This window comes from Gopherus flavomarginatus, chromosome 9, assembly GCF_025201925.1.
Source record: "Gopherus flavomarginatus isolate rGopFla2 chromosome 9, rGopFla2.mat.asm, whole genome shotgun sequence".
Lineage (NCBI taxonomy): Eukaryota > Metazoa > Chordata > Testudines > Testudinidae > Gopherus > Gopherus flavomarginatus.
This window is the reverse complement of record NC_066625.1, coordinates 1,711,029-1,853,960: the sequence shown is the minus strand read 5'-3', so window position 1 is coordinate 1,853,960 and position 142,932 is coordinate 1,711,029. Positions and strand designations below refer to the sequence as shown.

Below are 142,932 nucleotides of genomic sequence, written 5' to 3'. Positions count from 1 at the left end.
AAATAAGAAGAAATGGCTTTCGTTCTTGTTAGAGATACACTGTTCTTCTTCATTGCTGTGTAAGCTTCTCTGCATGGTCCTGTAATTTACTAAGAGTGGGGAAGTTCTGTTGGGCCTAGTGTCCCCCGCTGTAACATGAAGACTAATGACTATAGTAGCTTTTGTCTTAACTAGTGTCACTGTCGATGCATGTGTGCAGATGTGCTGCAGAACTAATAGACTGCACAGCAAGGAAATTCCATAGGCACAGTGCTGGAAGACCAGGCAGATCATTTGTTACTGGTGTGATTTTTCAACAGCTTTTCACAGTACTACAGACAGACAGCGCTGGAAAATAGTTTTGCACGTTAATTTTTCTTCAAAAGTAGTTTTACTACAAAAATAAACAGCTTGGTGTTACATTGTCTTTCTCTAAATACTCATGGCTCAAATCATGTCCTTGGTTACAGATACCTAGGGTTGCACTGGGATAACTGAGGACAAAGTTAGTAGTATGTGCTCTTGGAGGAATAGGTATCTCAGTGGTCCCCAATGCGGTGCCCACAGGCGCCGGGGTCATCTTAATGCGCCCACGTCCTAGCCCCCGAGAGAGCACCCGCCGAAATGCTGCCGAATTTCAGCGGCATTTTGGCGGGGACGGCTCTTGCTGACGCCGCTTGCCATCGAGAAATGACGTCGCTCCCGAATTTTGGCGGGGATGCCTCTCGATGATGTCGCTTGTCGACAGAAAGTGGCGTCATCGAGAGGCATCGCTGTCAAAATTTGGTGGCATTTCGGCGGGTGCTCCACCGCTGCAGTCAAAAAGGTTGGGGACCACTGAGGTATCTGAAAATCTCCCATAGCCAGAACTTTATGGGTTCCTTCCCGTCCTCTGAGGAGTGAAGTCAGACACTTCTTGTGGCTGCTGAATTTTTCAGCATGAGGAAGAATTTGAAGGATCACTGATTGTGGCTGTCCTAATGACAGGAACACACTGTATTATTTGCATTAGTTATATAAGCTTTGTTGAGAAGGTTTTTATTTTTGAGCAAGATATCATAGCATTGTTGCATATGAAAGATGGCATGATTCATTATGACTCAGTGACCTGTAGCTTAATCAGGCTTTGGCTGTGATGTTGGAAAAACCAAGGTGAGGCCACTGGTATATCTTCTGGGATGACAACAGCTTCCAGTGAAACCAGAATGTCTTTTGAGTATTCTCTGAAGGGAACGTGTGAGGGGAGACATCTATTTTGGGAGAAAAAAAAGAGACACCAGAAACGTCAGTATGTGGCAGCACAGCCATGTGGAGCTGCCAAGTGGCAACTCTACTTCCTGGGGCTTGGGGAAACTTTCTGGAGTTTAATTTTGGGTGGGTTCCCACTCCTTGAGATTTGTTCTGAGTCTTTTCAAATACCAAGTTCAAAGCAATACTCAACTAAGGAAGGAAGGATGGACACTTCAGCACATCTCAGTGGATCTGTGTTCAGTCCCTGATTCTGGCACAGACTTCTCACAAGGGACTTTTTCTCTCGGTGACTCATTTCCCCATCTGTAAAATGGGGAAAATAATACTTCCCTACTTCTCAGAACTGTTGGGAAAATACATTTGAGTATACTGGGCAGGTTCCCTGAGACTTTGTTGATGTAAAGCCATCTATCTTTGATAGATATTTTGCCTTTTTTTCAAAAATAATAAATTCATGATATTTGATCAAAATTCAGCCCAAGTTTATTTGAATGGTCCAGGAATACTGATGACCTTTTAGAAGATCCTGTGCCAAATTTTTTTTGTCACGAACCCTTTGCACAGTTCAGCGTAGCAGCCTGAGCCACTAAATCAGAAACTGACAAACACAAGGGATACTGTCTTGCTCCCTTTTCAAGTTAATGAGGGTTTTGCCATTGCTTCACTGAGAGTAGGAGCAGGACCAGGGACAACAAAACCCAAGGTGCTGCACCACGACTGTGAAACCAGCCCAGCACCCCAAGGTGCCCGCAAGACATTGTCACGCCAGTAATGGTACTGAAATTGGAGCAGTAGGAAGTATTGAGAATTGTGAAATTCAGGGCTGTGTGTATCAATATAATGAGTAATTGGACAGGTGTGGAAATTGCTACACAGTCAAACATAAAATGACAGCAATAGTTGATCTGAACTCCTTTAAGGGCAGCAAAACCAAACAAACAAAACTTGGTATGTTTGACCTAAAGCCCAGAAACATATTTTGCTAGTATAAATAATTATGTATCTGTATTGCAGTGTTTTTGTAGCCATGTTGGCCCAGGAGATGAGAGAGATAAGGTGAGGAAGGGAATGTCTTTTATTGCACCAACGTCTGTCAGTGGAAGGCACAGGCTTTCAAGCTATTCGGTGTAGCTCGAAAGCTGGTGTCTCTCACTGGCAGGAGTTGGTCCAATCAAAGAGATTCCCTCCCCCACCTTGTCTCTCATTTTTTATATATATATATATAAAAAATCCCAAATGGGCTTTCTTTCTTATTTCTTGAAAAAGTGCCCTTCACTGTTTTCAAAGTCTTTGTTGTTTGTGGCATGCAATGCACTCCTGGTGATTTTGGCTACTATCTAATATCTTCTTGAAGGTCCTATGCTATGGATATTAGGTGTTTTAAATGCTCTTCGTTATGTAATGTCATAAGTCTCTGAGAAGCAGATTTGGTCCCTATTCAGCAAAACAATTAAACATTTGCTTAGTGTCAAGCAAATGCCTAAGTGTTTGTAGGATCAGGGCCTTAGTGCAGGGTCTGGTTCTCAGAATGATGTGGCACATGTTACTGAAGGCTGGTAAATGAAAGCTTCACAGGAAGGTTCCTTACAGATTTTTCTTGTAAAGTAAGGGGTCCAGGTGTAACTGATTTGGAAATGCAGCCAGGGAGGGAGTTTGCATTCTGTTTTCTTTTTATCTGGTATAGTTTCATTGTTGCATAACAAAAGAATGGTGTGTTTCCTTTCTCATGAGCCAGGCTGGTCTAGTTGTCCTAGAATATGCTGTGCAAACACATATGAAGTCATGATCCCTCCTCTGAAAAACCTTACAACCTAAAAAGCACCCCTAGTGTGCTGACCAAGTTCTATTTTATATTCACTCTAATTAAATCAACCTCTGCAATTTCAGCAGGAAAAGATATTCTTCATTTCTCATTCCAAAATCTTGTACGTAGTATGGCTGTGTGCTGTTAAACAGCTGCTTTGTTCCACCTCAGAAAGTGGCTGCATTTCAGTGCTGGATGAGATGATCACTGGGTATAGTTTCTATACCAGGTTAAGTTTATAAAATACTGCAAGATCCCTTGTCATGAAAGATGCTAGTTAAATATGATATTATCATTACACATAAGAGTTCTTCTATTGTATTTTACACCCAAAGGACTTGCTGCTTTACAGCATTAATTTATTAAGCTTTGTGTTACCTTGTCTGAGGTAGAGAAGTATTGATTTCAGTGGGAGCAGGATTTTGCCTATTGTATCAGTTATACAGATGGATAATTTGAGGAAGAGAGAGATGAAGTGATGTGCTCTAGATCACACAATGAATTTGTGGCAGAAACCCATGAATCCAGACTGTCTCTCCTGCATAAGCCATGGTGTTTCCTTGTTTTTATATATTAATTTATTTTGGTAAGTACCCAAAGTTCTCTTGCTGCACAGGTGACATTCATTCTAACCTGCCTGTCAAGGGAAACACTGCTACTGCTGCAGGATAGCTCCTGGAAACTTTTCTCCAGGTCTCTGACAATTCTTCTCTGAAGGGTGAGGAGTCTCACACTGGAGCTAACTGCACCATGGAGTGGGAAACTGTCACGGAGTCCCTGGGCGATGCTCTGGAACAGCTCCCCACCAAGCCAGTCAGGACTTTGGGGAGCCTCCTCTCCCTTGGAGCAGACTTGTTCAGGGCAAGAAGCTCACACGGCTTCACCTCCTGGGTCTCTCCTTGGAGCATTCAGCATCCTCTGCCCCTCCGTGCGCTTCCCACAGTGAGCCTGCCCCAGCGGGGTCCTGGGGAAGCAACAGGGTCCTGCAGCCCCCCACTTTGCAGTCAGATGTGACTCAGCCAGCCAGTAAAACAGAGGTTTATTCAATGACAGGAACAGGGTCTAACACAGAGCTTGTAGATACAGCGAACGGGACCCCTCGGCCGGGTCCATTCTAGGGGGGCAGTGAGCCAGACCCCCACGTCTGCACTTCACTCCTTGACCCCAGCCAGCTCCAGACTAACAACCCCTCCCAGCCCCTCCTCTCTGCTCAGCTCCTTTCCCGGGCCAGGAGGTCACCTGATCCCTTTGTCTCCAACACCTTCAGCTGGCACCTTTGCAGAGAAGGGGCCCAGACCATCAGTTGCTAGGAGGCAGAGTGCCAGGCATTTAGGTGCACTGGCCCTTTGCTGTGCAGCAATCACATGCCCTTATCCCACCACCTAGATACTTAAGAACTGCCATGGGGACACTGAGGCACCAACACAGTATTCAGAGGAAACACCAAGAACATTCCCAGTTCGTCACAGAAACTCTTTGCAGTTTTTTCTCCTCCCTTCGAAAGTAGCTTGCAAAAAACAAACATTTCACAGTCTGGCCTGGTCTACACTATGCATTTAAACCAAATTTAGCAGTGTTAAACCGATTTAACCCTGCACCCGTCCACACAACGAGGCCCTTAATATTGATATAAGGGCTCTTTAAACCGATTTCTGTACTCCTCTCCGACGAGAGGAGTAGTGCTGAAATCAGTATTGCCATGTCGGATTAGGGTTAGTGTGGCCACAAATCAAAGGTATTGGCCTCCGGGCTGTATCCCACAGTGCACCATTGTGACCGCTCTGGAAAGCAATCTGAACTCGGATGCACTGGCCAGGGTAGACAGGAAAAACCCCGCAAACTTTTGAATTGCATTTCCTGTTTGCCCAGCATGGAGCTCTGATCAGCACGGGTGGCGATGCAGTCCCAAATCCAAAAAGAGCTCCAGCATGGACCGTACGGGAGATACTGGATCTGATCGCTGTATGAGGAGACAAATCTGTTCTATCTGAGCTCCGTTACAGAAGACGAAATGCCAAAGCATTTGAAAAAAATCTCCAGGCTATGATACAGAGTCCACAGCACAGTGCTGTGTGACAAGCGTAAAGGAAAGCCAAAGAATCAAATGGACGCTCATGGAGGGAGGGAGGTGGGACTGAGGACTCCAGCTATCCCACAGTCCCCGCAGTCTCCGAAAAGTATTTGCATTCTTGGCTGAGCTCCCAATGCCTATAGGGTCAAACACATTGTCCAGGGTGGTTCAGGGTATTTCTCGTCAATTTATCCCCCCTCTCGCCCCGTGAAAGAAAAGGGAAAAAAATCGTTTCTTGACTTTTTTCAATGTCACCGTATGTCTACTGCATGCTGCTGGTAGACGCGGTGCTGCGGCACTGAACAATAGCATCCTCTCCCCTCCACTCCCCGGTGGCAGACAGTACAGTACAACATGACTGATAGCTGTCCTTGTCATCATCCAGTGAGTGCTCCTGGCTGGCCTCAGGCGAGGTTGGCCGGGGGCGCCTGGGTAAAAATAGGAATGACTCCCGGTCATTCCTGGCAGATGGTACAGAACGGCTGGTAACTGTCCTCATCATAGCAACTGGGGGCTGAGCTCCATCAGCCCCTACTCTTTCATGTCTAAAGAAAAGGTTCTGTACTGCCTGGACTATCATAGCAGCGGGATGCTGGGCTCCTCTCCCCCGCATTGCTTAATGTCCTGCCTGGACTGTCATAGCAGCTGGAGGCTGCCTCCTCCTCATTTTATCTCACTAAAAACTCAGTGTTTCTTATTCCTGCATTCTTTATTACTTCATCACACAAATGGGAGGACACTACCATGGTAGCCCAGGAGGGTTGGGGGAGAAGAGAAACAATGGGTGGGCTTATTGCCGTGGCACCCCCTGTGAATGGCATGCAGCTCATCATTTCTGTGGGATCTGACATGGAGTGGCTGTGCTCTCTGGTTCTCTGATACACTGGCTCTCTAGTACACTTGCCCCCTATTCTAGGCAGGACTGACTCTATTTTTAGATAAAACATAAAGGAGGGAATGACCCAGGGAGTCATTCCCATTTTTGTCTTTGCATCCCCGGCTGACCTCAGTGAAGGCCAGCCAGGAGCACCCATGACAGCAGCAGACAGTACAGAACGACTGATAACCATCATCTCATTGCCAATTTACAATGGCACAGCAGACAGTACAGAATGACTAGCAACCATCTCTGCTACCTTGCAAAGGCAAATGAATGCTGCTGTGTAGCACTGCAGTACCGCCTCTGTCAGTGGCATCCAGTACACATACAGTGACAGTGACAAAAGGTAAAACAGGCTCCATGGTCGCCATGCTATGGCGTCTGCCAGGCAATCCAGGGAAAAAGGGCGAGAAATGATTGTCTGCCATTGCTTTCACGGAGGAAGGAATGAGTGATGACATTTACCCAGAATCACCTGCAACACTGTTTTTGCACCATCATGCATTGGGATCTCAACCCAGAATTCCAATGGGCGGAGGAGACTGCGGGAACTATGGGATACCTACGGGATAGCTACCCACAGAGCAACACTCCAGAAATCAACGCTAGCCTCGGTACATGGACGCACACCACCGAATTATTGTGCTTTGTTTGGCCACATGCACTCGACTTTATACAATCTGTTTTACAAAACCGGTCTATGTAAAATCGGAATAATCCTGTAGTGTAGACGTACTCTCAGTTTCTAAGATATTGCCTGGAGCTCAGGGCTGCCCCCAGTGGGACTTTGAGGCAAATAGTGTAACAAGGTTTCTAAAAGGGCTGGGAGTGGACAATATTATGGGCATTGGTAACATTTACAAGGGTAGAAGCTGTAAGACAGTGAGCCCAATCCCCTCCCCAGGCTGTACATTATGTGCCACAAATCAATACCAAAACTCCCAGTTCTTTCTCCAGGAGCAGGACTGGGCCCAACACGATACAAGTAACATGCACTTCAGAGTGTAAACTCATCACCTGGCAGAGTAGCAAGTCCTGAGGTGTACAACTTGGCTAAGGAGCATTATGGTTTATTTGTTTTATTGGGTATTTTCTTCCTCTGAATCAGCAGGCCTAGGCCACTACCAGAGGGCCAAGAGACTATTGGTCTCATACATTACTGAGCCTACCAGTCCTAGACAGGGCGGTTTTTACTTGTGTGATATTTTATCACTTTAATTGAGTTCTTAAGAGAAATGGGTGGAAGGTGCCCAGAGAGAATTCTTTCTTAGGCAGAGAGCTCTGTGCCACAAGTGGATGGGGCAGTGGTATTTAGCACTTTGCACATTGGGAGCACTACCTGCATAGGAATAAATATTGTAACAAGAAGAAAGTGAGGATCTCACCAGCACAATTAGATGGGTCTGTTAAGGTTCCTCCCCTACTCTGAACTTTAGGGCACAGATGTGGGGACCTGCATGGACACTTCTAAGCTTAACTACTAGCTTAGATCTGGTAACACTGCCACCATCCAGAAATGTCAGTGTCTGGAACACTTCCTGTCCCCCCAAAATCTTCCCCTCCCTGGGCAGCCTTTCAGAGGCTTTTTCACCAAGTTCCTGGTGAACACTGATCCAACCCCTTGGATCTTAACACAAGGAGAATTTAACCATCCCCCCCTCCTTTCCTCCACCAATTCCTGGTGAGTCCAGATCCAATCCCCTTGGATCTTAAAACAAGGAAAAATCAGTCAGGTTCTTAAAAAGAAAGCTTTTAATTAAAGAAAGAAAGGTAAAAATTATCTCTGTAAAACCAGGATGAAAAATACTTTACAGGGTAATCAGATTCATGTAGCCCAGAGGAACCCCCTCTAGCCTTAGGGTCAAAGTTACAGCAAACAGAGATAAAATCCTCTCAGCAAAAAGGAACATTTACAAGTTGAGAAAACAAAAATAAGACTAACACGCCTTGCCTGGCTGTTACAAGTTTGAAACATGAGAGACTGATTCAGAAAGATTTGGAGAGCCTGGATTGATGTCTGGTCCCTCTTAGTCCCAAGAGTGAACAACCCCCAAAAACAAAGAGCACAAACAAAAGACTTCCCTCCACCAAGATTTGAAAGTATCTTGTCTCCCTGTTGGTCCTCTGGTCAGGTGTCAGCCAGGTTTATTGAGCTTCTTAACCCTTTACAGGTAAAAGAGACATTAACCCTTAACTATCTGTTTATGACAGGGTCACAAAGATGTTAACAGAAAGAACTAGCTATTGGCTCCAGGAGTCTATATGGATGTCAGGAGATAGTAAGTTTTGCACATTCTTTCACTTTTAGCTAGACAGTTCCCTGGGCCATGCGGCCTGAGAGGTCCCCTAATGCTAGCAGCTGTTACCTGATCATTAATCCACTGCAGTGCTGAGTTGATGCTTTCTGCTTTTTAAATCACTCAGGTTGTTAGAATGATAGAGGCTGTGCTTAGGGCTCAGTAGATACAAAAAGGATTTTCATTCCATGTAATAACACCTTAGTGCTATCTATAGTAGCAAAGAATGCTTAATTAGAGGTATGGTTTTATAGCAGTCTGAAAAAGTTTCAGATTTCTGTCAGAAGAAAATGTTATCAATTCACAGTCCTTTTGGGAGCAATTAGCATGGTTCTCCGTTCTTCCTAGCAATTCAGAGGCTCCCAACATGCCTAAGAACATATTATGGAAGAGAACATTCATCACAAAATCCTCCAAGACTGCCTCCAAAACTGGACTAAATATTCCCGCAAATATAAAGAAGACAGTCACATGCTAAAATGAAGACACTACGTCTCCAACATTTTGATAGAGCTCCAGCTATCGAAAGAGAGAAAACAAAGCTTGGGCTGCTGATTTCCTTACTCTGGGGCCTAATTTAAAATTCGACTTTCCAGAGGCTCAAACCATTTAATACCTGTAAATGGAATAGACCATCACTAACGTAAGCAGGTCACAAGAAACTGACACGGCAGAGTTGGTCGTGGTTATTCCATTAAACAAGTTAAAAATACCAGAAGCACCAAGTGAGTTAGAGCTGAAGGTCTATTTTAGGTCAGGTGCATCTCTACAGAGATTGCATTATCATACTAGTCTGTGAATAGTTACGTTGCACTGGCACTAAAAGGCAATTGCAGTCACTAAGAAAAAATGCCCATGTTGCAATAATGTGAAAGCCACTGAGGACATCCACTCGGGAATAAGGTCACAAGGCAGCAGCTGCATTTACCAGTTTAAATAAGATTTGGCCATTGAAAATCTACAACTTAAAGGTTCATAGTTTGATCTTCAACTCAACAGTTATTTCCATGTTAACATATGGATGTGAAAGATGGAAGTCCACCAAAGTTATAGGCAGATGTTTAAATGCCTTCAAAAGCAATTGCCTTAGAAATATTCTAGCTATTAAATGAATTACTTTATGACAAATACCACAGTTTGTTGGAGTTCAACAACCCCATATCTATAATGTTATCCAAAAGAGAAGATTAAAATATTTGAGATGTATGAAGAAAGAAGCAAGTGTGTCTTCCATGGCAAGTGCGCCGCTGGGCAGCTGGACAAACGCAAAAGGAACCATCCTCTCCTTCAAGCAGTACTCGGAGAGGGAAAACTTGTGGGACTTAACAACATAGAGGACATGCAAAGAGCAGCCCTGGATAGACCAGAATGATGGAGCCTTTTCCATGCCCTAAGCAATGTCTGATGGCTTGGGAATTACTCAGATTCGGAGGATAAGAAAAGGATTTCCCTTTGGGTTTATTACAGCAATGAAATGGAAAGTGAAAATGCGACTCCCCTTGTTAAAATGTGAGTTCCACACTCACAGGGATACCGGGGACAATGCAGCCAGTACACGGTGCCTAAGGATTCCATTTTATCTGATGCTGGATATATTTTCCTTCCTTGCTGTTTTTCCACATGGAGGAAGAGGAGGAATGAAGGACTAAGTGCAACCTAGCAGGCATGATATCCTTCGGCCAGGGAGGGGGCAGCTGGTTTCCATATCAGCCATAATGACCACCCCACTATTACTTTTGCTGGGTAACGTTCTCCCGTAAGGAGGTGAGGAACATGTGTGCTTACACTCCTTCTTGAAGGAGAGATTGAAAAACTCCCTCACTAGGTTTGAATTTAGATGTCGCTTGCTGTTACTGTTCCCACATACAAATCTGACTCTGAAGGGTTAATGTGAATTGGTCATGCAAGTCCCTCTAGGCCAACGGAAGAATTTTTGTGTTGACCTAGCTACTGCCTCTCAGACAGCTGGATGGAATAACCTCTTTTACAGGTGTAATATGTCTACATACAGTGATCTGCTGCGAGCCCTTGGCCAAATCGCTTCTTTTCTCTAGACCTCTGTTTCCCTCACACTCTTTCTCTATTTTGTCTATTTAGGCTATAGGGTCTTTGGGGAAAGGACTTTTTCTTGTTACATACGTGTACAGAACCTAATAGAATGGGGCCCTTGTCTTGTTGGGCCCTCTAGGAGATTTTATATTATAAATAATAATAATGGCTGATTTTATTTATTTTAGTTTTAAAGTATCTTTAAAATGATTCAGAACCATCTAGTTCTGCCCACTGTAACGCTATGGTCTCAGTATGGCTACCTTCACTTCCCTTCCTAATTGTCACATCCAGTTGTTACAGCTTGTTTCAAAGGATAGGTAAGCTCCCCAGGCCAGTGTCCTGTGTTTGCCCAGCACCTAACTCCAAGGGGCCCTGATCCTGCCAGACAAATAATAAATAAGAACAACAGTCATAATAGAGGGTCTGACCCTCATTTCCTTTACACTGCAATGTCGGTGCCAAGGGACCTTCAAGTGGGAATAAAGGACATTTTACAGTTACATTTCTGTGACCTTTAAGGAGCAGAGAAAAGGGACTTTAGTGTAAATGAGAAAATATTGACAATTAGGTAGTTTCCATGTTTATGCTATAATGTAAAAAGTATCTTTGTTAGCATGACAGCTGATCCCTCCACTCCTGCTTTGCATTCTCGACGTGTCCAGGTGGTGGCTTCCTCTTATTTGATATTTATTTTAATTAGCTTGTTTGAGAAACATTTATTTTTTCCTAGTTGTTTCTTGTATGCAGTTCAGAGTGGTGCATAGAATTTCATTGATATGTCCCTGAGTTTTCCTTTATACATGAGCCAGCAGAATGGGAATAACAGCACCCAGAAAGTCAGCTCCACTATGTTTCTTAGGGCCCAGATAAACATGCACTGCACAGCTAACAAGAGAGGAAACTCACTAGTTTATCCTCCCCTCTCTTTCTCACCGGCTGTGGTTTGCAAGCCGGGCTCCCCCAGGGGGAATGTGTGAGACAGGACAGTAGGAGAGAAAAGAACTGGCAGAGAATTCCAATCAAATACAGGTGGTGACCAGGAATTCTAGAAATCCATTTGCCACAGAAAAATGCACAAAAATGCTGAATTTGCGTTTTTACAGAGAATCTTTCGTTTTTATATTTTGTGAAAAAATAAACATTATATTAATTAAATTTTATGGAAAGTACCAGTGTCACTTATTCAACCTGCTCAACCTCCCCTTCTTGTCATTCTTTTTGAATGCCTGACTGCCCGAGCCCCAGCCACCGGAGCGGCTTAATACGGAGAGCTCGGAGAAATGGGGTTCTACGGGACATAGCTAAACATATTCCAGTAAAGTGCTTCCAGCGTATAGAGGTTCCTCAGTGGCGTATAGGGGTTTGTGTTTAATGCATCTCAAATTTCACTTCAGCCTCCAGGACTAACTAAGCAAGTCTGTAATGTTAATAGAAAAGTAATTTTTGCATTATTTTTTGTGCATTTAATGCCCCCCCCCAATTTTCTGAAAACGAAGAATACAGACATAAGTACTGGGGAAATCTAAACTAGTTGCAATTCTATTAATTTTATTTTATTATAGTGATTGATGACACTGGTAGGCTTTGAACTTGCTTAAATGTAAATATATCAATAAAACATTGTGTTCAACTGATACTTATCTATATTGTGGATGGGGAAACTGAAGTTCGGTGTTTCATGTTAATTGTGGAAAACACGGATTTTTATGTTCTTTTCGTTGGAGAATTTTTGGTTTTTATCACAGAAAACTAGGATCCCTGGCGATGATTTAAAAATAGGAGAACAGTGTAATGTTAGTCCAGACCCTACAATTAAGTACACCTCTACCTCGATACAACGCTGTCCTTGGGAGCCAAAAAATCTTACCGCATTATAGGTGAAACTGCATTATATTGAACTTGATTCGATCTGCTGGAGTGCGCAGCCCCGGCCCCCTGGAGCACTGCTTTACCGCGTTATATCCGAATTTGTGTTATATCGAGTAGCATTATAACGGGGTAGAGATGTATGTTCTCCTTTTGCTCTTTCAAAGTACACTGCAACCATGCTCACAGGCAGGGGGGACTCATGAGACTTCAGTTCCAACTCCTGGGGATCTCTGAAGCCTGCTCACGTTGCAAGCTAAAGGGAAGAACTGCATTAAGTACATTAAGTTATTTTGCAATAACGTTGTAGCCTTGCATTCCAGCGCTCATGCCAACCTGTTTGTCAATCAAGGCTCTGCCCAGGCATTCAGGCTGAGTGGCGAGTGAGCTCAGGAATGGGAATTAGAAACTCCCAAGTTCCAATCCCAGCCCTAACACGGCCTCCTCCTGTGGCTCTGGGCAAGTCCCTTTACCTTGCTTCCTCAATGACCTCACCTGTATAATGGGGACAATGCTTTCTTACCTCACCTGGGTGTCATGGGGTTTGATTAGTGTGTGTTGCGCCCTACCTGTGAACTCCACAATATTACTACTTACTATCTGCCTGTTCCAGCCGGTCTGTTTTCCTAGTTTTCTAGGAGGTTCAGTTCAAGGTGTGGCTGTAGGGAGTGGCTCAGCACAGGGTTTCCTTTGGATGGGGTTTGAAGGCATTTTGTGGCTGTTATTTGTGAGTTATTTGTAAACTCAGGGCTGTGGATGAGTGGATTAACTAAATGTAAAGAAATAGAAGACAGGAACCAGCTTATTGCAGTGTAAAGAAAAGATCTCAGAATTCCACGTACAGAATTCTGGGTACAGATGAGGTATCAGGATTCTGTCTACAGAACTGATAGCAACATACGAGAGAAAGAGGATACGAGTCCCGTGCTTCCATTTTTTAAACTCTTTCATGAACCATGCACTAGATTACCCTCCACTATAGATCCTGGGTCTGATTTCTCAAGGTGCTGAGCATCGGCTGCTCCTATTTATTTTAACTGGAATCGTGAATGCTGAGCACCTCTGAAAATCGGGCCCCATGTTACGGTGATCTCATTTGTGGCTTCTTCTTACTCACATGGGAGGAGCTTTCCCAGCTGGTAAATAAGAAAGCAATGACTGTTGAAAGGGCAGGTATAAGCTTTGTTAATAGGAAGGCTGCCATGGGGAGTCTCAGCCTGGGAAAAGAGTGGCACAAGCTTGATATTAAAATAGGATATTTTCAGTGGAACAGATTGTGATTGGAAGCCAGTTTTCACATAGGTTAAGAACTGTATTCAAATTGTAACCCGCTTCCTCAATGATTGTTCAGGCTTTGGACTGTCATAGGTCCCTAACACAACCTTTGCAAACGGAGTTCTCCTACCTAGGCAGGTGCTGCTCACACAAAGGTTGGGACACAAAGCTACAAGAGGAGGGGGGGACACGAGAAAGAGATTTCTTCAAAGCTCTGCGACAATGAAAGATTCTCCACCAGAAAGTGAGGAATTAAAATTGAGAAAAACTCTGGAAGAAGTTAAATCAATGACAAAAATAGCTTCAGATACAATGTAGCAACCTACCGCATGCACATGAAATGCTCATAAATACCAAATAGCCATGTGGCTTACAAGCCCTCACTCCTGGAATGGGTTCCCTAGGGTGGTGGCGGAATCTCTATCCTTAGCAGTTTTTAAGGCCCGGCTTGACAAAGCCCTGGCTGGGATGATTTAGTTGGGATTGGTCTTGCTTTGAGCAGGGGGTTGGACTAGATACCTCCTGAGGTCCCTTCCAACCCTGATATTCTATGATTCTATGAATGCAAAGCAGGTACTGTTGCAGAAGCAGGAGGGGGTGACTATGCGGACCAGTAGGAAAAGCTTGGGGAGCACACTGGCCCACAGCAAAAAGGGGAAACTCTAAAGAGGTCTACAAAGGGAATGAAGCATATTTTCCATGAGGAGAATTGTCCACTGTGCTCTGTGATTGTGCTGTTTCCTCACACACCATCTGAGCTGGACCCGAACTCCTCTGAATTTTTTTAAAACGTGTGATCAGTTTTTCCTGCCTTAATTTTCCAGTAAATAAGCAATGGTGACTACAAGGACCTGTTTATGCTATGGGTGTGGTGTGGAGATGGCAGGGACTTCACACCTGCCAAGTCTGGCTATCCCGAGGAAGAGCTGAGCCTGCCTCGTGCCAGCTACCCCGAGGATGACTGGCCGAGACTACCCAGCTCCAGCTACCCCAAGGAGGACTGGCCGGGACCACCCCGCTCCAGCTACCCCGAGGAAGAGCTGAGCCTGCCCCGTGCCAGCTACCCCGAGGAGGACTGGCCAAGCCTGCCTCGCGCCAGCTACCCGAAGGAGGACTGGCTGGGACCACCCGGCTCTAGCTACCCCGAGGAGGACTGGCCGGGACCACCCAGCTCTAGCTACCCCGAGGAAGAGCTGAGCCTGCCTCGCGCCAGCTATCCGGAGGAGGACTGGCTGGGACCACCCCACTCCAGCTACTCGAAGGAGGACTGGCTGGGACCACCCAGCTCTAGCTACCCCGAGGAGCCGCTGAGCCCACCCTCGCACACTTACCCAGAGGAGCCGATGGTGTTGGAGACCGCTGGAGACGCTACGAAGACTCAGGTACCCGACAAGGGGGAGAGTGGAAGTAGCCCGGGGGCAGCCGACCCCAGCCTGGCTGCAGCACTGCCAGAGCCAATGTCAGTGTGTTGCGGCCAGGATCCCCACTGACAGCAGCGAGTTTCTGCTGCTGCTACGGCCCCGGGCTGGGATGCAGTGGAGTGGGAGGGCCTGCGTCCCCTCTGCCGCCCCACTCCGGGGTGTCAGACTCCCCCTCTTCCTGGCCTGAGGAGGCCGAAGCCGGTTATTACTGCTCAGCTCTGCCTGAGGGCCTGGGTATTCTGACTCAGTGTTTGTTGCCCCACCCTGACCTAGGGCCTGGGCCGGTTTCGGACTATTGACTCAGCCCCACCCCAGGGTCTGAACCCCCCTAACCGAGTGTGCGTTATTCCCCACCGCAGCAGAGCCACCGGCCGGCGAACTAGAGCAAGGCGGTGGGATACCCCACAGCCCCGCCGAGGGACAAACTGCGGCCGAGCCACACTACAGTCCCTTCTAGTCTCTTGTATCAGTATGTTGGGGAAGGAACTGTCTGAATTGTCTTCTAGGGAGGGGGCATTTTGCAGTCAGGCAGCAATTCAGTAGTTATGACGCTGCCCACAGCAGCTGGTTGATGTTCTCAACACAGTGTTTCCAATGAATGTCTTTCTCTTTTTTCACAGAATCTGGAGTGTGTGTGTGTGTGTGCGTGCACGTGCGTGCGTGTGTGTGTGCACGCATGCATCCAGTTTCTCTTTACTTCCCCGGGCTGTGTGTAGTGGCCCTTCCTCTCGTAACTTGCTGTCATAAGGCAACTATTCGGTACTGGAGGTTGTGGGCGTGGCCTGATCATTCTGGTTTTTAATATTGTTCTGTTCCTTTTGTACTTTGAAGAATATAATCCCCCTACAGACTTCCATGTAATATCTGAGCCCAGTTCACGCAATGGGAAAGAGCACAGATCCACAGCAGAGCAACAAGTGTTCCAAAATCAAAAAGGAGTCAGATACTTAAAAACCATGAGCTTTTAAAGATAATTAATTTTGCATTCTTGTGTATTTGCCTTCTGGTTTTGGAGCCTTTGGAGTTCTTGTTCTCAAGCTTTTCTCCACAAGTCCGAGAGATGGAAATTTACTTGGGGGAGGAAGGGAGGGAAGGAAGCCGAGATTCTCAGGAGCTGGGGCTTTAAGAAAAGCTCTGAATATTGCAAACCTTACAGTAAAACAGCAACATTGCCCAGGGCCTGATTTCAGCATGTGTCTGAATGAGAGCTGCAATGGCTGTGTGAGTTACAGGGAAGCGAATACAATACATTAGAGAATGGTTTTAATCCTGTGTTATTCACTAACCTGAGTTAGGGCTTCAGGTACTTTGAGTTTATAATCTGGTCTTGAATAGGCAGTGCGATCCATGTCCTTTGTCAAACGCCCTAGATAGCAGTGGAGAAATCACCTTTCAAAGCACCAGAATATCATGTGAATGCAGCTGCCCTCTCTGATAGTAAAAGCAACTCTTTTATGACATGATAAATCAAATAGCTGATTCATAGATTCATAGACTCTAGGACTGGAAGGGACCTCGAGAGGTCATCGAGTCCAGTCCCCTGCCCTCATGGCAGGACCAAATACTGTCTAGACCATCCCTAATAGACATTTATCTAACCTACTCTTAAATATCTCCAGAGATGGAGATTCCACAACTTCCCTAGGCAATCTATTCCAGTGTTTAACTACCCTGACAGTTAGGAACTTTTTCCTAATGTCCAACCTAAATCTCCCTTGCTGCAGTTTAAGCCCACTGCTTCTTGTTCTATCATTGGAGGCTAAGGTGAACAAGTTTTCTCCCCCCTCCTGATGACACCCTTTTAGATACCTGAAAACTGCTATCATGTCCCCTCTCAGTCTTCTCTTTTGAAACAAAACAAACCCAATTCCTTCAGCCTTCCTTCATAGGTCATGTTCTCAAGACCTTTAATCATTCTTGTTGCTCTTCTCTGGACCCTCTCCAATTTCTCCACATCTTGCTTTAAATGCCGTGCCCGGAACTGGACACAATACTCCAGCTGAGGCCTGACCAGTGCAGAGTAAAGCGGAAGAATGACTTCTAGTGTCTTGTTTACAACACACCTGTTAATGCATCCCAGAATCATGTTTGCTTTTTTTGCAACAGTATCACACTGTTGACTCATATTAGGCTTGTGGTCCACTATGACCCCTAGATCTCTTTCTGCCATACTCCCTCCTAGACAGTCTCTTCCCATTCTGTATGTGTGAAACTGATTGTTCCTTACTAAGTGGAGCACTTTGCATTTATCTTTATTGAACTTCAACCTGTTTACCTCAGACCATTTCTCCAATTTGTCCAGATCATTTTGAATTTTGACCCTGTCCTCCAAAGCAGTTGCAATCCCTCCCAGTTTTGTATCATCCGCAAACTTAATAAGCGTACTTTCTATGCCAACATCTAAATCGTTGATGAAGATATTGAACAGAACCGGTCCCAAAACAGACCCCTGCGGAACCCCACTTGTTATACCTTTCCAGCAGGATTGGGAGCCATTAACAACTACTCTCTGAGTACGGTTATCCAGCCAGTTATGCACCCACCTTATAGTAGCCCCATCTAAATTGTACTTTCCTAGCTTATCTATAAGAATATCATGCGAGATTGTATCAAATGCCTTACTAAAGTCTAGGTATATCACATCCACCGCTTCTCCCTTATCCACAAGGCTTGTTATCCTATCAAAGAACACTATTAGATTAGTTTGACATGATTTGTTTTTTACAAATCCATGCTGGCTATTCCCTATCACCTTACCACTTTCCAAGTGTTTGCAGATGATTTCTTTAATTACCTGCTCCATTATCTTCCCTGGCACAGAAGTTAAACTAACTGGTCTGTAGTTTCCTGAGTTGTTTTTATTTCCCTTTTTATAGATGGGCACTATATTTGCCCCCTTCCAGTCTTCTGGAATCTCCCCCGTCTCCCATGATTTCCCAAAGATAATAGCTAGAGGCTCAGATACCTCTTCTATTAACTCCTTGAGTATTCTAGGATGCATTTCATCAGGCCCTGGTGACTTGCAGGCATCTAACTTTTCTAAGTGATTTTTTACTTGCTCTTTTTTTATTTTCTCTTCTAAACCTACCCTCTTCCCGTAAGCATTCACTATACTAGACATTCCTTCAGACTTCTCAGTGAAGACCGAAACAAAGAAGTCATTAAGCATCTCTGCCATTTCCAAGTCTCCCGTTACTGTTTCCCCCTCCTTACTAAGCAGTGGACCTACCCTGTCCTTGGTCTTCCTCTTGCTTCTAATGTATTGATAAGAAGTCTTCTTGTTTCCCTTTATTCCCATAGCTAGTTTGAGTTCATTTTGTTCCTTTGCCTTTCTAATCTTGCCTCTGAGTTCCTGTGTTATTTGCCTATATTCATCCTTTGTAATCTGACCTAGTTTCCATTTTTTATATGACGCCTTTTTATTTTGTAGGTCATGCAAGATCTCATGGTTAAGCCAAGGTGGTCTTTTGCCACATTTTCTATCTTTCCTAACCATCGGAATAACTTGCTTTTGGGCCCTTAATAGCGTCCCTTTGAAAAACTGCCAACTTTCCTCAGTTGTTTTTCCCCTCAGTCTTGATTCCTATGGGACCTTACCTATCAGCTCTCTGATTGACAGCCATCGTACCTGAGGTGGGTAAGAGCTGCAGGACTCCGACTCTTCCAGGATTTTGGAGTGGAGGTCGATATAAACGGGTCATATCTGGTTCTTAAGCTCAGCCTTGAGACTAACTAGTCAATTGCTGGGATTTCCCCGCTTTATTCCCTCTGGGAGGCTCTAGGTATCTCTTGCAATCAGAAGGCTGAGAATCCTCTCTGATCCAGAACTTTGTCTTTTATACGATATGTATAAGGTGATGGGGTCTAAATTAGCTGTTACCACTAGAGAGAGATCTTGGAGTCGTTGCCGACAGTTCTCTGAATACATCCGCTCGCTGTGCAGCGGCAGTCAGAACAGCGAACAGAATGTTGGGAATCATTAAGAAAGGGATTGATAATAAGACAGAAAATATCATATTGCCTCTATATAAATCCATGGTACGCCCACACCTTGAATATTGCGTGCGACCAGCCCCATCTCAAAAAAGATATATTGGATGTGGAAAAGGTTCAGAAAAGGGCAACAAAAATGATTAGAGGTATGGAATGGCTGCCGTATGAGGAGAGGTTAATAAGATGGGACTTTTCAGCTTGGAAAAGAGACGGCTAAGGGGAGATATGATTTAGGTCTATAAAATCATGACTGGTATAGAGAAAGTAGATAAGGAAGTGTTATTTATTCCTTCTCATAACAAAAGAACTAGGAGCCACCAAATGAAATTAATAGGCAGCAGGTTTAAAACAAACAAAAGGAAGTATTTCTTCACACAACGCATAGTCAACCTGTGAAACAATTTTCCAGAGGATGTTGTGAAGGCCAAGACTATAACAGAGTTCAAAAAAGAGCTAGATAAGTTCATGGAGGATCGATCCATCAATGGCTATTAGCCAGGCTGGGCAGGGATGGTGTCCCTAGCCTCTGTTTGCCAGAAGCTGGGAATGGGCGACAGGGTGTCACGGAGTGTGGGGGAGTCCGGCCCTGCACCCCTCTTCCTGGGACCCACAGTGACTCTCAGCCAGTCAGTAAAACAGAAGGTTTATTGGACAACAGGAACACAGGTTACAGCAGGGCTTGCAGGCACAGTCAGGACCCCTCCACCGAGTCCTTCTGGGCTTTCAGGGTGCTTGGATCCTAGCTAGGATACCCTGAATTCCGCCCATCCAGCCCCAAGCCCAAACTCAAACTGCTTCCCTCCTGCCACTCCCTTCCTTTGTCCCCTTTTCGGGCAAAGGTGTTGACCTTTTCCCTCCCTTACCTAGCTCAGGTTACAGGCTCTGGCATCGTCCATCTCCTAAAGTTCTCCCCTGCTTTCCCACTCCCCACACAGACAGTCCCTACTGCATTACATCTTTTCCCCCTTCGAGACTGAACTGAGCGGGGTCACTCTGCCCAGTGACCTGGGGAAGTTCAGGGTCCCCTCTCCGGGACAACGCATCCGCTGTCAGGTTGGCACTTCCCTTCACATGGACCACGTCCATGTCATAGTCCTGCAGGAGCAGGCTCCACCTCAGGAGCTTGGCGTTGGCTCCTTTCATCTGGTGCAGCCAGGTCAGGGGAGAGTGGTCGGTGTACACGGTGAAGTGTCGCCCAAAGAGATATGGCTCTAGCTTCTTAAGGGCCCACACCATGGCCAGGCATTCCTTCTCGATGGCCGCGTAGCTTTGTTCCCGGGGTAGCAGCTTTTTACTCAGGTACACGATGGGGTGTCTCTCCCCCTTTTTATCCTCCTGCATTAACACCGCCCCCAGTCCCGTGTCTGAGGCATCGGTGAACACCATAAAGGGTTTGTCAAAATCTGGGTTTGCCAGAACTGGGTCGCTAACCAGAGCCTCCTTCAGCGCCCGGAAAGCCTTCTGGCACTGCTCAGTCCAGATTACCTTGTCTGGCTTCCCCTTTTTTGCACAGTTCAGTGATGGGGCCGGCTATGGCACTGAAGTGGGGCACGAACCTTCGATAGTACCCCGCCATCCCAATAAAGGCCTGGACCTGCTTTTTGGTTTGGGGAGCAGGCCAGTCTCTGATCACCTCCACCTTGGCTGGTTCCGGCTTTAGGCAGCCGCTCCCCACCCGATGGCCCAGGTAAGATACTTCAGCCATCCCCACCTTGCACTTCTTAGCCTTTACTGTTAACCCAGCCTTTTGGAGTCGGTCCAGGACTTGTTTAACCTGGGACACGTGGTCCTCCCAGGTCTGGCTGAAGACGCAGATGTCGTCAATATACGCCACGGCAAAACTTTCCATCCCCCTCAGTAGCTGATCCACCAGGCGCTGGAAGGTGGCCGGCGCTCCCTTGAGGCCGAAGGGCAGGGTCAAAAACTCATAGAGCCCCAGAGGGGTGATAAAGGCCGATTTTAGCCTGGCATCTGCGTCCAGCGGCACTTGCCAGTAGCCTTTGGTAAGATTCATAGTGGTGAGGTACCGTGCACCTCCCAGCTTGTCTAGGAGCTCGTCAGGCCTGGGCATAGGGTAGGCATCAGATACGGTGATGGCATTGAGCTTTCGATAGTCCACACAGAACCGGATTGACCCATCCTTCTTGGGAACCAGCACTACTGGCGAGGCCCAAGGGCTGGAAGACGGCTGGATCACCCCCAAAGCCAGCATGTCCCTGACCTCTCTTTTAAGATCCTGGGCAGTTTTACCAGTGACCCGAAAAGGGGAGCATCTTATAGGGGGGTGTGACCCGGTCTCCACCCGGTGGACAGTCAAATTAGTGCGTCCAGGCTGGTTGGAAAACAGCTGTCTGTACAGATGCAGCACCCCTTTGATCTCAGCGTGCTGGCCCGGGGTCAGCTGATCAGAGAGGGGAATCGCCTTCAGGGGGGAACCAGTTTTTGTTTCAGGGAATAGATCCACTAAGGGGTCATCTCCTTGCCCCTCCCAATGTTCACACACGGCCAACACCACATTTCCCCTGTCATAGTATGGTTTCATCATGTTCACATGGTACACCCGACGGTGATGTGCCCGCTTTGACAGCTCCACCACATAGTTTACCTTATTTAGTTGCTTGATAACCTTGAAGGGCCCTTCCCAGGCGGCCTGGAGTTTGTTTCTCCTCACGGGGATGAGAACCATCACCTGATCCCCGGTGGCGAAGGCACGGGCTCGGGCTGTGCGGTCATACCAGACTTTCTGCCTCCTCTGGGCTCGGGCCAGATTCTTTCTGGCCAGGCCCATGAGCTCGGCCAGTCTTTCCCGGAAGGTCAGGACATACTTCACCACTGACTCTCCCTCGGGAGAGGCCTTTCCCTCCCATTTGTCCCTCATCAGGTCTAGGGGCCCCCTCACCCGCCTTCCATACAACAGTTTGAAAGGTGAAAACCCAGTAGATTCCTGGGGTACCTCCCTGTACGCAAACAGCAGGTGAGGTAAGTACTTGTCCCAATCTTGCGGATGCTGGTTCATAAATGTTTTTAGCATCATCTTCAGCGTCCCGTTGAACCTTTCTACCAGCCCGTTGGACTGGGGGTGATACGCTGAGGCCCAGTTGTGCTGGACCCCACATTTCTGCCATAAGGACCGGAGCAGGGCCGACATGAAGTTGGACCCCTGGTCCGTTAAGACCTCCTTGGGGAACCCCACCCGGCTGAAAATTGTCAGCAGCGCATCTGCCACTGTGTCTGCTTCGATAGAGGACAAGGCCACCGCCTCGGGGTAGCGAGTGGCAAAATCCACCACCACCAGGATGTATTTCTTCCCTGACCGGGTCGTCTTGCTGAGAGGTCCCACTATGTCCATGGCCACCTTCTGGAAAGGTTCTTCTATGATGGGTAAAGGCCTCAAAGCTGCTTTCCCCTTGTCCCGGGCCTTCCCCACCCTCTGGCAGGGATCACAGGATTGGCAGTACTGTCGGACATGGGTAAAGACCCCAGGCCAGTAAAAGTTCTGTAGCAGCCTCTGCCTGGTGCGCCGGATTCCCTGGTGCCCGGCGAGAGGGATGTCATGGGCCAGGTACAACAGCTTGTGACGGAACTTCTGGGGAACCACCAACTGCCTCCTGATCCCCCATGACTCTACTTCCCCTGGGGGAGCCCATTCTCGGTACAGGAACCCCTTCTCCCACAGGAACCTCTCCTTGCAACCTCTCCTCATGGTCTGTACCGCACTAAGGTCAGCCCGGTCCCGGTGCTTCCGCAAGGAGGGATCTTTCTGCAACTCGGCCTGGAACTCAGCAGCTGGGACAGGAATGGGGACCGGCTCTCCCTTGCTGGCTGGGTCTGAGGCCGCAGCCTCTCTGCACCGTGCCCCTGGGCGTTCCCCGCTCCCTGAGTTAGGGTCCTGCACCTCAGGTCGAGTACCTTCCCCGTTTTCGGGGTGCAGTGCCATTTGCCGACTCTGACTACGAGTCACGACCAGGGCACTCTGGGTGTTAGTAGGCCAGTCCTCAAGGTTTCCTCCCATTAACACGTCAGTGGGCAAATATTGGTGTACCCCCACATCCTTGGGGCCCTTCTTGGCCCCCCATTTCAGGTGTACCCTTGCCACGGGTACCTTGAATGGGGTCCCGCCCACGCCCATCAGGGTCAGGTAGGTGTCGGGCACCATCCGATCTGAGGCCACCACCTCGGGCCGGGCCAGCGTCACCTCTGCGCCCGTGTCCCAGTACCCAGTGACCTTCCTCCCATCCACTTCCAGGGAAACAATGCACTCTTTCCGGAGGGGCAGCCCCGCGCCCACCCGGTAAACCAAAAACCCGGAACCGGGAGCATCCATAGGTGGTATGTTGCCAACCCCCCTTTCCTGGGAATGTAGCCCCTCCTCCGATTGGGTTTTTTACCCAGTCCACCCTCTGCGGGTTGGGTCTGCTTGGTCTGTCCCTGAGCTTGGGGCACTGGGCCCGTATGTGACCTCGTTGGCCACAGCGATAGCAGCCCATATCTCGTGGGTCCCCTTGAGTGGGTCGGAGGGACCTGCCGCTGGATGTTCCCCTTTTGGGGGGGTTCTCCATAGGCCCCCTTTGGGAGGTCCCATGTTGACTCTCTCTCTGCGTTGAGGCAGGCCTGCTCCTTCGAGACTCCTCCCTGCCATCCCCTGCCCGACTGTCCACAAATTGGTCGGCCAGCTGGCCTGCATGCTGCGGGTTCTCCGGCTTCTGGTCCATCAACCACAGCCTCAGGTCGGACGGGCACTGCTCGTACAGGTGCTCCAGTATGAATAGGTCAAGCAGGTCCTCTTTAGTTTGGGCCCCAGCTGTCCACTTGCGGGCATACCCCTGCGCCCGGTTGACCAGTTGTAGGTATGTAACCTCACGGGTTTTACGCTGGCTCCGGAACTTTTTCCGGTACATCTCAGGAGTCAGCCCAAACTCGCGGAGCAGGGCCTGTTTGAACAGTTCGTAGTCCCCTGCCTCCGCCCCTTTCAGTCGGCTGTACACCTCCACGGCTGTGGAGTCCAGTAAGGGGGTGAGAACTGTGATCCTGTCTGCAGGGTCAACCCTGTGCAGCTCGCAGGCATTCTCAAAGGCCGTCAGGAAGGTATCTATGTCCTCCCCCTCCTTACGCCGGGGCAGCAAGTGCTTATCAAAGCTCTTTGTAGGCTTGGGTCCCCCCTCACTCACCGCAGCTGGGGCCTCACTGCTCCTCAGCTGGGCCAGGTCCAGCTCATGTTTACGCTGTTTCTCCTTCTCCTCCCGCTCATGTTTACGCTGGTTCTCCTTCTCCTCCTGCTCACGCTGGCGCTGGTTCTCCTCATGTTCACGCTGTTTCGCCTTCTCCTCCAGCTCTCGCCTCTTTAACTCGAGCTCCTCCCGTCTCAGCTCCCTTTTATATTCCAGCCGCATCCGCTCCACGGATGCCGAGCGTTGCCGGGAGGATCCCCTGCTGGGGGGTGGGCTTCGCCGGGCAGATCCCCTGCTGGCCGGGGGTGTCACGGTGCCCTCGGTATACACTGGGCTCCTCCCCGCCCTTCCTCTACGCCTAGGAAGGGGGGGTCTCGGGAAGCCCTCGTCCGCCGGCTGACCACTCCCAGCGGGGACAGACACTGGTGCCTGCGCTGCATCTGCTCGGCTGCTTCCCTCAGCGACAGGGCTCCGTTCATTCATGCGGTCTCCCTCCTCCAGCTGGGCAATCAGCTGGTCCTTGGTGCGTCTCCCTGGGTGCAGCCCCCTCTGCTTGCACAGCTCCACCAGGTCACACTTGCGCCGCTTGGCATACATCTTCCTGCTGGCCACTCACAGGCCGGGGTGCTCGCCGCTCCCCACGGTTTCCAGGGGACCCCTAGTGCACCAGCCCTTCTTGAGGTCACCACCTCTCTGCCAGGGTCGAGCTGCCGACTCCTTCGCCCCTGGGACCGCTCGCTGCAATCCCCCGGGGGACCCTGTTACTGCAAAGTCCTTCTCACTGGGCACACACTCCCAGGGGTTAACCACCCCTTCGTTTTACTGCTCCCCAGTCACTTACTGCAGGAAGCGCCGTCCACGGGGTGCAGTATATCCCACCGCTGCCACCAGTTGTCACGGAGTGTGGGGGAGTCCGGCCCTGCACCCCTCTTCCTGGGACCCACAGTGACTCTCAGCCAGTCAGTAAAACAGAAGGTTTATTGGACAACAGGAACACAGGTTACAGCAGGGCTTGCAGGCACAGTCAGGACCCCTCCACCGAGTCCTTCTGGGCTTTCAGGGTGCTTGGATCCTAGCTAGGATACCCTGAATTCCGCCCATCCAGCCCCAAGCCCAAACTCAAACTGCTTCCCTCCTGCCACTCCCTTCCTTTGTCCCCTTTTCGGGCAAAGGTGTTGACCTTTTCCCTCCCTTACCTAGCTCAGGTTACAGGCTCTGGCATCGTCCATCTCCTAAAGTTCTCCCCTGCTTTCCCACTCCCCACACAGACAGTCCCTACTGCATTACACAGGGATGGATCACTTGATGATTCGCTGTTCTGTTCATTCCCTCTGGGGCACCTGGCATTGGCCACTGTCAGAAGATAGGACACTGGGCTGGATGGACCCTTGGTCTGACCCAGTATGGCGTTGAAATATTCTTATGTCTTGTAGTGTCTTGTCCAGTCCTATAGGGTACAGCTCATTCATCTTGGTTTGCTTCTAGCAAAATTCCTGCCTCTTCTCATATGATACTGCTCTTCCAGGTGTCATCCAAGATCCATTCTGAGAAAACAAGAGCGTTCTATACCAGCTGCTACAGCCCTCAACGCAGGGCACTGGGGGCTGGGCTCAGGTGGCCTGCTGGAGATGGATGGTGTGACTTCCATGTGGTATTCCGATGAGCGGAGCCATCTTTTCTGTATGAGATGTTGAGGAAGCTAGGAAGGATCATTTGAAATAGGAATTAGTGGTTTTAGTGGCTGTCTGTCTCTCCAATATTCCTGCATTGAGTACATCCCATTTCAAAGACTGTAGCAGAGCTACAAGTATATCTCCAGATATTTGGAGCAATTCCGTTGCTGCAATTTTTAGAGGAACAAAACAACAACAAAAAAAGGCAAAACTGTCTTGTCCTTGGCTCTGTGCCAGCTGTGGTGTCTCTCTCCTTCCACCAGGGCTGGGGCTCAGGTCCTGGGGTAGGACTGTCACCCACCTAGAGGACCCTCAATGGCAGGGAGATGATGCAAGGAAACAACTCGTGGCTCTAGAGTAAAGCTGGGCAAAATTATTTGGCTGAAATTGTTTTTCCCTGAAAAGTGCAGATTTGGATTGACCGAAATGTTTTGTGAATTTGCATCAAATTCACCAAATTGCTTTGGTTTGGAAAAAAAAAATCTGAAAAAATCTCAACATTCAGTTTCCACATTTTAAATTGAAATGTTTCAATTATTCAATTTTTAATTTTACTTCAACTAAGAACGGTTTAATGCCCTCAAAAAAAACAAATGTTTCATTTTAGATCAAATCAAACATTTTGTTAAACACTAAATTAATTTTTAGTTTTACTTTTTTGATTTGTGGAAAAATTCATCTTGCGGTTGGAAAACTCAGTTATTTGCTGGGCTTTGCAGCTGAGGATCTGATTGTCCCTGTGTTCTCTGGCACCTGAGCGAAGGTTGTTGTTATTCAGTGAAATTTGGGTGGCTTTCCCCACACAGCCATGCCCTGCTGCTCGTACATCTACCTCAGCCAGACTCAAGCCGGTCAGAGAACAGCAGCTGAAATGTGAATGAACTGGTTGTGATAATTAATCCTCCTTAACACTTACATAGCATTTTCTATTTCAAAGCACATTACAAGCATTCATTGATGCATCTGTTAACCATCTGGGGCCAACTGAAGTTTGGGATTTTTTGGTCAATTCTGCAGGCAGAGGAGGAGTCTGCTTTGTGTAATCCAATCCATCTGCATTTCTCCAGGTCCTGTCGCTCTGGTGTGTAGGCACTGGCTTGGTGGGTGACCTGGTCTACAGATTCAAGTACCAGTTCTTATTGCTAGTGACAAGGAAAGTGAGTCATAAATATTTACAGTTTTAATAAACCAAATGGCCTTTGCTGCAGATCAAGTTTTTAAGAAAACACCTCAGAGTCCAACTCTTTGCACTGAGCTCTGACTGTAAAGGCCACTTTATTGCTCACCATTGAACTGTGTCTGCAGCAGGGTGTTTTTACAACAATGTTCCCGCTCTGCTCCTGGTATATGCAATTTTAGGAGCCTAGTGTAGGCAGCTGTCAGGCTTCAGCAGCTGCTCTCAATGTTGTGCCAATTAGACTTTGTGTCAATTGCGCTGCTATTAGTTAGTATGGATAAAGCCCTTTAGATAGCGGCACCTTAGCTGTGCGAATAATCAAAAGAATATCTGAGAGCAAAATATTCTGTTTGCATGGTCAGATCATGTGGCTTGGTCTTCACAATATGTCCCGTTGGATATGAACAGAACATGAGGAACTATCTTGCCCAACTGGACAAATATTGGCTTGGTGTTTCTGATATTTAAGAGTGTCGGGAATCTAACCTTTAACTATGCTGATATTTAAATAGTGATAATTAAGGTTCAGGTTTAAAACCCCCTTGAGATGAAAGGGAAAAATTCAAATGATGTCCTATTGCTTCATGGCTCGATCTGCAGGCTCCCAGGACTCCTGTCTGTGCTCTGAACAGTCCTCTTTTCCCTAGGCATGTTTCTTAAGATGCTTGGCCCCACTTACCTTAATGAGGCATTTAACTTCAAAACTTGTTTGGGGACCATTGAAATGTAAGTGTTACCTTCTGGAGTGGTGGAGTTTTTAACCCCATTGGTGCTGGTGGAATGTGCTGGATGTGCTTCTTGGGAGCAGCTTTCAATGGAAAGTCCATTCAAACCATTGGGATATCAGGATGACTCCACAAACCTATGTTCTCAGGTGTCCTTGACATGGCTATTCAGTGGAAAAGCCTAGCAAGCCATTGTGTTCACCCCTAATTTACCAGGGGGTTGAGCTCTTCCTCTTCCCTTCAGCCTCCGAGGTGAGGCACTCCTGGTGGGTGGCCTAAGCAGGGAGGAATTTCTGTATCACTTTCCAGTCTGCCTCCAGCTGGAAACATCTTCACTTAACACAAAGGGCCATGGGCCAAACATGGTCCCCAGAGTGTGACAGCCTGGCTCATGGCTTCAGTAGGGAGTTTCCTGGCCTACAGTCTCAGAGGTGTGCCGTGTGTCTGCCCAAGGATGGAACCTCGTGCATTTGGACAGGCAGCGTAGTTGTTTGAGGGGTTAGTGAGTGGGAGTGCTCAGTTGGAAAGGGTGGGAAAGAGGGCAGGATTCATGGACAGTCTGGGCTAAATAGGCCAAGTTTGACATTCCGGGATTGCTGTGTAGCTGCATAGCCCTGGGAGATGTTGGGCAGCAAGCAGCTCAGAATGATAGTGTTGTTAGTGAGACAAAGGGAATAGCTTTTATTGGACCAACTTCTGCTGGTGAGACACAGAAGCTTTGGAGCCAGGGCCGGCGCTACCATTTAGGCAGCCTAGGCAATCGCCTAGGGCGCCAGAATAATTGATGGGCTCCGTTTTGCCGGAGGGGGCAGCAGGCAGCTCCGGTGGAGCCGCCGCAGTGGTGCCTGCGGACGGTCGGCTCCTCGCGCGGCTCCGGTGGACTGCCCGCAGGCACGACTGCGGCAGCTCCACCGGATCCGCGGAGCACCGGACCCTCCGCAGGCACCACTGCGGCAGCTCCACCGGAGCTGCGGGACCAGCGCATGGGGCGCCGAAATTGCCAGCCGCCTAGGGCGCTCAAACCCCTAGCGCCAGTCCTCTTTGGAGCCACAGCAAGCTCTTCTTCAGGACTCTCAGAGTCACAGGAAAGGAACACTCAGCATCACAGCAAAATGCCAGGTGGGACAGATTGTTCAGCATAGGTAGTTAGCACATGATGTAAGGGACCATTGAAGGTAGAGAGACCCATTAACACCTCTGCAGTTATAGGACAAAAATGGGGGTTAGTGGGTTATGGATCCTTGTAATAAGCTGTAAATCCAGTATCTCTAGTCAGTCCATGAGTTTTAGCATCTGGCTGGCAGAGTTATGAGTGTTAGCTCCTGGGCTCGTCTTTTGAAAGTGTTGTGCAGGTTTCCGTGGAGGCTGAGGACTGAAAGGTCAGATACAGAGTGACAGATAGACAGGTGGTTAGTGGCAGCTGGAGCTACACAGGACATGGATGATCTCTGGTTGGCTAATGGCTGTATCGTCAACACTAGGAATTGCATGTGGGGTTGTAGCCGTGTTGGTCCCAGGATATTAGAGAGACAAGAGGGTTGAGGTAATATCTGTTATTGGACCAACTTCTGTATGCGAGAGAGACCAGCTTTCAACACAGAGTCCTTCCTCAGGTCTGGGACACTCACTGTGTCGCTGCTAACTATGGGCTGTGAACAGATTATGTAGCATATGTCGTTAACACACTGTTTCAAAAGACCATTAATGGTGAAGTGGCCCATGAACACCCCTCCTCTCCTAGGGAGGAAATGGGGGGAGGAGCAGCTGAGACAGGTGTGTTAGTGGGTTACAGATTGTAATAAGTCATAAGTCCAGCGTCAATAGGAAGTCACAGCTCAAAAGCCAAATCAAAATAAACCCAGGAGAGTTACTTTCCCCCGAGCAGACATAGAGCCCCATACTCAATGCAGGCCCTTTCTTCTGGAAATGTGCATTACGGCAAGTGAGCAAGAAGATTTGCACATCATCTGCAGAATATGATGATACAATGAACAGGAAAGTGTTTGTGGTTTTTGCCCGAATCCCCGAAGCTCTGAGTTAAATCTTATCCTTATGGCTAAAGGGTTCCTCTGTTAGCGTCTGTTAGTGTCTCCTCTGGGGCTACAAGAAGTGGATGCTGACCGTCATGGATTTTGTGTTCTACTGAATGAAACGCTAAATATGGGTGACTCACGCATACAGGCAGCACCTTTGCCCTGCCCGCTGAGCCTGGATAGAGCAGCGGGAGCTCCCCGGCTGCATCCCTCTGCTCTAGGGGCTGCTTGCCCACATGTAAAAGTTGAGCCACTTTACTTATGCAGGCCTAGACTGACAAGCCTGTCCTATGGAGGAGCAGTTACATACTATACATGTTAAAGGTCCGTATCCCACAATACCTTGTTCCAGGTTAGGAACTGAAATAATCCATCCTGCTCCAAGAGACCTTCAGGCTGCTGTAAATGCCCCTGCTCATGGGCTTGTCCTGGGTTGGAATGTCAGCAAAAATTCACACCCCTCACTGACATACTTATTTCGGTCAGATGTGTAAGTGCAGAGCAGCCTGCAGTGCACGTCTCCCATGCTTAGACCCCTCTCCCACTCCGGCACCCTGAGCCTTCCTGCTCTCCACGGCCTTCCGAAAATCTTACTTCTACTGTGTCTTATGCTGGCAACTTCCAGGCCCCTCTGGCTGCTGCCTGCCAGCACCCAAATGCTCCAGTTCCTTAATATTAAAAATCACAGCAAACAAACCACCAGCAAGAAGCTGCCAAACACAAACTGTCCTAATGCCACCCTCACCTCATGATCTAACTTAGGTCCTGATCCTTCAATCCAGTCTTCTAGCATGGAGCCCTGTGCCCCCAAGAAGGCCAGTTGGGCCTCCTTGCTAGTGGATCCAACTGCAGGATCAGGGTGTGAGACTGTGAACTCTTCTGGACAGGGACGTCTACTGTGTGCGGTAAAGCTCTGGGCAGGACCGGCGCTAGGGGTTTGAGCGCCCTAGGCGCACGGCAATTTTGCCGCCCCGCGCGCTGGTCCCGCGGCGCCGGTGGAGCTGCCACAGTCGTGCCTGCGGAGGGTCCGGTGCTCTGCGACTCCAGTGGAGCTGCCGCAGTGGTGCCTGCAGACGGTCCACCGGAGCCGCGCGAGGAGCCGACCGTCCGCCCGCCCGCAGGCACGACTGCGGCAGCTCCACCGGAGCCGCGGGACCAGCGAACCCTCCGCAGGTGCCACTGTGGCAGCTCCACCGGAGCCACCTGCCGCCCCCTCCGGCAAAACGGAGCTCACCAATTATTCTGGCGCCCTAGGCGATTGCCTAGGCTGCCTAAATGGTAGCGCCGGCCCTGGCTCTGGGCCCTCTTTGCGGTGCTGTAGAAACACTGAGTAAAGGCTGGATGTACAGACCACTTCACACCTTCCTCTGATGTGAACCTTCACAGCTGTTCTGCAGCATTACACAACAGCTTTGACAGGAGGAGAAGAATCCCCTGTGAAACTGAAGCTGCAATGGGGAATTTTTTGTAGGTAGAATGTAATTACCCGAAGTGGAGCACCCAGCCTAAGTCTTGTCCATAGGATCTTTAATTACTGGTTATGGTCAGGACCTCAGTGCCAGGTCTGCCATCCTGGGGCTGCAGGACACCACCCTGGGCCATTAGCTGAGCACTGCTGGCTAACAGGGAAGAGCATGATCATCTATTCCATGTTGCAACACCTGGGTTTTTCTGTCGACGGCCATGTCTGCCAGCAGAGCTATGTCAGTCTGGGGCGTGAAGAGCTGTGATCCATGGCTGTGCCAGCAAGAGCCTGAGTGCACACACCAGCAGAACGTTGCTGTAGCAGTATAGCTTGTTCTGCTGCCGTGTGTGTGTGGAATGAGCTGTACCGTACACTCCTGACCATCCAAGTAGCAGGTGGGTCACAGACTTTATTCAGATAATTGGGAGGTTGGATAATCTACAAGGCAGAAGCCATTCAGCAACAGAGTGGCCTTCCCCATGGCTAAGTGCTCCTCCTCCTCGCAGTCCTGATGGGAGGGAGGTCTCTTCATAGAATATCAGGATTGAAGGGACCTCAGAAGGTATCTAGTCCCACTCCCTGCTCAAAGCAGGACCAATCCCCAGACAGAGATCCCTAAATGGCCCCTCAAGGATTGAACTCACAACCCTGGGTTTAGCAGGCCAATGCTCAAACCACTGAGCTATCCCTCTCTCCTATTATTTGTGCACCACTGCATTATCCAAACCCCTTCCTTGTCTCCAGCGTTTAATTGCTGCACAGGGCATGTGTCTCATGCTGGAGGACAAGAAGGGATTTGGACAATGGGGTTTTGGTTAAACGGGGAGTTAGCTGCCTCCACACTAGGAGTGCTTTGTCTTGAGTGCAGGGGCCTGCCTTAGTTGACCTGTTACAGTCCCTTCCAATCATAAACGTCTATAAGTCTGCAGTACACTGGTATTCGTAAACTGGTAACGTGCTCCTAGTGCAGACTGGGCCAAAGTATTGACCCAGACCCAGTGTTGTGCAGTTGCTGACAGATAAAATCTTGGCCTGAGGTGGTGGCTCCTGGCCAAGCATAGAATGGATGTTATGCAAGTGACCCTTCTCAAGCCAGAAAATTCCTCAGCACCACATGCTGTTTACAGTCTGTTACTGCCAAAAGATGCACCCTCCAAAGATTAATCTCCAAAGGTCCTGTCAGCCGAGATGGCCCCAGAAGCCTTCAGAATCAGGAGCCAGCACAGACTTAAACCTGACATTGGGGAACCACATATTTCCCAGTATCAGAACTCCAGGCCACGTAGGCATTTAATCCAGTGACACAAGCTCAGCAGACTGGCAATACACACCGGTGATGTGATGCTAACAGAGGCTAGCCAGTTGCCTAGGGCGCCAGAGTACCCCAAACTAAATCAGCCACATCCAGTAACTAACTGATGTAGAAGCAACGTAGCACCCTTTCTCTGTCTCCTTAGCCTGGGAGACTTACAAAATCACCCTGAGTCTTCACTAGCTGAGACTGCTTCCCTAGTGGCAAAGAAATTGATTTTAAGATAATTGATATTCTCACCTACTCCACCAGTAAGTGATTGGTGACCAGGAGGAAGAGATGTTGGTGTTACACAGGATGGAGCTGTGTAAGCTAGTACAAAAATTGTCTTGGACTCTTTGAGCACATGAAGGCTGGGGTGTATCGAACAGCTGTTTTCTGCCCCTTTTCTCTGCCTTTCTGGCATTTAAGAGTCTGCATGTATACAGTAACTAAAACTTGAATTAACCCCCCACCCCTATATCCATGCTTGTACAGCCATGCCAGGGTTTTCTGCCCTTCAAGTCACATCAGCAAGGATAGGTGTGATGCAGCTGCATTGATGATGGAGTGCAGCCTTCTAAAGTATGTAACATGTAATGGCTTATTCCCGAGCTGGCTCTCGCTTAGTTACAAAAGTAACTTCTAACTGGGGCAGGTGTGGCAGTTTTCTGATGGGAGTGACTCCTCACTGCTACCAAAAATGTGAAGCACAATTGGTGACCTATCTCAATGGCCACGATGGGCTGAGAACATACCAGCTTCACCATATCCTGCTACACAGTGGCAGTGCCAGGCTCACGGCTTCCGCGGGGAACAATGCCCAGAGGTCATGCAGCATGGCCTGGTGAGAAGCCAAGCTGTGTATATGTACATCACGGCTCTCCAGGTGCCATTGTGCACATGAGGCCTGGCATTCTTCCTCCCTTCTGGACGTTAAACTTCGTCATGGAGCAGAAGGGGGGCTGACTGAGGTCATACTCTTGGTTTCATCCAACTAAATGGAGGAGAGGCTGGGAAAGGCCCCACCTTAAGAGCATGGCAGGTAGTGAGCCGGGGGGGACGGTGGGGACGAATAGTACCACCCTGGCTGCATAGGAAAGTGGGAAAGCCCTTGACATGTTTCATTTAGAATGTCACCCCACAAAAGAAAAGCATGTTTCAGTTCCTGAGTTTTGTTCTGGCACCAGTGGAGAAGCATTGCAGGCAGAACCCCAGAGAGTCCGCTGTCCAAGGAGCCCTACCTTTCTCGCTATAAATCACAGCACATTTACAGTGTTAATGAGGTGTAACTTCTGGGAAATAGTCACCTGATTGCAGCATACACCTTTGGCAAAGCCCCGGAAGGTGGAGGGGAGTTTTTGTTTGGATTTGGCACAGAATTTAATCAGGAAGGTGGAAGAAGGTATGCCTTGTGGGAGAAGGTGCCTCTTCAAATAACAAGACATAGTTATTTATAAAGAGGACCCAGGCAGCCAACCCTTTGCCCTCAGCACTTCATCCCTTCAAAGCAGAGCCTCTACCTTGCACAAGATAAATCAATTCCACGATAGTAGCTTTGGGTTTGTCTGTATGGTGGAGTAATGTGCTCTGGGGGATGTGATTTCTAAAGTGTGTTAATTGGTCCATGTAGACCAGGTGTAGGCAACCTATTGCACGGGTGCCGAAGGCGGCATGCAAACTGATTTTCAGTGGCACTCACACTGCCCAGGTCCTGGCCACCAGTCCGGGGGGCTCTGCATTTTAATTTAATTTTAAATGAAGTTTCTTAAACATTTGTAAAGCCTTATTTACTTTGCATACAACAATAGTTTAGTTATATATTATAGACTTATAGAAAGAGACCTTCTAAAAACATTAAAATGTGTTACTGGCACACGAAACCTTAAATTCGAGTGAATAAATGAAGACTCAGCACACCACTTCTGAAAGGTTGCCAACCCCTGATGTAGACCCTGCTGGTAGTTAAAGCACTCCAGGGAATGTGCAGTACGCACCAGTAGGGACCACATGGACCAATTAATGTGCATCACAACGCGCTTTAGAAATTATAGCCGCATGGTGCACTTTACATTAGCCACCGTGTAGACAAGCCCGAAGAGTCACTCCCAGTTGCTGAGCAGTTTTGAGTTGATCCCTTGTTACAGATGTAACGGGCTGGTATAGAGCAGGCCAGGGAGAGCGAGACACCGCTCCCTTGTTCTCAGCAATGACTTCGGACAGCCAAGCAGAACAACACACACATCCATTAACTAAAAAAAACAGTTTATTAAAAAATATATCTTTCCCTGTTCTTTGTTTCCCAGCCTCTCTGCTGGTAAATAATTCAGTTAAAAAAGAGTCTTGTATTGCACACTTGGAAACATCTTTGTTCTCACTGTTAAAATGCCTGATTCATTTGACAACACAGTACTCTGAAAACCCAGGAGGTGATGCTGGCCCAGCACACATCCCTCCTAATACTCCCACAGCCCACTCTACTCAGCTCCCAGGAGGCCATGGCAGGAACCGACTAGGAAGAGGGAGATTGAGTCATGGCTGGACGCGCACCCTTCCATATAGAATGCACTTGCCAGGAGTGTGCTCACCTGCAATAAACTGGGCACACGAGAGAAGACAATGAGCTGCAGCCTTCACTCTAGGGTCGCAATGAGAGTTTTGCTGTTGACTTCAAGGCGGGCAGAATTGGGCCGTGAATGTTCTCGTTTTATGTTCTCGAGGCAGGGAAATGCCAGTGATTCGGGCTAACCCATTCTGAGAGAACGGGCATGAGCAGTGACCTTTTTAGAACCAATGTTTGAAACCCAGCGACTATTTTCATCTCAATTCAGTGGGTCACAGCTGCAGGTACAGTGCCCCCTGGCCAGGACGGAACTAGTGGTAGGACCCAAGGAGCCTGTGCACAGAGGCTTGGCATCAGAGAGGGCAGTTCCATAGGGAACTCGCTGCATGCTAATGGACAAGGGGAGTTTGAGGGCAACACGCCTGGGGATGGGGTCAGTATATCTTCTGCTCACTATTCCCCACTGAGGCTGGGTCTGGGTACAGGAATTCCAGGGGGCTCTGCTGCCACTGTGCCCGGGAGTGGGATTCCTCTTCCTTCCTGGCTCCTGAGATGCTCCCCAGAGCACAGGCCAGTTCTTCGGGCTGTGTGCGGGCTAAGGGTGCCAGCCTTTGAATGGTACTTCCCAGCAGAAGGGCCCGGCCCATGAGTCAAATGACTGCAGCATGAAGAGGATTCAGTTGCCCTTTGAGTGCTGGAACCTGAGTGTGCCAAGGGCACCTGCACTGTAAGTGGGATACTTTGGGGCTAGTGTAAGAGTGGGTCTGACTGCTGCTTAAGGAGCGCACTAATTGCTGTCTCTGGTCATTATCCTGCTCAAAATTAGACTTCGGGCATTTTAAAGGAAGGGCTGGGCTGAGTCTAGCTCCCTTTTACTCAGGCTGAGTAGTGCCTTACTCCAGGAGGAGTTCGACTGGCTTTCAAGGTTCTCCCCCAGGCTAAGGAATTTCTCTCTTGGGCTGTGGTTGGCAGAATCCTGCCCGCTCCGTGTTTAGCTGAACCGGTTAGAATCTGACCCTACAGTGGCATTTTCCTTTCCTCTCCCCACCATCCAGTACCTGCATGGTTTTAATGCTTTCCCCAGAGCTCCCTCTCTGCCTGCCCCTAGCCAAGTAGCACAAGCCGTCCCAAAGGCCTGGGTTGTTCCCACATATCAGGCCTGGAGCAGCTGTGGGGTTATGCTGGATACGCCCGCTTCTCCTGAGGCGTGATTCCTACCCAGATGAAATGGGGAGGGTGGTGGCTTGTCTCTGTTTGGCAAGGCCCATCACGGCTCAGTTCTACAACCTGCACAAACCAGCGTCAGCAACCTTTCACTGGAAAACACCAGGGACTGGGACCTGGCGTTACCAACCACTGCTCTGTGCTGGGGGGCTGAGTCTTCCTGCCTGCACTCCTCCCAGGGCTCTGAACCCTACCCAAGAGTCCCTCAGTGCTCAACCCCAGACACACACCTCTCGCTCCTGGACACCCGGATTACACGTTTGGTTCATTGCCTACTTTGGCCTCTGGAGGAGGAGATAAATACTGTCAATGGCTCCTGCCGTCCAGCGTGTCGGGCAGCGGGTCTGTGAATGCAGCGTCTAGCTGCAAAGTGCTGTAGTTGGGCGGCGGAGTCCTGGGCCTGTGATTTTCCTGGGGCAGTGGTAAGCGAAGGGCAGTGTTAAAGGTGGGCAGGTCCTCGTCGATGCACGCGGGGTTGTCGTGGCCCTCTTTGGCTGGAGCGTTAACCTGAGGGGGTGCTGCCTTTCGGTCATTCCACCATTTCTTCGCCTTCTGGCAGTAGCGCCGCATGACGATGAAGAATGAGTCGATGAAGAAAACTTCGATGATCTCAATGACACAAACCACGGAACAGCTCATCCAAAGGCCCAGCTGGCCCCCGAAGTTGGAAAGAAGAATGACAATCTGGAGGAGAAGAGAGTGCAAGGTTACGCCGGACCCAGCCAGGCCTCCCTGGGGGCCGGGACAGCAGCAGCCGGGACAGCAGCAGCAAGAGAGGAGACAAGCAATCAGCGTCTGTCACAAGGTGCCCAGGGGCAGGGTAACTAGACACCATTAAAGGGACACAATACAGAGGAGTCTGGGTGCTAAAGTGAAGGTGAACTGTAACGGGCACGTCTCTAAGCTTCCTGCCAGCTCCTCTCTCACTTATGCTTTAGAAATATCACCTAACACAGAAACAGAAAAGTCGCTGACACTTGTCTCAGGGCCGTTCCTAGAGGAGAGGTGCCTACGTGACAGAGGACAAGGACTGAATGGGCCAAGGAACCTGAGCTCCCCGCATGCCTCTGGAGAGGGTAGGGACAGGACAGAACTGGGGCACATTGCAGGGCACTGTTTGGGGAAGCTTGTCCTGCTGCTACCTGCACTGGACCCATTCTGGGTCTAAACAGACGCTTGCAGACGTCAGAGCTTACGTTGTTGGCGGGATTCTCGGAAATAAATCTCTCGTTCAGGTCTTTGTAGAACACCACGAGGTTTGCGAGGTCCGTTCTGGGAAGAGAGCGAGAACAGGTCCTGGCTTTAGTCAGACACCAGTGTGAGGCTCACTGAAGAGTGATTTAAAGAACCAGTTGGACGGGTAGGGCCAGGCCCCTCGAAGGGAGCGTTCTTTTCTATTGCCATTGTTAGGGTTGCAGCAATTGTATCTGAACTCAGGACACAGGCTGGAAATACACAGGGGGAAACTTACTTGTTCAGCATTTTGTTGATTTTCCTGCCCTTTGTCCCAGGAGAGGATTCGAAGCATCCAGTCCTTGGAAAACAAGAAAACAATGCAACTGCCATGAGCACAAGCCCAGGGAGCCTGGGACGCGACAGCTCATTTGGCCCAGGTTTCATTCTAGAATGCCATGATTGTGTGGTAGGGGATCTCACGCTATCACCAGGGGGGGATCTCGCAGACCCAGAGAGACTGACCCCCAGGGGACAAGTTTCCAGGTTAGCTGGTGAGCTTCTTGGCCAGGCTGTGTCCTTGTATCTGGGTATGGGAGCCTCACACATTGCAAGTGTTCAGATCCCCTGGTCAGGAGCACTAGGCTGATGCTCACAAATACAGGAGGGGCCTCTCACTTCCAAAGCTGCACCTCTGGATTTATCTGGTTCCTGTTGGAGCTGGGAAGCTTCCCCTCCCCATTTTGTTTGCCCGTGTAACCTCATCTCCCCATCGCTGAGAAATCTGGGCTCACCCCTCCCTTTGGGGGGAGGGAAGCCCTCACTGAGGCTGCAGGGAACCCCTGGAGGATGTGACACAGCAGCAGGAGCAGGAAAGCCCCAGCCTGACAATGATCCTGTGGTCCGAGGCACAAGGGAACCAAGCCAGCCGGACGCAGCGCCTGCTACCCTCACTGTGTGTCTAGGCTGGCTGAGTAAGCAGAGCAGAACTGGGAGCTCACCTCAGAAACTGAAGATGGCCACTGGGCTAAGCTGGTGGTCAGCGTCCATTCCTTAAAGCTGTGGGAAAAGAGGCCTGGTGTTAGCTGTAGGTCTGAATTCCTGCATGAGGAATGTTTCATTTCTTGCCTATCTGGCAGCAGGACTTACCTGCAGGCTTCTTTGCAAATCTGCTGACAACCCAGCTGCTCCTTCACAAACTTCTCATGCAGCTTGTAGTAGCAGTACACTGCAGAAAGAGAGCACAGGGTAACTGGCTGGGGAAGCCAGATAGAGAGTCTGGGCTTGGGAGACCTGTGTTCAATTCCTGGCTCCGGAACAGACTCCTTTTGTGCCTTGGGCAAGTCCCCTCTCTTCTGAGGGTCTCATTTCTCCCACTACAAAGTGGGGATAAATACTTCCCCTGGAAAGACACGCTTCTCAGGGCAGGGCAGGCTCTTGCTAAGCATCCGCACAGAGTTTAGCACAGTGTTTCTCAAATGCAGCCACCAGAGGCTTTTCTTGTGGCCATAGCCTCCTTCACTGTGATTTGGGGGGGAGGGGAAAGCAGCAGCCCCTCCTCCTCCCTGTTGCTCCTGGATGCATGCCCTGGGGCTGGTTGCTGGGGTACCAGCAAGGGTTTGGGCCCCTGGAGACACCTGGGCAACGCTGGAGGAGCAGGCAGCTGGTGAGTTCCCCACCTTCCTAGGGGCGGTGGGGCTCAGGCCTTGGGCTCCAGCCCTGGGGCTTTGTGCTCCAATCCCAGGCCCGTCCTCCAGCCACAAAGCTTCATGCTCTGGGCCCCCGCTACCTCCCCTGGCCAACCACCCTCAGTGCCCCCTTACTAGCTAGCAGTGAATAAGTTACGATGATTTGGACGTATCTATGTGCATATTTGTTTGTTTTTCCTAACGCTAATTAAGTATTTTAGGAAAAAGTGTGAGAGTGATCAAAAACTAGAGTTGGTGGCCGCACTCTGATTGGCCACCAAAACGTGTGTCCTGAGAACCCCTAACACAACAGAACCCTGGACTCAGGCGGGGCCTCCAAATGCTACCAGAGCACAATCCAGTAGCGTTCCGAAGTGTGTAGCTGGGATTTCAGAGACACAGGAGCTCTTGCTAGCAGAGAGCTAATCTCTAGGCTGAGCAATAAAAGCTGGCAAGGGTGCCCGCATTACTCCAAGACAGATTCACCTTTCCTCCAGCCCGGCTGGGCTTGCGTGGGTGGAGATTTCAGTGGCGAATAGTGCGTGTGGTAATGATCTAATGCCAGGGGCTGAGCTGGGCGTGTCTGTCAGGAGCACATTTGGTGGTTATAACTAGGCGGTAAAGGAGGCTGTGTGGGGACTTTACTCGTGCTGTGAAGAACTTACTCCAGTTGGGGTATTTCTTGTAGTTGCAGTACTCTGCACCAGGAGGTAAGGGCTGGGCATACTGGGCACAGCCACAGGTATCCACCATGGCCCTCTGGAAACAGGAATGCAGGCAAATCTGCAGGGAAATAAACCAAGAGTTGGGTTTCTATGAGCCAACAAATGCGCAAGGATGCCTGGGTTGCTTCTAGGTTCTGCTACTTACTGCTCCATTCCAGAATGGGTTGTCAGTGGGAACCAGCAGAATCTAACATTTCCAGCTGGAATTTGCAGTAGGTAGGGCCCCATCTTCAGTCCCTACCAACTGCAGTGCAGGGCTCTGTGCTTTAATGAATTAATCCTACTGGAGGTCTGTGTGACCTCAGCTGGCATCACATCACAGGGGGCTGCATTTTTATATTTGATAAAAGAAGAATCAAGCCTAGGTGCCAGATTTGCAAAAAGTAGCAATTAATATAAGCGCAATGGGAATTATCATGGAGGAAACCAGGATGCCTGATGCTTTCAAGGCGGAGCCTATTACAGGAGTCATGCAAACCTAGTGGAAACTTTCTTTGTAAGCGTTCTGCTGGTTGGACACAGGTTAGATCGTATCAGTTATTCATGGAGTCTTATCTGACAGGGGTCACAATTTCAGGTTTCAAGGGTTACACTAAGCAGCAACATTTCTTTGGCAAATATTTTCCAGTCCAGCAGTGCCAGAGAATTTCATAATGAGCCAATGTTCCTGCTATATGACAAAATCCCCAAGGCAACTTCAAGATTCAATCCCTTTGGAACAAAACCCTAATTTTAAAAGCACTACAGTATTTTACAGCTGTGCTCCAAAGCATTTCAACTGGAGCAGAGCTTCTGCAGGGTTGGGGGCTAGCACTGCAGAATACGGCGCTGTTTGTATACGGGGATCGCCCAAACGACCGAAAAACCAGAGGAAGAATCTCGATGGGGCTAGAAAGCGCGTCTCTCTCACCAACAGAAGTTGATCCAAGAGCAGATTTAAAAATTTATTAAGATACTGTTTAAGGGAACAGTACATAGTTTATACACGGAAGTTTCTGATTATCAGGGAATTATTACATCCCCCACCTTGCCTCTGACAAAGCAAATGTAACGGAGCTTTACCTGGAGCGAGTAGCTCTTGTTGTAGAGGTTCGCTACTGGAATGTCCGTGCCAGTCTCGGTGCAGTCGCTGTACGGTTTGCTTAGCTTGTGAGACTGAGTCTGAAACCAGAAACCCGAATGTTCATTTGAGATACCCCAGCAGAGCTGAAGGAAAGACACCATTCAGTGCTGCTTATTGGACACCCTGGGATCAGAGTCCTAAACAATAACAATGATGATGCAGGGTTGAAGCTACTTCTGGGCTGTGCCCCCACCGTATAGTTTATGAGAATTAGCCTGTAGGACATAGGCTGCTTTTGTGGAGGAGATTATGTGGCTAGAATTGTTCTTAGATTCTTTATTAATTACATTTGACACCTCCATGAGATGCCTCCTGCCTCAAAGCCATAATCTTTTCTGGGCGTTCATCTTTCCCCATTCTGTCTCCTGTGCCTGGAATAAGGGGCCTCCTGATTGAGGGCTCAATACTGATAGGTGTTGAGTATCTTCAACCTCTCCTGAAGTCAATGGGAGTTAAGAGCACTCAGCAACTTGGAGGTTCAGGCCACTAGTGCACTTGGCTACCTCTTACCTTCTTCCAACTTCCCTGCTTCTGCCTAGCCTCTCCCACTCGCCCACCCACCGACAGTCCTAAAAGAATGCCTGGAGATGTGCACCAGATCTCAGGAATACTCATTCAAACGTCTGTACATCCATACTCTCTGCCCATACCGTGTCTGACTTGGCCATAGATCCTGCAGTCAGCTCCAGGAACACAGACCCGGCAAATGGGCTTCATGTGGGTACAGGGGTCTGTGCTAGTAGATCTGACTGTAGGACCAGGGCCCCTGAGGGTAAATTCCTTGGGGCAGGACCTGTCTGTAAAGCACTATGCACAGCTATGGGGCTGTAGAAATTCCAGACCCCAGCAACCCTGGCTGTAGTCACTTGTGCAGTCCAGCTCCATTGCTTCAATCAAAGACTGAAATTACACCTGGAAGGGGCAAGGAAAGACACTGATTCAGTCTGGAGAGAGCAAGAAGAGACTGGTTGCTTTTGAAAATTCATGTGAAATGGCTTTTAAGTGTCGCTGTTTCAGTTCCTGGAAGAGATCTAATGCTAGGAATCCTGCCTCGCAGGATCTGCTACTGGGTCCCTTTGCTTGTCTTGTCCTTGGCTTCTGAGAGCTGCTTTTGGTAGAATTTCTGCTGTGGCAATGTGCTCCTTTTCTGTCATTCCTGCACTGAAATAACATTGCTCTGTGTGTGGACGAGGGACGGGAAATATTACCCACGTCCTGGTTTAGGACATTGTGGGCAGTATATTTAGAGAGGTGGGAGGGTCTTGGTGCATCTACAAAAATGCATGTACATCCATTATGTATCCAGACACCCACATTTGCAAAATACCAAGTGCCCGTGTACAAGCCCATCTGTGCACACACATGCAGCTGTGTAGTGGCATGAGCATTTCAGTGGATGTGTGCACTGGGCTCTCCTTTGCATAACTGGATGCATGTGCAGGATTGATCAGGGTGCCCCGAGGAGACAGTGTTGTGGGGGTTGCATGTGAAGCAGCCAGTCTGTGACAACCACAGATCGCTCTCTATAAAGGCTCTCAGAAAATGTCAGGCTCGGATGCTTCCTCCTCTGATAGTCACTACTAATATGGCACCAAGATGTAGTTTTTATTCTGAGATGAAGAAACTGGAAGCGGGATTCTACCTTCTCTGATACATCCCAATGCAAGCAGCCTGTCTGTAAGCTCTTAAACCCAATTCCAAGGAAATTTATTGAATCTTATTTTTGTGTATTGCAAAAACTACCATATTTCAGGGTATTCAAAGTCTAACCACCTACACATTCAGAATATTTGCAACGGTTTCCTGTTAACCAATGTATTGATTATGAGAGGGCACTTCTTCCGTGTCAGAGTTTGTGTGTCAGTCTTTTCTGTTTGAGTGACTCTCTTATTCACTGTGCACCAAGTCTTGTCCTGTGACCAGCTGATGCCAGAAATCTACTGCTCCAAGACATGGCTCTGGGACTTTAAGGCGGTGTATGAGATAGTTGAGGAATGCCAACGCAAACCATGTTTTTCAATAAATACAGTTGTTCCAGTAGAGTTTTGCTAATGTGATATGTGGAGTTGTTCTTATTTTATAGGCACAAGACAAGGACATGGGGGATAGGTAGGACTGGGAGATATTTTAGGCCTCTATAGATCTAACCCTCTGCTGCTGCTTACTCATGCCTGCTTTTATAGAAACCTACCAGCCTCTTTGAGAAGGCTCACTGTCATATTTTTAGACACTGTAAAGTCACTTGTCCCTAATGCTTATCCAGACACCTGGAAGATAGTCATCTCGATGCACATTTGAACCTATCAGACTTTATCCTACTGTCCTTTCTAATGCATGGACTATCAGGGCAGGGCACGCCCAGCCGCTCCAAATAAGCAGCTTTGCTGGGTGTTTGTGGTACAGTGAACAGCAGAGAAAAGAAAAGCCCAAACGATTACTTAACTGGTCCTCGAGATTAATGGAGAAGTTTGTCTCTTCTGATGGCACAGCTTTAGCTTCTCTGCAACAGGCAAAGGCCCCTTAGGACACTATCACCTACTGTACACTGAACTACTTTGGGAAACTCCCAGCACCTTATTTCAGCCTCCACCCTACCCCCAGTGATAGCAATGGTGGGAGATTCCCCTTGGCAGGGTCTCTTCACAGCCAGCCCAGCAGGGCAGGAAGCATAGAACCCAGCTAGCCAATCAGAATAGCCAGATGTCAGAGTTGTGCTTTAGCTCGTCTGCTCTGGTAGCCAAACCACATCAGAACCTGATCTGACCACAGCCACGTCTGTACTGTGCTACAGCACGTGAGTTAAACCAGGGGTTTGATGGTGCGGATAGCGCCTCAAACGTTGTAGAAAACATCAAAATCCTGAAGAAATCCACGGAATAAAACCAGGGTCACCCGTAGGTGTGGGATTCCCACAGGCCTGATTTCCAACAGCTCTCACCCCTGAGCAATGAAACGTGGCTCCGAAGAGTGCTCTAGCACAGGTCAATTACAGTGGCTCTCTCTCTGGCCTCATGCTTTCAAATGCGCTTTAGAGAGCCAGGCCTGGGGCATAACTGTGCCCTCTCAGCTTTCCAGGATGCTGAGAGGCAGCAGCGGGATCTATTTAACACAGTTAATACAGTGTTTGTAAGCGCTACCGTGAGCCTGAGGAGAAAGATCTCTGCCACTCACAAAGTGCATCCCAATGGAGGTGGCCGTTGCAGTCTCAATCTCAGTCCCGATATCTTCAATAAAGGGATATTCATGCTGGTTCGTGGACATGATTTTGGCTCCGGTCCGAGGTCACCAGGAAGGGATTGTAATCAGCTTCCTCTATGTAAAGAACAACCTGCAACCCTGCAGAACAAAGAAATAGCATTGATGGGGTTAAAAAAGCTTTAGCCCTATCTGAGGGAGAGTCGACCAGTCTATGGTCACTGTACAATCTTCTTCAATTTTAACTGTCATCAGCTGTTTGGACTGAACATCTGGCTTCAAATGGAATTGTCAGGATATCATGTGGGTGCATCAATGCCTGTCCAAGCACTGCTGCAGCTAATCTTTAGCATCCAGCACAACTAATAAAAACTAGTTGTGATAACTTAGAATGTAACTGAAAACCTATTAAAAACCAAGTTACATAACTGGGGAGGAATAATTTCAGGTGGAAAAACTCTAGAGATGCAACAACATTCGATTCATGTGATTTGGCAACAGATTGAGGAAATGTTCATTTGAACCAACACAATCAGATAACATGTCTAGTTGTCAGTCAACCCCCTTAGGATCCAGTTCCCTGAACAATCTGCTTTCCAGTGTCTCTACTAACTTGGTTCCCTTACCGTACTCGCTGCCTCCTGTAGAGGTGGTCAGGACTTTTCCGTTTTCTCCACTATTGAAGGTGTAGCAGTTGCCATGCAGTGGATGATGGAAAGGGGTGAAGTTTCTAAAAGAGAGCAAACATTTTTTTCATCCTAGGCTCTGGTCTAACTGCCTGTCGCAATGTAAATTACTCACTGGATCTCCCATCAGCCTGACAGGAGAGATAGCAAGTGGGTTTAACGGGTGTTAAGGGTCCTAAATTAGACTGTTTGTTACTTAAGTGATGAGGCTCAATGTACATATTCATGCCATATCGCTACATAAAACAGCCAACAAACATGTTACAGTCCCAGGAAGAGAAGTGTGTGCACTATTAGGGTATTCAGTCACTAACTTCAGAGTGGAGGTAGCCTTGTGGCACCTGAGAGACTAACACATTTATTTGGGCATAAGCTTTCGTGGGCTAAAACCCACTTCATCGGATGTATGGAGTGGAAAATACAGTAGGAAGATATATATACACAGACAACATGAAAAAATGGGTGTTGCCATACAACTATAACAAGAGTAATCAATTAAGGTGGGCTGTTGTCAGCAGAAGAAATTAATTGACTTGTCTCGCTAGTTGGTATAGCGGCTCCCATCTTTTCGTGTTTGGGGGGAGGGATAGTTCAGTGGTTTGAGCATTGGCCTGCTAAACCCAGGGTTGTGACTTCAATCCTTGAGGGGGCCACTTAGGGATCTGGGGAAAAAATCTGTCTGGTGATTGGTCCTGCTTTAAGCAGGGGGTTGGACTAGATGACCTCCTGAGATCCCTTCCAATCTTGATATTCTATATCTTCCTACTGTATTTTTCACTCCATGCATCTGATTAAGTGGATTTCAGCTCACAAAAGCTTATGCCCAAATAAATTTGTTAGTCTCTAAGGTGCCACAAGGACTCCTTGTTCTTTTTGCAGTCACTAAATGAAATCCTGGTCCAGAATTTCTCCCTAAGAGCACACTAAGTTAGGCTGGTGAGTAGTTTTTGTGCACTTACCTTGTGTCACAAGATATGCCATCGAAGAAACATGTCAGCAGAAGATCCTCAGCGGAGTAGCCCATATTCACTTTCGTCTCCAAGGGTATTTGTGCCATGATGTTCATATAATGCAGCTTGTACCATTCTTGAATAGCATTTACCCCAGAGCTGAATGTGTAAACTGCACAGTCACTGCTGTTGTTTGGATCACACTAATAATAATAAAGGAGGAAAATGAGTTTCAGGTGAGGAAGACGTGGTGTAATTTTCCATTGAAGGGTTTGCAATATGATTTCTACTGAAAAATGCTACTCAAGCAGGAAGTTTCTAGTTGCAAGAGAAATAAAAAAAAGAGAAGATAAATGAGGTATGATGGGATACATAAACCAAGGAAGAAAATGGTTCCTCTTCAAAAGGTCCTTGGTAGACCTCGTGTTGAGAACTGTGTGCATTCTGAAGGCAGATCAGTCTGGAAAAGATACAGAGGAAACAAAGTGGCCTTCCCTGGGAGCATGGACATCAGGAACTGAATGTGTGTAACCTTAAAGAAGCATGACTGGTGGAGGCTCATCATGGGGGATCTAAGAAATGTCCTCTCCAGTGTCATGGTTGGCAATAAAGAGGAAGCATTTTAGGCTGGATTTCAAAAAGGACTTTTTCTTCTAGAGGGTTGTGGGCATGTGGAATAATCTGCGGGAAGCAGTGGATGGACATATTTAAGGAACTGGTGGATGAATGTTTACCTGCTGAAAACTGCACCCTATGTCAGGGGACTGGATTTGGAAGATCTACAGTACATGGGTTTCTCCATCCTTGAAGGTTCTTTGTATCTCTTCCTCACTAAAGCCTCAATTAACTCTTGAAAGTTTATCATTTCCCTCCAGTGCTACACTTGTCATCTCCTCAAACAGCGGTGCCTGCCCTAGCACATCCACTCCCTCTGCCAACACCTCGCCCAGTCACCACGTGGGAATGGAACTCACCAACTGAAAGCCCACGACATCCTGTGGATCCCCAGTATTCACCATGCTGGAACCTTGGTGAAAGACACTGGTCTCAATTTTCCGTTTATTGCCACTTGGAATCTCAGTCACAGTCTTCTTAGAGAGGTCTTCGAACTTTAGCAGAGGGATTCTTTCAAGAAATTTGCTCTCTGTAGCATTCCAGTCACCTGCATCCCGACGTACCTTGGATTTGCCCTCTGAAAATCCGTATAAGGTCTCCAAAGCATTTTTTGTCTCTTTGTCCAGTTCAGACAAGTGCTCTTTCATTGCACTATACCTACATTGGAGAGAAGGTAATAGGAAATAACAGGCCATATTCTCCCCGTGTCACCCTGCTGGACTACTCCATGCAGTCCTATCCTGTCCTATGCATTGTACAATGAATAGCTTATTATAGGGAACAGCCAGCTCTTCCTCACTCTCCTCCCTAGACTGACTTAGTACTGATGCTTCACTTCATATACTGTCTGGAACTTTTATTCACACAATTAATTTGAATTGGCTTGGGTAAAAGCTGGATGGTAGAGATTGCCCATTGACTGAAGGACTAGGAACAACAGGCCATTATAAACAGCAACAGACTGAACTGTGAAGAGGTCACTGTAAGGTCTGAGCTTCTTTAATATCTTAATTAATGAGCTGGAGAGGCTAGAGAAGGCAGTGACATATGGTAATACATTGAAGAGGAATTTCCAAAACTAGAGAGAGCAGAAAGATGGACAGGAAATGGAGAAGATTTATCCTGGGGACAATGCAATCTGAAGTGCAGATCCTCCATGGGCAGGAGAGACCAGAGAGCAGGAATGGCAGAGGGACTGGGATGGGGAGAGGGACAGCAGATTATACACTTTGGTAGAAAAAGAACCCAACGCAATTTTGGACAGCATATGCCAAGGCGTCCCATCCAAGAGAGAGGAGATGGCAAACTCTCTGCCCCCCGTTGGAGAGTGTGTGCCTGGAATATTAGTTAGGCCTGAGCTCTCCATTACTGGAAGGATGGCGTTCAGAGAGAGCCCCAGGAACGATCAGGGGACCCGGGGGCTGACTTGTGCAGAAAGATAAAACGAGCTAAATGCATCTAGCTTGGCTCAGCACAGGTAAGTCAAATATGGCTACAGATGTCTGCCGAGTGTAACCAGCTAGGAAGTAGAGGTGCAGCATTTGAGGGTGCTGTGGGAAGGGGGAAGAGATAACAGTAAGGAGGTGGAATTAAAGAGCAGTGGTGTCAGAGCAGCAGGATAAGCTTCCTGAGGGGCTTAGTGCTGGAAAGAGTTTTGAGGAAAAATTATTTAACAAATGTCTGAGAAACACTTTCCTTGTGCCCTTTGAAAACACCCTGGCTGTAATGGTGTGACTGCCATTTATACAGCAATTAGCCACCCCCAGACCCCTCATGGCTTACTTGTAAGGGTTGATGTTGCAGATGGTGACAGCGGGGAAAGGCAGCTTCTGGAATTGCACAGTGACTGAGACAGAGGCCGTGTAATAGGACACGATGAGCTCAGCACACTGCCACAGGATCAGCCCCACGGCGCTCAAGGTGAGCAGGATCCAGATGAACCTGCGCAAGCGTCCTCTTGATACCACAATACGCCGGCAGCCATGCGTATTGGTGTTCATGCAGTACCAGCGCATCAGCTCCACCTGACTGTTGGAGCCTGAGGGCCAGTCACCGGCAAAGTCTTCTTGATCTTGGCTTTGATCATCTTCCCAGGAGCCATGTTTAACTCTACACATGGAGGATGACAAAATATTGTAAAGAAACAAAGTGAGTGAGGTAATATCTTTTGTTGTACCAGCAATGAGTGAGAGAGACAAGCTTTTGTGATCAACGGCTCCATGTCTAGCTGGCAGCCGATACCAAGTGGAGTGCCCCAAGGATCAACCCTCGGGCCGGTTTTGTTCAACATCTTCATTAATGATCTGGAGGATGGGATGGACTGCACCCTCAGCAAGTTCACAGATGACACTAAGCTGGGAGGAGAGGTAGATACGCTGGAGGGTAGAGATAGGGTCCAGCGTGACCTAGACAAATTGGAGGATTGAGCCAAAAGAAATCTGATGAGGTTCAACAAGGACAAGTGCAGGGTCCTGCACTTAGGACAGAAGAATCCCATGCACCACTACAGGCTGGGGACCAACTGACTAAGCTGCAGTTCTGCAGAAAAGGATCTGGGGATTACAGAGGACGAGAAGCTGGATGAGAGTCAGCAGTGTGCCCTTGTTGCCAAGAAGACTAACGACATATTGGGCTGTATTAGTAGGAACATTGCCAGCAGATCGAGCGAAGCGATTATTCCCCTCTATTTGGCACTGGTGAGGCCTCATCTGGAGTATTGTGTCCAGTTTTGGGCCCCCCCCACTACAGAAGGGATGTAGACAAATTGGGGAGAGTCCAGCAGAGGGCAACAAAAATGATTTGGGGGCTGGGGCACATGATTTACAAGTAGAGGCTGAGGGAACTGTGTTTATTTAGTCTGCAGAAGAGAAGAGTGAGGGGGGGATTTTATAGCAGCCTTCAACTACCTGAAGGGGGTTTCCAAAGAGGATGGAGCTCGGCTGTTCTCAGTGGTGGCAGATGACAGAACAAGGACCAATGGTCTCAAGTTGCAGTGAGGTTTAGGTTGGATGTTAGGAAAAACTTTTTCACTCAGAGTGGTGAAGCACTGGGATGGGTTACCCAGGGAGGTGGTAGAATCCCCTTCCTTAGAGGTTTTTAAGGTCAGGCTTGACAAAGCCCTGGCTGGGATGATTTAGTTGGGGATTGGTTAGATACCTCCTGAGGTCCCTTCCAACCCTAATTTTCTATGATTCTATGATTTTGCATTACAGAGTTCTTCTTCAGGTCTAGGAATAGGGTTTCCAACTCTGACTGAAGCGATCCTGTGAGATTCCCCTCCCCCTCAACATGGTATAATGTCATTTTCTTAAAATATCCTATTAAAATCTTCCAGATTGCTTTCAGCAGTCACCAGGAGATCAACACCAATTCCAGGAGACTCCAGGCCACTCCTGGAGGGTTGGCAACCCAGTCTGGGAAAGGTACTCTGTATTTTACAAGGGCACTTCCCTAGGCAGACAGCGGTCTCTGGAGGGCACTCACAAATCTAGCAGAGGCAAATGCAAGCTCATTTATCTCTGGTATTTCTTGCTTGCTCCCTTTGCTAATTCTCCAGGTGATCAGTGTTAAACTAGGGCCCCCAACCTTAGAGGTCATCCGCTTGCCCTGCACCAAATTCACTACAGGCTCAATCCTGCAAATACTGTTGATCTCAGTGTTGGGGTTTACTGACATGAGTAAAATTACTCTTACGCAGAAGTGTTTGCAGGATTGGGTCCTAAGTGCATTTCCAGGGCAACAGACACCAAGCAGTTGCAAACAGCATAGTGACACGGACATAGCAGCTTACGCTGCCAGGCTGGGAAGCACAGACCTCTGCTTGGAATAGAAACTGCTGCAGTTACAGAGATGGCAACTCAGAATTACTGGTACTAGCCAGGGAACGTGAGCATCTAGAAAGTGTCCTGGGGCACTGATCATTTTGCTAAATATTTCCCAGCTAGGAAGTGTCACTGTAAAATACATTTGTGCAAAAAATAGCAAAACACTTTCCCACAAATGACACATTCTACAATTTGTTCTTATTGCCGATTTGCCCAAGTCTCTTGAATTCATAAATCTTACAAAGGAAAACCACAGGATTTAAAACCAGACCTAAATACACGCACACATGCAAATCTCCAGTAATGTACAAAATGTTAGAAAAATGAAGTTTACTCAAGAAATAGGAAACCATCATTTTGTACACACGGACACGGGGGCCAATTGCAAAAGATTTAATCAAGTGAGCAACTTTACTGGAGCAGTCAGTCCCATTTGAGTTAATGGGGCTACTCAGATGAGTAAAGTTACTCAGGTGCATGAGTTTTCCCAGGATCAGGGCCATGATTTGTAGCAAACCAACGGTCCCTTGGCATTTGAAAGCGAAAGCCAGGCAGGTGCCTTTCCCGTGTGGTTTAAGTTACTCATTATTGCCAAGTGTTTGCTGATTTTAAGGTGAAAGATTTACACTTATCTTCTACCCAAGTATTTCTAGGAAGTGGAGCTGAAGCAGCTGTGGGAGGCACCAGCCTCACCTCTCTGCTAACTGGGGCTCTCCTTTATCACCCCCTGCCTGAGGCTCACCTGGCCTCCTTAGGCACAAACCTTTGTGCAGAACTGGGGTGCGCCAGACCTGCAGGATTATCCTGCACTCCTCCTGGCAGTGGGTTTTGCCTATGCAAGGAGGGAAGAACCAAGATTCCTGCTGGGAACCAGCGGTAAATGGGCGCCGTCCCCCAGTCGGTGCTGGGACCCTTCGCTCACGGACAGAATGACAGGCTGGAAAGCTCTGCCATGCCCCAGGGGTGCGCCAGCTCCCCAGCCAGGCGCTCTCAGCCCCCAGCTGCTCGGAGGCTGCGGTAGCTGCAGAGACAGACTCGCTTTTAAAACGCTCCGGTGTTTCCTGGTGGCTCTAGAGCGGGGAGGGGAGCTGGGGACACGGGACCCTGTGACCGGGGGGCGGCTCTGGCTGCCCGGACATGGGAGGGGGCATCGCAGCGCCTGGCGCAGGCTGCCCGGCTCATCCCAGCGCAGAGACGGGAGGGAGCCAGCGCCGGGCCGGGAGCCACAGGGCGGAGGAGATGCAGGTGGACCCTGAGCGCCCAAGGACGGACAGGTGCGCACCCCCCGGGCCCCGCTCTGCTCCGGGGCCCCCATGGGTCCCTCCCCCCGGACCCTGCTCTGCTCCTGGAGCCCCTGCTCCCTCCCCCTCGGAGCCCCCTGGCTCCCTCTCCCCGGACCCCGCTCTGCTCCGGAGCCCCCCGGGTCCCTCCTCCCAGACCCCGCTCTGCCCCTGGTCCCTCCCCCTCGGAGCTCCCCATGGCTCCCTCCCCCCGGACCCCGCTCTGCCCCGGGACCCCGCTCTGCCCCGGGCCCCCCATGGCTCCCTCCCCCCGGACCCCGCTCTGCTCCGGCTCCCTCCCCCCGGACCCCGCTCCGCAGCCCCCCGGTCCCTCCCCCCGGACCCCGCTCTGCCCCGGGCCCCCCATGGCTCCCTCCCCCCCGGACCCCGCTCTGCTCCGGCTCCCTCCCCCCGGACCCCGCTCCGCAGCCCCCCGGTCCCTCCCCCCGGACCCCGCTCTGCCCCGGGCCCCCCATGGCTCCCTCCCCCCGGACCCCGCGGCGCTCTCACCTCGCGTGTCTCCCGGCCGGGGGGACTCCATGCGGCGGGTGCTGCGGGCAGGGAGGCGGCAGGTGTCAGTGTGGGAGGCGAGCGGCGCGCTCCGACCGACCCCCGCGGCCGCCCAGTCTCAGGTTGCTGCCCCGCCTCTGCCCGGCCCACAGCGCCCCGCGGCGCCCCCTGCCGGCAGGCCTGAGCACAGGCCTTGGCAAGGCGTCGGGCCGGTCCCTGCGGAGCCGGTGGGGCGGCAGCTGCGGGGAGAGGGGCGGGCGGGCTGCAGGCAGGGGGCCCTGGGGGGCTGCCCCCCGGTGGGACACAGGACCGGCTGGCTGCAGAGCAGGCTGAGAACGCCGGGGTTCCCATGCCCAGGACAGCTGCCGGGGGGGCAGGTGAAAACCCTGGCTGAGGGGATGGGGCAGGAGAAGGGGTTAAATCGTGGGGAGCGTCCCCTCCTGTCTGTGGGTGGGGGGCAGCGCTCCCCACTGCACCCTCTTGACTGGCACCCGCAGCTCAGAGTCTAGATAGAGGAGGTGCAGTGAGTAGGGAGTGTGCAGTGGATTGGAGGGGGTGGGCTGTGCAGTGTGGTGAGGGGAGTGTGCAGTGGGTTGGAGGAGGAGTGGGATGCACAGTGTGATGAGAGGAGTGTGCAGTGGGTTGGAGGGGGTGTGGTGTGGGTTGGAGGGGCTGGGGTGTTTCAGTTTGTTTTAGAGGAGTGTGCAGTGGGTTGGAGGGGTTGGGTGTGCAGTGTATTGAGGAATGTGTGCAGTGGGTTGGAGGGGGTGGGGTGTGCTGTGTGTTGCGGGGGGTGTGCAGTAGATTGGAGGAGGAGTGGGCAGGCAGTAACTTGGAGGTTGGCTCTCTGTGTGTAGAAATATCTGAGCAGACGGAGAGCTGACACAGACTTTCCATATTTATACTGTTCCTTCAGAAGAAGATTCAGCAGTGTCTGTGTCTATGACAAGTGCCTCTGTTGGAGGCCTCTTCCCCCCCCCCCCCCCCCCCCCCGCTTTCCGGCATCACTTGTCTTCTCAGGCTGTGAACTATTTGTGCAGGTGCCCCTGTGCTGCTCCTCGTGCAGTGGGGCCCTGTCCTGACTGGTGACCGTGGGCACTACTGCGATACCAGTAAATAACAAAAGCTGCTATTGTATTTGAGGATGTTCTCTGATTCCCCGCTGCTTTTTGTTAACTCACCCTCCTGAGTCAGCGGAGGTGTCTGGATGTCTCTGAAGGAAGTTTGGGCAGGAAATGGGCTGCGTGTTTGGTTGTTGACAGAGCAGCGTTGATTTAAAATCAGACATGAAGAGACGGTTCTCTAGGTTGGTGGCTCTCCTCCGAGGGAATATGCGCTTGCGGTGAGCACATTGGCTTTTCTGAACATTGCTTTCAAAGGAACAAGGCACATTCTCAATGTTGACACAAACACAAGACACACAAAACCTGCCCCAAAGGAGAGCAAGTTACAATGATACTGTCAGGATTCCCAGAAGGAGTTTCCTGTCTCCCTAGTGTCAGCTCCAGGCTTATTGTGCCCTGGGCCCAAGAGCCTGCCTGCCCTCCTTGCTCTTCAGTCACTCACTCCAAGGCCAGTCAGTACTTTGCTAGTGTTCTAGATCAGGGTTTCTCAACCTGTGGTCCATGGACCCCATGGAGGTCCACAGACTGTGTCTAAGATTTCCAAAGGGGTCTGCACCTCCATCCAAAATATTTTAGGGGTCTGCAAATGAAAAAAGGTTGAAAACCACTGTTCTGGATGATCACTGGCTCTGGATGTCCCTTCTGCTGCCTGGTGGGAGGTGTATCACACAGGTACAACATGTGGGAGACCCCAATGTGAGTGCAGGATCCTCCCAGATCTTGGGTGATGGTGGAGAGAAATGCCTTCTGAGCACTATGAAATCTCTTGGAAGGCAGAGTATGGATGTGGATGGTGGGATGAGGTATGTAAGGCTATTGGGGATTTTGTACACATGTGGGGAGGGGGTTATTCCCCATGATTTTTTTTTTTATAGTATTGCTCCCCTGTTACCGCCCCATAGCTTTTCTTCCTAGTGTATTAGCAAGGAGGAACAAATGCCTCCACTGGACAGCAATCCTGAGGGTTAGACAAATGTTTTGGTTGCTCATCCCTGCACATTGTGGATTCACATAATTCTCAGTGGGGAAACGTGAAGAGAAGCAGTGAATTGTGCACTGGTCAGTTTCCCTCTGCAGCCAGCTCTGTGTGTAAAGCACTGCTGTACTGGAATGCCACCTGGACCACCAGTCTGTCTGCTGAGGAGGTGCGAGGCTGGTGCCAGCCAGGAAACAGGCCATATGGCTAATCATCCTGGTTCTTTGTCAGACATAAGTGCTGCTATGAGAGAAACAAAGGGCCAGAGATAATGGCAGAGGGTTAGATCCACAAAAGAGCTTTGGTGCTAACTGAAATCCTCCAACCCCCACTCAAGTTGCTGCCTAACTCTGTAGGTGCTGTTTCTCTGGCAGAGTTGCTCATGGCTGCCTGGGGGGGGGGAAGGGGCAAGTGGGGCAACTTGCCCCAGGCCCCCACAAGAATATAGTATTCTATAGTATTGCAACTTTTGTTTATGGAAGGGCCCCCTGAAATTGCTTGCCTCAGGCTCCCTGAATCCTCTGGGCGGCCCTGAAGTGGCCAAGGTGTCTGCCAGTCCGTATGCACAAACCACCTACGTCCTCGTACTGAACAGCTTGTCTCCCTCACCCAGGCCTGAGCCCCGGCCCAGCTTCAGCAGAATTCCCTAGCATGGCGGGTGGTAAGGTGACTCACCTGGGATGTAAGAAACCCAAATTCAAGTCCCAGCTGTAAATCAGGCAGAGCAGGGATTTGAAAAAAGCTTTCCCACATCCCAAGTGAGAGCCCTGACCATGCCCCCTGGGCTACTGTTGTAATGGGGTCTCCTGCTCTCTGTTCTTTATTGAGAAAGGGAGGCTGACCTGACTTGGGGGTCTAATTCCAGGAGAAGGTTCGTGGCTGGGAATCCCAAGCAGAGCGAGGCACCTTCCTAGGGCCCGGAATTCATTGTCTAAGTACCTCAGGAGGGTGGGGCTTAGACTGAACATTGCAGCACCTACATCCCTTTGTAGTTTTAGCCCAGGGACACAAAGTATGTTATAGAGGGAATGGGCCTGGTGTGGAGGAAAACTCTGGCACTCCCGTCCCACTGCTTCCTGAAGTGGCATCAGCGTTGGTCTCACGCTCACTCCATGTGTGCTAGCACCTTGGGCCTTGGAAAGATGGGCGTAGAGGACTTTGGGGAAAGAATGGCCCCCATAATGAAATGGTTTTGGCTTCTTGTGATCCCAGCAGTGCCTGAACCCAAACTTGGAACAGTTCCCTTCCCCTATAGTCCCTGGCCACAGGGAGCTGGCTAATCTTTATACAGTTTTGGGTCATTTCCAGAGTGTGGAAGTGGCAGCCTTGCATCACTAAGTCCAAGAGCTGCAAACAACATAATGACTGTAAAAGCAGCAAAGAATCCTGTGGCACCTTATAGACTAAGGATTTTTTGCTGCTTTTACAGATCCAGACTAACACGGCTACCCCTCTGATACGTGACAACATAATGACTAGAATTTCAGAGTTTTCCATTAGTGCTGCCAATAGAGAGGGGAGAAAGAGGAGGGCTGTTCACAGGCCATGTCTGAAATCAGCTGTACCTGGAATTATTCCATTACATTCACAGAGGGTACATGACAGAATCCAGAAAGATGTCTGCAGATGAAGCGCTGACATGCTAAAGCGGTCATTATAAAAATTACAATCACTCTCTCACTAAGAGAAGCATTCCTGAGCATCATGTATTTCAGGGTTCTGGACTGGCATCCATCACTACAGTATGTGAGCACCTCCTTGGGTTAATAATTGACATGGTAAGGTCCCCAACTAACTTCATGGAGGCTTTGGCCTTTCCTCCCTCCCCTGGCTTTTGGAGGGGGGGGGCTGGGAGAGGGGCAATTGTGACTATGAAGAATATGTCACTTGTTGTCTGATCCTAGTGTGTGAACTAGTCTGTGTGATCCTGTTTCTCTCTTCATGGTGAATGATCGGAAGGCCCCTGCTGCTTTCTGTATCAAGTCAGTGATATGGATTTGACCCCATTCACACCACAATGAGTCTCAGACTGTGGCCTATAACAGGTTATACAAGTCAGACCTCACCAAGCTGAGAAAAGTCACTTCCGAACTCCCTGCTGCTGCCCATATGCCTGATGTCAGTAGGACATAAGGGAAACCTATTAATAAAATCTAACATCCTATTCTAACCAATGTTAACCTACTAGGCACAAAGGCTACTTCCAGACTACCAGACCCTGCATCCACCCATAGAATAACTGAAATACTGTAATATGTCTGGAAATACAAAAATTCCCCCACTGTGTTTTTAACAAACTTGCAGGTACAAGGAGGGTTCTTGTACAGTGGAGATAAACCAGACACAGACATATTTTAAAAAATGCCTGGACAGCTAAGTCTTCACAGCTGCCACAACAGTCCCTGCTTGGAACTTCAAACCAACCACTGGGACAGAACCCAGATCCTCCTGTTTCAAACCACAGGCTCCTACCACTGAGTTAAGGAGAATCTCCACTAGCTAGTAGCAGTACGGAGGTTTGCTCTTTGACTCAGACTATCTCTTACTATACGTTTCTGTGGCTCCAAGTCCAGATTGGGGCCTCTGAATGATACTGTAATTATAACCGTAATTTAATAGAAAAATTGAGCAGTTTTGATTCTAACCAGTAGAGGGCAGAAACTAGCTGGCTCATTGCAATGTGTTGATAATTTACCCCCCTGCAGAAGGGTAAGCTGGAGCTCTGGAAAGAATAGGGTGACAGGACAGCAAGTGTGAAAAATCGGGACAGCATGTGGGGGGTAATAGGGGCCTATATAAGAAAAAGGCCAAAACATTGGGACTATCCCCATAAAATCAGGACATCTGGTCACCCTAGCAAAGAACCACTCTGAGCAGACAAACACCAGCTGTGATGTGCACACACAGGCATTCAGAACTTCAGGGCATAGTAAAACATAACAAAGAGGTGGCTTACGGGAAGCCACAAAAATACTGCCATGAGTGAGATGTGGTAAAATACCTTCTACCACAAATGTCAACTAACCAATGCACTTTTAGGAATTAAAACGACTGTATGTGAGGATTTGTGTGCAAACCACAATATTGGAGCAGTGAGGCATGTCTGCAAACCATAAGCTGGAAATTTCCACCACATGCATCTGAAGAAGTGGGTATTCACCCATGAAAGCTCATGCTCCAAAACGTCTGTTAGTCTATAAGGTGCCACAGGATTCTTTGCTGCTTTTACATAAGCTTAGGGAAAGCCAAGCTGACTGGAAAGACTGCTGGATATGGTTTGCAGCAGTAAATTACCAAACCGCACATCTGAGGGCAATATAATACCAGATAATATAGGATGCTGACCGATACAGAACTGATTTATGCTGGGCTCCATTGCTGGGCCAGTGTGTGGGGATAGAACCTTGCAAAGAAAGGCCATTTTATTTTTTCTGATAAAATGTTGGCCTTGCCTCTGAGTGAGCAGGCACAGCTCCAGAGGAGGAGAAGCTCATGGTCATTTTATGCCACTTTTACAGCTGCCCAAATTCTTGGCCTAGCCTTTAGCCCTTGGACAGGGCCTGGTGCAAAAAGGCCTGGATCAGGGCCTCTAGTGTTCTCACAGTAGAAATAATGAATAACAATAATAAAAATAGTAAAGATGTCATAAACAGATAGCTAAGGGTTAATGTCTCTTTCACCTGAAGCACCTGACCAGAGGACCAATCAGAAACCGGATTTTTTCAACTCTGGATGGAGGGAAGTTTGTGTCTGAGTCTTTTGTCTGTCTGCCTGCTTTCTCTGAGCTTTGGAGAAGCAGTTTCTACTTTCTAGCCTTCTGTTTCTAAGTGTAAGGACAAAGAGATAGGGAATTTAGTGTCTAAGTCTTTTGTCTGTCTGCCTGCTTTCTCTGAGCTTTGGAGAAGTAGTTTCTACTTTCTAGTCTTCTGTTTCTAAGTGTAAGGACAAAGAGATCAGATAGTAAGTTCTATGGTTTCTTTTCTTTGGTATTTGCATGAATATAAGTGCTGGAGTGCTTTGATTTGTATTCTTTTTGAATAAGGCTGTTTATTCAATATTCTTTTAAGCAATTGACCCTGTATTGTATCATCTTAATACAGAGAGACCATTTGTATGTATTTTTCTTTCTTTCTTTTAAGACCTGTTGGAGTTTTTCTTTACTTCAGGGAAATTGAGTCTGTACTCACCAGGGAATTGGTGGGAGGAAGAAATCGGGGAGATCTGTGTGTTGGATTTGCTAGCCTGATTTTGCATTCCCTCTGGGGGAATAGGAAAGTACTTTTTGTTTCCAGGATTGGGAACAGAGAGGGGGAGTCACTCTGTTTGGATTCACAGAGCTTGTGTCTGTGTATCTCTCCAGGAGCACCTGGAGGGGGGAAGGGAAAAAGGATTATTTCCCTTTGTTGTGAGACTCAAGGGATTTGGGTCTTGGGGTCCCCAGGGAAGGTTTTTCAGAGGGACCAGAGTGCCCCAAAACACTCTAATTTTTTGGGTGCTGGCAGCAAGTACCAGGTCCAAGCTGGTAACTAAGCTTGGAGGTTTTCATGCTAACCCCCATATTTTGGACGCTAAGGTCCAAATCTGGGACTAAGGTTATGACATGGTGTAGCAGTGGTGGGATATAGACAGAATCCAGAAGCCAGTAGGAATATTATATTTTTCTCTTCTCTGCTAAGGGCTTTTTAGCAGAGAGAAACAGTTTGGTTTTAAAAGGGAACCAGAGAGAATTTTTTTTTCTGCTCTCTCTGGCAGTTTGTGGCTTGCATGTTAAGCGAGAAACCATTAAGAGACTGTTAAGGGTCTTTTGTCACACAATAGCACTCCCATTGAGAGTCATTACCAGCACTATATATATGCAAATAAAGTGGTTTTTCAGGTTTACTTAACATTGAAGATTAGCTAAAGGCACTATTGCTAGGCAGACTTCAGGAGGCAACAGAGAACCTGCAGTTCAGAAGATAAACACCGGAGGGCACCCCAACACAAGAAAACAGGAATCATGACTTCTAAGGCAAAAATTGAGGCCGAGGAGCAATTCAGAGAAGCTGAACACAGGCGACAACTGGAAATAAAACAAAAAGAGATGGAGATGAAAGAAAAGGAAGAAAGCATCAAACTGGCAGCCTTCCAAAGAGAACAGGCAGCCCAAGAGGCAGCACACAAAAGAAAACTAGAAGAAGAAGAGGTGGCCTACCGAAGGAAACAAGCAGAAGAAGAGGCGGCCCACCGCCGAGACATGGAAAAACAACAAAAAGAAATGGAAAAACAACAAAAAGAAAATGAAAAGAAGGAAAAACAGAGAAAACATGAACTGGAGTTGGCAAAAGCTGGGCTGCATGTGCCAGCCAACCCTAACAACCTGGCGCCAATTATTGCTCCACAGCACAGGAAATTTCCCACCTACAAGGCAGGTGATGACACCGAGGCCTTCTTGGAAAATTTTGAAAGAGCCTGTCTTGGGTACAACATCCCCGAAGACCAGTACATGGTAGAATTGAGGTCACAGCTCAGTGGACCTTTAGCAGAGGTGGCAGCTGAAATGCCTAAGCAGCAAATGAATGACTATAAACTTTTTCAAACCAAGGCCAGATACAGAATGGGGATAACCCCAGATCATGCCCGTCGGTGCTTCAGAACCCAAAAGTGGAAACCAGATGTGTCATTTCCCAAACACGCCTACTACATTGCAAAAAACTATGAGGCCTGGATAACAGGAAACAACGTTCAAACCTTGGAAGAACTGCACCTCCTCATACAAATGGAGCAGTTCTTGGATGGTGTTCCTGAAGACATCACACGGTACATACAAGATGGAAAACCCAAAGATCTCGCTGAGGCGGGGGAGATTGGAGCCAAATGGATGGAACTGGCAGAAAGCAAGAAAGCTACTGTCAAGGGGAACGATTACCCCAGGGGGCACACAGACCATAAACCCTACAACCGAGGACAGCCAAAGACCCCACATACCACCCAAGTAAAGCCACAGACACCCTACCCTTCAACCTCACCAGTCTCCAGTAACTCACCTCGGCCCAGTGACCCATCAGATGGAAGATGCTTTAAGTGTAATGAACTGGGACATATCAAGGCCAACTGTCCCAAGAACACCATGCGAGTGCAATTCATTACACCACCATCACACCAAAGATCCCCAGGCCCGGATGCCTCTCAAATACCCTTGGAGCAAAGGGAAAATTTGAGAGTGGGTGGAAAGAAGGTTACTGTGTGGAGAAACACGGGGGCACAAGTGTCAGCTATCCACCAATCCTTCGTTGACCCCAAATTCATCAACCCAAAGGCCAAAGTTACAATTTACCCCTTCATGTCACAAGCTGTAGACTTGCCTACAGCTCAACTGCCTGTCCAGTACAAAGGCTGGTCAGGAATGTGGACTTTTGCAGTCTATGACAATTATCCTATCCCCATGCTACTGGGGAAAGACTTGGCCAACCAGATGAGGCGGGCCAAGAGAGTGGGAATGGTTACACGTAGCCAAACCAGGCAAGCTTCCAGACCCATTCCTGTTCCTGAACCGTCCACAGACACCCCGTCTGGGTTACCAGAGACCCAGACAGAGGTAGTGGACCCAGATTCCACGCCAACCACTGAAACAGCCACAGCACCTCCAGTCCCAGGCCCGGAACTGGAACAGCAACCAGCACCAGCAAGTGCAACCACATCTTCAAACTCAACACCAGAGGGCGCCAGCGAGCCAGAACTGGCAGAAGCCAAAGACAGCCATACCCAAAAGGCTCAGCCAAAGCCTGAAATACCCTCAGGTGCACCAGCGGAGAGCGGTTCACCAGCAACGAAAACAAACCCATCACCTACATCGCTTCCAGAGGGACCAAGTCCACAGTCTGAGGAAGAACTGATGACCCCAGCCTCAAGGGAACAGTTCCAGACTGAGCAGGAAGCAGATGACAGCCTTCAGAAAGCGTGGGCGGCGGCACGGAGCACCCCACCGCCTCTCAGCTCTTCTAATCGATCCCGGTTTGTTATAGACCAAGGACTTTTATACAAGAAAATTCTTTCTGGTGGACACCGGAAAGAATGGCAGCCGCAAAAACAGTTGGTGGTTCCAACTAAGTACCGGGGGAAGCTCTTAAGCTTAGCCCATGATCATCCCAGTGGCCATGCTGGGGTGAACAGAACCAAGGACCGGTTGGGGAAGTCCTTCCACTGGGAGGGGATGGGCAAGAACATTGCCAAGTATGTCCGGTCTTGTGAGGTATGCCAAAGAGTGGGAAAGCCTCAAGACCAGGTCAAGGCCCCTCTCCAGCCACTCCCCATAATTGAGGTCCCATTTCAGCAAGTAGCTGTGAATATTCTGGGCCCTTTCCCAAAAAAGACGCCCGAAGGAAAGCAGTACGTACTGACTTTAGTGGACTTTGCTACCCGATGGCCAGAAGCAGTCGCTCTAGGCAACACCAGGGCTAACACTGTGTGCCTGGCCCTAACAGACATCTTTGCCAGGGTAGGTTGGCCCTCTGACATCCTTACAGATTCAGGGTCTAATTTCCTGGCAGGGACCATGGAAAAACTGTGGGAAACTCATGGGGTGAATCACTTGGTTGCCACCCCGTACCACCATCAAACCAATGGCCTGGTGGAAAGGTTCAATGGAACTTTGGGGGCCATGATACGAAAATTCATCAACGAATTCTCCAATAATTGGGACCTAGTGTTGCAGCAGTTGCTGTTTGCCTACAGGGCTGTACCACATCCCAGTTTAGGGTTTTCACCGTTTGAACTTGTGTATGGTCACGAGGTTAAGGGGCCATTACAGTTGGTAAAGCAGCAATGGGAGGGGTTTACGCCTTCTCCAGGAACTAACATTCTGGACTTTGTAAGCAACCTCCAAAGCACCCTCCGACACTCTTTAGCCCTTGCTAAAGAGAACCTAAAAAATGCTCAAAAAGAGCAAAAGGCCTGGTATAACAGACATGCCAGAGAACGTTCCTTCAAGGTAGGAAACCAGGTTATGGTCTTAAAGGCGCAACAGGCCCATAAGATGGAAGCATCATGGGAAGGGCCATTCACGGTCCAAGAGCGCCTGGGAACTGTAAACTACCTCATAGCATTTCCCAATTCCTCACTAAAGCCTAAAGTGTACCATGTTAATTCTCTCAAGCCTTTCTATTCCAGAGATTTACAGGTTTGTCACTTTACAGTCCAGGGAGATGATGCTGAGTGGCCTGACGGTGTCTACTACGACGGGGAAAAAAGACGGTGGCGTGGAAGAGGTGAACCTCTCAACCACCCTGGAACGTCTGCAGCGGCAACAAATCAAGGAGCTGTGCACTAGCTTCGCCCCATTGTTCTCAGCCACCCCAGGACGGACTGAACGGGCATACCACTCCATTGATACAGGTAATGCTCACCCAATCAGAACCCCACCCTACCGGGTGTCTCCTCATGCCCAAGCTGCTATAGAACGGGAGATCCAGAACATGCTACAGATGGGTATAATCCGCTCATCTACCAGTGCATGGGCATCTCCAGTGGTTCTGGTACCCAAACCAGATGGGGAAATACGCTTTTGCGTGGACTACCGTAAGCTAAATGCGGTAACTCGTCCGGACAACTATCCAATGCCACGCACCGATGAGCTATTGGAGAAGTTGGGATGTGCCCAGTTCATCTCTACAATAGACTTAACCAAGGGGTACTGGCAAGTACCGCTAGATGAACCTGCCAAGGAGAGGTCAGCATTCGTCACCCATGCGGGGGTGTATGAATTCAATGTCCTTCCTTTCGGCCTTCGAAATGCACCCGCCACCTTCCAGAGGCTGGTAGATGGTCTACTAGCTGGACTGGGAGAATTTGCAGTTGCCTACCTCGATGATGTGGCCATTTTTTCAGACTCCTGGCCCGAACACCTACTACACCTGGAAAAGGTCTTTGAGCGCATCAGGCAGGCAGGACTAACTGTTAAGGCCAAAAAGTGTCAAATAGGCCAAAACAGAGTGACTTACCTGGGGCACCAGGTGGGTCGAGGAACCATAAACCCCCTACAGGCCAAGGTGGATGCTATCCAAAAGTGGCCTGTCCCACGGTCCAAGAAGCAGGTCCAATCCTTCTTAGGCTTGGCCGGATACTACAGGCGATTTGTACCACACTACAGCCAAATCGCTGCCCCACTAACCGACCTGACCAAAAAGACCCAGCCAAATGCAGTTAAGTGGACTGATGAGTGTCAAAAGGCCTTTACCCAGCTTAAGGCGATGCTCATGTCTGACCCTGTGCTCAGGGCCCCGGACTTTGACAAGCCATTCCTAGTAACCACGGATGCATCTGAGCGTGGTATAGGAGCAGTGCTCATGCAGGAAGCAACAGATCACAACTTCCATCCTGTCGTGTTTCTCAGCAAGAAACTGTCTGAGAGGAAAAGTCACTGGTCAGTCAGTGAAAAGAAATGCTATGCCATTGTGTACGCCCTGGAAAAGCTACGCCCATATGTGTGGGGACGGCGGTTCCAACTACAAACTGACCATGCTGCACTAAAGTGGCTTCATACTGCCAAGGGGAACAACAAGAAACTTCTTCGTTGGAGTTTAGTTCTCCAAGATTTTGATTTTGAAATTCAACACATCACATCACTTCTAACAAAGTTGCTAATGCACTCTCCCGTGAGAGTTTCCCAAAATCCAGTAGTTAAAAAGTGTTCTTAAAATGTAGAAGTCTGTTAGTTATATACTTAGTGGTATATGTAAAGGTGCATGTGTTGTATTAATCTGTTTATTTTCAAGTTCTAGAAGAAAATCGCCGCCAGTGAGCTTCCCCACTGTCTGCAATTTGGGGGGCGTGTCATAAACAGATAGCTAAGGGTTAATGTCTCTTTCACCTGAAGCACCTGACCAGAGGACCAATCAGAAAACCGGATTTTTTCAACTCTGGGTGGAGGGAAGTTTGTGTCTGAGTCTTTTGTCTACTGCCTGCTTTCTCTGAGCTTTGGAGAAGTAGTTTCTACTTTCTAGTCTTCTGTTTCTAAGTGTAAGGACAAAGAGATCAGATAGTAAGTTATATGGTTTCTTTTCTTTGGTATTTGCATGAATATAAGTGCTGGAGTGCTTTGATTTGTATTCTTTTTGAATAAGGCTGTTTATTCAATATTCTTTTAAGCAATCGACCCTGTATTTCATCACCTTAATACAGAGAGACCATTGGTATGTATTTTTCCTTTCTTTTTTTATAAAGCTTTCTTTTAAGACCTGTTGGAGTTTTTCTTTATTTCAGGGAAATTGAGTCTGTACTCACCAGGGAATTGGTGGGAGGAAGAAATCGGGGAGATCTGTGTGTTGGATTTGCTAGCCTGATTTTGCATTCCCTCTGGGGTAATAGGAAAGTGCTTTTGGTTTCCAGGATTGGGAACGGAGAGGGGGAGTCACTCTGTTTGGATTCACAGAGCTTGTGTCTGTGTATCTCTCCAGGAGCACCTGGAGGGGGGAAGGGAAAAAGGATTATTTCCCTTGGTTGTGAGACTCAAGGGATTTGGGTCTTGGGGTCCCCAGGGAAGGTTTTTCAGGGGGACCAGAGTGCCCCAAAACACTCTAATTTTTTGGGTGGTGGCAGCAGGTACCAGGTCCAAGCTGGTAACTAAGCTTGGAGGTTTTCATGCTAACCCCCATATTTTGGACGCTAAGGTCCAAATCTGGGACTAAGGTTATGACACATGCTAACCCCCATATTTTGGACGCTAAGGTCCAAATCTGGGACTAAGGTTATGACAAAAGAGGATGCACACAATATAAAATCTATGCACTGTAAGTAAAAAATATAACCTCAGGAGGGCAACAGTTATAGTTACCACAATAATTCCTCCCATTTTCATAACAAGGGCCCTGCTTGTCACAAATCCTGTTGTGCACCACTTTCTTTTCTATGAAAGTGTGGGAAATGTGTGTGAAGCCACCATCCAGGTCATGGTCTCAGCAGATGTCACAAGCTGAGGAGCGTTAGGCATAGTCATTATTTGAATGGGAATCTGCCAAGGAAGACCCGGTTGATGTGGAAAGTGTCTTGAGTCAGTCAGTTTATGGCACGCTTAGCACAGAATGGACCTTCACTTCAGAAGTTCCTGGTAGATTTGCAGGGAGTGATTCTGGCCCTGGCCTGCCTCTTGTACGCTGCTATAGTAACACACAGGGGTTGTAAAATGAGCCACAATGGGCCCAGGAGAATTCTCCCAGTGCAGCAGCATTGTAGGACTGATATAAATGGCTCCACACTGCCCCCTCCATGGAACTTGGCATAGGGGACATTTTGGGAGTGGGGCTTGGAGCAGACTGAGGCCTGCTACATCGGGTATTAGAGGTTGGGCTTGGAAAGGATTGGGGGTGAGGTCATGCTAAAGTTGCCAACCTTCTAGTTCCAGAAAACTGAACACCCTTGTCCCGCCCCTTCCCAGAGGCTCCACCCCTTTCTGAGCACTCCCCCCCTGCTCACTCTATCCCCCCTCCCTCTGTCGCTTGCTGTCCTGCTCTGTCATGTGCTCATTTTCACTGCAAGGCCCAAACAGGCATAGTTCTTGTTTTGACAGATGTATTATGCTATGTTCAGGTTTTATTTGTTACAGGATGCTAGAGCTGGCAGCAAAATAGTCAAAAAGGGTAATTAAAAAAAAAAAAGACATTTCACAAGGGTTTTCATGATTCTTTCCCTCCCCTTTCCCCTTTTTCGTAACCAGCTCCATGTATTTTGTTCATTAAAGTTACTGTAATTTTGTGCGTGGAATTAGAACCACACACTATCACAGCTGCAATGGGTCCATTAAAGGCCCATGCCTGAAGCCCAAATACAAATCAGGCAGTTGGTGACAGAGAAGGGACAGGCGGGGCAGCTGGTGACAGACCAGGACAGGTGGGGCAGATGGTGACAACATGGCAGTTGGTGACAGGCAGGGCAGATGGTGACAGAACATGGCATTTGGTAGCAGGCAGGGTAGATGGTGACACACCAAGGACAGGCGGGGCAGATGGTGACAGAACATGGCTGTTGGTGACAGGCAGGGTAGATGGTGACACACCAAGGACAGGCAGGGCAGTTGGTGACACAGGAGGGACAGGCAGGGCAGTTGGTGATGGAACATGGCAGTTGGTGACAGGCGGGGCAGATGGTGACAGAACATGGCAGTTGGTGACAGAGGAGGGACAGGCGGGGCAGTTGGTGACAGAACATGGCAGTTGGTTACAGGCAGGGCAGCTGGTGACAGACTAAGGACAGGCAGGGCAGCTGGTGACAGAGGAGGGACAGGCGGGGCAGATGGTGACAGAACATGGCAGTTGGTTTCAGAACATGGCAGTTGGTGACAGGAAGGGCAGATGGTGACAGAGGAGGGACAGGCGGGGCAGATGGTGACAGAACATGGCAGTTGGTGACAGGCAGGGCAGTTGGTGACAGAGGAGGGACAGGCGGGGCAGTTGGTGACAGAACGGGCAGATGGTGACAGAGGAGGGACAGGCAGGGCAGTTGGTGATGGAACATGGCAGTTGGTTACAGGCAGGGCAGCTGGTGACAGACTAAGGACAGGCAGGGCAGCTGGTGACAGAGGAGGGACAGGCGGGGCAGATGGTGACAGAACATGGCAGTTGGTTTCAGAACATGGCAGTTGGTGACAGGAAGGGCAGATGGTGACAGAGGAGGGACAGGCGGGGCAGATGGTGACAGAACATGGCAGTTGGTGACAGGCAGGGCAGTTGGTGACAGAGGAGGGACAGGCGGGGCAGTTGGTGACAGAACGGGCAGATGGTGACAGAGGAGGGACAGGCAGGGCAGTTGGTGATGGAACATGGCAGTTGGTGACAGGCGGGGCAGATGGTGACAGAACATGGCAGTTGGTGACAGGCAGGGCAGCTGGTGACAGACCAAGGACAGGCAGGGCAGATGGTGACAGAGGAGGGACAGGCGAGGCAGATGGTGACAGAACATGGCAGTTGGTGATAGGCAGGGCAGTTGGTGACAGAGGAGGGACAGGCAGGGCAGTTGGTGACTGAACATGGCAGTTGGTGACAGAGGAGGGACAGGTGGGGCAGTTGGTGACAGGCGAGGCTGCAGGTGACAGGCAGGGTAGATGGTGACACACCAAGGACAGGCGGGGCAGTTGGTGACAGAACATGGCAGTTGGTGACAGGCAGGGCAGTTGGTGACACAGGAGGGACAGGCAGGGCAGTTGGTGATGGAACATGGCAGTTGGTGACGGGCGGGGCAGATGGTGACAGAACATGGCAGTTGGTGACAGAGGAGGGACAGGCGGGGCAGTTGGTGACAGGCAGGGTAGATGGTGACACACCAAGGACAGGTGGGGCAGATGGTGACAGAACATGGCAGTTGGTGACAGAGGAGGGACAGGCAGGGCAGTTGGTGACAGAACATGGCAGTTGGTGACAGGCAGGGCAGTTGGTGACAGAACATGGCAGTTGGTGACAGGTGGGGCAGTTGGTGACAGGCAGGGTAGATGGTGACACACCAAGGACAGGCAGGGCAGTTGGTGACAGAACATGGCAGTTGGTGACAGGTGGGGCAGTTGGTGACAGAACATGGCAGTTGGTGACAGAACATGGCAGTTGGTGACAGGCAGGGTAGATGGTGACACACCAAGGACAGGCAGGGCAGTTGGTGACAGAACATGGCAGTTGGTGACAGGCAGGGTAGATGGTGACACACCAAGGACAGGCAGGCAGCTGGTGACAGAGGAGGGACAGGCAGGGCAGTTGGTGATGGAACATGGCAGTTGGTGACAGGCGGGGCAGATGGTGACAGAACATGGCAGTTGGTAGCAGGCAGGGTAGATGGTGACACACCAAGGACAGGCAGGGCAGCTGGTGACGGAACATGGCAGTTGGTGACAGGCAGGGTAGATGGTGACACACCAAGGACAGGCAGGGCAGTTGGTGACAGAACATGGCAGTTGGTGACAGAGGAGGGACAGGCGGGGCAGTTGGTGACAGGCAGGGTAGATGGTGACACACCAAGGACAGGTGGGGCAGATGGTGACAGAACATGGCAGTTGGTGACAGAGGAGGGACAGGCAGGGCAGTTGGTGACAGAACATGGCAGTTGGTGACAGGCGGGGCAGTTGGTGACGGAACATGGCAGTTGGTGACAGGCAGGGCAGTTGGTGACAGAACATGGCAGTTGGTGACAGGCGGGGCAGTTGGTGACGGAACATGGCAGTTGGTGACAGGCAGGGCAGTTGGTAACAGGCGGGGCAGCTGGTGACGGACCAAGGACAGGCAGGCAGCTGGTGACAGAGGAGGCACAGCTCCTGCGGACAGGCCCGGTGCTACACTGGGGCCGGGCTAGGCCACGGGCCGCCCCTCAGGGGAGGGGGGGGCGGAGTCTCAGCGGCGGCCCCAGAGCGGGCTCGAACGCGCCGCCCTAGTAAAGATGGCGCCCGGGCTGCCCGCCCTCAACATGGCGCCGGCGGCCTCGCGGCGGGTACGTGACCTGCCCGGGCTCCGCCCCCAGGCGCTCCGTGGAGTCCCGGCGAGCCCCCCAGCGGGGAGGGGAGCGGAGCCGGGCTGCAGCCGCTACGGGAGGCCGAGGCCGCGGCCGGGGCGGGCGCGCGGGCATGCAGCGGCCGGCGGGCTGAGCGGCCGATCGCAGCCCCCGCCGGGGATGTGCCCGGGGCTCGGGAGCCATGTCCAGGGTGAGCGGCCCCGGGCCGGCCGGCGGCCCCAAGGAGAAGCGCTCCTTCAGCAAGCGGCTCTTCCGGGGCCGGGCCGGCGCGGGCTCGGCCCGCTCGCTCAGCGGCTTCATGAGCCGGGTGCTCAAGACCCTGTCCACCCTGTCGCACTACAGCTCCGAGCCCGAGCCCGAGCCCGAGGCGGCCCGCGGCCCGCAGCCCCCGCGCCTGCCCTCGCCGCCCAGCGGCCTGGGCAGCTGCTTCCACCCGGCCCGCCCGCCGCAGAGCCCCGAGCCGGAGCCGCCGCCCGAGGCGCCGGAGCCGGGCCCGGAGCCGGTGCCCGGGGTGGCCGGGCTGAAGAACCACGGGAACACGTGCTTCATGAACGCCGTGCTGCAGTGCCTCAGCAACACCGAGCTCTTCGCCGAGTACCTGGCGCTGGGGCAGTACCGCGGCGGGGGCGAGGCGCCCTGCGCCGGGGAGCGGAGCCCCCCCGACAGCGCCGCCCCGCCGCCGCCGCCCAAGGGCGAGGTCACCGAGCAGCTGGCGCTCCTGGTGCGGGCGCTCTGGACGCTGGAGTACACCCCGCAGCACAGCCGCGAGTTCAAGGTGAGGCGGGGCGGCCCGGCGCCTGGCGCTGGCAGCTGGTGTAACCGCTGCTCGCTGCCACCCCGGCCGCCGAGTGAGGGGCTGGGCGTGGACAGACAGGGCATGGGTCGGCTCGGACTCTGCTCTTCCCCCTCGCAGCAGTTGGGTTGAGTTGGGGCTGATCGGTAACGCGCACTTGTGCTGTGGTCCCGCGCAGGGGCCTTGCTGGTTCACCCCGGCTAGCTTGACCTGGGGTATGGGGAAATCTTCCACCCTTTGTAAGAACTAAGAGGAGAACGTGTAACTACAAAAACAAGAGGAAAGGCAGGTTATTTGAGATCATAGCTTAGTCGTATATAGGCCCGGGGCGGGTAAACTTTTTGGCCTAAAGGCTACACCGCATTTCTGAAATTGAATGGAGGGCCACTTAGGGGAGGCTGTGCCTTCCCACACAGCCAGGCATGGCTTAGTCCCAGCCCCCGATCTGACCCACCCTGCTTCTTTCCCCCTGATGGCCCCCCGGGACTCCTGCCTCACCAACCCCCCTTGTTCCCGGACCGCCCCCGGAGCCCCTGCCCTTGGCTGCCCCATCCAACCAACCCTTCTCCCTGACCACCCTCAGATCCCCTGCTCCTGACTGCCTCCCCCCACCCCCGGGACCTCTGCCACTATTCAACTCCCCTGTTCCCCACCCTCTGACTGCCCTGCCCCCTATCCACAGCCCTGACCACCATCCTGAACTCCCCTGCCCTCTATGCAACCCCCCTGCTCCCTGTCTCCATACCACGGTGGCTGGTGGCGCTACAGCCGTGCTGCCCAGAGCACCGGGACAGGTGACCGTGCCGCCCGACTGGAGCCAGCCACTGTACAGCACAGAGCACTGGGACAGGCCGTGGTTCTGCACCTGTGCTGCCCGGCAAGAGCTCACAGCCCCACCATCCAGAGCATTGCGCCTGTGGCACAGTGAGCTAAGGCTGTGGGTGGGGGGAACAGCAGGGGAGGGGCAGGGGGCTAGCCTCCTGGGCCAGGAGCTCAGGGGCCGGGCTGGATGTGGCCTGCGGGGCATAGTTTGCCCACCTCTGACAAAGGCTGACCTAATGGTTAGCTGTTTTATTTACAAGTGTGAGGGCTTTGGTATACACTAGGGCAGTGGTTTTCAAACTGCAGGTCACAGTAGTGGGTCACGGAATGTAAGGCACTGGGTCACGGCAGCCCTGGTCAGCACCGCCAACTGAGTCGTTAAAAGTCCTGTTGATGGTGCTGCCTGGCTAAGGCAGGCTCATGCCTACCTGTTCTGACACCGTACTGTGCCTTGGAAGCGGCCAGCAGCAGGTCTGGCTCCTAGGTGGGGGGCCAACGGGGTTCTGTGTAGTGCCCCAGTCCCAAGCACCGGCTCCGCACTCCCAGTGGCTATGAACCAGCCAGTGGGAGCTGAGAGTGGTGGTGGTGTCTGCAGGTGAGAGCCAGATGGAGCCGCTTGTGTGCCTCTGCCTAGGAGCCAGACCTGCTGCTGGCCGGGTCCGGGGCACAGCACAGTCCAAGGGCAGGCAGGAAGCCTTACTTAGCATCCACACTGTGCTGCTGACTGGGACCTGCCCCAACCACAGGCACCAACTGTTCTTGGCCCTGGTGGATGCTTGTGTGCCTCTGGCCCCTCCCTACTCTGCCCCTATTGGACCCCTCCCCAAATCCCCAGCCTTGCCTCTTCCCTGAATCGTCTGCCTCCCTCCCACCACTTGCTGTGGAAACAGCTGTTTCATGGTGCAAGTGAGGGGGGGGGAAAGAAGCAGGAGTCAGCAGCGTGCTCAGGGGAGGAGGCAGAGCGGAGATATAGGTGAACTGGGGCTGGGGGATGGGTCGGGGAGCTGCTGATGGGTGCAGAGCACCCACCAATTTTTCCCTGTGGGTGCTGCAGTCCCAGAGCACCCACGGAGTTGGCGCCTTTGGCTCCAGCCCTGCACCGCAAACCCCTGGCCCAGCCCTGAGCCTCCTGAAACCTGGAGCTCCTTTCTGTACCCCAAACCCCTCATTGCTGGTCCCACCCCAGAGCCTGTCCCCACTCCCACATCCCTCCATGCCCCCAAGCATTCCATTCCTGGCCCCACCCTCCCAGTCCTCACCCCTGCACCGCAATCCTCTGCCCCAGCCCCGAGCTCCTCCCACACCCCAAACTCCTTATCCCTAGCTCCATTAGGTCACAGGCATCAACAAATTTCTTCAGTTGAGTCTCTAGAAAAAAAGTTTGAATACCAGTGTACTAGGGAGATTCCTTTATTATTTCAATTAAGTGTTTTCAGGAGAAAGGAACTCTTTTTAGTGGATATTTATCTTTTTATTCTTGACCACAAATGTTTATCTTGGTCTATTAGGAAGCTGGGACCAGATGTGGCCCACTAGCTAAAGTATAAGCAGATTCATAAGGCATGTTGTGTTATACGTTGGCAGTCACTAATGACTCTTTGGCATAACCAATACCTATGTAGCTTTTTGAGTGACTCATGGATTTCTCTGAATGTTGTTTCTCACAGTTCTGAGTAAGCAAATATGCTAGCTGGCTGTAAATAGACAGACAGCAGATTGGAGTTTTCAATGTTTGAAACTTCTGTAATGCAAAGCAAAAAACTAAATGGTGAAATTGAGTGTGAAGGTAAACTTGGCAGTGTTTGCAATCAACTTGTTTTTTGTCTGTAGAGCAGCAGTTGCTTGTTAACCTGGCTATGCTAGCAATACCCTGCTTACCGTCTTTAACTAGTTTACTTTTTAAGTTAGCCCCCTGCTCTTTACTCAGATGCGATCTCAAGAGCCAGTAACTAACTTTGACCTTGGGACTAGTTTGCCTGAGAACCTTTCTCTGAATACGTTTATAACTTATTAACTTGCTACATGCCTGGTTTGGTATTGATGTTAAGTGTGTACCAGACTTTGTTTTGGTGGTCTTTTCCTATCTTAAACTTTATTCCAAAGTCCCTTGGAACAGAATTTTGGGGTTCTTGACGTGTCTGAAATAATATTTCTAGAAGTGTGGCCCTTATGTTGCTAATTGAAAGCTGCCCAGTGGAACCAACTTGTGGCTGTGAGCATAAAGTATACTTCAGTCATCTGATTCGCAGCAGTTCCTATTGTGTAAATAGTACTCTCTCAAGGTGTCTCCTGTAACAACTGCTTGCCTTTGCCTCAGGCCACACTCTTTCTTTGGCATTTCTATTTGTGGATGTGAAAAGGGGATTGTTTATTTTAACTTGTGGTCTGATCATAAGCATTATTGGGTTGGGTTACTTCTTGGTGTTCCTAGGAGATCTCTCACCCTAGTTTTGGTCTACACAAGAAAAATTATTACCTGTATTACAACAACTGCCACCAATATTGCAGGTTTCAGGGTAGCAGCTGTTAGTCTGTATCTGCAAAAAGAACAGGAGTACTTGTGGCACCTTAGAGACTAACAAATTTATTTCAGCATGAGCTTTTGTGAGCAGGAAGATTGAGATTAGACTCTTCCTGTTGGTGTGCATACTTCCACCTTTTCATGTTCTCTGTATATATAAATATCTCCTGTCTGTGTGTTCCATTCTATGCATCTGAAGAAGTGGGCTGTAGCTCACGAAAGCTCATGCTGAAATAAATTTGTTAGTCTCTAAGGTGCCACAAGTACTCCTTTTCTTTTTACCAATATTGCAGGCACTGGTGTAGTCATGGCACCATGACAGAACAGAGCGGGTTTGCATGACTGCCCTAGCAGCTTACCACTAATGCAGTGGTTTTCAACCTATTTACCATTGAGAGCTGCATATGCAGCTCTCTCGGTTATGTGGACCACATCCACACACTATATATACTATATGGCCCTGAGGACGTCACATGGGCTGAAGCTGTGTGCTGATTGGGCCACAGGTTGAGGACCACTGCACTGTTGATGTAATATGACTTACAATTTTTGTAGTCTAGCTGCAGGTGCTGTAGGACCTGGTGTTAGTGATTCAGTGGGCACGGCTTCGCAGCATGATGCTAGGGAGTACTGTATTGACACTGTTTGAGGAGGAATGCAAAGGGTGGTTCTAATTTGAAACATGTCTCTCCATAAGGGGCCTTGTGGGATTCAACATTTGTGTTTCAGCAGCTCCAGAGACCTAACTTAGCTTCTAAGGCCATGTCTACACTTACAGTTTTGCAGCGCTGGTAGTTACAGCTGTGTTAGTACAGCTGTATAGGGCCAGCGCTGCAGAGTGGCCACACTTACAGCAACCAGCACTGCAGTGTGGCCACATTTACAGCACCTGCAGCGCTGTTGGGAGTGGTGCATTGTGGGCAGCTGTCCCACAGAGCACCTCGTCCCATTTCGGCGCCGTGGCTTGTGGGAAGGGGAAGGAAGTGTGAGTGTCTTTCCGCTTCCTGTTCCAACGCCCCGTGGTGCTTTGCTACACATTCCGAGCAGTTTGGCGGCATTGTGATTCTACAGCTCTTTTTCTGCTATTTTTGTTATAAATGGAGCCTGAGCAGCTGACGACCTTATTGATGAATGTTGCCAGCACATCACGCATGGCAGTGGAGCTATTCCTTCAGCTGCAAAGTGACAGTGACAGTGAAGAGTCAGACGATGATATTGAATCGCCTCACTGTGAAGACAGTAAATTGCTTGTGGCAGTAACAGACGTGCTCAGCTCCGTGGACCGGTGCATTTGGGCTTGGGAAACCAGCACTCAGTGGTGGGATCACATCGTCCTGCAATCCTGGGATAACGAGCAGTGGCTGCAGAACTTTCGGATGAGAAAAGCCACTTTCATGGGACTGTGTGCTGAGCTCGCCCCTACCCTGCGGCGCAGGGACACGACATTGAGAGCTGCCCTGCCAGTGGAGAAGCGGGTGGCTATAGCAATCTGGAAGCTGGCAACTCCAGACTGCTTCAGATCGGTGGCGAACCAGTTTGGAGTGGGAAAGTCTACAGTTGGAATGGTGCTGATGCAAGTTTGCACAGCCATTAATCGCACGCTGCTAAGAAGAACTGTGACTCTGCTTTGCAGAAATGGGGTTCCCTAACTGTGGAGGGGCAATAGATGGGACGCATATTCCTATTCTGTCACCACCCCACCTGGCATCAGAGTACGTTAATCGCAAGGGGTATTTCTCCGTGGTTCTGCAAGCGCTTGTGGATCACCGTGGGCATTTCACTGACATTTACTCAGGATGGCCTGGAAAGGTGCACGATGCACGCATTTTTAGGAACAGTTCCCTGTTCAGGAGGCTGAGGGCTGGGACTTTTTTCCCAGACCGCAAGATCACAGTAGAGGACGTCAAAATGCCCACTGTGATCCTTGGAGACCCCGCTTACCCCTTAATGCCCTGGCTCATGAAACCATATACAGGGAAGCTTGACAGGAGCAAGGACTGGTTCAACTACAGGCTGAGCCAGTGCAGAATGACTGTGGAGTGTGCTTTTGGCCGTTTGAAAGCCCGCTGGCGCTGTCTTTATGGGAAGCTAGATTTGGTGGAAAGCAGCATCACCGCTGTTATATCCACGTGCTGTACCCTCCATAATATTTGTGAAGGGAAGGGTGAAAGATTCAGTGAGGAATGGACCTCCGAGGTTCGACGCCTTGAGGATGAGTTTGCTCAGCCAGAGAGCAGGGCTAATAGGGAGGCCCAGGAAAGGGCCTCAAGGATTAAGGATGCTTTAAGGGAGCAATTTGATGCTGAGAGCCAACAGTAATGTTTGATGCATTTGATGTGCTTTGCTTTACCTTGGTGTATAATATTTACCACTTCCAGCAATAATATAACGTAGTGAAAAAGAAAAAAAAACCTGTATTCAGCATACAGTACATAACAGGCAAGGGGGTTGGTGTGGTGGACTGTACATTCACAGGTTTGAATATGTTCTATTTTGATCACTATTCAATGTCTGCTGCACTTCAGGATTACTATGCTGCAGAATAATGGGGGTGGAGTGAACAGGGTAAGAATTATAGTTATCAGGGCTGGTAGGTGATCGTACAGGTGTTGGGGGCAGCTGGGGATAATAAGGAACTGGCTGCTGGAGAAAGTTGTTTTGTGGAAATACTGGGGAACAAGGAAGAGGGCTTTGGGAGGGCTGTGGGTTACAACGGTACATATTTGTCTGCATGGCTACAAGAGACTCGAAAGACTCCGTTTGGCGAGCCAGGAGGCTTATCATCTGCTTTGTGGTTTTTTTGGCAGACAATTCCTTTCTCCTGCTTTCTGTTTGCCTCCATTCATGTACACTCTGTCTCCATTCATACATCTTCTCTCTCCATTCCTGTGTCTTCCTACTTTCTCTGTTGTAGTGGCTCATAACAGATTTGATCAATTCCTCTTTTGATTTTCTAGGATTCCGTCTCAAGTTCTGCAACCTACGTGAGGCCGGTGATCCGGCTGCAGTAGTCAAGGTCACTAGAAAAAAGAGAGAGAGAACCATGTAATACACAGAGGCTACATTGTTTATTATCACACATTGAAGGACATTTTAGACTTTTGGTAGCATCCTTCTCACATAACACAGAGAGGGCAGGGAAGCTAAGTCATGGCAAGCATTGGGGTGAATGGTTTTGCCCCGATTTCCCCTTGGGAGTGGGAATTGACCAATGGGTCACTGGGGTTTATCAGCAATGGGTACAGGAGGTAGCTGGAGTCCTGAAGAGGGGACAGTAGTGAACAGGAAGGTGGTGAGCTGCTTGGGGGGGGGGGTTGTTCTTTGGTCCGCGTTCACGCCATCCTGCTGGTGAGGGGAGGGGGGGAAGCACCGCGGTGCTGGATGCCTGCTTGGAGGGGGGTGCATAACACCGGAGCACACCGCGTGGATGCTTACGTGCTGGGAGGGGGGGTGGGGAACACCGGAGCGCACCGTGGTGCTGGATGCCTGCTTGGAGGGGGGTGCATAACACCGGAGCACACCGCGTGGATGCTTACGTGCTGGGAGGGGGGGTTGGGAACACCGGAGCGCACCGCGGTGCTAGATGCCTGCTTGGAGGGGGTTGGGGAACACAGGAGCACACCGCGGTGCTGGATGCCTGCTTGGAGGGGGGGTGGGGAACACAGGAGCGCACCGCGGTGCTGGATGCCTGCTTGGAGGGGGGTGCATAACACCGGAGCACACCGCGTGGATGCTTACGTGCTGGGAGGGGGGGTTGGGAACACCGGAGCGCACCGCGGTGCTAGATGCCTGCTTGGAGGGGGTTGGAGAACACAGGAGCACACCGCGGTGCTGGATGCCTGCTTGGAGGGGGGGTGGGGAACACAGGAGCGCACCGCGGTGCTGGATGCCTGCTTGGAGGGGGGGTGGGGAACACAGGAGCACACCGCGTGGATGCTTACGTGCTGGGAGGGGGGGTGGGGAACACCGGAGCGCACCGTGGTGCTGGATGCCTGCTTGGAGGAGGGGTGGGGAACACAGGAGCACACCGCGGTGCTGGATGCCTGCTTGGAGGGGGGGTGCATAACACCGGAGCACACCGCGTGGATGCTTACGTGCTGGGAGGGGGGGTTGGGAACACCGGAGCGCACCGCGGTGCTAGATGCCTGCTTGGAGGGGGTTGGGGAACACAGGAGCACACCGCGGTGCTGGATGCCTGCTTGGAGGGGGGGTGGGGAACACAGGAGCGCACCGTGGTGCTGGATGCCTGCTTGGAGGGGGGGTGGGGAACACAGGAGCACACCGCGTGGATGCTTACGTGCTGGGAGGGGGGGTGGGGAACACCGGAGCACACCGCGTGGCTGGCTACGTGCTGGGGGGGGGGGTTAACAACAGAGCGCCATGGGCTGGGGAAACGCGAACCTGGCGCCCTGCACTCAAGTATCCCTAAACTCGCAACAGGGTTTCCTACTGCCAGACATATCACTGCTGCGTGTTACCTGGGAAGAGAGGGAGGGTCTTCTACAGGAATGTGGATACCGTGCTGGCTGCTATGCAGCTTGCCTGTGTGCAGCCATGGTCCCCCCACCCCTCGCTGCACAGTGGATCGGACGAGTTAGTCTGACCGGGACAGGGACCACGGTGGCTCTCCCGATCAACTTGAGAAAGCAACTTGCAAACGCTCTTGCTGCAACTTTTCAAGAGATTACCGAGGCAGATTACAGAGACGTGATAGAGCAAATCAATGGGCTATTCCACATTTAGGCATGCATGCAGGCAGCCATAACCAAAACCCTCCTCTCCCAAAACATAAAAATCTACTTACCCCGAGCACGATCCTCAGTTTCTTCCTCACCATCAACTTCCAGCTGCTGTGACTGGCTAGCCTCCTCCTGGCTTGAGAAGAGCTCCTGGCTGCATGTGTACTGGGACTCCAGGGTGTCTCCCTCCACGCCAGTAGCCTCACTGTCGCCGTCCTCTACAACCTCCCCCACTTCTCCCTGCTCTGAACTCTCCATCGTGCTCCTAGGATTGGCAGTGGGGTCACACCCAAGTATGGCATCCAGCTCCTGGTAAAAACGGCAGGTCGTGGGGGCAGCTCCTGAGCGGCGATTTCCCTCACGAGCTTTGCAGTAAGCACTCCTCAGCTCTTTAATTTTGACCCTGCACTGCAACGCGTCCCGTTCATGGCCCCTTCTTGTCAAGGACTGCGATATCTGCCCATAGGTATCATAATTTCTCCTTCTGGAGCGCAGCTGTGGTTGCACAGCCTCCTCTCCTCAAACACTTATGAGGTCCTGCAGCTCTGCATTGGTCCATGCTGGGGCTCGTTTGGTGCGTGGAGGCATGGTCGCTGAGTGATTGATTAATTGCACTCCACACCTGGCTGAGCAAACAGGAAGGGGATTTTTAAAATTCCCGGGGCATTTAAAGGAGGGGTCAGGTGAGCCCAGGGCAGTGGAGTTTGCATGATTACCAGAGAGGCTTCTAAGGTATGCTGGGATACCTGCTTATGCCACGGAGGTCAATAAAAACGCTGGTGGATGTCTACACTTGCTGACCAGCGCTGGATCACCAGTGCTGGATCCTCTACACCCGAGGCTCGACCGGGTGTACAGCCAGCGCTGCAACCAGGGAGTTGCAGCGCTGGCCGTGCTGTGCAAGTGTGTATACCGCCTAAGTTGCAGCGCTGTAACCCCCTCACCAGCGCTGCAACTCTGTAGTGTAGACAAGGCCTAAGTGTCTTCAAAAAAGCAAACTTGCATTTTACATGATAGCTTGAGTTTGTGGCACTATAAATCAAATGAGGTTCTTTCTGGCTCATGTATGGTCACCAGTAATAAATATTCTGCAGATCAGATTCTATCCTTAGTAACTCCAGTATTTTCATTCTCAGTGTTTTATTGAAACTTGATAAACAATTCTGTTGGTTTTGTGAGAGCCTGAAAAGCATCCACCTTGAGGTCTGGACTCTGCAGTGCTAATGTGTTAAAACTAAAACTTGTTTTTGTCACTCAAGTGAGCAAGTCTGACTCTAATTACATGCAGAAAGTAGGTCTGTTGAATAGCAACATGCCATTCTTACAGAGTCAGTCATTTTAAAGAGTAGACTCTTACACTCAAACCAAGTTTCTGACCATGTGAAAATATCCAATTTCACTTTTTGCAAGAGTGGAGGATTTTAATCTCCACATCTATGCCAACTCCTGTTTTACTTGGGTGCATTCTGCCTACTTCAACATTTCTTCTGCAGTTTTAGTTTCTGCCCTAAGCTACTATAAAGTATTGTGCTGTTAAATAGCCATGCTGTTTGCCCCAGAAGTCAGGTCACTTCTGTGGTGAGGGGGAAAGTGATCTTGTGTCTGTAGTCTTTAAAGCACTGTATAGCCTTTGGGATGAAAGGCACCAGACAAAGGTACAGTAAGAAGTTATTCCTGGGTTAACTTTACTCCTAGCATAGTGAGAGTACAGTACTACTAAATTACCTTCTTTGTAACAATGACTCTTTGGAGTATCAAAATTCTGCGCTCCCATGGAGGATTAAGAGACAGTGGAGACTTCGTTTTGTTTATCTAAACGGTGAATTATTTTCCTGCATGGTGGGATGAAGAGACGATGTACCGGATTATAGCAAGAGCAGCTGGAAATGTGGTTTGTGGGTCTGATGTGGCTCTTGAAGGCACCGTAGGGCTCCCTTATCCAAATGGTGATGCGACCATTGGAGACTGCAGGTCCCAGCATGCAGTGCTCTACCTTGATCTGAGCAACTAGGTCCCATCAAATTCCAGACTATGTAATCTTCACATGCTTCACTTTCTTGCTGAAGATAAAGACAGTAATATTCTGACCCACCCTATGTATATGCTAGATGTGCCCTTTTGATTCCTGTTCAATTGCCCATTTGGGGGCTGCACTGACACAATTTGAGCTTCCCAATCTTCTGAATTTGGGACAATGGCCAGCAATCTGGTCTGTTAACACCCAGGAACTCCACTGATGTCTTTCCTTTGCAGTCCTGCTATTTCCATGTTTTTTGGTGTGGAGGTATGTTAATTCAGTTGTGAGCTGGGCCCCACTAGCTGCTGTCCCTGTTGTGTGTATGGCCTTGGCTACACTCACACTTTACAGCGCTGCAACTGGGGTGTGAAAAAACACCCCCCTGAGCGCTGCAAGATACAGCACTGTAAAGCGTCAGTGTAATCAGGGCAGCAGCGCTGGGAGCGTGGCTCCCAGCGCTGCACACTACACCCGTAAGGGATGTGGTTTACCTGCAGCGCTGGGAGAGCTCTCTCCCAGCGCTGCCGCTCTGACTGCGCTCACACCAAATGTAGCCATACCCTATGTCACAGCTAACTACATGTTTATTGATTACATTGTGCATAGTTGCAGTGTAGGGTCCTCCATGTGAGTGGACATTTCTGTTTTCAATACTGAGTATCATGCTGGGCAGTATAAGCACTGGAAGAACAGACCCCTTGAACTGCAGGAATAATAAAATTATTTCCGGAAGTGCTTGAGGACACTGGCACATCAAATCCATTATTTTTCTGATAGTGCCTGGAGTGAGCAAAGTGCTTCCTGAATAGAGAAAGGATGGTCCTGTCCCAAGGAGTCCACAGTCTAAAAACTTGTTTTTGAATGGGTCATTCAAACTATTACCACTTACTCCTTCAGCTGCCATTATCAAATAATCAGTTGAGCTTGCATTTGGAAATTTATAAATGACTTCAGATTGCAGAGGAGTTTACACTGCAGTGACAAAATGGTGATGAAAGGTGGGGAAGGGAACATTGTAAGCTCTTTGGAGCAGGGACCATCTACTACTCTTGAGCACATTGTACAGTGCCTCCACGAGGCATCACTTGGTTAGTCTTTAAGCACTACCATTATGAACATGATTAATAAGAACAATAATACCTAGATAGAAATAACTGCAGCCTTCAAAAGATTTTAGTAGAACTCTTTATGCATTCCCATCCCTCTCAAAATCCCCACAACCGCTAGGTGAACTCCTCTTTCTAGACATTCGTTATATGTCTCTCTAGCATCAATCTTTTGAGTCGCTGGAGGAGCCTTCTGGATGATCTTAAAAGCAACATATCATGGGGAATGCTGTTGAGGGATTGTCTGAATGAACAGTCAGTAAGCTGGGGTGTAAATCTACCTTGCAATAGTCTGCTGCTCATTAGCTGTCTGTGTGAACCCTGCTGCCATGCACTGAAAGTTCCCTAGCATGCTTTGATATACTCCTGTTTATCCTATTCAGAGAGGCCACACAGACAGTAGATTCACACCCTAGCTTACTGTGCACTGTTTGTTTAGACTGGCATTGAGTAAGATCCATCTTCACATCTGCAAAGAGTGAGCAAGCTGGCTTATACCAGATACAAAGTGATTTGACGATTACTCTGTCAGGTGCTTAGCTGCCTCTTTACAAGGGACAAGTGGTTTCTAGTGAATTGACTTTTTGCATTCTCTGTCCTGAAGTGTAACCATCCTGAGCCTGCTGTTAAATCCTATGTTTATGGGATTGTTATTTGCTAACAGACTGATTTGCACAATGCTTCTTAAAGGTGTAAGTAAATACTCTTGTGTGGCTAAGGCAGGGACTGTAAAGTAGGGGATAGGTAGAACTTGAATTTTTCAATTTAAAAGCGGGAGCTAAATGAATGTTATCCTGTTATCAGAAGCAACACCGTGTTTCCTAGTTCTGTCCTTTCCTTAGTCAGTCTTTAATACGTTTATTGAAGTTTGAAGATATCTAGAGGAGAGCAATATTGCACCCCATCCTAACAACAACTTCTTGGGCAGACTTTCTGGAAGCCCTAAAAGCTAGTTACCAGAAAATAATTACCAAAAGGTAAAGTTCCTGTAACTATGTTAGCCAGGTTCATGCCGTGGAATGCTGATTCAGGGCCCAGGAAACAAGCACAGACTGGTGGGACTGCATAGTATTGCAGGTCTGGGATGATTCCCAGTGGCTGCGAAACTTTCGTATGCATAGGGCCATTTTCATGGAACTTTGTGACTTGCTGTCCCCTGCTCTGACGTGCAAAGACACCAAAATGAGAGCAGCCCTCACAGTTGAGAAGCGAATGGCCATAGCAGTGTGGAAGCTTGCAACGTGTGACAACTACTGATCAGTTGGGAATCAGTTTGGAGTGGGCAAATCTACTGTAGGGGCTGCTGTGCTGCAAGTAGCCAATGCAATCATTGACCAGCTGCTATCAAGGGTAGTGACTTTGGGAATGTGCAGACCATTGCGAATGGCTTTAATGGCTGGGGTTCCCTAACTGCGGCGGGGTGGTAGGGATATGCGTTCCATCTATCTTGGCCCCGGCACATCGGGGCGGCCAGTACATAAACCGCAAAGGATACTTTTCCACTGGTGGATCACAAGGGACGTTTCACTGACATCAACGTGGGATGGCTGGGAAAGGTGCATGATGCTCGCATCTTCAGGAACTCTGGTCTGTTTGAGCAGCTGCAGGAAGAGACTTACTTCCCAGATCAGAAGATTACTTTTGGGGATGTTGAAATGCCTATAGTTATTCTCGGGGACCCAGCCTACCCCCTAAGGCCATGGCTTATGAAGCTGTGCACAGGCACCCTGGACAGTAGTAAGGAGCAGGAGCAGTTCAACTATAGGCTGAGCAAGTGCAGAATGGTGGTATAATGTGCTTTTGGACGTTTGAAAGTGCGCTGGCGCAGTTTACTGACTTGGTTAGATCTCAGCACAACCAATATTCCAATTGTAATTGCTGCTTGTTGTGTGCTCCACAATATCTGTGAGAGTAAGGGGGAGACACTTATGGTAGGGTGAGAGGTTGAGGCAACTCACCTGGTGGCCAATTTCACACTGCCAGACAACAGGGCGATTAGAAGAGTGTAGCAGAGAAGCTTTGAAAGCCAATTTCATGACTGGCCAGGGTATGGTGTGACAGACCGATACTAACTCTTCTGTCACAACTACTTCTGCTTCCCAGTTTTCGCATGGTCTCTGGCTTTTTAGAAAAACAACTTGATGGCAGCTCTTCCTCTCTTCTGAAATCTAGCTACTTGCATCTGTTTGTTTGTACAGTAGCTTCTCAGCACTAGCTTCGGGAGCATAGCACTATGTAATAGAGCTGGGCAGGGTTGGAGTGGAAAGTTTCCCAGAGATTGAGGAAGCACTGTTGAATGTAGTGGTGAAGTGTGTTCCCTCTGTCTGATTACTATGCTTCTCATGCCCTTACAGAATGTAACAACCAGCTTCTCCTGGCTGCTCAGCATTTTTTCTGCCTAATGAGAGCAGCTGCTCTAACTGGTGCCAATTTCACAGCCTGTGCTTCCTTTCTGCTCTTTGTAATGCTGTGGAATTGGCAACAAGCAACTGCTGGCTAAGCAGTGTTGTGTCTCAGACTTGTTTTTCACAGGAAACTTGCCATTTCTTTCTCTGAATGGCTTTTGGACTCTCATGACATGCATGGAACAATCTTTTTGCCATAGAGATTTTTAAAGCTGCTTTAAAGGATCTTGGTGTCCAGTTTCCATTAAAAACAGTGAGAATTAGGTTTTGAAAATCCCACTTTCAGCACTCTCCAAACTCCATTAATTGGCATTCCTTCGGCTCTTGTTCTCCTTTCTGGTGGGGCTTCTCCTGGGACCAGTATTATATATTCTCTTTTGAACTTTACATGCTAACTGCCCGTCAACGCAGGACCTGAGTACATAGGCTATAATATAAAGCATCCTTAGTTGGCTAGAGCATGGTAATACTTTACGTTCTACAAGCTGCCTTTTTTTTTTTTTTTTTTTAAGTAACTTTGATTTCAAGGAGCACTATAAGTTTAAGACACTTGATATTGAGCTGGATTCTTATCAGAGCTGATGAAACACGGCCAGGAGTGCTATAAATGTTATCACTATGCTATATTGACAAAACTGCACCCATTCTGTTTGTGTAATTTATTATATTTAATATTTGTATAAAAATAAATCATAAAGTTTCAAGATGCAAATGCTTTGGAGACATGCTGGATGTAAGCACAGTACGGTGAGGAACGATCTTGTAAATATTGTGAAGGTGCTGAAGTCCTAGAATGGAGTATAGTTCATTGCTCTGCAAAACTTAGTAGCAATCTACAGTCCTGGGAAAACCAAGTGCAGGGTAGTGTTGGGTGCATTAGAAATACCATACACAGACATCACTGTGGAACTGACTGCACAAATTAGGGGTGTTAGTACAATAGTTAAAGGTCAGGATGAGTGTTGAATATTTAGACTATCAAGCACTTTAATTAATGTACTGCTTCTACACCTTGGACAGAGGTAACATCTCACACTGGATGGAGTTAGCTCACAATGATTGATTGTTTTAGATATGGTAAGTGTCACATGTTTGAAAAGGTGGAGAATCTAAGCCAGCCATATGGGGGAAAGAGCATCTCCATTCTCGGAGGCTTTGCTTCTGTGGGGGTGGGGGAATAAAAACATAGGAATTTTACTGCTAGGAGAGTTGCCCTTACCCCACAACAGCACTTGTGTGCAATCTGAAGACAGCAAAGCAAAATGTTCTGTGGACAAACGTATTCAAAGTGCATGCGGTATGAACAGTGAAATCCTTATATAAATAAAACCTTGGAGAGAGGAGTGCTGCTTGTGTAACAGGAAAATTTCTTACCAGTTAGTACAAGTACGGTAAAGCATTATGTTCTGTATCAGTTTAGGTCAAGTCTGTACAAATGGTGAAATGTTGAGCAAGTCTAGGGATGAAGGAATAAATTGATCCAATATACGTATTTGAATATAATCACTATGGCATGAGGCAGTGCTTTCCTAAGACCACTGACTTGTTTCCAGCAATTGGTTATTGCCTTCCCTTGCTGACTGTTGACAACTCCCACTACTGTGTATGAGCTAGCTATGTGAATTCTTAGTAGAAAGAATAAAATAGTTCTGGTTTCTATCAGCTTAAATAAGAGCTAGCTGTGTTGCAGTAGATCAGAGGTTCTCAAACTGTGGTCTGTGGATGGTTCTGTCTATGGTGCGCACCTGGGTGGCTGCACACAAGACAATGAAGGGCTACCCACCTAATTAGTGGAGCTGCACAGGCATGGCTCCACTAATTAGGTGCCTGGACCCTGGAAAAGACACATGTGTAAGATGAGGTGGTGGCCTTGGGGGAGAATTGGGAGTAGGTGGGAGGGGGGCAGTGGAGTGAGAAGAGAAGGTGGGGAGGAATTTGGGAGGTGCAAGGCTGCAGTGGCCAGAGAAAGAGGCGACTTTCCTAGCTCCAGGGGTGCAGCTGCCAGGGAGAGACCCTCCTATCTTCCCAGTCCCAGCTCGAGGGGCTGCTGTGGTAAGGGAGAGACCCCACTCCCTTCCCAGCCCGAGCTCGGGGGCTGCCGAGGCAGGGAAGAGAGGGCACAGCCATCACATTAGAAAGGTAAGACTACTGATATTTTAATGAGTTGTTGTGTGCTTTTTTTTGTAGAACAAAAGAGTTAAATCTTTTTATGTAGCACTTTTATCCAAAGAGCTTTATGCTAATTAGCTAATGGCAAAACAACATTTGGAAAGATCGTTAAGTGGTCCACCGAGACCCTTAGTAATTTTCAAGTCCATGAAAAGGAAAGTTTGAGACCCTCTGCAATAGACAATTAAACTGCGTCCCACATAAAGGCTGTTCTTTTAGTACAGATTGGTTATATATCTTTTATCGAAACAATAACACTTGCTGCCTTGTGGTCACTGACTTTTATAGGGACAGTAAAGCTCAGTTTCCTTGTCAGTTGGATAAACATTGGACTCTGGTCATTCATCTGTTAATTCTGCTTCTGACCTTTAAAAAGATGACTCTTAATGAATGCTTAAGTCCATGGCTATTGATCCTACTTTCCTGGTAGATGGTGAGAGGTTAGAAATTCCCAGTCTGGTGCCTGGCCTGGGCTGCCTGACCCATGCTGACCTTCTGGGCAGGACTTTTTTCCTGCACATGCAGTCACTTGGACCATGAGTTTCTCCGCTTCCATCCCATGCATTTGACTAAAACACAGTCCTTTTAGGAAATTGATTCATTATTTATAGGGGCAATGGGATACCCCTTCAGGTCAGAGTTTAATATCTTGTTTTCTGCACATTCAGCACAGCGGTCAGTTCTTTTTATTCTATACAAAGGGTCAATTGCATGTTTGTTGTTTTTAAAATAGCTGTATATGAAACAGTATGTGGTTCTAACCTTTACTCCAGGCCCACCCTTCTCCTGTTCTATGGATAGTTCTCCTTGTGAAAGAAGCAACTCAACGCACCATTTAAAACTTGTTTAGGGAGTATTTCCTGGTTGTTAATGTGGAGTGGAGTTTGCAGGGAGGCAGTAATGTTATATGGAGTGCGCTCCACTCAGCGAGTAATCACTCCTGCCTGTCTGTTCCTCTTCAGTGCCAGTGGATGGGATGCAGGCTTGAGCCCAGTCACCTCATGTTTGCCTTTTTCAAGCAGTTTCATGTGTTGCTAGTGCTAGTATAGACTGCTGGTGTGTCTGGCACTGTGCTTGTCTAGACTGTCGTACATCTAGGCAAGGTGACATTGTGATTGAAATGCCTGGGCCCTCTCTGCTACCACTGATAGTGATGTCGTGGTGGGAGACTTCCAAAAAAGGGTTAGTATAGATGTGGTGAATTGAGTGCTAATCCCACAGCTGCTCTGTTAGTTGGTATCATTGTCAGGTGCCTTTTCTTAATAAAAGTGAAAAGTAAAGTTTAAAAACCTACTGTAAAACAATTGCAGCACTTCTGGCATGTTATCTAGAGTAAATGTGACCTGCTAGTCACTAAAGTCTCTGGTAGTCTTGCCGAGTTAAAATTTTTTTGTTTAATCATCAGTAAAATCTGAGCTTTGCTTTTACTACTTGTCTGCAGTTGCTACTAGAAGACTTCACACATCTTTCAAAATGCTAGTCAGTGTTCTCTGCCTTCCTGCTCTGATGACCCTGAGGAGGAGGGCTCACTGAGAGCAGGTCCTCCTTAGGCAGCTGCTTTGATTTGTCAAGTTCAGTGGCTTGCTGGCGATTTGAGTCTAATGGGTTAGACTGTGAGTTTGATCTGTGAATGGTAAAGAAGGAGGTAGAAACTGAAAGCAAATTTCAGTGTTGAACAGACAGGAGATGCTGACTCTATTGTTTACAAAGCCAGGTCTCTAGTAAGGAAGAATAGTTACAATGAGGCCTGACATTTCTAGAAGGCAAAGGAAACACACACAAGCAGGGGGAAGCAACTGTACAGTTGTAGTTGTGCGCTGCTTTGCCAGATAGCCCTAAAAGATTTTTCTAATTAGGTATGTGATCTTGGAGGTGGCTGGGCACTGTAACTGATGTCATATGCTTTGGCTGTGTGATAAAAGTTAAGCAGCAAAATCATCAAACTGACCCTTTTGATTGCCCACTGATACATGAAAAAAACAGTGAGTGACTTGTTCCAATGAAACTGAAATTAATCCGTATGTCCTAACCTCCTCATCTGCAGACTTGCATTTATAGGTGTGTGCTTGCCACTGAAGTGAGCCTGTTCAGGGACCCATTTGAAAATTGGGCCTTTAAGAATAATTAGTGACATCTGATCATTTTAGATGTGACTGAGATGACAGTTAACTTCTCATTATTTATTTTATAGCACATGGAATGTGTTGGGAGCTTTACATAAGAAATAAAAGCAAGTCCCTGCCCCAGTGGGTTTACAATCTTAATTTGAGATATGAGGCAACAAATGAGGCAAAAAGGTGGGAAGGAAAACTGCAAAGGGAAGTGACTTGCCTGAGATTGCACAGCAGGTCAGTGGTGGGGAACTAAGGTCTCCTGAATCCCAATCCTGTTCCCTGTCTCTGCATTTTAACTACATTTTGAATCCTGTTCATGTGAAAACAGCATCCCTTCCTTGGTATTTTGCCCAGTAACATTGAGACCCAGGTCTAGCTATATCGGTTGCTTCACTGAATGTTTGTTTATATTTTTTAACAGCAGGGTTGTCTGTACAGTACCATCCCCAGTTTCTGTGTGACCAAAGGAGTGGGTTATTTCACTGGAAGTCTTATGACTATGTCCCTGATAAATTGTTTTTTCTTCAGCAAAATTAGAGAAAACTAGAAATAGGATTATTAAAGGTTAAAACTAGAGGAATGAGGCTGATTGCTAGTGTTTTGCCAGACTTCTGGCTTAGGGAGAGCTGGGCAGTGTTCATTGATCTATGAATTTGTATCAAACATGGGCTAGGAATCCACTGTGCTGCTTCTTAATATGTTAGTTTCTATTGAGTCTGTCCCTTTCTTTAGGGAAAAGCAAATTACCACACTTCTCTCTGAAGAAGGCGAGTGCTCTGGTGTAGAACAGAACATAGCAGCTTCTGGGGGTGGCACGCTGCCAGAGAGGCTTCCGCTTTCCTCTTAGCTGTGTTTGGCAACAAGACTCATGAAGCAATTTTGAGTAAGGATAAAGAGCCTTAACGCTTCTAGCAATTTCATATGCAGTAAAGCCTGATTTATCTTCATGATGGCCGATTGATGGCTGTATTTCCTTCTTACATTCTGAAAGGCAGATTTTACAGCCTCATAGTAAATTTAATTACAAAGGAAAAGGGTTCAGTTCATCAAAGTTATAAGCACCTTATTTTTAGTACCAGGGCAGCATGACAGTCAAACACGCTTGGGAGGCTAGTGGTGAGCTCAGTGCATTGTCAGCTCAGTGTCCATCTGAGACAAAGTAGGGAGCTTTTAAACAGCCATAGAGATATTATCTGCATGTGGCTTATTCCTCTCCATCTACACAATAATAATGGCTGGCCCACTGTTTGTCTGACCAGATGGCATTACTTTATGTGCTAAAGCTAGGAAGGTTAGCTGTAGTACATACAGACATAACCAGCGGTGAGAGTGCCCTATAAAACCTGGAGCAAAGCTTCACCAGTAGCCATAAAACTGGCTATTTCTGTGTGGACTAAGAATACATAAGCTTTCTTGAAATGTCTACCTTCTGAGTAGAAGGCTTTTTATATTCACTAGGATACAACAGTCATTGGGAGGTACTGTTTTGAAATACAAATGTGCCGTTTCAAAGGACAGTCCTCTGACCCATCTTAAACTAGAGTAGAAATCATGGTGAAGTGAATTTGGGCCATGGTCTTCCGACTGGCTGATCTTTATTGTTAGTCCGCAGGTTGCAGAATGTTCACCCCATGAAGCCAAAAAGCCCTGTGGAGAGACATCTTTCTCCCAGTGGCTTTAGTAGCCATGTGACTGCGCTAACCTGCCCTTGCCACTTCATAGGGCCAGGATTAGGACTTGGTAGGGTCAGTGAGAATATTTTTGGGCTATCCTCCTCTCCCTTCCCCAAATCCTACCACCATATCTGATCCTTCTTAAATTGACGGGCCAGCTGATGGTGACCTAAGGTCTCCTGCATCCTCTGCTGCAGGAGAAGTGGCGCTTGTGTTTGAGCCCGTGCATAGTTCCCACTATCTAACACTTGTTTGAGGAATGACTCTCCAGATCAGCTGGAAATCTGGGAGGCCTCCATCTGTTTGGGGGTGGGTTGTGACCAAATGCACTCCTGTATTCACACCCTTCAAACCAGTGTCATTATCTTTGTACAGAATGTGCCTTGGGAGGTATCATTTGAAAACTAATAACTCACTGGTCAATAATATCATGGTGCAATGGGTGTAGCAACATTATGTGTAAAGTTATGAATTCCCCCCTAGGAGGATGTTAGCACATGTTCAAACCCACGTAGCCCTGACTAAGCAGAAGTAGTTAAACATGTGTATACCAGACAAAGAAACGTATTTATTGCAGTTAATATGTAAGCAGGAAAGAGGGTTCTTGGAACAGCGAGAAGGGTAAACCAGTTAGTCAGAGACAAAGGACAAGCTGATGCCTCTAGCGAACTGTCATCAAAGTTGATTGGCAATCACTGTTCTGGTGGCCCTTTTTGGCAAAGAAGGAGGGACAGGAACAGATCGATCTGCATTTTAGAACAACATAGAGCCTCTTTCACCAGGACACTCCATGGCTCTGTCCTGTCAGTGTGAAGGACCTTTGTCTAGGGGTAACCCTCAGGACAACGCATTTCAAAGGTGACTGGACTGTAAAAGGGAGGGAAAAAACACCCCAGGGTATCTTTTTCTCTCCCTCCGTCTCTCTCTCTCTCTTATCTAAGAAGACCAAGGAACCAGCCTTTTGACTTTGGGTGTGATTCTGACCTGAAAATGTGGTCAGCAGTGTAGCTGGTAACGTGGTGAGGATTTTACTTTGAATCAAATTTAGTTTAAGTTTTAGCTACTAGAAGGCATTTTATTTTGTAACCATTTCTGACTTTAATGCCTTGAGTGAGTACAACTGTGTCTCTTTGTAGTTAAATAAACTAATCTAGTGTTGTGTTTAAACTGTACTGTTTGGGTAACTCTAGATATTACGTCTGTTGTCCCTGTAAGGGAACAGATCTCCAGTAATTTGGTACTTTAACTGAACTGCCCAGGAGAGGGCTGGACAGTGCAGAACACACAATTTGGGAAAAATGTGAGACTGGGAGTGTGTTGGGGTCACCCTGCACATAGTAACCAAGGCTGGTGGAAGCCAGAATGTGGCTGGTGTGTAGCTGACAGGCTCCTGTTGTCAGAATTGCTGGACAGGGTTGCAGCCATACACAGACAGCTAGGGTGTGCCCTGCATGCTGTTGGAGAGTGACCCAGGTTGGGAGATACAACAGCAAAACTTTGTGAGCACCCAATGTTTCAGGGCAGGTGGGATGGAACCCCTTGCTGGAATGCATTGTACCCTGGAATATGACAGAAGTGTTGGGCACAGTTTTTCCTCACTGTTTCCTTTCTCTGTGTTCTCTTCTTATCTCTCTATTGGGAAGCATCAGCATCTCCTTTCCCCATTTTGTATTTGTGCTCCATTTTTGTTGTATTCTCCCCCTCCCCCCAAACATTTTCTGTTTGCCCCCTCACAGAGATGCCCTTTCCTTCTCTGTCCCCAAGGAGGCACTGCAGTGGTGGGGCGGGAAGATGAACATGGAATCCCTCTTCCTGTTGCAGCCTCCCCTGGGATTCAGTCTCCTCTTTGGATACATCTGGTTTGGCGGAAAAAGCTTGATGTTTGCTCAGAGTTGGCTGATGTGTTAGGCTGAGATTAGAGTAGGGAAAAAGCCAGTTCTGACTAGACAAACCTTTCCTTTGTTGCTGTATTACCTATTCTATCTCTGCCTCTTCCCACCCACTCACCCCAGTTGATTCTGCTACTGTTAAAGGTGTGGGGAAGGGAGACTGTTTCGTCTGTTTCTGCATCCTTTATACTGGTTCCCTGCCTACAGCTAAATCAGCTCCTGCTCTGTACTGTCCTCTGTATCTGGAGGCCATACTGGTCCCTTGATGGAGGAGTCAGCTCAGTGGCTGGCAGGCCAGGAAGGAACATGTGTGAGCCCCACACCAGTCATTGCAAGTCTAGGTAGCTTTTTGGTTGCAGTCACCACTGTTTCAGGGATACTGTGTCCTGTTTTGGGGACAAATGGAAGATCTAGACTGTCCAACCTCTCTTAGTTTCATGGTGTTTGCTCTTGGCGAAACAAACTCTGCACTTTCCAGATTTCGATTTCACCTTTATAGAGAAGAATAGCTGGCTGGGGAGGAGGGTGGAGGTGGAAACGCTGGTCCTATTCAGATAACGTCCCGTGCTCAGAGAGATCTGCCTGTAACATCATTTCCCGAATGCGGAATGAGGTTTGTGTGTGATTAAAAATCTGTCTTAACGTCACTGGGTGTTCTGTATTGAAAGATAAAGAATAGATATCTTTCCTGTGCACATCTGTGCCATTATGTTTTCAGACCTCTAATGAGCTAGCCCCATCGGTTTACGTACACAATCCTTTCCACAGCTGTTTCCTACCAGAGATGTACTGGAAAATAGCAGACCCATATTTTTCCCATTAAAATCTTGTGTGTTCCAGGGAACAGAAACAGCAAATGAAAGGCTAATAATTCTGTTCCATGTAGTTTTAGTTACTGTGTGTGATTAGAGCAGTAAATTAGACTGGTTGTTTGGTCTTGTGTGTGGTGTTCTGCACTGATGTAGCTGCACCAATGTTTAGACACATTGCACTGGTGTGAACAGCAACTTGTCTGGATAAGGTTCCCACACTAGGGGGTTATGTCCATGTAGTTCCCTCAGTGTAGACAAGATCTGAGTGTGGAATTTGGAAACTTCCCTTTTTTCCTCCTAGTGACCCTGTTTCCCATTTCTACCTTCTAATTTTGTGAGACTGTAGTTGGTGGTAAGTGCTGGAGTTACTGTACAGTGAAATAGGCTGTTCACAGAACTGGTATAGCATGGGCAGCACAGCAAGCTTCCCCACACTGTCCTGCCAGACTTCCTGTGTCCTGATGTAGAGATGCTATCTTTAGGGCCTTGTCTACGCTGAGAATTTGATGCCTGGTAAGTATCTGTGCAGTTCTACTACTGTGAATCAGCACAGGCATTTTTGCACTGTCATCTGGAGCTGCTTGAGCAAAGGAAGGCAGGTGGCTGATGTACCCTAGTAGAGCTGCGCAGGTGCTAGGCTAACAGTGGGGAAAACTGCAGGAAAGTCTCAGTGTGGGTACCACTTGAGTGCAAGGGGGCTTCCTTATTCTGTGTCTGTGGCCCATGCAGTCTTTCTTACCTGTCTACTGAAACAATGTAATGCTAATTATGGCGGGTTTTCTTGTGCCTGTTTTGAACTGCCCAGAAATCAGTGTAGTGTGGTCTCATCTAGTGACTGGGCAGCAGGCTGAGAATGGACTGAGCTTGAACTGTTGACCTGGCAGTGAGAAGGACCCTATCCCATTACTAAGCCATGGAGTGCAAATTTAAAGGACATCTTTTTTTTTTTGTCTTACTAAATTGCACTTGTAATTAAGAGTCTACTTTTGATCTTCTGTTTAGGTTTGATTGTGCTCCTTAGTTAGTCCAGCCAGATTGTACTGTGTGTTCTTTGTTATATGGCTGTTGCTTCCTTTTTGTCTTGATTGTCCCTTGTTGATTACTTTGCTGCCACAGCATCTTATTAGAAGAGAGGCATGGAACATTTCACAGAGCAACAAATAGAAAGGTTTCAGTAACAACAAATCCACTCCAGAGCAGCGATGGCAGAAGGGGCGTGAATAGAATTGGGAACATGCTGCTACTGTCGGTGGAGTCTCCAGAGCAAAGTAACTCATGAGGGAACTGCTGCTGATGTTCTGTAGTACTTCCTGATTCACCTCCAGGGACCTAGCAATCCATCTCCACAGGCAACTCTCTTTATTCTCTGCCTGCTCACTTCACTTCTCAGTGTTCTGGAATTGGCCAGGATAAGTATCATGGAGACACCTATGAGGCAGGGAAGGAAGATGATACCACCCAAGATGTGCTGTTTGCTGCTAGTTGCCTGGCTTTTCTCTCCATTTATGAACAGAGACTTCCATTTCTACAGGATTGGCTGGCTTCTTTGTGGTGTGAAAGCCCGTCAGCCACGGTTTTGGTCAGATGCCTCTAGGTTTTTGATTGGAGTGATGTGCAGACAATAATGGGGAAGGGAAAATGGGGCAACTTGGGCCTAGATTTCTGTAGACTGTTTCTGTGTAGAAAGCTCGCTTTTACCTTGTATACGTCAGAGGGGTTCTGCAGACACTTTCCTCTGAGGCTTTTAGACTAGGCTTTTAAGGTGTGGTGATAGCATGTGTTAGCATATAACTAATATGTTTTAAAATCTAGTATATACAAGGCACACTAAACTGGTGGAGTTAAAGCTAACAGGCTAACATCACACCTAATCAAGACAAGGCTGTGTAACTACTTCTTGCTTGTACCTCTCCTCCTAGCCCTCTGGCCACTGAGAAGGATGGTTGTGGGGTTGGTGTGTGATGTAGACTTTCTGCCTGTTGGGGATAAAAGCCTAGGCAGTTTCTCAATGAGTGAAGTTCTGTCTGGCGGGAAGGGTGAATGCTCTGACAAGGCTGTAAAGTGCAAATTTATTATTGTGGAGGCATTGGTAGCAATTGCAGAGGTAAGGTTGTATTGAGATAGCACTTAAACTGGGACTGAAATCCCTCTTTCACATTTGAATGAGTTTAATTTGGTCAACAATGTTGGCCCAATAATTTAAGAACCAATTGAATTTTCTGTGTAACCTTTTTAGCAAAATATGTACTAATGAATGCTGAGGAAAGGTAAAAATGCTCCTTTAAAAAAAAATTGTCCTGGTTTTCCCACATTTCTTTGAGTTTTTCTAGCTAATCCAACTTCAGCCACAGTTTCTTGGAGCATTAAACCTCATACATTTGTTCTAATACGTAGGATAGAGCTTACTCTTAAAACTTTAAAATACATAGTTATTCCGCTAATTCTGGATAATCGAGTTTAGAGTGCACAGATCCATCAGGTCATCTGAACTCTTACTGCCGTCCTTCTCCAGCTGTGTTATGCATGTACCCCAGGTGAGATTTAAAACTACAATGTTCTGCAAATACCTCAGGCCCAGTTCAGTGCTGCCTGCTTGTGAATGCTAGTACATCACCTGTATCTGATGCAGTATGCAAAGGGCTCTGTTAATACTGTATGTTCTCTGTCAGGACACTATCCTTTCCGTGAGGCTTTCTGGCACTGTAGACCCACCAGTTCCCCTGCCATTCCTGACAGAGTAACTAGGTTTAAAATGTCTGCAAGCTATGACCCTCTGTATGGCAACCCCTTGGTTTGTGGGGGCTCTGAGTGGTGGTGGAGGAGGAGGAGGAATAGTGGGTTTCAGGTGCATACAAGACTTTGCAGGTGGGAGGATAGTAGTCCCTGTGCAGGCATGAGCAGTAAATCCACTAATGTCAATGGAAATTGCACATCTGTATTGAGAGCAGATTATATGCCTTAGCTTCCACTTTCTCTCATTTGCTGCTTTGGGGCAAGTGGGCAGATTACTGAGGAACTAGAATAAATATTGACTGGCCCATTTCCCTCCCCGGCGGTGACCCCATTTCCTAGAGGGATAAAACAAGTAGCCCAACCTCCTTTCTCAAATCTGTTGTGAAGTCGGATTAGAGAAGGGGGGAGAGGGGGCTTGATAACATGAGCATGTGTGCAGAATATCTGGTCTCTTCCAGCAATCCCCTGTGTTGGTCGTGCCGTTATTGCTGATTGTCTTGCTCTTACAGCCCCATTTTCTTGTTCCCGGTCCTGCAGAAATACTTCCTTACTGGACTGGCAATTCTTGCATTGGGACAGCTTCTCCTGTCACATGCCTGGTATGGAAAGAGAACTATTTTTCAATTTCTTCACTGTAGTTTTCAGATCACCTGCAGCTGGCATCCCCTAGCAGTTGAGCCTTGCTCAATGAGGAGTCTGAAAATTATTTTCTGGATATAATTGCTGAGACTAAGACATAGGAAGTGTTCTGCCCTGTGACCATTTGAGTTAGATGTGTGTCCCTCCTGGCTAGTGAAAGTCAGAAGGAAGGTACTGGGCCTCTTTCGCAGGTGACTTAGCTCAGGTCTACACTGGTGGGATGGGGGGGGGGGGGTCGAATAGCATAGCTGAAGTCAGCGTATCTTAGGTCGACTTACCTGGCCGTGAGGACGGCGGTGAGTCAACTGCTGCCGCTCCCCTGTCGTCTCTGCTTCCGCCTCTCGCAAGCTGGAGTTCTGGAGTCGATGGGGAGCATGATCAGGGATCCATTTTATCGTGTCTACACTAGATGTGATAAATCGACCCCCAATAGCTCGATCACTACTCGCCGGATCGGCGGGTAGAAGACCTGCCCTCAGTTAACATGCCGAGGACTCGGAGGAAATGTGGTTCCTGTTGCTCAGTAAGTTCTCTGTCAACATGGGCGATCTCTCCACCTGTCACTCCGTATCAGATCTCCCGTCATTGGGCAGGAGTCGTCATCAAAAGCTGGGCAAAGCTGCTTCAGCAATATTTTGCATTTTCAGGCTTCTCTATCTCTAGGCAGTTTGGTTTTGGGCCTGAATATGCTGGTTGTACAGAAATTCTTAGATCTTTATGATCAGCTGGTCTGACCTTCTGCATAACATAGGCCAAAGAGCCTCACTGATTAATAGTGCTGCAGCTATTGGTGAGGAGGATCCTAGTGGCAGCTTTCTGGTAAGCTTTTCAGGGCAGGAGTCACATCACCTCAGTGTAGTGCAAAGAACAATGGAACCCTGATCCTGTTTGACAATCAGGTGCTGAGAGCTGGAGGTGAAATAACCTGCTGTGGTGGATCAGTTGCCAAAGGGATGCTATAGAGTATAGACCCAGGGCTCTCAGCCTTTCCAGACTACTGTACCCCTTTCGGGGGTCTGATTTGTGTTGCGTACCCCCAAGTTTCACCTCACTTAAAATTTACTTACAAAATCAAACATAAGAATACAAAAGTGTCACTGCACACTATTACTGAAAAAATGCTGGCTCTCATTTTTACCATATAATTACAAAATAAATCGATTGGAATATAAATATTGTGCTTACATTTCAGTATATAGAGCAGTATAAACAAGTAATTGTACGAAATTTTAGTTTGTACTGACTTTGCTAGTGTTTTTTATGTAACCTGTTGCAAAACAAGGCAAACATCTAGATGAATTGCTGTGCCCCCGGAAGACCTCTGTATCCCTGGTTGAGAATCACTGCTATAGACTAAACACGCAATCTTCGATAAATCAATGTGCTAAGGGTGACTTAAAGCGGGAGCGGAGGGAAGAAACAAGTAGGGAGAATGATTGATTCCGTGGGAAACCTGAAAGCAGGGGTGCGTGTTGTGTGACAGGATGGCTAAACAGGCAGCAGCGTTGTAAGCAGCCATCTGGCCAGCACCATCCCTGAAACTGCTGGTGGTGGTGAAGCTGAACTGCAGGTTTTCACAGCTAGTAAACTCCAACAAGCAGTTCCTGTTTGTGTCCAGGAAGAATCAAGTCTGGGCAAATATCCTGGGCGCGTGCCCAAGCTTCTAATACATTTCTGGGAACTCAGATGTAAATTAGGTGCATCCCTCTGGCTCCCAATAAGAAGCCAATGTAGCTTGTATGTTAAGCTTTCCCTGGTGTGGAAATTCCTTCACAGACAGCACAGTCTCTTTCAATACCTGCTCCAGCAGTGCTGTGTATGTGTGTTTTTCTCTCTCCCTCTCTCTCTTTCTCAGCCATCCACACCACCCGCAGTCTCTTTGGGGAGTATTTGTTGGGTTAGTGGTGGTTACGCCCTTTGCTACCATCAGATTGTTTACTCTGCTTCTATGTTCTGTCCCTTCCCTGACCCTGTCTGTCTGGTCTGTTTAGATTGTGTGCTCTTCAGGAGAGGAACTGTCTGCAACTGTGTATTTGTACAGTCCCTGACACAATGGGGCTTCGTTCCTGGCTGGTCCTTAGGCACGACCATTATAAACGTGATTAATAACTTGGGGTATGGCTACATTTGGAATTTCAAAGCGCTGCCGCGGCAGCGCTTTGAAGTGTGAGTGTAGTCAGAGCGGCAGCGCTGGGAGAGAGCTCTCCCAGCACTGCATGTAAACCACATCCCTTACGGGGGTAGCGTGCAGCGCTGGGAGCCGTGCTCCCAGCGCTGCCGCCCTGATTACACTGACGCTTTACAGCGCTGTATCTTGCAGCGCTCAGGGGGGTGTTTTTTTCACACCCCAGTTGCAGCGCTGTAAAGTGTGAGTGTAGCCAAGGCCTTGGAGTGTGAGCATTCCTGGGTGCATAGCACAGTCTGCTTGGGGGCAGAGTGACCTTGTCAGAATTTACTGAAGATGGGTGGGGGAGCAGGGAGATGGCTTTGGAGCACTTAAGACAGGAGTCTTTTGTGTAGTTGGGTGTATTGGAGGTAGAATCCAGGCTAGATGGTATGGGTCTGAGGAGCTCTCTGCTGCATGCTTGTAAAGACAATGTGTTCAGTTGGAGAAAGCGCATTTCAAAGTGTTGGCTGTGAAAAATCAATTTCTTAGTTTAGTTTGTCAATACTAGGGTCTCTTTAGATCTTAGACCCTTTCAGTCACAAGGCTAAGCTCCAGAGCCATGGTATTCCTAGGCATAGACAATGGTAAAAGACCAGAGGTCTGCCTCCCCCACCCCAAATGCTTGGTTTTGAGAGTAAAGTCTAACAACCAGCTTTTGAAATCCACTGCTGCTCTACGAAGGTGGTGAAGGGATGCAATCAGGTAGTGCTGTGTGCTGGTGCTGTTCCTTTGGGAGATGTAGTTCTTGAGCCTGTCTTTAATGGCTTCAGTCTAGGACAGTAGTATTACAATAAATAGTACTTTTCTGATAAATGTGCAGTTCTCTGGCAAACTTCCCAGTTCCTTGCTTGTCCCATAAAGTAGAGGCTAGGCAGCTGTATCCAGGCTGACAGCGAAGCCCTGTTTATAATGACATAGCTGATATGAAGGCAAACAGTGCTCTTTGTTCTAGGTTTGTGCACTAGGTCACTGATAGTTGCACTTGCTTCACTGATAAAATACTTAGTAAATGTGCTTTCGGGCAAGCAAGCCCTCAGCCAGGATTGTAGGAGTGGCTGGAATTTCTATTTGCTAGTCCAGATACATTTTGGATTTATGTAGCTACCTTCAAGGGTTGAGTGTCTTCAGCAGAGGATTATGTGATTCATCTGACTTCTGGCTCTTTGACACAAGCTTGAGCCCAAAGACACGTCTTAAGAGCAAACACTTAAAGCTAGGGATTTCATACGTTGAATGTGAAGCTAATCAAGATATGTAGTGAACTCCTATCCAAAACAATTCCAAAGGCCTTTCAAACTGTCGTGACATTTACCTACCTGTATATCACTTCACTTATTGCTGAAATGCAGCCACTTCTGGATCGAACAGGCAGTTGGTTAACAGTGCACAGCAACACTGCACGAGTTCAGACACATAGTGAAGACATGTTTATTGTTTTGAAATAGTGGGGAATTTATGGCCCAGGTGTACTACGAATCTAACTGTACTAGTGTGTGCTTAGTAGCATCTGTGTTGCAGGATGTTCGACCCTGATTTCTAGCATGGGCTTAGAACTGCCAGAACCATGTTACAATGTAGGTGCCCCATCCGTGCCAGATGAGTATTGCTGGCCTGTCTAGACTAGGAATGTAGATAGTCCCTCAAGACAGACTATTAATGATGGAGCTGGATTTTTCCTCTTATTCTCAGAGGGAATTGTCAGGTGCATTTTACACTTTCTCCAAAAGACCTCTGGGCCAGCCTCCCTGCAAGTGCCTCTGCTCCACTTTAGTGGATCCAAAATGCACTTGCCTGATTTTTGGCTAGTACTAGTTCTACAGACTGATCACTTTGGTGCTCATCTGTTTAAATCAGTCAGTGCATCACTTACACGTCTGTCTAAAATAGAAACAGGTCCCTTGGTAGCCTCTGCCTTAGCCCCACTGTCCAGTTTTCAGATCAGATAGCATCTTCCACATCTCCTGAAGCTCTCGGCTTACTTCAAGCTTGGCACAGAACTCACTGCCCCTTCCACCTATAAATGCTCCACCTGGACAACAGGGAAGCTGTATGTTTCTGCATGCAGTGGTTTGCTGAGCCTATTTCTGATCACAGGGCCGTTCTTGAAGGCAGATGTTCTGTCCCCGGGCTTGTACTGTGTTCTGAGGGCATCTTTGCTGTTCCTTTGCAGAGCATTGTCTCTAAGAACTCCATGCAGTACCGAGGGAACTCGCAGCATGATGCACAGGAATTTCTGCTCTGGCTCTTAGACAGAGTTCATGAAGACCTGAACAATTTAGTGAAATACAGTGGCAGACCTCCATTGAAGGTAAGGCAAATCCAGCACAGGCCAACAGGGGCATTTTTTTTTAATTGGTTCCGTGAAAGCTTTCTGTTTGAAACAAAATATCTCTGTATTAGCTTCCCAGGATGTCTGTAAAGTGATTAAAAAAATCAGTTGCAATTAATTGTGCTGTTAAACAATAAGAGTACTATTTATTTAAATATTTTTGGATGTTTTCTACGTTTTCAGATATATTGATTTCAAACAACACAGAATACGAAGTGTACAGTGCTCACTTTATATTTATTTTTAATTACAAATATTTGCACTGTAAAAACCAAAAGAAATATATTAGGTGAACTGAAAAACACTAAGTACTGTAGTGCAGTCTCTTTGTCAGGAAAGTTGAACTTACAAATGTAGAATTATGTACAAAAAAACCCTGCATTCAAAAATAAAACAATGTAAAACTTTAGTGCCTTCAAGTCCACTCAGTTCTACTTCTTGTTCAGCCAGTTGCTAAGACAAATTTGTTTACATTTGCAGGAGATAATGCTGCCCTCTTCTTATTTACAATGTCACCTGAAAGTGAGAGGAGGTGTTCGCATGGCACTGTTGTAACTGGTGTCGCAAGATATTTACATGTCTGATGCGGTAAAGGTTCATATTATATTTCATCCTTCGACCACCATTCCAGAGGACGTGCCTTGGTGCTGATGACGGGTTCTGCTCAATAACGATCCAAAGCAATGCAGACCGATGCCATGTTCATTTTCATCATCTGAGTGAGTTGCTTCTAGCAGAAAGTTGATTTTATTTTTTTCGGTAGTTTGGATTCTGTAGTTTCTGCATCATAGTGTTGCTCTTTTAAGACTTCTGAAAGCATTCTCCACACCTCATTCCTCTCAGATTTTGGTTGGCACTTCAGGTTTTTAAATCTTGGGTCAAGTACTGTAGCTAGGCCTAGGAAGCTCACATTGGTACCTTGTTTGTATTTTGTCAAATCTGCAGTGAAAGTGTTGTTAAAATGAACAACATAGAATCATAGGGTTGGAAGGGACCTCAGGAGGTCATTTAGTCCAACTCCTTGCTCAAAGCAGGACCAAAGACAGATTTTTACCCCAGTTCCCTAGATGGGCTCCTCAAGAATTGAACTTGCAACGCTGAGTTTAGCAGGCCAATGCTCAAACCACACATGTGCTGGGTTATCATCCGAGACTGCTAGAACGTGAAGTATACGGCAGAATGCAAGTAAAACCGAGCAGAAGACACAATTCTCCCCCTGAGGAGTTCAGTCACAAAAATGGATGCATTATTTTTTTTAAAGAGCATCAGCATGGAAGCATGTCCTCTGGAATGGTGGCTGAAGCATGAAGGAGCATATGAATGTTTAGCACATCTGGCACGTAAATATCTTGCAATGCCGGCTACAAAAGTGCCATGCAAATGCCTGTTCTCACTTTCAGGTAACATTGTAAATAACGTGGAAGCATCAGTATCTACTGTAAGCATAAACAAACGTTTGTCTTACTAATTAGCTGAAGAAGAAGTAGGACTGAGTGGACTTGTCGGCTCTAAAGTTTTACAGTGTTTTGTTTTTGAGGGCAGTTATGAACAAAAATCTACATTTGTAAGTTGCACTTTCATAATAGAGATTGCACTACAGTATTTGTATGAGCTAAATTGAAAAATACTATTTTATTTTTAGTGCAAATATTTGTAATAAAAATTATATAAAGTGAGCACTGTACATTTAGTATTCTATGTTGTAATTGAAATCAATATATTTGAAAATGTAGAAAAACATCCACAAATATTTATTTAATACATTTCAATTGGTGTTCTGTTTAACAGTGCGATTGGGGCCAGAGGGCTGTTCCTGGCCCTTGTGGCTGCAAAGAGCTTCTCAGTCAATGCATGGCAAGTGTGCACCAGCACAGCCCAGTGTGAATGGTGACCCCTGACTGCCACCTGTTGAGTTTGGCAGCTTAATGATGTGCCAGCTATATCCTGTTTCAAATACTTGGCTTTGTCCTGGTGTGTTTAGCTCAGTAGAACCTAACTTGGCTCTTCCCCGTTTAGTTGTATGTGATTGGTGTGGCACTCCTGCGTATCCTGGTATGCCTCACTTTGGAATTGCTTTTCTTTTTCAGCCACCGTTGGAAGATGCTGCGCTGCTCGAGGCACCAGGCTTTCCAATCAGTAGCACTTTCGTACAGGAACTCTTTCAAGCCCAGTACAGGTACAGTAACTTTTAGCACACTCTGATTATGGGGGGTTATTCTTTAATCCCTGGTGGCAGAGCCCAGTGAAATGCAGCAGGGTTGTGTGTGGTGAAGGGGGCAGGGAGGTGGCAGGCAATTAACCCTCTGCAGCCCTCCATTTTGTTTACAGTGCTGCTGTGTCCCACTTGGTCAGACTCCCTTAGTGGTTGTCTCTCACTTTGGTAAATTAAATCTTGCCGAAGAGATCTTGCTCCAAAGGGGAGTAGCGGCCAGTTTTATTACACTAAAATTCTTTGTCACTTCAGTGGAAAATGTACATTTGTTTCCCTCTTGCCAATAAATTGGGAGTGTTTGTTTCAACCTTCACCCCCAACCTGAGCCCTCATGGTGTTTCCAGCCCAGTTGGTCAGGGAGCAAAGATGTGGGACATGATTTCGCATGTGGGAGATCTACCTGGGTTGTGCCAAGTCAGGAGCCTGTGGCATGAACTAGAGGCATGTGGTGGCCACTTGAGTTTAGAATCCCACGCAAGCTTGTAGTAATTATCATTAAGCTAATGAGGAACCCTCTAGCAGAAAAGAAATTCTGTGCTTAGTCCTTCACTGCTCCTTTGTTCATGGGAACTACGCTAGCTTTCCACTTGGGTGCTGAAGTTGGAAAAAAAGTAGCCAACTTCCAAACTCACCCAGCAGCACTGCAGCCGGTCTGGTGTAGGAGATTGTGTGGTCAAACAGTCTTCCCAGTATGTCACTGAGGCTCCCCAGTGGCAAAGAAATTAAACTTTGGGATATTACAGAATCCTGAGCAAGACTTAGGGCCGGTCTACACTACGGGGGAAAATTGATCTTAGATACGCAACTTCAGCTACGTGAATAATCGATTGCTGTCCGCCGATACAGCGGGTAGTGAAGACGTACCCTCTGAGTGACCATTAATTTGGGATATGAAACATATACGCGCACACACCCTGAGTATATGTGAGGAGTCTCCTTTTCTTTCTGTGTGAACGAGATTGAGGCCCATGCTGTGTTGTCTGCATAACCATCCCCTTGCCCACTTGTCTGGGGTAGAATAGTCCTTGTCAGTCTCTTTAGAGTAGAATCAAATATGGGCAAACTGTTAATTTCACAAATGTCTTAGTGGAGGCAAAGTGGAATAATAGAGAGGAGCCTGTTTTCCTGGCATGCCCTGTAATAAATGAACTCCAGAGACCAATTACTTTGTGAGCATCTGAGAATTAGGCAGCTTTCATTTACAGCAAGGATTTGTCTGCAAAAACGCTGTGCAGAACCTTGCTGGAGTGTGTGGGGAAAGGGGTTTGATCAGGAGGGAAGAGCAGGGTCGCTGTTTGTATTCTTGATGGTTTGCTTGTCCCTCGTTAAACGAGAGATGTAACTTTACCCCATTGATATTTTTAATAGGTCCTCTCTGACGTGCCCTCATTGTCAGAAGCAGAGTAACACCTTTGACCCTTTCCTCTGCATCTCTCTGCCAATTCCTCTGCCTCATACACGGTAATGTGCTAATCTGTGCCTTGAAGTTAAAATTCTGGGTGTCTTTCCCAATGCTTGGTAGCATTGCAAATCTTAATATAGAAGAGATTGAGACGCCAACAAGATTTGTGGCAGATTAGGATTGAATTGAATAGGCCAGCAGAGCTATATTCTGAAGGGAGACCCCAAACAGCGTTGAAAAGATGAGCTGTGTGGAAACTAGATTTCTTATTTCCCAGAGGAATCCATAAATCTAAAAGTTTTTCCTATACAAAGCAGAATTAAAACAAAGATTGAAATTTCCTACAAAACTTAATTTCAAAATTTCATTTTGAGTTTTTGTTCCTATTTTGCCTTTTTTTTTTTTAAAAATTGTTCTCCAGATTCACCAAGTATAGGAGAAGAAGTAATGAGCTGAGTTTGCAGCAAGAGAGAGATTTAGGTTGGATATTAAGAAAACCTTTCTAACTATAAGGCTAGTTAAGCATTGAAATAGGTTACCTAGGGCAGCTGTAGAATCCCGGTCATTGGAGGTTTTTAAAACCAGGTTGGACAAACACCTGCCAGAGAGAGCCTAGATTGACTTGGTCCTGCGTCAGTGCAGGGGATGGACTAGATGACCTCTCAATGTCCTTTCCAGCCCTATGTTTCTTTGATTCTAGAATATAAAAATTAAAAAAAAAAATGTGAAGAGAAAATTGGAAATATTTGGTTGCAGAAAGGCTATTTTGCTATTGACAAATCTGGCTTTTGCCAATGGGAAAATGTTCTGTGGGAAAATTTCCATCCAGCTGTAGAAAAGAGGCTGCAAAAATGCTTTCACTCTTCCCCTTCTCTTTAACCCAGTGGGTTTTCCCAGCAGCACCTCTTTGAGTGTGACTTTAGAATGTAAGTTTTGATTGATCTGGGCCATGTTACAAGGATCCTTGAGGTAAAGTTAGGATTGCCCTTCAATCTAGGGCAGCCTCATTCAGGAACTGTATTTTGTGATTCTGCTTCCTTGGTAGGACTCCCCAGTTAGTGCATAGAGTAGAGGCTAGTAGCATAGGGAACATACCTCTAACTTGGAGCAAGATAGGTGTCCATCCTTCCTTTATTTAAGAGTCTGATAGATATTTGGGACTCCAAAGCATCTTCTGGGTGGACCTGGTTGCCTAAATAGCTCCAGGGTAACATGGCCCAGAATGGTCATGTATGACTTCGTTACTGATGATGCAACCAGCCTCTTTAGGAGTTCTATGTGGGAACTAGGCTTGGGTCATGGCCCAAGGACTGAGTGAGATGCTTATACCATTTTTCCATTCCTAAATGTCCTGGAGGTTAAGTCATAACAACCAGATCAGAAATGGTCTGTATTCTTATGGTGTATGCAATGGAAAAGTCCCCATTCAGGGTTCTGCAGCCTGCTTTGTTGATCTGACCAAGCTTAGCTCAGGCTGAGTTTTTCTGGGTACTGTATAGAAATGTTCAGCCATCCCAGTTGTTCCCTGTACTCTATGCAGACCTCTGTATATCACTGTGGTGTATCAAGGGAAGTGTTCGCATTGCATGCGCATCGGTGTGGCAGTGCCTCTGTCTGGAACAGTGGCGAAGTTGCGTGAAGCAGTATCCATGGAAACCAAGATACCCACTGAGCAGGTAATGGGCTGGTCTTTGGTCACCGTGGTGCCCCTGGTGTCCTGCAGGAGTTCTGATTTTTTTTTTGTAGTTGATATGACAGGTAACAGTGGACACTCAGGGTTCAGATCAGTGGACATAAATTTGTGGAGGATATAGGTGACTGCAGAAACTAGCCTGAACGCATTGTCTCTTGTGTGTAACTCTCACGTGAATCGGTTTGGCTGCCTGTAGGTTATACCAGCTCCTTGCTCAGGCCTCCAGGCTGCATTGCTGCATTTTGCTCTATTACTTGAGGAAGGGAAAGCGTGTGCTTCTGCCTAACAGCTCTACAGTGACTGTGTGTGCACGTGTGTACTCTGCTCACTATTGAGAAATCAGCAGGGGCTCATGGGAAATGTCCTGGATTTTTGAGACTCTTAGGGGAAAACTACTAAGATGACACTTGAAGGGCCCCATGAAAACCCCTGCATGTGTTCCCTTGATCCCAGCAGCTCCCTCATGGCCAGACCCTCTCCCATTTCTCTTTGTGGGCTGGTACTGTAAGACTGGAGAATTCCCATCCTCTGTCAGGAACACTTCAGCAAAAGTCCATTTGTTAACTTCTCTCCCCATCCTGGGAGCTTGGCAGCTCAGCAGTGGCTAGCACTGATGGTCTAATGGCTGCTGTTCCATTTCTGCCTTGTAGATTGTGCTGACGGAGATGTACTATGATGGGTTCCATCGCTCCTTCTGTGACACTGATGACCTGGACACGGTTCAGGACAGTGACTGCATTTTTGCCTTTGAGACCCCTGAGATATATAGGCCTGAGGGGATCCTTAGTCAGAGAGGTAAGTGGGTAGGTCTTCTAAACACGCCTTCCCCCAAACTCCACCCCTACTGGAGTATTGGCTATGGGGAATTTGTTTGAAAAAGGAGCATTTGGTTATATATGTCCTAGGCCTAGAGAAGAACGTGGAGTGTTTCCTGGTCTGCTGACTGAATCGAGCTCTGCTTCTATGGGCTGGCATTCCAGACGTAGATGGCTTAGCTTCGAACCTGGCATCACCAGACCTTGCGGCAGGAGGGATGGTGCAGAGCAACCTGTTACAGTACAGGGCAACTGCACTTGCATTTCTCCTTAGTGGTCCAGCAAGGGCACTCACTCAAGCTTCCAGCTCCTCAGCTGTTGCTTCTGTTGGGTGGAGATGTGTGTCCTTCTCCTTCTGACCTGGTTTCTCCAGGCTGCCCAGTTTCCTGCCTTTGCTGTATACTTCCCAGCACGGACAAGTTGCTCAAGAACACTGCATGCTTTCTCTTTAGAGATGGATAACAAGTGTAATTGCTACAGATTTGTTACCACACAGACTTCCCAAGCAAGCCTACTTTATTCTACTGGTAAAAAGCATTGCAGAGAAAACTTACTAAAAACAATAAAAGAACCTACAGACATGCTTTTAAATGTACTAAGAGCCCCAAGCCTTATATGGATTGTGGCAGGATAAGTCCATCAATACCCCTCCCTAGGAGAGTTCTTGGTTATCAGTTCATCACAGCTTCAGCTCCAAACAAGCACGCTCATAACATGGTCAGTTCACACATCATACAGTTCAGGGGTCTTTGACCTGGAGTTTCTAGAAGCAAGTAATTGGTACAAAATGGGCCTCTCTCTTCAGGGTGTATGTTCTAGAGGTTGGCATTCCCCTCACCTCCAGGTACTTCCTAGAAAATCCACTTCTCATGTGTTGCCAAAAGATCTTTGATGGTTCTAGTACCTTTCAGAGATTTCATTAGTCCTGTCTTCCTGCTAAAGAAGTTCCATACCATCTCATGATAGTAAACAGACTCTTGTATTTCGAATACAGTCTACCCCAGAGGTATTAACCATAATTCAATACGGTGTAACTTAATTCATTAAAGCTCATTCAGGATATTGTCAGTTTGTCACATCTCTCCCCCTACAGAAGTGGGTGTAATGAGGGTGCTAACCCACATTCTAGGGCAGTGGTCCCCAACATGGTGTCCATGGGGGCATCTTAATGCGCCCGCGTCCTAGCCCCTGAGAGAGCACCCGCCGAAATGCTGCTGAATTTCAGCGGCATTTCGGCGGGGATGCCTCTTGATGACGATGCTTGTCGCTGACAAGTGACGTCATCGAGAGACGTCCCCACCGAAATTCAGCGGCATTTCGGCTGGTGCTTCACCGCCGCAGTGGTCCTTCGGCTGGCGCCCGCCAGCAAAAAAGATTGGGGACCACTGTTCTAGGGGAACACATTGACTGAGTGCCTGGGTGGAAGTATTTCCAGCATGGCAGCTGTGCCATTACTTCTCACTGTTACGTTTCACCTGTTCAGATAACAAACCTGCTGCTAGCAAACCAGCATACATCCTTCAAAAATACATATGGCGTTGTCTGACCAAAACCCTACATAAATTTCCTCTTAACCTATGGGACTGAACTTACTGAAGTACCTTTTTGCCCTGTTACCCCAAATCCTTGGATGGAAACTTGATACCTGATTCTCCCACTTCTCATGGGTCATGTGTTCACGTTTCATGTTCTGTGGTGCCCTAAGGGGTCAGTTGCTTCAGTTCTGGATTGAGGTTCCCCATGTCCCACCACCCAGGAACCATTCTTTGGACCACGAAGAGAAATAATTCTGCAGTGGCTGTCAACAATGCACTGCTTTTAACAGGAAAAGTCAAGCCAAGGGAGTGTCTTCAGACCTCCCCCATAGCCAGATTCCTTTCTCTGACCCATCTCCCCTGAACCTGGGCTTCAGGGACTTCCGTGGCCCCACCTCTGCTCCTTTGGGTTCAGGCGATGGAGTAGCGATCCCTCACACCATTGGTTTCTTTTGTCCACCCCTTACACCCCCACTGAGTCAAGGTGAGCAGAATTCCCTCTCCCATCTGGCTCAGGGTCCTTCACCATGTTCCCAGCAGCTGTCTTACTCTGTACTTGTGCATTTCCCAACCTGGGGTAGATGTGTCAGTGCACCGCAGCTGCGTCAGTCTCCCTACTTTTGGCTGGCGACACTGCCATCATCAGGCTCTGCTCTGCCCCGCCCCAGGGTCCCTTGGAAGGGCTGGCAGAGAACTTTATTTCCTGATCTGCATTTTAGGGCCCAATTAACTTCCCTTTTAAGTCAGTAGGTCTTGTTGCTCAGGAGAAGGGACAAGCGCTCTTATCCCCTCGCCTCTGTCTGCGTGCTCGAGGGATGTAACCAGACTCCTCTTGGACATGGGCAGTGGAAATGTGATGGCTCTTCCCCCTGTCAGCTACTCTTTGCATTTTTGCTCCCATGCCCTTTGCCTGTTTGAGGCTAACTGAAGACTCATCTACACTACCAAATGAAGTTGACTTACAGCCACCACAGTAATTAAAGCTCCTTCTTGTGCCTTCTGTGGGTGGTGCGCATCCTCACCAGAAGCACATCCAATCCGCCAACTGAAGTGGGGCATTGTGGGACACTGACAGCTGGAGCCTGGCAGCCCTGCCCTGCCCTCCCCTGCTCTCTACCGCGCTGCTGACAGCCTGAGTGTCAGTTGGGCCCTTCCTTATGTTCCAGTGCTGATGGTGAGCTCAGGCTGTCAGCCCCATTAATTTGCAGGTCTCATTGACCATGGTCACCCCACAACCAACTCCCCATTTCCTTACATAACTCCTCATTTGAGTTCCACAAATTATGCAGTCGAGTTTCCTGCATTTGGGGAAATCGCAGGGGTTAGCACACCCGCGGTGCAATGGATGAGCCTCACTCTGGGAAAACCACCTTCGTGATCATGGTATCTCCCCTGCCAGGTAAATATTGAAACCTCGGCATAGGTCATGTCTCTTTTGTTCTAAACTCCTGGAAACCTTCTCCTATACGTTTCGGGGGTCAGTTTAAACTTTTATAACAAAGCGTGTTAACTGTCGTCATCTTTATAGTTCTCTCTTCCTATAAGGGTAAAAATGTCCAAGGCCTTTGTCCCAGACAGCAGTGGAGCAAGGTACCTTGCCATGTCCCTTTTTCCCTGCTTTATTCAGCTAACACTCCAGTTCAAAAGCATGTTGGAACACATCCCTATCATTTCCCTCCCTAATGCACGGTTCACCACCCATCAGGACAGGTACGGGGGACTGGTTCCAACAATTGTTTTGCTGTTGCAGTCTCTCTAGCTGGAGCTGGTAGTGCTGCGTCTTGTCCTTTTCTCTCATACAGACACTACTGCTTCTGGTCAGATGTACTCTGTCTCTCTCCAACTGCAGCTTCTCCTGCTCCAGCTAGTGAGCTGTCCACCACTCCTGTTCCAGTGGTGGGCTTGGGCTGGATGGAACATAGTTGTGCCTCTCTGTCTCTTCCCTGCAGGGCGCTCCATCTGCTGGATCCTCCTCCAGCAGGCTGGAGGTTTTCTGAACCATCAGTCCTCAGCTGGTCATTAGAATACAACAAACTGATTAGTTAGACGAATCAGCTTTGAAAGCATTTCTCTGCATAACTCAACCAGCCTATTTTTCTTCAGCTGTTCATAATTCGTTTTCCCGTGTCTCTGTTTGCTATTCCTTTCCCCAAAATGACTGAGACTGTTGTCTCTGTGCTTTTCCTTCTTCAGTACTTGCTGTTGGCACTTGTGGAATTCAGATTGTTACAGATCCCAAATACACAGTCATTGTATATGTTACAGTTCAGGGCACCTGCCCCTGTATTTCCCGTTAGTGCCCAGCTGGGGGGCTGGAATCGCAAAAGAGGGTGCACCTTTTGGTCTGCTAAAGGGACAATGGCAGTTGTCCTGAACTCTGACACAACCCAAGAAGCTAAATTTTGCTATGAAAATCAGATTGCTGGTGATGTTTCAGGAATAAACAAAATGTGCCCCTCTCTTTCTAGGGCCCTTGGGCCCCTGTTCTCTCCTTGTCTGGGTAACGCTCATTCAAGTCACTAGGAGTAACTCAGATCCTGCAGGATGAAAGCACTGAGTTTCTCCTCTTTGCAGCAGCTGGTGCTAACACATGCTTCAGCCAATTCATGCATTTTCCAGTTGACCTGCATGCTGCTGGTGCACAGGCAGATAAGGAAACCAAAAGAAGCTAGATTTGCTTGAGCTCTGTTGGCAATTTGGCAGAGTACAGATTTCACCAACTAGAGTGGGATGTAGGAGAACAAAAACAAAGCAAAATTTTATATTTGAAAATAAGCAAGGATTTTTTCATTTACTCCTTCCAACAGTTCTCCTTCTACATACAAACAAAATGAGAGGATCTAAAACTACAGGTGCATATGCAACAATTGAACTGGATTTCCAGTGTAAGATACTAGGGGCGGGGTGTGTGTGTGTGTGTGCGCGCGCGCGCGCTCTATTGTATCTCTGTTGTATAGAAATAATCACACATGTAAAATCATGCATGTCAACTTCTTGTTTAATTAGATTTATTGTCAAATAACTTATTTTTTTAATATAAATGACCCAATCTAGAAGCCCTGAGTTTACACTGACGTGCTGTTCTAAATTAGAAGGTGGCTTCTTGAGAGCATGTTGACATTCCCCTGTCAGTGGAGGGCACAAGGACCCAGTGGCAGAGGAAAACCATTTAAAATGCCTTCTCTCCCCTAATATTTCAGGAATTTATGTGAACAATAACCTAAATAACTTGAAATATGGCACTGACCACCGCAGAACATCATCTTATACACAAGGGTCGGTGAAGTCTGGGAAACAGGAAACCTCTACTCGCTCAGCAGCCAGTGACAAGATTGTATTGCTGGTCTGCAACAGAGCATCTACTGGACAGCAGGGGAAAAGGTAAACGCCAGCTTTCAGGCTACAGCTCTGGTCGTGGCCTCCATGGAAAGCCAGGATTCGCAGTTGTAACTATCCATGTACTGAGATGACAGCATAGACACCTCTCTGGAGCCACAGTGTAAAGTCTGAACTCTTGTTGGGAGCCAGGGTGATGTGTGAAGACTTGTTGGCCCACTAAAAACATATGTTCAGTGATGTAGCCATTGGATTCATTTGAAACCATTAATAGTTGAGTCTGCAGTTAAATGGGTGCAGCTTCTGCGATCGCTAATGGGAGCTCTGTGTGTCATAGGGAATTAGATCCTGTCAGGTGGCCTGAAATCATCTCTGAGCCAGCCTGTCCTTCGAAGGCGGTGCTGTTCACACTCGTACCTGATGTGCCTCCCTGCCAAATGTCAAGGCTCTATCTGCTCTTGCTGAGGTGCTCGAGTGGGCATGGGAAATATTTTATAATGAGAAGTTTATTCTCCTTCCTCGTCTTGTATTGATAAATGGCCGAGCCATTAACATTCGCACGTTCCAAAAACTCATTTTCCGGTAGGGGCTGCACACCCAAAATTTCGGCCTGAAAATGGGACCTTGTTGGTGGGAAGTTAGAACCAACTGAAAAGACCCTTTTGAATGTGACTGCTGAGACAGCCTTAACAGTAACTTGTCCCTGTGTGCTTCAGGGTGTATCCCTACCTGTTCACCCTCCCTCCCCAAAATCCATCTGGGCTTGATTCTGATCTCAGTAGGTCTCCAAGGCCTGGGCTCCACTGAACTCTGTGGAGGTGGGGTGAGGGTAGAATTGGGCCTTTTCCGGAGATGGTAACGAGTTAACGAGGAGAGGGTGAGCTTTGCCACAGACTCTGCTGGGAGCAGAATGAGGCCATTGCTGGAAATCTCATACAGTGTGCCACCTTTGACTTCGAAGCTCCAGGCTTTGGCAGGGTTGATGCTATTCAGCGTCGTATTGTAGACATGCAGTGAGAGGGGGCAAATAACATCAACTGAATCAGGATCGTCCCTTCAAAAAGACTAATCTTCTAATGGCTTCTTAAAACATTGCTCCCTTCGATAGGTTTGGCCAGCCCTTTGTGTTGCACCTGGAGAAAACAATTGTATGGGATCTCCTCCAGAAGGAAATCCTGGAGAAGATGCAGAATATTCTGCGGCCCTCAGCCTGCATTCAGGTAAGACTGACTGAGACTTCTGATCCTGGAATTTCCACCTCTTTTGTCTTTGTAGCTTAAAGCTGATGGAGAAGCCAGTTGATTTGGAGGTGGTGAAGGTGATGGAATATTCTGTAAGTGAAATATATCCCCAGGGATAGTGTACAGCCTGACAGTCAGCCTGTGTCTGCCGTTTGCCGAATTGCCCACTTTTATTTACCACCTTGAAAACATATAGGTGCTCGGCCTGGGAAGGGGCTGAATGAAGTCCGCTTCCAGTGGCTGTTGCGTAAAGGATTTCTGTTGATAACTCTGTTCACCATTCTGAGAGCAGCACACTGTAAGAACTCTTGCTTTACGCTTCCTTCTATAACTGAAATCAGCCAGCAGGAGACCTCTGCCTTTTACACCCCTTGGAACGGAGCCCTTCAGTCTAAACCAAGGGTCAGCAACCTTTCAGAAGTGCTGTGCCGCGTCTTCATTTATTCACTCTAATTTAAGGTTTCGTGTGCCAGTAATACATTTTAATGTTTTTAGAAGGTCTCTTTCTATAAGTCTATAATATAGAACTAAACTATTGTTGTATGTAAAGCAAATAAGTTTTAAAAATGTTTAAGAAACTTCATAAAAATTAAATTAAAATGCAGAACCCCCTGAACCAGTGGCCAGGACCTGGGCAGTGTAACTGCCACTGAAAATCCACTCACGTGCTGCCTTTGGCATGTGTGTCATAGGTTGCCTGCCCCTGGTCTAAGCGATAGAACCACCCAGTCTCATACTTGGAATTTCCCCCTGATGTTAAAAGCCTGGGCTTGGCAAAATTGCGATGAGCAGGTATCTGAAATTTGACGTGTGACGTATTCTGGGGAGCACCAAAGGGATTGCCCTAGGGCTGGGCACCTCCAGTAGGCAGTAAATGCTTATATGTTCTTGGCATGCTATATCAATAGTCACTTCATTCTCAGGTCAGACATCTAGTGATCAGGACGTAATTTCTGCACTGAAAAGAGAAAAACCCTTTGCAAAGCCCTCCGAGCTGAGACAAGCATGAGAAATGCAATGCCAAGGGGAGTAGGCGCACTAGAGTGCTTGGCTTCAGCCTGATGCAGGCACTGTTTGTCTTCAGTCTTTGCACAAGGTGGGTGGAGGCGCTTAGATCAGGTTAGATGGGAAGCCAGAGAATTTTCCTGTCCCCTTAGTACTTTGGTGGTCTGTTTAGAACCCATGCTGATCTTTCCATCTCTTTATTCCTGAGGAACTTTTGCTCCAGTTAGTCCTTTGCTTATAATTGTTTCAATGAGAGGATTGCTCATTTTCCTCACACCCCCACTCAATAAGCCTCAAACTGTTCACAGTTTAAATTGCAAAAATCTGAGACTTGAAGCTGTAATGAGTCATTTGTAAGATCAAACATGTGCCAGCCTCTGTTTTCTAGTTCTGCCATTAACATTCTTAATTGAGAAACTGCCTTAGAAAAGATTTGGAAACATTAAAAGCGGGAAAGAGTTCTGTGGCACCTTATAGACTAACAAATGTATTGGAGCATGAGCTTTTGTGGGTGAATACCCACTTTGTCTATAAGGTGCCACAGAACTCTTTGCCGCTTTTACAGATCCAGACTAACACGGCTACCCCTCTGATATTTGAAACATGAGTTGATGTTTTCATGGCTCTCATAAGCATGCTACGTGACTGTTAGAGCAGACATATCTTTTGGAAAGTCTGTGTAAGAACAAACAGGTGAGGGGAGAGAGGAGAAGTTGCCTATCACTGTGGAGGAGTTCCTGGTGATTCTCCCAAACCTCAGCTCTTTCACATGTCCCTGCATTGGATTCCAGGTGCAGGAACATCAACTCTTAGCACAGTAGTCACGAGTACTTAATCTACTTGTTTTCTCTTGTGAAACGCTTACTCAGAGGGGCAGATCCTGCCATGGCACTTGCAGAGAGTGAACTAGCCCTGTAGAATAAATCTAACTTCAGTCACTTAACCAGTTCACTTTTTTTCCTGTTTGCCATAGGTGTGTCCATTCAGCTTGCGGGTGGTTAGTGTTGTGGGCATAACATACCTATTACCTCAGGAGGAGCGACCACTCTGCCACCCCACTGTGGAACGGTAAGTGCGGCCCTTGTCCCCCAGTTGGGCACAGTGTTTCCCAGTTCACTACTCACCTGTTCTAGTGTTGCAGTTAAAGTATTGCTGCTTAGTCTGTGGGAGACGAGTGCCTTACGTGTGGGAGCATAGACAGACTTTCTAAACCTGGATGGCCATGGGTGTATTTTATATTTGTTGTTAGAAAACTTCTACTTGGTGCCACTTGGAGAAGGAGAGCGAGTGATTGGAAATAGATGGGGAGAGAAGATGAGAGCAGCTTTGAGAGGCAAGTGTATGGCGCTGGAGATGGTAGAAGACTAAGGGAGTAAAATGACTGCAAGCCTCATGGGCGACAGGTCTAATGGCCAGGGGAGGCTCTGCCTCCCTTGCCGCGGCAACTGGACCCCCGGTTGTGGGGTTTGGTGGCGAAGTTTTTGCTTTATTATGCCCCATGCAGGTTCCGGGGTGGCTGAGGCGGCACATGCCGGTGCTTCAGCTGCCCCAGAATCTGCGTCGGGCATATCAAAAGCATCTTCTAAGAGACACTTTTCGCCGGCGGGTTGGATCCCGGGAGGGGAGGCATGGCATGGCTTCGGCCAACCCGGGGCTCCTCCAGCTGAGGTGGGGACGCTCAGGCCTTCGGCCAGCTGGGGTGTGTGTGTGTGTGTCTTGGGGCTCCGGCCCTGGGGAGTGCGCAGGCAGAAGGGGTGGAATTGGGGGCTAGCCTCCTCAAAGGGGGGCTCCACCTGCTGCCCGTGGAAAGCCAAGGATAAGGTACTGAGCAAGGGCTGTGTTCAGCTGTGCCCAGGATGGGACCATCTCTGGGAGTGAGAGGAGTTCAACTTGCCGGCTGTTAACTGGCATTAGACATGCTAGTGTCGAAGGAAAACAAGGAAGGGACTGCGGGCTCTAAAACCTCATCTCTCAAATTTGATTTCTGCACCCAGAGTGGAACATATTATAGTGATTCTGCCTTTCCCTACTACTCCCATCCCACAGCCCTTCAGGAGCCTTATTCAAGAACTACATCACCCATCATTGCAATGCACACTCATCTAGGTGTTTGGATAATGTGTTGAGCAGAGTCATATGTACCTAGAATAGATTAGAATGCAAAACCATATCAGCAGTGTGTGAATTACTGCATTATGCTGAAAACAGGGAATGAAGCAAGAACTGTACCCAAAGGAATATGATGGTCAGCAATAAAATACTGAAGTGATGGGCATAATTAAGGTTAAGATTCTGTCGCAGTTATTTTTAGTAAAAGTCAGGGACAGGTTGCGGACAATAAACACAAATTCACAGAAGCTTGTGACTTGTCCCTGAGTTTTACTAAAAATACCCTGCTTGTGGGGGCGGGGAAACGGACGGACAAATAGATCACTGCTGGGGGCTTGCAGTTGTTCCAGCCTCCTGCAGCATGGACTATCTGCTGCTGCCCCACCCTGGGGGCAGTCTGCTGGTCTGGCTGGCCCCAGGGGCTGCTCCTGCATCAGGGGCTGACTGTCGCTTCTCCAGCACCCGGGGTGCTGACCCAACCCCAGCTGCTGCTTCAGCCCTGCCCCAGAAGAAGTCACAGAGAGCCTGGAAAATCATGGCGTCTCTGACCTCCATAACAGAATCATATCCTTAGGCATAATGAAATGCCACAGGTAGATCCCCAAATTGGAATTGGGCCAGTTCACTGGGGCAAAGTTTCGTGGGCACCACTCTTCTCTGTTATGTGTCATAGTACATTGAGTGGCTAGGGCCTCCAATTTTGGATATGAGAAACCCTTTAAAATTCTTGTCTGTTTTGTCCATGGGACAGGCTTGATTACAGACAAAATCAGCCATTTTTCAAGGGAGAAAAAGCTGGAATCCAGTTGGCTAACAGAAAATCTGGTTTGTGTGATGTTTCTCTGGTCACACATGTTGCTGGCTTCAGAACTTGCTGTTTGAGGAGTTTTTTCCTTGCTCTGTTTTGCACAGTGAGGTGTGTCTAGCACATGAATTGACAAGTAGTTTGTTTCTGGTATCATTTCTGTATTCTATTTCCCGCTGATAGCACAAAGGAAAATCCCCCAGAATATCTGGTCATTCTTGTGAATGGAGACTTTATGGATAAGCTGTTCTTGCAGGATTTTGTTTTTTGAGTAGCCTGTCTGTATTGATGCAGCTGGTTAGCAGCAGTAGTAGCTAAGCTGAAGGACTTGCTTCTCTGATCCAGCTGAGTTCCTACTTCATAGGGCCCTGCTAGGTTAGCTCAGGGGCTGAGGTTGCACAGGGGGTATAGATACAGATACACACATACACAGAACAGGGTGACTTGATTTTTAGACTCAGTGCTGTTCTACCCTATGATCTCTGCTTCTCTCTCCAGGGCACTGAAATCATGTGGACAGGGTGGAACTGCACATGTGAAGTTGGTGGTAGAATGGGACAAAGAGACTAAAGATTAGTAAGTATGATTGCATTAACTGCAGGGAAATACTGACAAACAGCCTGGCGTGATAGGAAATGCAGCAAAATGTTAAATCCCGTAGACTCTCCAGCTTCTGAGATGTTCAGATGAGACTGTAGCTGTAAAGACAGGAGGATCTAGTGATTGGGGTTCTGTGTGGTGGGATCCCTACCTCTGTCTAGCCTGGATTCCGTAATAGCCGAGCTGGCTTCTCAATCATAAACCGTTTGCTTCATGTGCACAGCTTCCATTCATGTCAGAGGGGTCTTAAGGGAAATACATGGGGTGCCTTTTCTGCTACCTGATCTAGACCCAAGGCTGAGTGAAAACTGCTTCCTTTCTTGCTTTAAGTTAGTTGTAGAGCAACCTCTTGCCAAGGCTGACTCCCTATGGGATGAGACAGATCACGCAACTAATACCTCCAGCCCTGCAGTGGCTCCTCTGTAACATTGGGGGCGGGGTGTATTGTACAACTGGTAAATGCCTTGTTTCCCTGATGCAGTTTGTTTGTGAACATGGAGGATGAGTACGTCCCAGACTCCGAAAGTGTCCGTCAGCAGAGGGAGCTTCATCACCAGCCTCAGTCCTGCACTTTGTCTCAATGTTTCCAACTTTACACCAAAGAGGAACAGGTAGATGCACTAGTTTGCTGGAGTAGCTGTTCTGCAGACATGGACTCATTGGGGTGTCAGAGCCCCAAGTTCAAATCCTTCTCCCCCTCCTTGGCTGTGTCCACCTTTTGAAGGGGTAATGCTTTCTGCAGATGTGCTTTACCATAGTCTGAAGACAGTGTGGGCTTCTCTTCATTCTCATGGGAATATGCTATTGTGTTTCCAAGTTTCGGAGGCAGACCAGGAGGATTTTTTTCTCTTGCAGTGCAGGCTGCCTCTAACACTTCTACAGGTGCACTTGGGAGCTACCCTGCTCAGTCTGAGCCTCCATGCTCACAGGCTTCCTCAGCAAACATGCTGACGGAGCCTTCTCTCCAGCTGTGTTGCCCCTTTCTCTTAGTCTCCATCTAGCAGGGAGTGCTATTAGAAAGGCTGGAGACTCCCCTCATCTAGATCGTGCTGTACATAACCTCTTGTAGAAGAACGTCTTCAAGCTAGGGAACGTTAGAGGGAGAGATTGCTAGCTTGGTATCAGGTGCCTTCAGAGAGCAGCCTTTTCATGGCTTCTGGGAGGGATGTTCTGTGCATGGTAAACATGGGGCTGTAAAGGAGGATAGTGTGCAAATGGCACTTTAGTGCATGCACATGTGATCTACATGTCTGGCTGTGAAATGGGCTGGCACAATCCAGAACGTGAAATTGGGTTCCACATTTCTTGGGCATGGGCTGTAATTACCTAGAGAAAGCAGTGTAGTCCCCAAACTAAGTTCAAGCTGTCCTGCAGTGGCTCAAGAGCGTGAGCCGCAGCCTGAGGGCAGGCTGTTCGGAACCAGGGGCCAACCCCAAACGGGCTGTGAGTTCTAGACATAAATTTCACCCACCAACTAGCAAGTGTAAACTCCTCCAGCGCTATCACAGCCTAACCATGGAGTCACGGACAGTCCCCTTGGGTACCCCCTATTCTGTCTTGCCATCCTGGTAAGCCTACTTTTGTGATCGAACGTCCCTTACATGAAGTATCACAGCAATGTTCAGGACACTTTCCGTCTCAAAGGACCAGTCACTTACCCCAGGTCACTTGCACTTTGGATCTCACCCCAGAGACAATGCTTGTAGCCCATCCTATAATAAACTATCTGAAGATTTATTGTGTCGGGAAAGGATACAAGAGTTATTTACAAGGTTAAAGCAGGAACATAGATATGCACAAATGAGTTAGTCTAAGTTTTAAAAGATAATAAAAGTGTCTATGATAAGCAGAAGATCCCCCAGGTTTAGCCCTAAAGGTCATGCAGAGCTTGCTTATGTCAAATAATCCTTGTTCTCCAGAGTCCAAGCAGCCTAGAGATACAGCCCCTCCTTGTGAGGAACTTTTATACCCTTAATCCCCTTCTGCTTTGAGCTGCAAACTGAGCTGCTGGGAGGAATTCACTTGCAAGACTCATCCTCAGGGGATGTGGGGGGAGAGTAAATAATCTTTTTCCCTTTGATGTTCTACTTTAGCCCATCCGCTCGCTGTTGATGGGCCTTCCTTGTGAGGCAGGATAGAACCTCTTCTGTGGGAGACCAGCATTTCACACTAAATAATGTTTCTCCTCTCTGGTGATTTGCACAGTTGCAAAGGCTTAGAATGCAAATGTTCAAATATTACCTTACATTATGGGATACAGACGTTATATGTGAGATTAATGCATGCATCAGCTCACAAGCATTCAGTAAAGCCTAAATACTAAACACATCCTTGTAATTCCAATACCTGTTTTAAAATCGCTTTCTCATACTGCCAGACCTGTCTGTTTTTTACCTCTGTGTGTGAGAACATGGAAGGGAGTGTTTGGAAATGGAAGTAGGTGCTTTGCACAACTGCACTGGCTGAAGTGCCTCCTGCATCCATCCCTTCATGTTTATTACACACCATCAATGTGGCGAGTGGTGGGGAGCTTCTCTGTGCTGCTGGAAGCCCCTGTTGGCCAGGGTGCCAGCCGGACAGTGAAGGTGTCTGGAGCAAGTGTCTGGATGCACTGGGTCTGAGCGCATGAGTGAGCAATGGCTGTAGGGAAATATATAATTGAGATGTTTGCCAGCTAACAGCTGCTAATGCTCCTTGTTCTTAGCTTGCTCCAGATGATGCATGGCGCTGCCCCCATTGCAAACAGCTGCAGCAGGGGAGTATTACATTGAGCCTATGGACCTTACCCGATGTTCTCATCATACATCTAAAGAGGTTTACACAGGTAAGAAACCTGAAGTGGGAGACTCCAAAAGGAACCCTGAAAAATGGGCTTTCAAACTACTGACCCTCTGAGACTAGGCAGTTGATTGGCACTTTGCCTTTTGGCTACATTGCAATGAAACACTGTCCCCAAGTGGTGAGTTGTGCTCACTAGAAGTATGAATATCCTAGATGGGCTTGTATAGACACCTGGAGTTGTGGTTCTTGTGCAAACCACAGTAAAGTCGGAGTGTTCCTCAACACAACCAACACTGCTGTTCAAAGCTGCATTTACTGTGCACTGGAACATGTCGGCATTGCCTGCCTTCCTGTGCGTTCTTCTGTCTACCATAACTGCATTTGGCTTTGGAACTTTGCTCTCGTTTCTCTAGTAGCCTCTGGAGAGAGGAGTTGCAGAGAGAAGTCCCTTACGGTGCGACTGTGCTTCTGCATCATGCGTTCCTCTTCTCCTCAAGCTCCGGATCCTCCTTGCCATTGTAACACACATTTCCTTTCAAACAGGAAGGAGACCGAAGAATGAAACTGCAGAACATGGTCAAGTTCCCTCTAACCGGCTTGGATATGACCCCTCACGTCGTCAAACGCAGTCAGAGTAGCTGGAGTCTGCCATCTCACTGGTCCCCATGGAGACGACCCTACGGTCTTGGAAGGGACCCTGAGGATTATGTCTATGACCTGTATGCGGTGTGCAATCACCATGGCACTATGCAAGGAGGGCACTATACAGGCGAGTGCTCTGCAGCTTTAGACTGATGGACTTGCCAGAAGATGGTAACTGTCAGAGTGGATCTCTGTACCCTCATCAATGTGCTGCCTTCCCAAACCTGCAGGAGTCTAGCTTGGCCCCTCTGAGCCTGCTAAAAAGGGGCCACTTAGTGTCAGTTTTATAGCTGTGTTTTTGTGACCTTACAGAGAACTGGAACAATGCCCACTAGGCCCAAACTCCCTTCACGCGTCCTACCAAACAGCCTGTGCACAGCTCCTTCTAGTGCAGATAATTCTAGAAACACAGTCAAATAGCTGACTCCAACTCTAGGTGCTTGGAGAACATGGTGATGAGGGCTGCCAAGTAAGTACTTAGAGTCCTGTTTGCTGCTGCCTTCTCCCTCATATCACTGACTTTGACAGGAGTTTGCCTGAGTCTGGAGTGCCAATAGGATTTTAGAAATAAGCTGCCCATTAGATGAAATTACAATCAAATCTGACACACATGAGTGTCTCCCAGTTGTCCTAACTGCTTTTCTTGCAGATAAAAATGCTAAAAAGCCATAATCCTTAGAATGGATGGTCACGTTAACCCTCCTTGCAGCTTCCAAAATACTCGCCTGCCACCAGAGCCTATATTGTATATGAGCTTCAGCTGAGTGTATGTGCATATTCCAGCAGATTCCTACTTGCTTGGCTTCATGTAGCTCTAAGGAACAGGTGGAGAGGAACAGGAATTTAACACTGTTCAATGTCTTTGCTTGTATTCTCCACCAGTCCTTCAGTGTGTATCCTTTGGATGTTATAGTCCTGCAGCATTCGGAATAGGTTCTGTTAAGAGACAGGGTACAGCAACAGAAGCAAAATGCCACAAACAAAAAATAAACCACACAGAGCTGCCCCAAAGCAGGAGTCCCTTCTCTATGGGCAGCATGGGGCAATCGTAGGCACTGGAGTGCGTACAATGCACATCTCTGATGTCTTCAGCAAGCTTCCCACTGGCCATTCAGCGTCTGGGTAGCCAGTATAATAAATCTGTGATCCTTCCTTCTCCACTTTGTCTAACTGAGCCGTGGTAGCAGAAGAGGTTGCTTGCAGTTTGCCGTACAACGGATTTGGCTGGAATGAAGTGAGTGGTGCCTGGTGCTGTGAGGTCTCTAACGCACTCTTCTGTCTCACAGCATATTGTAAGAATTCTGTAGATGGCTCGTGGTACTGCTTCGATGATACTGACGTGCAGCAGTTGGCAGAAAATGAAGTCTGCAAGCAGACGGCTTACATCCTCTTCTACCAGAGGCGCACAACAATCCCATCATGGTCGGCTAACAGCTCTGTGGCAGGTAAAGTCAGGCTGGCTTGGCCAAGGAACTTCGGTAGTCGTTAGTTATAGAAATGGCAGAAGAGCTTTAGCTCAGTGATCAGATCAGCCTCGTGCCTCGTTCCTCGTCAGCCCCTGGTGCGCAGGGCTGCTGTGGGAGTGGTCAGGGAGCTGGTGTAGCTAACTAGCGGTACCGCTAGCCCTTGTGGCTGCCTGTTCTTAATGGTGATTTCAGCTTGTGCTGGCAAGGCAGGAGTAGAAACAGCTCCCAAAGAGCTTACAGCCCAAGCTCTGCCCGTCCTAGAGCGTATGCCTGAGTTTGCTCCCACTGAGGCCTCTTCTCAATGCCGAAGATGCTGGAAAGTTCTTCCACTCCTGTTCTGGCACTTGCTCTGTTCTCTTGGGGCTAGTCCTGGGGGACCTACTCCTGTAGCTAATGCACAGGCCCTTTTCACCAGAGGGCCGTTCTGAACAACCCAGAGATAACATTGCTGGTCAGATCACACTAGCACGGCCGCTGGCAGAGCAGCCCTGGAGAGAGGTCTTCAGTCTCATCAGTGCTGAGGGAGCTTTAACCAGCCTGGCTAGTGTCCTTGCCCAAGGAGGTTCCAGTTCAGTTACTGCACTCAGCTGTGTCCCTTCACCCTGCCAGAGGCTTGGGGCTTCCTTCTTGTAACCAGTTCAGCTCTGTTTTTATCTAGGGCACTCCGATCATGTGTATACAGTACTTTGGTCGGTCCTCCTTTGATTAGGAGGCCAGCCCAAGTGTATAGCTCCATGTGTCACTGGGGAAGCTCCACCTGCACATTCTCCAGGCATGCTCTCCCTGCTGAGGTGCTGTAGGATGGCTACCCAGACTCTTCCCAGAATGCACTCCTACAAACAAGCATCTTAGTGTAGGTGCACTGTGCCTCAGGTGGCATGGACCCAAGTTTCATCACCATATTTGGTCTGCTGGGTGGATCATAAGCTTCCCTGGCCAAGGCCGGGTACTGATGGGGAGTGCAATGTGACTGTTGATCCATGCCCCCTGGACACAAACTGAAGTGTTCCGGGTAGCAGGTTGAAGTGGCTGTGCCTCTGACTGGTTACAAAATCATGGGTAAAAGATGTGACATGGACGGGGCCTTAAAGAAATCTTGGGAGACTTAATATCCACAAAGGGAGAGACTGATTTGTCTCCCCTCCTTCCCACAAAAGGAAGAAAAATCTCCTTCAAGGAAATCATACATGTGCACGCATTGGGGTGGGGCAGGGTTGGGAGCGGGGAACCACATCAGAGGAGTTGAGTTGAAGAATATAGTAAGGGGAAAGTTAAATATGAAAGGGAGAAAACTAAGGGGAAAGAGTAGATAGGTAAGTCTTGGAGTCCATTTTGATTTGGATGTTTGCATATGTAGCAGCCAGTCCGATTGCCGGAGCATTATTCTTCAATTAAAAAAATGAAGAAAATTTTTTTTTTTTAAAGCTGGCCAGTCTGAAGCTAGTTTGTTCATCCAATTAGTGATGTGCTATAAATATAACCTGGTCTGCCATTGATAGAATGTCCCTAATTCTCTAAGCCAACCAAATGCAGCAAGTCAGTGGTCCTTGGTCAGTTGAGAGGAGTGACTCCGTCCATTGTGGGGTCAGGTAGAAGTGAAGTCGCTGGGGTGTTGGGGCAGGATCAGGATCTCTGCCTTTAGAGAGGAGCTGCTGTATGTTTGAGTGGCAACCTGCGCTGAGTTCTGCTCTAGTGGCATTCTGGCTGCAGTTCACATGGTGCTGGAAGAAGAGTTTTACTTTATGGGTGAAATCATGTGACGTGAATGGAATTATTCCTTCACTAGTCGGAATATTGCAGTCACATAGGCACAGCTCTGCTTTCTGGGAGTTGGAGTTGAATCCCTGTGGTAGGAATGTAATTTGTTTGGTAGGGGGTGTGTGATCTGTAATTGGCCACATGCTGCTGATCTGATCTCAGTGCCTTTATCCCTCTGCAGGCTCTACAAGCTCTTCTCTCTGTGAACACTGGGTGAGCCGGCTTCCTGGCAGCAAACAGCCCAGCATCGCCTCAGCAGCTTCCTCTCGACGCACGTCTCTGGCCTCGCTTTCAGAATCAGTTGAGCTGACTGGGGAAAGGAGTGAAGATGATGGTGTGTATGAGTGTTCCAATGCATTGTGTGGGAAGGCGGTTCTAAAATCAAAACCGGTCTGTGGATCCAGGGTTTCCTCTCAATACTGACCCTCTCCTAAGATAGCAGCAGAATGCACACAGCACAGGAAGCAGGCTCCCTAAGCTGAGCAGGGAGTGCTGGGGAGCAGGCAGTGTACCCAACCTCTAGGAGCAACAGTGATCAAGGAGTGCTAGGAGACTGAGTGGCACTGATGGGCTGCCCTTTTTGGGAGGGTGGGAACCAGCACAGAGGGCCTTGGAGAGGTGGAAACCACAGCTTATGCGCAGCCCCTCTAGAAAACAGTTTTGTTTGGTTTTTTTGAGCATTAAGTTTTTTTCATGTTTGCAAGGAGCAATATCAGGCTGACACTCCACGTACGTTTAGTTTAGAGCAGCAGTCCTCAAACTTCATTGCACCGCAGCCCCCTTCTGATGACGACAAATTACTACATGCCCCCAGAAAGGGGAGTGGAGCCTGAACCCACTCGAGCTCTGCTATCCTGGTGGGGCCAAAGCCAAAGACCAAGGGCGTCATCCCCAGGCAGAGCCTTGTTACCTGAGCCTCACTGCCCAGGGTAGAGCCCTCAGGTTTGGCCTTTGGCCGTGGGCCCCAGCACGTCTAAGCCAGCTCTAGCAACCCCTTTAAAATGGGGTCATGACCCACAGTTTGAGAACTGCTGGTGTAGTGTTGCCATGCTCAAAGCACACATGAGGCATGATCTTCTCATTTCCCCAGCAAAGCGAACACTAGCAGAGTCACCTTTACAAATAACCCAAGAGCTGCTGGCTGTACTCCGATTCGCCAGGCTTTCTCCATCTGCTCTTGGCTTAGCTTTGAGTTAAAAAACAAAATAAAACTAAGTGTTGCTCTCTTCCCCTGCAGGGGGGTTCTCGACTCGACCCTTTGTAAGAAGCGTCCAGCGTCAGAGTTTGTCTTCTAGATCCTCTGTCACCAGCCCTCTGGCAGTAAATGAAAATGGGGTTCGGCCATCCTGGTCGCTGTCTGCGAAGCTGCAGTTGCGCTCCAACTCTCCTTCACGCTTCTCTGGAGACTCTCCTGTGCGTGCTTCTGCCTCGACACTGGAGAAGATCGGGGAGGCTGCTGATGATAAAGTGTCCACCTCCTGCTTTGGCAGCTTAAGGAACCTCTCCAGTAGTTACCCAGAACCAAGTGACAGCAGCAGCAGGCGAGAACATAGGACAGTGGGCAGAGCCCCTCTCGCTGTCATGGAAGGGGTGTTCAGAGAGGAATCTGCTGCAAGGAAATCAAATTCTGCTTTCATGGACCCATATGGGAAAAGCTTGGTGCAAGCAGACAGGAGCCATCTGGCTCTGGACCCTTTTGATAACAACAATCAAATTGCTTTTGTGGATCAAAGTGACTCTGTGGAGAGCTCTCCAGTCAAAGAGGTGAAAGCCCCCAGTGGGACAGGGCTGCTCTCCGAGAAGGCAGATGGCATCCCCAAGAAGGCTCCCAGCTCCAAAGGCATTTCTGAGCCAGATAAAAATTTGAGGAAAGGAAGGACAGTCTTGTCTATCCAAGAATCCCCAATTTCTCACCCTTCTCCTGCCTCTGCCCCTCCCTTAAAGACCTCTCAGAAGGTTTCCCGTTCTAGAAGCAAGACAGATTCTTCCAGGGCCAGTGGGCGACATGCATCTCCTGCTTCTGGCCAGGCTAGAAAGGAATCTGGTACCAAACTCCAGGAGAGCCAGGCTGTGTTGTCGACTCAACAGAAACACAAGTCAGTTTCTTCCCTATCCTCCACAGCTGCCAAGAAAACCACTTCGGGGTCAGTGACACGGGGGCCCTCTGCTGGGAAGAGCAGGACTTCAGACCGAAGCCTCAGCAGGGAGGGCTCCAAGGTAAGCCTTGGATCGGATAAGACCAGTGTCACTTCCAGCTCAAGAACTAGCTCTCCTCGGATAAGTCAACCTAGAAGTGAGAGCAGAGCAATGGACAGCAAGCATGTGCGGAGCTCCTCAATGGCCAGCCTGAGGTCCCCAAGCATCAGCATGCGTTCGGGTTTAAAGAGGGACAGCAAGTCGGAAGATAAAGGGCTGTCTTTCTTCAAATCAGCCCTGAGGCAGAAGGAGACCCGACGGTCGGCTGATCTTGGAAAGACGACAATGCTGTCAAAAAAGACTGCAGGTGGTTCCTCCAAGCCAGGCAGTAAAATTGTGGCAGAAGACAAGTCAGAGAAGAGCAGCCTCCCACCAGCCTCTCTCACAAACCCCAGCATTGCTGTGAAAGAGAAGCTTGCCCTGAAAGATGCCACGCCCAGCAAACATTCTCTGCTGTCCAGCCGCAAATCCAAGTCTTCCCAGCTAGACCCCGGAGCGCAGTCTCCTTCCAGTGACAAACAGTCTGCTGACAAGTCACTGAAAAAGTTACCTTCCAGCATGCACATGTCTGCACGGCCTTCTCCGAAACCTCACTGAGATGCTGCAATCCAGGTGTTTTTCTTTCTTCTGCTGAGAGCTAATTTATTCTGAGTTCTTGTTTTTTTGTTCATGTGCCTAATGTGTGTTTGAGGAGAACTTAACTGCAAATTGGTAAAGCGCCTTTTGATTCTGCCATCAAACCAAATAGCCACAGCTGGCCAGCACTGATACCAAGTGAAGTCCAGCTGGAGTCATAAAACATGAACGCAGCTGTCCCATAGCACTTACACAGAAGTCTCTTTATAGAAAAATGCAACAACTTTCTTCAGACAGCAGGTTTGAAACCTGTGACCCAGTTATACTGTAATTAGCGTGCTTTCTAGAACTGTGAACTAATATTCCATTGGATTGTCTAAGCAGGCACCATCTGTGGTTATGGGTTGCCTGGTTCTTGGCTGCAGAAGATGCTAAGGGACCTGTGAAAAAGAGAGACTGCCGCTTCTTTGTGTTCTCCCCAGCCCCCATTTTTCAAGCTTTTTAAAGGGCAATATCTCAACACTAATGTTGTTTCTCAGGTATATACTCAGCCAGTATAGGAGGGCTAGCATTAGTGACTAGACAAGTCCAAAAGATACTCCAATGTGTGTGCAGAACAGTTTTCATATTTTCATTCCAACAGGCTTAATTATTTTTATAAAATATAACTTGCATTTTGTTGCCATATCTGGAGACTCTACTGTCTGCTCCAGCTTCCTTCTTCCTTTGAGGTGTTACACTACGCAACAGAGAAAATGACTAGTCGGTCGCTAGCCACTAGCTATGAAATGTCCAAGGTGAAAGATTATTACAATGCCTAGAAAGACAGCTGGAATTCTTAGTCTTGAATAATAGTGAAGCTGGTAGGACCCTTACCGTTAAACCCCTGAGAAGCATTTTCTAACACACATGCTCAGATGCTTAATTGGCATCTCTCTATCTGCAGGAGACGTGAATAGATGTGCCACATGATCTGTGCTCCCTTTTTGCATTTTCTGAGTGTTTCAACGCACCTCTGTGGGTTTGTATTTTGACCAATAGTGTAATCCCACATTCTTCTCTTCATTCTACATTTCTAATGCTTGCTGACGGGTCCAGCTGCAACAGTGTCTTGCAAGACGCGTCTGGTTTCTGATCAGATGAGGAATTCTGTCAGGATTAAAACACTACATCGGCAACACCTTTGCACACAATGCCTCTCTGAAAGGTGGCTTCTCTTCCCTCAAGTCCTTTGATACAAACATGGCATTGTCTGTTGTTATTTCATGAGCTGCTGCTGATTAATTGCATTCTCATTTTAAGAAAACAACAAACTGCGTCCTTCATGTATGGAATCATGTTTTGTGATAAATGGTGTATGATAGCTCAGTTGTACTGTGTGCACAAATGATCTCCAGTTTACATTATTAGTACATTCATTCTTTGCCTGTCACATGAAGACTTCTGGCTCTGTGAGCTTAGTGTGTGGACAGACCTATTTATTAACTTTTCCTGCTCAGTATTACAGTAACAAATGACCCTGGAACGGAACAAATAGTTATTGTTAAATATCCGGTTCAATCTCCTCTCTTGAACCCGTTGGGAAAGTTGCTCGCAGGTCACTGATTGTGGCTGCTCCTTGGTCACTTACACTTAGCTCATCTGCAACCAGCTGTTGAGAGATTTACTTTCAGGGCACCTTCAATTGGTAGTACACAAAAGTTGCATATATGGCCTCAGACGTGATTGTGCATACCGCAAAGCTCTGTGTAACCTGTGAATATGAACCCACACCATCCAGTCCAGACCATACCCTCTGCAGGACAAGCATTCTTCATCCCCAGAAGCAGTGCTAGTAGCCTGTAACACTTCTCTCTACTCTGCCTGACCTTCCATTTCGTGGATTATGTTTTAAAACCCAAACGTGGTCATTTTCTCCAGTCATTCCTGTTCCTATATCACACTTAGTGTAAAAAAAAAAAGGGGACAAGAGGCATAGAAAATTGATCTTAATTTGTGAAGCTGGATTGTTTTGTTTGTTGTTTCCTGAACAGGCAGGAGTTACTGGGCATATTCCTCTAGCTGTAAATTTCTACCTAAAACTTCTGATATTGAAGCATTAGTTTAAGGCTTTGTCAACATGGTTTGCGCTCTCAAGACATCTCCTTAGTTGCAACAGTGCTAACATGGTCTGACCTCTCACTATAGACTGGGCCTAGTTTGCCACTTCATTAGAAAGTGTATCATTGTGCAAAGTGATCATATGAAATAGCTTCCCCCTCTTGTGCACTCGTTCATTGAGCAATTCCTGTATTACATACAGCTGAAAGTTGGTTCAGGGTTTCCAAGTGGTAGCTTTACTTCTTGTGTTCACTGCCTTATTGAAGCAAATATGCAGCAATGACTTTGAGATTGTGTTGTAGACCAATGCTAATCCCGTGTGCATGTACCATGTGGTGAGCTTGCTATGTAGACATAGGCTGCAGTACCAAAATGGGAGCAAGAAGTTTATTGTTGCCAAATAGTCTAATAGTTAAGATCAAAAACAGCCAAACTGCCCCTTTCTGGTAGGTAACCCCAAACTTTCTGCTGAGGCTGCTGATAATCCCTCCTTGGGAATTCCTACTAGCTCCAAAATCATCTCTCTCCTTCTGCAAACTGTCCAGTGCGAGTTGGTAGCCGCACCTTTGAAAACGGGAACTATGATACACAGGACCGTTGCGTCTGGTCAGTCCCGCGTGTCTGAAGTTTTTAGAATATCGCCCTCTTCCCATTAATTTTCGTCTCGGGGAAGAGTATAATAACAAAATCTCTCCTTAAAGTGAGTGATGCGCTGTTCTCCTGTGGCAGACTGTCTGCACTTCAGATATATTTTTGAGTAGGCAGGCTGAGCCATACAGCAAATCACTTCAGTTTATATAAGGCAGTGGATTTCTGTTGGTGGTCTCATAAAGTGCACAACAAAGTGAATAAAATATGATGGCCGTGACTCTTAACAGTAACTAGAACTGGAGCTGTGTCTTTATGGGCAGATGAAACACAAACACAAAACTATCTGGAAAGCGTCATGATTCTTTGCTGCTTTTCTCTGCATCCTCTGCCCTTGGGTTCTGTTGATATCAATAGAATGTGAAATTCCAGGGATATGTGATGCTTGACCTGGTGGTGACTCTAGAAAAGTCAGTCCGCTTTCTCTCCTGTCTACAAGATGAGAGGAAGGGGAAGCAGTTGGTGTGTGCTGTTCAACAGTTCGACCCTAAATTAGGGGTAACCCCAGGACAGGGTCCCTTTAGCTGTGAGTTTTGGAAATCCTAAAAGCCAGATCTGGCAGAGATTTATGTCTTAGTCCATAAAGGTCTTGGACTGCCCTGAAGCAGTTACCTGTACCTGGTTTACAGTAACTTAATTTAGCTTTGGCTCCCAGAGCAGCTGATACCTGATGTGGAGGAGATGCAACCTGGGGGGACGGCAGGACCCAGGATGCCATTCAGATCTCATGGGTTTGTATGCTGAGTCCTGTAGGCTTCATGTCTGCAGCTCTGCATTAAAGACAAGTGGCTGTAATCCTGCTCCATTTTATTAGTCAGGCTCAGCCTTTGGGCTTCTGTTGACTTGCCAGTGTAGCCTTTAGTGGGGCCAAGTCTGGTCTCCAGCTTGTTTAGCTCACAGGTGAGAGCCTGCAAGACCAGAGAAAGTTCCAGTACTAGATGTAAGTCCTTTGAGTAGGGAATTCCAGTGCTAGCCCTGTCTTTGAAGTTCCAGCAGAGCCACACAATCCTCGGAGGATAAGGGAGAGAGTTAGTCATCTGAAGGGCTTAATAGATGGTTATAACCATCTGTGGGTGGACCTGGTGTGAATTAATTCATTTCTTAAAGTGTGGTGATTTAAAATGTCTCTAGTTACTTGCTTGTAATTCTGATTGCAGAAGAGCGGAGCCTTCATTCCATAGCTAGACTCTTGCTAGAGCCATTTGAAGAAATTATTTTCACCCTTCTGGGCAAGGTTTTTTGGGAAGGATTTAGTAGTATGTGAACTAGAAGTACATTTTCAATTAAATGTGTTTATAGAGGCACTTTGTATTTTGTATTACTTGCATTTGATAGACATACTGGTGCCTCCAATTCTTTAAGTGTGGTAGGTGTCTCTCACTTTGGATGGATGTGCAAACTTTTAACCCTTTCAGACTTAGGCGATCTGTATGGCCAACTCAAAAACACATGCTTTAGATAGAAAATTAACAGCTCAGTTACAGTACATTTAGCCCACTGCAGGTTCTCCGGTCTCTACACGCAGAGCTGTCTCCTTGTCACAACAGACATTTAAGCATGACCAACCATTTTTTCTAAGAAATGAAGAGAGTGTTTGCATGGCAATTCTTGCTGTAGCCTGACTACATGCACTTATTAACTGTGCAAGCATTAATATAAACTATAGATTGCACTGTCAGTATCACAAGCTACTAGGTAGACTCTGGAGCTCTGTTTTTGAATCTGTAATTTTATTTCCCAATACAGCTGCAACTCAGCACAGAAAGTATCAAGCACCAGAGAAGAGCATGTATCTTATTTCTTGCTTTATTTGCACATCTTTGATTCTCTTTCCTTTGCAGAATGTTGGATTACTGACAAGACCGCAGTGTGGAGTAAAGTCAGAAAGGAATCTGAAGTGTTGAAATGAGAACAAACTGGTTTTCTCTTATTTTTTTTAAAACTGGAATAGCCCGACTGTTATGTTCTGTATGTAGCCTGCCACTTTCTATATGGTTTTAGTGACACATTCTGTACTTCATGTTGAGAGACGAGGCAGGGGCGGCTCCAGGCCCCAGCACGCCAAGCGTATGCTTGGGACGGCAAGCCGCAGGGGGCGCTCTGCTGGCGTCGTGAGGGCGGCAGGCAAGCTGCCTTCGGCGGTGTGCCTGCGGAAGGTCCGCTGGTCCCGCGGCTTTGGCGGACCTCCTGCAGGCGTGCCGCCGAAGGCAGCCTGCCTGCTGTGCTTGGGGCAACAAAATGCCTAGCGCTGCCCCTGCAAGGAGGTCACCTGCAGCAGTGTTGACAATCTAAAAGAGCTTTTGTAGAATTTCAGTGCTGTCTAAGGGAATGGTTACCAGCCATTGGCATGTTGCCTACGTTGGCACAGCAGGCTTTGGTGACTGGGACCTGAGGTTCCTCCCTGGATGATGAGCTTTTGTCCTAGGCCCTGCTGTTCACCGACTGTCTACAATCCACTGCGTACTCCATGCTATGACCACCTGGAGCTTGGCTTTCTCCAAGCCTCAGTCTTGTGCGAGTGCAGACTCCACGGTGGGGTGAGCGTGCACGACCTAATGGGAGCATACTGGGGTTGGCTGAGGTCTTAGCTTGGTGCAGTTGCCTGAGGAGATTGAGAACAGCTAGTCTAAGGGACTGTGCCCTCTTAATTCAAAGATGGGTTTTAAGACTTCTTCAGGGATTGGGCATTTGATTACGGAAAATTAAAGAGCTATAATGAAATGTGTTTATAATTTTTCTGGAAAACGGAATGTGACCCCGATAGGAGAGATTCCCTCTCATGCAGGCATCTTTTCCATAGCCAACAATCTAGTCAGTCGCTAGGACATACTTATCACCCCTCCTTCTTTGTGGCATCTGTTCCAGGACCCTTGTTTCTCAGTTGGATGCAGTTATAAAGAATGTTTGTTTTGAAATGACATTCCAAATCATTTTACTGTAATCCTCTTTATCTTTGCTGTCATTTGCCTACTAATCCGAAATAATTTGGCAGTATCTCATGTTATCTGTGGAGGCAACTGAAATTTAGTTTTAATCTGTGGTGAGATGAAAGTACTACATGGTTTTCTTAATAAAAGCACCACAAAGCATTTGCTACTATTGGGAGCTTTATTTTGCAGAATAAAAGTAAAATGAAAATTCCTACAGTACCTTTCAGGTTTTTCAAAGCTTAGTGGGTTTTTTTAAAAAGCCACTAACATCCAGTATACCTGTAAATAGTGTTTAAATGGCACAGATTAAAACTTGGTGCAAACACACATTCTATTCCACTCTTCAGGCCCTGCAGCACAAACACTTTTCAGGAAAGCTTGTGTTAGGATGCAGCATTTGTGCAATGCAATATGGAAATGTTTCTAGGTGCTATACAGCCTTGGGAGTATTGAACACCAGGGGATATAGGCTACACATGACTAGAATGCTTCCTTGTGGCCTTGAGAGTATACAGGTTTGCTCACCAACTGTGCCTCACCATTGGTTAAAATTGAATTTTAAGTCCTATTACAAATGCAGTTTCACCAAATTTCAGTTTTTACACTGGAATATCTACAGTTCTAAAAGCAGCATGTCATATCACTGTACACTGATACTGGGCAGTGGGGATCGCCCCACCTTTGATACTCTTCTGTATTGTAATGTTTTTGAACTGTACAGTAATCTGGAAAGCAGGCTCTTTACTTGGGGTTGAACATTGTACCATAAAAACTTTTACATTATTTGAGGACAAGTGCATGAGACTGTGATCCCTTTTTATTATTTATTTGTATGTTTTATTATTCAAGGTATTTGCACTTTTAATATGCAGAATTTATATTTTTATGTTAAAAGATCATTTTCTTTCAGAAAGAAGAGCTTTGAATACAAGGAATTGGAATTAAGTGGAAAAAGCGGGAAAAACAATAAATTTATTACCATGCATCTTGGCTGCATGAGCTTTCTTCAGGGTGAAGGGTTGGTGCCTGCTACCCAAGGCACGTGGTTCGGATTCACCCCATAAATCTGTCCCTTCTTCATCTCGGCACTACTTTCCATTTTGCCCTTTCTCCACTTTGCTCCACCTTGGCCACAGACTAGCTTCTCCCTTTGGGGTGTATCTGCCATTTCTGGGTTGGCCTCCCTGCCTGCACGCACCCCCATGCTCAAACCCTTTCCCGAACCTGGTCTGACACCACGTCTCTCCTTCAGGCCAGGCCCAGGGACACACATAAAGGTGGCATTGTCATGCTGTGGCCACTCACCTCCAATCAGCCCCCTGGCTTCACTGGGCATTCCTTCTCCCTCCTCTGTTTGCATGCTACTGCCTGGACTTGGGAGCTCTTTCTGGAAGGGCCTCTAGAGTAGGAGGACTATATGCATGGACCGCAGTGTCTAGCGTACGGGTGGTGTACAAAGCCTTTACACCTGACATCTCAGTTTAGTGACTGAGGGGGTTTGTCTCTTGTCCCTGTGAGCAAATGACAAGAGATGAACCAGATCCAAAGGCACTACTTACAGTTAGACGAGATTTTACAGCAGTCAAACTGCATGTTTTCTATCTTGCTGGTGGGTAGCATAGAATCTCCTTCATGGCCACTAGGTGGCACAACCATCCTGTGTTATCCTTGATGGGAAGGCAAGTTTCAGAAACTCATCTGGTGGCTCCTCAGGCCTGCAGACTCATCGAGGAGTGAAATGTTTCGATGCCTTGTGTGACGAACTGGGAATGTTCTTAATGTTTTTCTCTGAATACTGTGTTGGTGCCTCAGTGTCCCCATGGCAGTTCTTAAGTATCTGGCAGAGCAAAGGGCCAGTGCACCTAAATGCCTGACACTCTGTCTCCTAGCAACTGATGGCCTGGGCCCCTCCTCTGCAAAGGTGCCAGCTGAAGGTGTTGGAGACAAAGGGATCAGGTGACCTCCTGGCCTGGGAAAGGAGCTGAGCAGAGGAGGAGGGGCTGGAAGGGGTTGTTAGTCTGGAGCTGGCTGAGGGCAGACGTGGGAGTCTGGCTCACTGCCCCCAGAATGGACCCAGCCGAGGGGTCCGGTTCGCTGTATCTACAAGCTCTGTTTTAGACCCTGTTCCTGTCATCGAATAAATCTCTGTGTTACTGGCTGGCTGAGAGTCACATCTGACTGCAAAGTGAGGGTGCAGGATCCTGTGGCTTCCCCAGGACCCCCCTGGGGCGGCCTCGCTGTGGGAAGTGCACGGAGGGGCAGAGGATGCTGAATGCTCCAAGGAGAGACCCAGGAGGTGAAGCCGTGTGAGCTTCTTGCCCTTTACAAGTCTGTTCCAAGGGAGAGGAAGGCTCCCAAAAGTCTACACTGGCTTTGTGGGGAGCTGTTCCAGAGCATCGCCTGGTGACTCCGTGATACCTTGGGCTCGGTGGGTTTATATACCACTGAGGTGGGATTTTCATGGAATTGGTTCTCCAAGGTGCAGTGCAGACCTCAAGGGAGCAAATGTCTGATTCCAGTGTTTGCTCAGAGCCCCTTGGTGGATGCACGACAAATCCTACCTGACTCCAGTGCCTCCTGCCCGAGACCCCTCTTCTCAGGGTCCCTTCCTACTCAGCTTTGAAAAGTGTCAGCAACTAAACCAGGGCTTCAACCAGTCCCTCCCAGAAATCCACCCTAGTCCAGCTCAGCTCAGCTCTGCTTGGGCCCGGGGTGGCACAGTAGGTTGGTAAGGCAGTGCTGAGAACTTCAGGTAACCCAGGCCGCTCCCTGGCCCTGAATCGCTTTGCCACGTGCCCTTCAGCAATGATAGAAAGACCCAGTGCATTGTCTTCAATGTCCGTTTACCCTTGCAGGGCAAGGGAGACAACCTGGGAAAACAAATGGTTCCATTGCTGCAGGGGACAAGAGTGATCTAGAACATTCTTTACACCTATTTAATTCCATCTCCTGACAGACAATGGGGCGGAGCACGCTCTCAGTAAAAGACAGCACCACAACTCTTCCTCAAAGGGCTGGGAAGCCTTCCACTTTAGTTCTGTAGCAGAAGCAGGTAAGACCAGACATGGCTCCTGTTTGCGAAGGTTAAGGAGAAGCAGACCCCTTGCCCCATCCCACTGTTTTTTTCAGGTCTCCTCTCTGACACTTGGAATGTTGGATGTTCTTGTGCTGCCAATGGCGGCTGCTGTGTTGGACTGGAATCCCCTCGTGATGCCCTGAGGAGGGGAGACCCCAAGCAGGCAGGAGCCCCTTTACCTTGGTAAGTGGTGATCTGGGGGGAGCAGGCTGGCAGTCTGAATCGCTCTCAGATCCTGTGTTTGGCTCCCTTGGCAGGATTCCTTCAGCCCTTCATGTGTCTGCTATCCCTCCAGGCTGGTGTCTGGGGACAATCTCCTTATGCAGAGTGCAGGCTCCTCTCAAGCAGCCTCGCTGTCAAGCTCCCTAGTGCGATGGGAAGGCTTAGGCCTCTGCTTAGCAAAAGCAGCTAGTTCAGTTCTCCTGCAGCCATTTGCTTCTGCCTCTCCAGGAGGAACTGTGAAGTCCTGCAGCAGCTGCTGCTCTCATCTCCTCTGTGGTTCTCACTGGAGGGAGCTGGGAGGCTTCCCATTCAGGTCTTGTCTGACTCCTGCATCTTGCTCCCGTTTGCCTTTTGTTTTCATACAGGTTTTGGCAGAACTCTCCTCAGATCTCCTGTGCTGGAGCAGTTATTGAAATGCAACATGGAACTTAACTATGTACGTTTCGATATTAGCCTTTTTTAATGGCCCCTCATTGAACCAAGGCTTAAACTGTAAGACCGATAGTAATAGAACATTTAATTGTGTGCTTGTCTAGCTCTGTCCTAATTAAATATTGTTTTTCATTTGGTAGGTTATGCAGTGACGGTTCCCTGTCAGCGACGAGAACACGTGAGCGCTCCTGGAATGTAGATGAGTTGCTGAGTTATTCTGTGCTGTCAGAATAGGGATGTACAGTAGTTCTCCAGCTCCATTGCTTGGCTTGGTCCAGACTGGGCTGGTGAACGTGCTGGATGGGAGGGCTCCAGCCTGGTTTGGGGGCTGGAGGAGAAGGGATTGGAGAAATCTCCAGTTCTGATGGCTGATTACAGCTCCAGCCAGCTGTTTGCTCATGACTAATTCTGATGTCAATGCACTCTCCAGGCTGTGGTCAGGCAGACCGGGAGCTGGCTCCTGTTGTCATGGCTACGTACGTATGGCTCCCAGGAGCCACTGGGCTGCTTGAAGCAGAAGCACAGTGACAGGGTGAACCTAGGGATACAGACTTTCTACAAAACTACAATGGATTTTGTACAAACGATGCCTTGTGAGGTATCATTCACAACCCATACTCCACTGAACGTTATTGGCCTGCTAAAAAAATGTGTGGCAACATTGTATGTAAAATTATAAGATTCTACTCTATAAGAGATGTTCCAAGTCTGTGGAAACCACTTCAAACAAGTTCCCCAGAGACAAAAGGCTAGCCAACATTGGAGCCAGGTGTCGTCAACATCAGAGGGATAGTCACCTGGTTAAGTGGCCATTCTTTGGCAGGAAAAAGGATGTGAGCAAGAAATTTATATTTTGGCCAAGGAACAGCTGGAAGTTGTCGTCCCCACAGACGTCCTGTCTCCTGAACCCCAGCTGGAGATGATTTTCCAAAGGAAAATAGATCTATAAGGAAAGAGGAACAGAGGCCCTCAAATCTTCTCTCCCTTCATCTCCTCACAGCATCAACAACACTTGAAAGACAAAGGAAGCATCACTGGACTGGGGAGGGATACTGGTTGAAAGATTCAGCCAGTCAAGACTGCAAAAGCATATGGTGAGAGAGACAGTTTGCTTTGAATTCACTTAGCTTGTTAAGTATTTGTTTTACCTTTTATTTCTTTGTAGCCAATTCTGACTTTTATGCCCCATTACTTGTAGTCACTTAAAAGATATCATCTGTAGTTAATAAATTGTTTGTGTTTTATCTAAATCTGTGTGTTTGGTTGAAGGGTTTGGGAACCTCCACTGGAGATAACAGGTTGTGCGAATCATTTCCTGTTAATGAAGTGATGGCCTTTCCATGAGCTTGCATTGTCCAGAGAAGGAGAGAGCTGGGCAGTACAGGATGCACATTTCTGGGGACAAGTCTGGGACTGGGAGTTTGCTGGTGTTGCTTGGTTATATAATTCAGGAGTGACTGGCTGTCGCACTCTTGCAGGATAGCTGGTAGTAATGTCGATGCTGGAGGCTGGGTGTGAGGACGCCAGGAGTGGTAAGGCTCACAGCAAAGCAGTGTAAAAGGCACCCCAGCTTGGAGAACTGAGGGGACACAGAATGGACCACTGAACAGCTGTACTTAGGGTAATGTCCCTGTATGGCTCCCAGGAGCAGCTGGGCTGCCTGGACCGGAAGGGCAGGTTAAGGATGGAATGGTGACTGCTGAGCCCAGTGTGGAGCTAAGTACCCTGATCTCAGCAGGTCCTCTAGCAAGTAATGCCATCCCTGAGCACCAAGGCTGGGAGCAACCAAAGATGGATCAAGAGCCTGACTCCATCTTTCTTTCTAAAACCTCATGACTGGGTCTGACTTGCGCTTTGTGTACACATAGGGCTGCTGAGACAGGTGCAGTGCCTCTGCTGGCGGGGCTCAGGCTGCCATTCCAGGGCCAGTGGAACCGCCGTGGCAGGATGAGGAGACACTCCTCATCCATGTAACCTCTGAGTAGGCAGGTGGCTCTCCTCGATTGTCGTCTTCTGACCCCTCGTCCCCAGGGGTCAGAGGCTCCTGTCTCTTCTGCCACGTTCTGCTCTGGGAGTTTATCCTGGCTTCTGCATGCGTTGGGAGGGATGCCCTGTCTCGGGGAACACGGCTTGGAAGAGCAAGTGGAACCACTGCCGCCTCCCTTCCCTTCCTATGGAGACTCCTTGTGCAGCAGAGCAAGGAGCTAGACACCTGCTGGTGGTTAAAAGTGGACTCATCTCCAGATCTGTTGCGGGGACTCCAGCTTCCCTGCAGCTGCGATAGGAACCGGAGCTAAGCCTGCTTCTGGAGGCTGCTGAGCTTAATATTCCTTCCCTTGTTGAGACCTTTTCCTGCCTCTGGGCCCGTGTACCTGTACAAATAGGTGCAGTTTGTGCCAGTCAGTGCAGTGTGAATGGCATAGTTCTGAAATGAATGCCAGCACCTCTGACTCTTGGCACATGTGAGGCCAGCCATTAAGGGGAACAAGACTCAGCCATTTACTAGGGGGTTTATCTGTGTGTCCCCAGCTTCCAGTGTCTTGGAGGCCTCTGGAAACTTCATAACAAAATCAACAGGCATTTGCCACGCTGTCAGGAGAGGCTCACGGCCGAGAGTGCCAACCTCAGGGCACAAACCCCAAACTGGTCGTGTTCTACGCTTAGCTTTCACAACCAAGTAACAAGTGTGAATTCCTCAAGCACTAGAATGGCCTTGCCATGGAGTCAGACAGTCCCCTTGGGCTCTCCAGTCTGTCGTGCCAGCCAGGTGAGCCTGTCTTTGTGGTAGATGGTCCCTTGGAATATTGTTCTGATGATATATGTAGGCTACTCCCAGTCCCAAAGTACCAGTTACTTGCCCCAAATCAATTACACCTCAGATCTCTCACCAGAGTCAACACTTGTAGCCAGACCCAAAGTAAACTAATTAAAGATTTATTAACTAAGGAAAATAAATGTTACTTAGAAGGTTAAAGAACGTAAACATACGTATACACACAGGTGAGTTAGTCTTGGGTTTCACAAGATAAGAGAAGCTGCTCTAATATGAAGATGTCTGTCCTTTTAGGGCTAACTCGTGCCAAGCAGGCTGCTGTCCCTTGCTTAAGATTATAAATATCACTCTCTCCAAATTCCAAATGGCACCGTAGTCATGTTTATTCTAGTCAGGGATTTTTATTCCCTTCCTCTGGAGTTCAAACTGATGGAACAAGTGTCAGTGCCTGTCTCCTCTTCATGAGTGTGTGTGTGTGTGTGTGTGTGGACAATCAACAGTCTTTGGCCTTTGTTTCATAATGGCTCGTTTGGTTTCAGTGGGCCCTTGTGTGCAGGACCAGCACTTCACAATAATTCATGCTGCTTTCCTGTTTGATGAGCTACACAGGGATAGAGGTTTACAATGCAAACACTCAATGTAACTTTAGACCATGGGCTGCAGATATTATAAGCGATATCAATACATGCAGCATCCCACAAGCATTTCATGTAGTCTAAACTAGGGCTGTCAAGCGATTAAAAATTATCACCCAATTAATAATAGAATACCATTTCTTTAAATAGTTTTTGATGTTTTCTACATTTTTCAAATATTGATTTCGATTACAACACAATACAAAATGTACAGTGCTCACTTAAAATCAAAAATTAATATAAAGTATTTGCACTGTAAAAAACCCAAAGAAATAGTATTTTTCAGTTCACCAGATACAAGCACTGTAGTGCAATTTTTATTATGAAAGTTGAACTAAAAATGTGGAATTAAGTACAAAAAACCTGCATTCAAAAATAAAACAATGTAAAAATTTTAGTGCCTGTAAGTCCACTCAGTCCTACTTCTTGTTCAGCCAATCGCTCAGACAAACAAGTTCACATCTTCAGAAGATAATGCTGCCCACTTCTTGTTTACAATGTCACCTGAAAGTGAGAAGAGGTGTTCGCATGGCACTGTTGTAGCCGGTGTCACAAGATATTTACATATCTAAAGATTCATATGTCCCTTCATGTTTTGGCCACCATTCCAGAGGACATGCAACTACGCTGATGATGGGTTCTGCTCAAATATGATTCAAACCAGTGCGGGCTGATGCATGTTCATTTTCAGCAACTGAGTCATGCCACCAGCAGAAGGTTGATTTTTCTTTTTTTATTTTGGGTTCTGTAGTTTCTTCATTGGAGTGTTGCTCTTTTAAGACTTCTGAAAGCATGCTCCACACCTTGTCCCTCTCAGATTTTGGAAGGCACTTCAGATTTTTAACCCTTGGGGCGAGTGCTGTTGCTATCCTTAGAAATCTCACATTGGTACCTTCTTTGTGTTTTGTGAAATCTGTACTGAAAATGTTCTTAAAATGAACAACATGTGCTGGGTCATCATCCGAGACTGCTATAACATGAAATATAAGGCAAAATGGGAGTAAAACAGAGCAGGAGACATACTCTCCCCTCCCCCACCCTGAGGAGTTCAGTCACAAATTTAACACTTTTTTTAATGAGCGTCATCAGCACTGAAGCATGTCCTCTGCATTTATGCAGTATGTAACAAAAAAAATAATCTACATTTGTAAATTGCACTTTCATGACAAAGATTGCACTACACTACTTGTATGAGGTAAATTGAGAAATACTATTTCTTCATTTTTACAGTGCAAATGTTTGTAGTAAAAATATACACTTTGATTTCAATTACACCACAGAATACAATATATGAAAACAGAAAACCATCCATAATATTTAATAAATTTCAACTGGTATTCTATTTAACAGTGCGATTGAAACTGCGATTAATCATGATTAATTTTGAGTTAATTGTGTGAGTTAACAGCAATTAATCAACAGCCCTAGTCTGAACACATTCAACTTCACGTGGGTTTGAACAGTGCTAGTGCACAGGTGAGCCAGACTGGTTTCCAGCTATCTGGAATTGTTGGCTGGTGATACAATCCACGTCTGTGTCCAGTGAGGCCTAGAGGCCGTGGCTGGAGCTGGCACCTGGTCTGCCAGCATCACAGCATTGCTTTTAACCAAGCTGAGGAACCAGCCATGCTTTTAATCATCTCATTTACTGCTGGTTTGAAGACCTGGAAGCGGACAGGAGCCTGGAGAAGCTAATGAAGAGACCGATGCTGCAGCTCCCTAGTGGAGTCTCGCTCTATCGCTTCTTCAGCCGTGGGGGTGAGACTTCAGATGGGATTGTGGTGATTGTCTGGAAGCATCCAGGTCACAGGGCTGCTTGAGGCTGGCAGAGGTGGGGGCCCCTGTGCTCTGTTCTTTCCCAGCTGCTGCAATTGTCTCCTAGCTGCACTGGTTGCGTGGTGCTGCTTCCCCTCCTGGGCTTGCCTTTTCCCTTAGGCAAAGGGGGGGCTCTGGCTCCTGGGCCCCTCAGGGAGCAGGAAACCATGTGTCGTGGCTGACTGAGCACCTGGCTCTAGGACTCTGCTTTGCCTGTGTCAGCACAGCTCTGGGTTTGTTAGTTAACTTGGGCTCCCTCTCCTAGCTGCATCTGCGGCAGCAGCACATACTAACAGGTCGGTCATGGCTCTGGACTAATGGGCTCTGCTCCCCTTTGCTTAGTGCCCAGCGCTCTGCAGGAGCTGCCCCAGACTGGTGTGAATGAGCTGTGAGCCCAAACTGGGGGGCTGGCTCCTCTCCTGTGCGTCTTCCTTGCAGGCGGAACAATAGCTGATAGGCCTTAGGCCAATCCTGTGTGTTCCTGCCTCTGGAAGTTCCCCTGCAGAGTCCTGGAGTCCGGACGGGTCAGGTGACCTGTCACGCTTTGACGTCCTGACAGTTGGCTCTGAAGCTACTAGCTCGTGTTCTGAATAATGCAAGAGCTTAATTGGGCCCGCACATTGGTACCAGTGACAGCGTCTTCCTTGGAGTCTGTAGCCTCCATAAGAAAAGTCTCTGCCTCTCTCAAAGCAGCCTGCTCTGAGGAGCCTTAAATAGGGGCTTGCAGCCCCCCAGGACCAGGCTGTTCTGTACTGATTAAATGGAGGGGTGGATTGAATGCTGCTGTGGCAGCCGATTAGCGTGCGGTGCCTGCTGTATACATAGATGGAGAGCACGGGGAGGCAGCTGCTGGCTGCCATAGACCAGATTGCCTGGGTGCCCCCCACCCCTCGGACCTGTGTTTTGTTTCCAAGGGACGCACCCCCTCTCTGCAGGGCGGTGGGGGTGGAGGGATGCAAGGCAAAGCTCTCTGAGCCGTTCAGAATTGTGTGCCATGGCTCTGTGCAGTGGGCATGTTGGCAAATAGCTTCTGGGGGGCAACAGGACCTGAACGGGACCCAGCTGGGTGAGACTCCAGGTTGCTAGGCGAGTGATGGTGATGGCTTTAAATGCCCCACAACTTTCCACAGCAGGAGCAGGCCTGCCCAGGCTCTAGATTGAGCATGACCAGAGCAGGGCTAGTGTCCTCGCCGGAAAGCTAAGAAATGCCGGGGATGCTGGGAAAGGAAGGAGAAGTGATGCCTCCCACCTTGGCACTGCTAAGGAGCTGGCCCTGGGAGGGGTGCTCGGAAGCTGACCCAGAGTTGCTGATCTGGGATCTGAGACTCTGGCTCGGCGGCTTTGTCATAGGCTGTTAGAGCAATGACACTCGGTCACTAGAGTCCAGCGTCCATCAAATGCTTAGGGACTCAGCGAGCGAGCAGCACCGTCCGGTGGCTGACACTTCCTGCGAGCCAAGCAAAGTTTCTGAACGGGGCAGAGGGACTGTAAGGCCCAAGATCTTTTTCGGCAGCCATGTTAGGAAAGTCACATCCTCACATTCCCTCTAAATTCTATCCAGGCAACAAAATGTCAGGCTGTAAGGCCAACTTCTGTACAATATGCCGGCAGAGTGAGCAGCCCCGGACAACCTGATCCTGCCAGGCCACCAGGAAGAGTTTGTCTGATTCCTGGGAGTGGTGAGCATTGAATGCTCAGCGTGTGCAGTCTGGTTTGGGTGATTGTTAATAAACAGAGGTTAAGAATATTACTGTGTAAGGCTCTTTCACTGGTAAAAGGCCCCATAAACCCGCAGAAGATTATGCCCCAAGCCCAGGGAATTGGGTAAGGACAGGTACTTGAACGAGCCAGGTTACGCTCTGAGCTCTAGGAGCTGGGTATGGGTGGGGGCCTGAATGAACGAGGTTACGCCCTGAGCCCACGGTGCTGCGGCTGCTGGGCAGTAGGGATGCGGAGGTGGGGGGCAGAGATGGGGCCTCACCACTGGCCTCTCCCATTCAGCCAGCTCCCCCTGCAGCTCATCAGCACCTTGCGCCCCTACCCCAATCAAGGAGCTGCTGCCTCCTGGCAGGGAAATGGAGGGAAGGGGCAGGAGGCACCTCTGGCTGCCCCTCACTGGCCCCACAGCAGCCCTGGTGGCTGTGAGGATCAGCTGTCACTCAGACCCTGGCCCATGGGGACGTGGTGTGGGGCTGGGCTGGGCTGAGGGAACGGGCCAGGCCCTGTGGGGCAATCGGCTGTAGCTGAGCGTTCCAGCAGCAAGGCCTCTTCTGTGCAATGCAGGCACTAAACCTCCCCCTTGCAGCTCCTGTCCCTGCCAGCGCCCCTCTCACAGCCTTATGGCAGGGCTGTCGTCCCCAGGGTACAGAGCAGGAGCTGGCGTCCAGGGAAACTAAACGAGGGTCCTGCGGGGAGCTGGTGATGAAGCCAGGAACTGACTTGCTGAGGATGAGGAGTGCTGCCTGGGCCATGAAGAAAAATGTTGATGTTTCAGAATTTGTTTTCATTGCCCTTGTGATGTTTTTCACAAACAGAGGTGCACTCAGACTAGCCAATAGCCCAAATGTTCAGACACTTCCCCACCCCATCTCATCTCTTGTGATGTGTACCGAATTGGTCAGATCAGGGACTCGACCCTGGGTCTCCCCTACCCCAAGTGTGTGC

General features: G+C 48.3%; 2 protein-coding genes and 1 pseudogene across 4 annotated transcripts; 1 reads left to right on the top strand and 2 right to left on the bottom strand.

Annotated features, from left to right (window-relative positions):
- Positions 1–34,712: 34,712 nt before the first annotated feature.
- Positions 34,713–52,061, bottom strand: SCNN1G (sodium channel epithelial 1 subunit gamma). The gene is given in 16 exon segments (XM_050968597.1): positions 34,713–36,892; positions 37,405–37,480; positions 37,680–37,711; positions 37,713–37,742; positions 38,383–38,440; positions 38,531–38,609; positions 39,735–39,852; positions 40,857–40,955; positions 44,089–44,193; positions 44,195–44,253; positions 44,739–44,842; positions 45,758–45,951; positions 46,723–47,020; positions 48,146–48,384; positions 48,387–48,472; positions 51,978–52,061. Coding segments are annotated over 16 exon segments (1,986 nt in total). The 5' UTR covers positions 52,009–52,061; the 3' UTR covers positions 34,713–36,514.
- A 16,562-nt stretch (positions 52,062–68,623) lies between these two features.
- Positions 68,624–126,322, top strand: USP31 (ubiquitin specific peptidase 31). Of its 3 annotated transcripts, none has more exons than XM_050968546.1 (16): positions 68,624–69,312; positions 99,307–99,444; positions 101,553–101,641; positions 103,046–103,138; positions 104,620–104,755; positions 105,423–105,567; positions 110,323–110,503; positions 111,567–111,678; positions 113,678–113,772; positions 116,117–116,194; positions 116,700–116,829; positions 118,923–119,042; positions 119,543–119,768; positions 120,928–121,086; positions 123,047–123,199; positions 124,103–126,322. In XM_050968546.1, the coding sequence occupies exons 1-16, from the start codon at positions 68,719–68,721 to the stop codon at positions 125,656–125,658; spliced, it is 4,005 nt and encodes a 1,334-aa protein (XP_050824503.1). In that variant the 5' UTR covers positions 68,624–68,718; the 3' UTR covers positions 125,659–126,322. The 3 variants fall into 3 exon arrangements, with proteins under 3 accessions (XP_050824503.1, XP_050824504.1, XP_050824505.1); XM_050968548.1 differs by lacking the exon at positions 68,624–69,312 and adding an exon at positions 69,529–69,545; XM_050968547.1 differs by lacking the exon at positions 118,923–119,042.
- On the bottom strand, positions 108,386–108,529 carry LOC127058695 (uncharacterized; annotated as a pseudogene).
- Positions 126,323–142,932: the final 16,610 nt, after the last annotated feature.

What these genes read in the sequence shown, in the direction of transcription:
- USP31 (XM_050968546.1), top strand. Translation starts at nt 68,719, where the DNA reads ATGTCCAGGGTGAGCGGCCCCGGGCCGGCCGGCGGCCCCAAGGAGAAG. An exon ending in GTGGCAGACCTCCATTGAAG is followed by an intron (nt 99,445 to 101,552) that starts GTAAGGCAAATC and finishes TTTCTTTTTCAG; the next exon opens with CCACCGTTGGAAGATGCTGC. An exon ending in TTTACACCAAAGAGGAACAG is followed by an intron (nt 116,830 to 118,922) that starts GTAGATGCACTA and finishes CCTTGTTCTTAG; the next exon opens with CTTGCTCCAGATGATGCATG.